General features: G+C 45.8%; 2 protein-coding genes across 2 annotated transcripts; both read right to left on the reverse strand.

Moving 5' to 3' along the window:
- Positions 1 to 24172: 24172 nt before the first annotated feature.
- LOC130296264 (NXPE family member 4-like) lies at positions 24173 to 36552 on the reverse strand. Its single transcript, XM_056547655.1, has 5 exons — positions 36457 to 36552; positions 31362 to 32062; positions 28411 to 28472; positions 25816 to 26031; positions 24173 to 24690 (listed from the first exon to the last, which is right to left on the reverse strand). The coding sequence occupies exons 1-5, from the start codon at positions 36550 to 36552 to the stop codon at positions 24173 to 24175; spliced, it is 1593 nt and encodes a 530-aa protein (XP_056403630.1).
- An 8936-nt stretch (positions 36553 to 45488) lies between these two features.
- Positions 45489 to 113419, reverse strand: LOC130296190 (NXPE family member 1-like). The gene is made up of 6 exons (XM_056547468.1): positions 113385 to 113419; positions 109972 to 110080; positions 98210 to 98910; positions 71409 to 71470; positions 46902 to 47117; positions 45489 to 46179 (listed from the first exon to the last, which is right to left on the reverse strand). The coding sequence occupies exons 2-6, from the start codon at positions 110062 to 110064 to the stop codon at positions 45662 to 45664; spliced, it is 1590 nt and encodes a 529-aa protein (XP_056403443.1). The 5' UTR covers positions 110065 to 110080; positions 113385 to 113419; the 3' UTR covers positions 45489 to 45661.
- Positions 113420 to 144179: the final 30760 nt, after the last annotated feature.

Below are 144179 nucleotides of genomic sequence, written 5' to 3' on the forward strand. Positions count from 1 at the left end.
GCCGAACCCCTGCCCTCACTGCCCCACGCGTCACATACGAATGGCCGACAATCCAGACAAGCCCAGCCGCTCCACCTGAAACGACAAAAGAAAAGAATACAGCACAACCCACACTCGCAAACACACGCACATCACAACAAATGAGGACGAACGTACAGCCTATACCTCTCCGATTCCCACCTCCCAATCTGCTTAACCATTTCCGGTCCCAGGCCCCACCGAGACGCCTCGGTCGCCGCACCTATCCGGAAGGAATGAGAACTGTAGTCCTCTGCCACAAATCCCCCCGCGCGCAAACACTTACGGAAAACCCCCACAAACTGAAAACGAGACAGAAAACCCCCGTCAGCATGGACCAGCAACGGACCCACAATCCCCACCCGCAAAGCCAAAAACGCGGAGTAACAAGCCACCGGGCACATCTCCGAACTCCCCAGGCGCGCCAAACGCACCACCGCCCCCCGACCCAACTGATCCGTCTTTGACCGCCGAACACGGCACTGCAAAACCCCCTCCACCAGAACCACATCCGAAAAAAGAAGCCCCCCGGCCCGACAACGACTAGGCGACACCAACTCCGATATACGAAAAGCCCCAAAAAACGCCAACGCAAAAGCCAAACGGAACAAACATAGCTCATATACCGAAAAACACACCCCAGCCAATAAAGAACCCAAGCGCAACAACAACGAAAATGTCACCGGTTTGCGCCAATCCCTAGAACTAGCCCCCTTACGAAACCCCCGCACCGCCTGCCGCACCAAAAAAGACTTCGTCCCATCCGGCACTCCCCGGACCTTGAACCAAAAGGCCAAAGCCGCCATCCGGCGACCCAGACCCGACGGGGACACCCGCTCACAAAAAGCCCTGCCCACATAAAATAAAAGAGCCGCCTCCCATTCCGAAGGGGCGCCCGTAATGGAAAGCTGCCGAAGCAATAACTCCCAATCTGCCCACCACCGACTATAAGACTCCCACGTTGACCTGGTCACAGACCGTCCCACAAGGCCCATCGCCACAGCTAAACCAGCCTCCACAGCCACTCCGGACAAGGGATCCCCCGCTCCTCGGCCTCCGGTGCCAACTCCCGAAATCGGTCCCACTGCAAACGAGAGAGAGCATCAGCGACTGAGTTAACCACCCCCGGCACATGCAAAGCGACAACATGCGAATTAAGCTCCAAACCCCGCAACACCAGGTGACGCAGTAGCGTAACAACCGGCGGAGAATTCGCCGTCTGATTATTGATAGCCTGTACCACCCCCATGTTATCGCAATGAAAGCAGACCCTTCTATTGCAAAACAAGTCCCCCCACACCTCCAGCGCCACCACAATCGGAAACAATTCAAGCAAAGCCAAGTTCCGCGTCAAACCCGCCACCCGCCAGACCTCCGGCCACTGACCCACACACCATTGACCCTGCAAATAGGCCCCAAAACCACAACCGCCCGCCGCGTCGGTAAACAACTCCAAATCCCAATTAGAAACCGGGCAACCCATCACCACTGACCGACCGTTGTACCTGCCCAAAAAATCCTGCCAAACCCGCAAATCCGCCCTCAAGTCCGCCGACAACCTGACATAGTGGGTAGGCCGCGAAACCCCCGCGGTAGCCGCCGCAAGCCGCCGGCAAAAAACCCTCCCCATAGGCATGATCCTGCAGGCGAAATTGAGACGACCCAGTAGTGACTGGACCTCCCGCAATTGCAATTTCTTAACCCTGCATGCCCTATTGACCTCCTCCCTCAGCTCACTCAGCTTCTCATCCGGCAACCGACACTCCATCGCCACGGTATCAATAACGATCCCCAGAAACTTAACCGCCGTAGACGGGCCCTCCGTCTTGTCCGGCGCCAACGGGACGCCAAACCACGTTGCGACCTGCTCCATCTCCTGCAACAGCACCGCACAAACCCGAGACCCGGCCGGACCCAAAAAAAGAAAATCATCCAAGTAGTGCAACACCGAGTCCAACTGGGACTCCCGCCGCACCACCCATTCTAAAAACAAACTAAACTTTTCAAAAAATGCACACGAGATAGAACAACCCATGGGCAAACAAAGGTCAACGAAAAAACTATCACCTAAGCAGCAACCCAACAAGTAAAAACTGTCAGGATGAACAGGCAGCAGGCGAAAAGCTGCCTCTATGTCCGTTTTCGCCAACAAAGCCCCCTGCCCAAAACGCCGCACCCACACCAACGCAGCGTCGAAAGAAGTGTACGACACCGCACACAAAACCGGTTCAATGCCGTCATTCACCGATCCCCCCTCAGGGTGTGAGAGATGGTGAATGAGGCGAAACTTGCCGGGCTCTTTTTTGGGCACTAGGCCCAAAGGCGACACCCGCAAACCCTCAATAGGAGAGCCAGCAAAAGGACCAGCCATCCTCCCCAGCTCCACCTCGCGCAAAAGCTTTTCTTCTACCAGCTCCGGACGGGCCCGTGCCGAAACCAAATTCCGCACCTGCCCCCCCGAACCCGCCGACCCGGAAAAGGGGATCCGAAAACCCTCCGCGAAACCCAAACGCAACAGCTCCGCCGCCTCCCTATTTGGGTAAAGCGCGAGGAAAGGCAACATCCTTTCCACCCGCACCGGCGTCACCCCTCTTCTGGTCAGCCTCTCCCGGCTTACCCTTCCCCCGCCGGAAACAGCGTGACAAACCGTGTCCCCCTCCCCCGCAACCGGAACATTCGTGCTTGAACCGGCAATCCGCCCCGAACTTGCAGCTCCCTTCGTTGAACTGCCAACAAACCCCACGCCCGGCCCCCCCTGAGCGCCCTGACCCCAAACCCGAACCCCCGACACCGTCCCGAAAGGACTGCGGCCCGGTCCCGCTACGAGGAGCCGCCATCAGCCGCATCCACAAACCGATATCCTTATGCTCCCAACGCAGATCCGGACGCACCGCCATGCGTTGTCGGAACTGCTCGTCGTACCGAAGCCACGCCGAGCCCCCATAAATCCGATACGCCTCCCCCACCGCATCCATGTAGCAGAAGAGACCGGAGCAGGACTCCGGCGCCTTCTCACCCACCACGCTAGCCAAAATGGCGAAGGCCTGAAGCCAATTAGAGAACGTCCGCGGTATCAGCCGATACCGCCGACGCTCTTCCTCCTCCACCTTTTCCAACCGCTTAGACTCGTCCGGCCGGACCCTGTCCAAGTTGAACTTATCCAGCGGCAGGAGCGAAAAAATGTCGACATACTCCCGCTTCCAAATTTTATCCCGGACTTCCGCCTTGAGATGAGCGCCCAATGGGCCCTCAAAACAAACATAAATCTCCCCCCTAGCCGCATCCGCTAGTCGAACACCTCCCCCAGAGCCCGACGCCGCCACCACAGGGGCCCCTACCGACGAGCCCGACCCAGTCCCCCCAACCGGTCCTGACACCCCAGCACCCCCCCGGCCAGCTGCACCCCCCCAGCCCCCCAAACAGGTACGGGAGACACCTGGGACCCCCCCGCCCCCAGACCACTCCCCCGCAGTAAAGCATGCAAGCCATTAAAAAACAATTGTAAATCGCCCACCCCCCCCCCCCAAAACCCCCCAGACTGGAGACAGTGGTAGACTCACCCGACCTCACCGGCTCGGAACCAGCGGCCGTAACTCCAGAAGAAGGGCGACTCCGGACATCACGGGCGACAGACACATCTTCCAAGGAAAGGACCGGGGGGACCCCGTCCGACGACTCCGCAGCAGCAGAATTCGCCCCACCAGCGGCTTGGACGGACAGTGGCGGCGACCGGACCCCGCTGACGCCAACACCTGCTACAACCCCGGAGGGGAGCAGGGGACAAGACAGCGGGTCCAGGGTCTCTGTAGAATCTCCAGCCAGCAGCAGCAGATCATCTTCACTGACCTCACTGAGAGCAGCCTCGATCTCGTCTCCTCCCAGAAGCACCGCCCCCCTGCCGGCAGCAGCAGCAGGGGACACTGCAGAACCAGCCCTCCTGCTCCCCCTGGAAGAGGAAGCAGAGGGCGCAACATGAATCACGGCCCGGGCAGCAACCAGGCCTGCAGGAGACTGCCCCCCCGACTGAGGGGCAGAGGAAACAGCAGCTCCGGATCTCCGCCGGGCCCGCCCTCCAGAGCGGGCCGCACCACGCACCGGTCCCTCACCGAAGCCCAGGGGCGCGCCGACAGCACGCCCCGCACCGCTCCTCACAACAGGCCGACCGAGGGGTGCCTGACCGGACCGCCCCCCGCCCGACGCTCCGGACCCACGGCAGGAAGCGGCCGGAGAAGGACTCACCCGTCGGCGCCTGGGAACAGGGGAAGCTGCAGGTGACAGGCGCTGCGGCGGGCGAGAGCGCCGACCGCTAGAACGGGGCCCGGACTCCCCCGCCGAAAGCACCGGAGAGGCGGTGAGGGATGGGAGCGCGTCCTCCAGCCACTGGGAGCCGCACCGGAGGACCTCATCCCGCACGCGCCGCAGAATCGCTTCCATGTCTGCCATGGCACAGGTAGGGACACTTCTTCAGCCACGCAGATTGTGACCCCCGTATCAATGCCCTCACCTATATACCCTCCTTAACTCCTCCCTACTCCCTCACTAAAAGCCCGCGCTTCCCTAACTCCCTCCTCTAAACTCCTCACATTTAACCCTTACCTTCCCGCATAATACCCCTGTCATGGGGCCCCTCCGTTCCCATTCTGTCCCCTCCAGGGCTTTCTGCACAACAGGCTGCAGAGCGCACACAGCACAACAGGCTGCACAGCACACACAGCACAACAGGCTGCACAGCACACACAGCACAACAGGCTGCACAGCACACACAGCACAACAGGCTGCAGAGCGCACACAGCACAACAGGCTGCACAGCACACACAGCACAACAGGCTGCACAGCACACACAGCACAACAGGCTGCAGAGCGCACACAGCACAACAGGCTGCACAGCACACACAGCACAACAGGCTGCAGAGAACACAGCCCAACAGGCTGCACAGCACACACAGCACAACAGGCTGCAGAGCGCACACAGCACAACAGGCTGCACAGCACACACAGCACAACAGGCTGCAGAGAACACAGCCCAACAGGATGCACAGCACACACAGCACAACAGGCTGCAGAGCGCACACAGCACAACAGGCTGCACAGCACACACAGCACAACAGGCTGCAGAGAACACACAGCACAACAGGCTGCAGAGCGCACACAGCACAACAGGCTGCAGAGCACACACAGCACAACAGGCTGCAGAGCACACACAGCACAACAGGCTGCAGAGCACACACATCCCAACAGGCTGCACAGCGCACACAGCACAACAGGCTGCAGAGCGCACACAGCACAACAGGCTGCCGAGCACACACAGCACAACAGGCTGCAGAGCTCACACAGCACAACAGGCTGCCGAGTACACACAGCACAACAGGCTGCAGAGCACACACAGCACAACAGGCTGCAGAGCACACACAGCACATGGAGGAAGATACCTGCAGAGCTTTCTGTGCCCCCTCCTCTACATGACCAGAAACATTCCTGAGGTCCTGACCCTCAGCAAGACTGTCCAGGGATGGAGGAACAAGACATGTGAGGAGACCCTGCCCATGTATAGTCTGTGTATGTTTAAGTCTGTGAGTGTGTATGTTCATAAATGACATTATGTAATACATGTGTATACATGACACGAGGTGCGTATGTGTATATATGGAATTGTGGGGCTCTTGTTATGTAAATATATGAGTGTATCCGATAGATTTTAGTGAATGTATGGCACCGTGATTGTTAGGCAGGCTTCACACCTGTGTTTGGGTCCTCTGTCACACATTTAGTAAAAAATACTATATAAAATAGTGGAGAGCTCCATCGTTTTATAATAATGAATAACGGATTAAACGGCACATGTGTACACTTACTAAGTGGGAAAACCTGTATAAGGGTATGCTTGCATGTCCCGATCCACAGAAGATTACATTGACTTAAACCTGCAGCTGGAAACTCACAAAAGATCAGGATGTGTAAACGTCCCTTTAGGCAGGGCCGGCACCACTTATAGGCAAGTTAGGCGCTGGCCTAGAGCGTACTTTGCATAAGGGTGCTGTGCTGCCAGGGAGCAGGAACAATTTATTTCTTCTCTCTTGCCGTGCACACTGATCTCTAGTATTTGCAGAGAGGAAGGGAGAGAGAGCTCTGATGTTTCCTCTGTCAGTGAAGTGAAGGCAGCTCTGAATTATGGAGAAACATTGAAAAATGTTTTCAAATTAACTGATGCCAGAAAGTTAAACAGATTTGTAAATTAGAAAGGGAAAGGAGACAAACTCCAGCCAGCTCACCCCGCCCGGACAGATGGAGCTCGGATCCGGGTGCTGGACAACACCATGGCAAATGGAAAAACAAGAAGGTAGGATCCGGCTCTTGATGCAAATAAAATCCGTTTATTTGTAGGACATAAACAGGAACAAAAGGGAAGTTACGCATTTAAAGCGTCAAGCGCTCATAGTCATACATTATATAGAAGGAATACATGGGTATATATCGGTGGATAGTGATGTCACGAACATAAAATTTTTGAACTTCCGCAAATGTTCGCGAACCGGGGGAACCACCATTGACTTCAATGGGCAGGCGAATTTTAAAACCCACAGGGACTCTTTCTGGCCACAATAGTGATTTAAAAGTTGTTTCAAGGGGACTAATACCTGGACTGTGGCGTGACGGAGGGGGATCCATGGCAAAACTCCAATGGAAAATTACATAGTTGATGCAGAGTCTGGTTTTAATCCATAAAGGGCATAAATCACCTATTATTCCTAAATTCTTTGGAATAACGTGCTTTAGACCCCTTTAGGCTGCACATAGAGCCACCCTTTAGGCATCAAATAGTTAAATCCCCCCTTTAGGCAGCACATAGATTCCCCCATATTACGCAGCACATAGTTAGAGCCCCCATTTAGGCAGCACATAGATTCCCCCATATTAGGCAGCACATAGTTAGAGCCCCCCTTTAGGCAGCACTGGTTTTATTTCACAGCCAAAAAAGGTATTTTTTTATTTTTATTTAAATAACTGTCACACCAAGTGTGAATGGGCCCTGAAAGGTAATGGAAGGGCCCCATGGGATGGGCCCCCCATTCCCCCTTCTTCCAGGTTTTAGATATAAAAAAAAAAAAAAAAAAAGAAGGATAGTGAAGTAGGTGAAGGATATAAAGGGTTAACAGTGTTATTAACTTGTACTTGGAGTCGTTTATTACAGGTTGTTGCTGTTGCTGGGCAGAAGAAGAGGAGTTACGGATTGGCTACCTATGCCACGGCGGGAAAACAGAATTCTATTTAAGAAAAGGATGACTGGGCAGTTGGCTAGTCAAAGAAGAGTTACCTGAAGAAATAACAGCGGCATGATGTCCAGGTCGTCGGCGGAAGATTATCAGTCTGGTGCCAGCCTCCCGATGAATGATTTATACCGACTGTTGCTGGAGAGAGCCTCCGGACCCGGCGGCGACGATTGGCTTCGCCGATGCTTAGAGCTACAGGTTCCGGTACATAGAGAAGAGGGTGAGCTGTTGCCGTCTGCACCCAGCTCGCCTGCGAACAGGTCCACGATGTCCGTCAGGCAGAAAGGAGCGGAGGAAGCGGAAACAAGCGAGTGTGGAGCGGCTGCGTCCATGGTATTTGACGTCAGCAGCGCAGGACAGGTTTCCGGTGACGTCATTGAGAGCTTGCCGGAAACGGAAGAACAAGCGGAGCAACCGCGACGGTCGCTTCGCAGCGCCAACCGGCCGAAGAGGAAGAATTACTCCCCGGAAGCCGCAAGACACAGCCGGACCGCAAGTAAGAAAGCGCCCGTCCCTCCCTCCCGTTCAGCGAGTTCTATTGCTCCCATCGGAAGAGAGGGCATCGATCGGTGAGTATGATGCCGCTCATTTTATGAGGGGTATTAAGGAGCTAGCCGGGTTGTCGGGTTCTACTCCTGGGCATGGTTTACTTGCTGGTGTGGCGGCCTTTTTCAATATGTTAGCCGCCACGCCAGCAAAGGGACAGGCAACCCCCCCCCCCCCCTCCCGGTGGCCCTACAAATCCTAGTGCTGCATGGTCGGTTTCCCGCAGCAGCGATTCTACTAAGGTACAAAGTACACTTCAGTCGGGTGAGGAGCAAGTTGCATCCTCCCCTCACTGTAGGATAGAGTCGAGCAATGCTAAGGATACAAACAAAGTCCAAGAGGTTATTGGGAATACAGTAACAGGGATTGCTGCGCAGAGTAGCGATAGGCCAAAGGATCCAGATACTCTCCCTTTAGGGTCGGTACCGGGGGTGTGCATGAAAGAGGCGATGGTATGTGAGTTGTCGCCCCTCGGGTTCCACCTGTCAAATGTGGTCAAAGAGAAAATCTGGAAGGGAGAGTATATGGATATTTTTTCATTATTACCATCAGTAAAAGAATCCCAGAAAATTAGCGATAAAAAAGAAGAGAAAGATGAGGATAAAAAAAGATATCAGCCGATTAAGTCATTCAACAATTGGATACAAGCATTCTGTATATTTGCAGCAGTAATGGGGGAGAAAAAGCCCAACCTATGTTCGGGACTTTTCCAACACATGGATATAATATTAGAAGCATATAGAAATTTTGGGGGAGTAGCATGGATTGGGTATGATGAGATGTTTAGACATAAAATAGCAGTACATCCCAATTTGAAATGGGGCCAAAAAGATGTGGGCCTTTGGTTAAATTTAATGCTCCCCACACAAAGGTCGCGCAGTTTGCCATCGGGTCAGAGTTCCTTTCGGAAGGGAGTATGCTTTGCGTTTAATGAAAATCAATGCAGATGGCAGGCAAACTGCAAGTACCGGCACGAATGTTCACACTGTGGAGGTAGCCATGCAGTATTCAAATGCTTCAAGAAGATCAACATGTCCAATAATAACCCCCACCACAGTAGAGAGGCGGTTTCTAAAAGCATGGATGCCAGTGAAACTCAAAGGAATGTCCCCCTTCCTAAACAGGTATCCAGACACAATGAAAGCTAAATTGTTAGAGGAAGGTTTTGATATGGGTTTTTTTTGTTCCAGAATATGAAGGGGAGGGGTGCATATGGGTTGATAACTTGAAGTCAGTAGTTCAGCATGCGGATATTGTTAGAGAGAAAATCAGGAAGGAAGTTGAGGAAGGTAGAGTAGAAGGTCCGTTTGATGCTCCCCCTTTCAAAAATTTCAGACTCTCCCCATTAGGTATTATCCCCAAAAAAGAGCCAGGAACATTTAGGCTGATACACCATTTATCCTATCCAGATAAGACTTCTCTGAATGACACAGTGAATAGTCAGGAATTTTCAGTTGAATATGCTTCATTTGACTCTGCCTTGGACAAATTGAGAAAGACTGGTCAAGGCGCTTTGTTGGCCAAGGCAGACATCAAATCCGCGTTCAGGTTACTGCCAGTTAGACAATCCGGATATAATTCCCTGGGTTTTCAATTTGAAAACAAATTCTACTTTGATAAGGCACTGCCTATGGGCTTCAGATTGTCTTGTTTTTACTTTGAGGCATTTTCTTCTTTTTTAGAATGGTCAGTTAAGCAGATATGTCCGGTAGGGGAAATGGTACACTATTTGGATGATTTTTTGTTTATAGGTCAAGAGAGCAGTGAGGACATTAATTTTTTATTCAAAGCATTTAGGGAGATTTGTTATGAGTTTGGTGTTCCGTTAGCGGAAGAGAAAACTGTTTTGCCATGCAGGAGGTTAATCTTTTTGGGGATAGAAATCGATTCCTGCTATATGTTATTCTACTTGCCAAAGGAAAAAATTGTTGAACTGTTAAATAGAATAAATAGTTGTTTGATTAAAAAGAAAGTTCAGCTGAGGGATTTGCAGAGGTTACTTGGTTTATTAGTCTTTGCCTCTAGAATAATTCCGATGGGTAGAGTGTTCTCAAGGAGGTTATATCTAGCCACTAGTGGAGTTAGGTCCCCGCGGCATTATATAAGGATTAATAGACCCCTTAAGGAGGATTTATCGTTGTGGGCTGAATTTTTAAATAACTATAATGGGGCTTCGGTGTGGCAAGCAGAATTTGCTAGTTTGACAGAATTAGGTATTTTTACGGATGCTGCAGGGGCGTTTGGTTATGGAGCATACTTTAAGGGGCAATGGTCTGCTGAGCCATGGCCTATAGCATGGATAGAAGCAGGGGCAACAAGTAACATAGTTTTATTAGAGCTATTCCCAGTGGTGGTGTCCCTTGCAATCTGGGGTGCAGCGTTTAGAGACAAGAGAATTATTGTGCATACGGACAATAAAGGTGTGGAGTTTGCAATCAATGGTCTATCTTCTAGGTCAGTGGAGGTTATAAAATTGCTCCGTCATTTAGTTTTGTTGTGCTTGCGATTAAACATATGGCTTAAAGCTTCGTATATTAAAGGTGAGGTTAACTGTATAGCTGATGCTCTTTCCCGTGGACAGTTCCGCAGGTTCCAGCAGTTGTGTCCAGAAGCAGCAAAAGAAGGGATACAATGCCCACTGCATTTATGGGACCTAATTTGGGAATAATGCAGGAGTACTTGAAGAAGTCGGTATCTGACAAAACGTTTGTAGACTATAACAAGTTTTGGTCAAGATGGTGTTCTTTTTGTGAAATGAATGGTTTTAAGGTCGATAATTCAGATGTGAGTTGCGCAATGTTGTTTCTGGCAGAGTTATTACATAAGAAGTTATCACCAAGCTATGTGTCTAATGTGTTAGCAGGAGTATCGTTTTTTCCAAAAGTGGTTTGGTTGGAGAAGCATTAATTCCTTCTATCAAATAAAGCAGGTGCTAAAGGGTTATCGGAGTACGAAAAGAGTTAAAGACAAGAGACCCCCGATAGTGTTTAGTACGGTGATTAAATTGTGCAGGGCTTGTGATGAGGTGTGCAGAGACGGTTTTGAAGCAGTCCTATTTCAGACTGTCTTTGTAATAGCCTTTTTCGGGGCACTCAGAGTAAGTGAATTCACAGCAAGTTCAAAGCATGTCCCAGCACCGTTAGAAGTAAGCGATATTTCCATAACAAAAGATAGTTTAGAGATAAACATTAAAAAATCGAAAACGGATCCATTGGGGAAGGGCAAAAGATTGCACATTTTTAGCCTTCCAGGTAATGACTTATGCCCAGTTAAAAGGATGGAAAGCTATTTAAAAATTCGCCCAGATAACTCTAGTTACTTATTTGTACATAGGGATGGCTCAGCTATCACTACATTTCAGTTTAAATATATTTTGAAGAAATGTACTATACAAGTGGGTTTGGCTAATGCGGGAATCAGCTCACATTCATTTAGGATCGGGGCCGCGACTGAAGCGGCTCTAGCAGGGTTGTCAGTGGATGAGATTAAGAAGTTGGGTAGATGGCAATCTGACCGTTACAAAATTTATATTCGCCCAGAGTTGCTCCTTGACTAAACATTGGTTCTTTTGCAGACAAAGCAACCAAGATTGTGTGGATACTGGGACACTCCTTCGTCCACTGGGCCAGGAGACGTGCAGTAAGCAGATCATATGGCCTAAATCTCGGTTTCCCTGATAAGGAAGTCTGCATCTTCTGGGGAGGAAAAAGAGGTTTAGTTTTATCAGAACTGTTTGATTTATGTTTAAGTAAAGCCGCAATTTGGCCAAACCCAGATATTCTAATACTGCATATAGGGGGTAATGACATAGGGAAATGGAATACGTCTGTGTTATATCAAAAATTAAAGCAAACTATTTTTGCAGTTAAAGAAGTTTGTCCGGCAGCGTTAATTGTCTTTTCAGAAATAATACCGAGGCTAGTTTGGTTGGACAAAGATGAAAGGTTCAAAGATAGAATTCGTAAAAGATTGAACAGGAGTATGGAGAAGTTTATGTTAAAAATAAATGGGTTTTCTTACAGGCACATGGACCTGGAGGGTTTTGTGCGAGGTCTGTACTGGTTTGACAAAGTGCATTTGTCAATGATTGGTATGGACATTTTTAATGTTGGGTTACAAAATATGATTGAGAAGGCCACGGTTGTGGGTGGGCATGACTGAGGGTCATGCGTATGGGGTATGTCACCCAGATCTGCTGGGTGGACAGCTTTGGTGAAAGAGTTTTACTAGTGGTTTAATTTGATTGATGGTTTATAGGTTAATTATTATTATGAATTATTGATGGTTATTTAATGGTTATTTATTAATAAGTTAATTATTTATTTACCCTCAATAAACGGCCGTGGCCTTTTTACCCCATACAAGTGTATGTGTTTTCATTTAAGGGGCAGTTGGTTGGCGGGGGGCATTGGGGGGTCCCCTTCCCATGAATGGGCCCTGAAAGGTAATGGAAGGGCCCCATGGGATGGGCCCCCCATTCCCCCTTCTTCCAGGTTTTAGATATAAAAAAAAAAAAAAAAAAAGAAGGATAGTGAAGTAGGTGAAGGATATAAAGGGTTAACAGTGTTATTAACTTGTACTTGGAGTCGTTTATTACAGGTTGTTGCTGTTGCTGGGCAGAAGAAGAGGAGTTACGGATTGGCTACCTATGCCACGGCGGGAAAACAGAATTCTATTTAAGAAAAGGATGACTGGGCAGTTGGCTAGTCAAAGAAGAGTTACCTGAAGAAATAACAGCGGCCCGCCCCTCCCTCCCTGTCACGGTCTGTTTGTTGAGGGGGTCACCAGTTGGGTGAACATAGATACATATTGAAGAGTGGGGTATGTCACCCAGATCTGCTGGGTGGACAGCTTTGGTGAAAGAGTTTTACTAGTGGTTTAATTTGATTGATGGTTTATAGGTTAATTATTATTATGAATTATTGATGGTTATTTAATGGTTATTTATTAATAAGTTAATTATTTATTTACCCTCAATAAACGGCCGTGGCCTTTTTACCCCATACAAGTGTATGTGTTTTCATTTAAGGGGCAGTTGGTTGGCGGGGGGCATTGGGGGGTCCCCTTCCCATGATTTGCACTAGTGTGACAATGAGCAAAAAAGGTTGCCAGCAGAGTTCCCCTTTTAAGCTGAGGTCCCCAACCAGGGTGCCTCCAGCAGTTGCAAGACACACGGACTGAACTTATAGCCCTTTTAATGCTGTAGTTAGTTGCTTGAAGGAAATTAAGTTTTACACCGGAGTACCCCTTTTAACCAGCGGTTCCTTCCCAACCAGGGTGCCTCCAGCTGTTGCAAGACAAACGGACTGATATTTGAGCCCTAAAAAGGGCTTTTTGGGTGCTGTCCTTAAAGCAGATGTTACACTAGTGCTTTAGGAGTAAACTGGACCCTGAATACACCACCTAGCAGCAACCTAGCTATCGCTTTCCCTATTACAGCAGGAGCAGCTTCTCTGTCCCTCCACTTTCTAAGCCTGCAGCATACCGAATGAAGGTAAAATGGCGTCCGTGCAGGAGGTAGGAGGGTCTGGAAGGGAGGGACTGCTGCTGATTGGCTGTAATGTGTCTGCTGACTCTGACTCACAGGGTCAAAGAGTACCCCTTTTAAGGACTCAGCTCATTTCGACCTTAAAGGGGATGTGCGCTGCCCTGACTTTCGGAGCTCCACTCACAGCGTCCGAAAGTTAATTACTCCGAAAGCTGTGTGCGGGCTTCCGTGTTCTCGGCCACCGGGCCACGCCCGGCCCCATGTGACGTCTCGCCCGCCCCCTCGGGACATCTCGCCCGCCTCTTCGTGACGTCTCGCCTGCCCCCTCAACGAAAGTCTATGGGAAGGGGGCGCGACCGCTGTCACGCCCCCTTCTCATAGACTTTGGTAGAGGCGTGACGTCACAAGGGGGCGGGCGAGATGTCACAAGGGGCCGTGTGTGACGTTATGTCTGGCGGCTGCGAACACGGAAGCCCACACACAGCGTTCGGAGTAATGAACTTCCGGACGCTGTGAGCGGAGCTCCGAAAGTTAGGGCAGCGCACAACCCCATTAAGGACACAGGAAATTTTCATTTTAGTGTTTTCGCTTTTTCCTTCTCGCCTTCTGAGAGCTACTACTTTTTATTTTCCCCACTACAGACCCATATGAGGGCTTGTTTTTTGTGTAACCAATTGTACTTTGTAATGACAAATTTAATTTTATCATAAGATGTATGACAATGCCAAAAAAGTAATATTTATGGGGTGAAATTGAAAAGAAAACAGCAATTTTGCAACTTTTGGGGGTTTTGTTTTTACGCAGTGCATTTTATGGTAAAAATGACATATTCTCTTTATTCTGTATCTCAATGTGATTAAAATGATACCCAATATATATAGTTTTTCTGTATTGTACTACTTTAATAAGAAGTCAAAGTTTATTGAACAAAATTGGTTGTTACGCCGAGAGCTCCAGGTCCCTGCTCCTCCCCGGAGCGCTCGCGGTGTTCACCTCCATGCAGCGCCCCGGTCAGACCCGCTGACCGGGAGCGCTGCATTAGTGTCACCGGCGGGGATGCAACCCGCGTAGCGGGACGTGCCCGCCCGCGGCTCGCATCCCAATCCCCTCACCTGTTTCGTCCTCCGTCGGCTCAGTCCCGGTGCACGCGGCCCCGAGAATCTCTGAGATTTAAAGGGCCAGTGCGCCATTGATTGGCGCCTCGCCCAATCAGTACATTCACCTGTGTCCTCATTATAAAAACCCACTTCCCCTTCCTGGTACTGCCGGATCTTGTTGCCTCAGTGCCAGTGAAAGCGTTTCTGTGTATGTTCCAAGCCAGTGTTCCAGACCCTCTGCTGTTGCCCCTGACTACGATCCTTGCTGCCTGCCCTGACCTTCTGCTATGTCCGACCTTGCTCTTGCCTTGTCCCTGTGTACCGCGCCTGTCTCAGCCGCCAGTTGGGGTTGAGTCGCTATCAGGTGCAAGTCCATCCCGCTTTGCGGCGGGCTCTGGTGAAAACCAGTAACCCCTTAGACTCCGTTCCCCTGGTATGGCCCATGTCATCACCCCACTGACACAGAGGATCCACCACCAGTATCCTCACTGCATTCCCATCCGGATCCTGACGGTAGATCCGGCCATGGATCCCGCTGAGGTCCCGCTGCCTGTTGTCGCTGACATTACCACAGTGGTCGCCCAGCAATCTCAACAGATCGCGCAACCAGGGTCGCAACTGACCCAACTGACCGTCATGCTGCAACAACTTCTGCTACAGCTTCAGTAATCATCTCCTCCGCCAGCTCCTGCACCTCCTCCGCAGCAAGTGGCCGCTCCTAGCCTCCGCCTGTCTCTACCGGACAAGTTTGATGGGGACTCTAAACAGTGCCGTGGTTTCCTGTCTCAATGTTCCCTACACTTGGAGATGATGTCGGACCAATTTCCCACAGAACGGTCTAAGGTGGCTTTCGTAGTTAGTCTTCTGTCTGGAAAGGCCTTGTCATGGTCCACACCGCTCTGGGACCACAATGATCCTGCCACAGCCACTGTCCAGTCCTTCTTCGCTGAAGTTCGTAGTGTCTTTGAGGAGCCAGCCCGGGCCTCCTCTGATGAGACTGCTTTGCTGAACCTAGTCCAAGGAAGGATCGTACTGTACAGTGACCCCTCAACCTACGATGGCCCCAACATACGATAATTTCAACATGCGATGGCCTCTCAGAGGCCATCACATGTTGAAGGCAGCATCAACATAAGATGCTTTTTTATGTCGGGGCCTTCGCAAAAACGGCTATCTGGCAGCGCAGATGGTCACTCACCTGTCCTCGGGGCTCCGGCGCGTCCTCTTCGTGATCCCCTGCATCATCGGCGCTCTCCATCGACGTCATCACGTCGCTGCGCACATCCAATAGGAGCGGCGTGCATAACAACGTGATGGCGGCGACGGAGCACGCGGATGCCGGGGAAGCAGAGGCCTTGCCGGAGCGTTGGGGACACCTCGGGGACGCGGCGACAGCGATGGAAGGCGACATGCCGGGCAGCAGTGGCGGTCCGGAGCGGCGGGACAGGTGAGTACAACTTCCTATACCAGTGGTCTTCAACCTGCGGACCTCCAGATGTTGCAAAACTACAACACCCAGCATGCCCGGACAGCCAACGGCTGTCCCGGCATGCTGGGTGTTGTAGTTTTGGAACATCTGGAGGTCCGCACGTTGTAGACCACTGTTCTATACTTTACATTGCACGGATCCCTCAACATGCGATAGTTTCAACAAACAATGGTCCCTTTGGAGCGGTTTTCCATCGTATGTTGAGGGACCACTGTATATTCAAGGTTGTGAGGTGATCCCCTAAGAGGGATCCAGGAGACAATCAATAACTTCCTTACACAAGCTATAAACAATGGTTTCATAGATGAGGATCTACATAGCTTTTTGGTCCAGGAGCATACCCGTTCTCAGTACCATATGTGCTTCCAAAGATCCATGAGGATCTGCGGAGTCTCCCCTGGAGATCGATTGTCTCCGGGCGGGACTCCGTATTTTCTGGGATAGCAAAATGCCTGGACAAACTTCTTCGTACATTCAGGACACCATAGCTTTTTTTTTTTTTTTAACAAAATCTAAATATTGGAATGTTCCCCTGGTACAATATTGGTTTCTTTCAATGTTGTACATTTATAGATGTCTATAGAGCACAATAGGGGAATTGCAGCTGTAAAAAAAATGCCTGGAAAAAATGGATATGCCAGAGGGAGCGCGTTCCCTTGTCCTTGACCTATTGGGAGTCATCCTCAGACAGAATTATTTTCTGTTTTCGGATGACTTCTATGTCCAGGACAGGGGAACAGCCATGGGCTCAAATGTAGCGCCCACCTACATGACTACATGACTGAGGTTGAGATTTCGCACATCTATCCCCCCTCCCTGTTCCAATATGTACAAACACGGTACAGGTACATTGACGATACCTTCGTATTGTGGACAGGGACAAGGGACCAATTAAATGAGTATTCTAAAAAGCTAAACAATATTTATCCTGAGTTGAATTTCACTAGGGTAAACTCTATGGAATCTTTACAGTTTCTTGACACCACTGGTTACTTACATTAGTAACCGACCTCTACATTAAGGAAACGGATAGGAACAACCTATTATCATATGACAGTTTCCACCCTAAATCTATGATTAGGTCCCTCCCGTGGAGCCAAATGTTGCGGGTGAAGCGGATTGTTTCACCCTCTGAAGATTTAGATTGTAGACTGGACGAGATCTCACCAAATTTGAGAAAAGAGGTTACCCCCAGAGGCTATTGTCACAACATACGGAGAAACTATCAATTACGCCCCGGGAAAATCTATTAGGCACACAGGCCAAAAAGGAAATGGATAGGATTCCTTTTGTCTCTACATATACTACATGTAGTAAACAAGTTGCAGATATTCTGAGAAAGAATTGGGTTGTTATACAAAAAACTTCCAATCTTGCTGGTCCCCCAGTGATGGCATACAAGAGGGGACGAAATCTTAAGGATGTATTAGTGAAATCTGAAATAGGTAGCATGAAGAGATTGACAGGAGGGACTGGCAAGTGGCTGGGTCCGAGAAGGGGAAATTTTCCCTATCTTGGATGCAGCCACTGTAATAGCATGATATAGGGGGATACATTTGCTTATCCCCATACAGGTCAAAAATTCACCATTAGGCATAGATATACATGTAGATCATCGTATGTAGTATACTTACTGCAATGCCCATGTGGACTATATTATGTAGGTGAAACTACTAATGAATGCCGTATCCCTTTAAATAGTCACAAGTCCTGAATTAGGACAGGGAAAACAGATCTCCCGATCTCTAAACATTTCTTGGAAACAGGGCATAACATCAGCCAACTAAGATTCAGAATAATTGATCATGTCCCTCAACTTAGAAAGGGTGGGGACTGGGAGAGTATCCTGAAACAAAAAGAATTAAGATGGATTCATACCCTCAACACTCTGTCCCCCCATGGGTTAAATATGGACTTTAATCTTAAACCGTATATGTGATTCTATTTTTTCCCTTCTTTTCCTTCCCTTCCCCCCTCCTTTCTTCCATTTCCCCTACATTTTATCAAATATTTTTTCTGTTTTCATTTTTTCACTTTAGGCACTTGTAACACTTTACGAACATTGGACCAATCGGGGGAGAACATATATTGGGGACTCTACTATCCACATTACCAATCTGGGAGACCGTTTCGCTGCAACCTTTTTTCAAAATAATTTTTCTTTCTGGTAGAATACATTCATTCTTGGGACATATGTGTCCCTAATAAATTGTCAACGTTATGGTTATTTTTGCGTGATCATGGGGACTCCCTATGTGGGGATCGCCGTGTCTTACTGGGGCCATGCGCTCGCACAGCTAGTCTGTGTATGGACGCATCGGCCAGTTCAGCGGCGGCGATCTCGACTTGGGAAGCCGCAGAGATGCGGATGGGATCTGCGCATGTGCTGTATTGCGGATGGGATCTGCATATGCGCTGTATCCCATAGTGAAGCGTCCGAGAGAATACGGCAATAGAATGATCTGCGCATGTAAGAGAATGATGAAGCCTGACGTGGAGTGAATCCACGCAGCCACAGAGGGTTTGTTTACAAATGAATGACACGTGAGAAATGAAGATGAAGTTCGGCAATGCAGCGCAGATCGGTAATGGAATTTTTTATTATGTGGACCACGTTCTTCTACACTGATTGGCCCATGCTTAATAGAATATTGTTGATTGTAGATTATATTTAACTTATGTGTTTACATAGTTTGACATTTGTATATCACGTGATTAACATTTCCAGCCTATCATGACTAATGGGTTGGTCTTTAGACTAATGAATGTTATACATCACCTGTTTTTGCACCAATCATATGCAACCTTTGTATATTTAAGCCTGTTGTGTGGATGTTTTTCTTATGCTTGAAAAAGGCTATCTGGGAGGGTTGGGGAGAGTTAATGAGTATACTCCCTTATGGGATAATCCACAGCTTTTAGAAATTAAAAAATTACAAGGCTTTGACAACTGGAAGAGACTAGGGGTAGTATGGCTCAATGATCTGTTTAAAGCTGGCAATCTCCGTTCCTTCAGAGAGTTCCAGGAGGATTTCAATGTTCCCGCTAATGCATTCTTTCAATATCTACAGCTGCGCCATGCGGCCAGCGCGCAACAAAAATGTTTCCCTTTAATTGTAAAAAAAGACTTAGTCTTAGATGTAATACTAAAAGAGAAGAAACAGAAGGGTTTTATCTCGAAAATATATAAATTTCTTATCGCGAGTGGTAGGCCGATGCACTCGGTACCAGCCTTTATGAAATGGCAGAGGGACGCGGATATCAGTAACGAACAATGGAAAACAGTACTGAATAATATTCCCAGTCAGGCCCTGGGAGAAGGGGCGAGATTATCTCAATTATATATTGTGTATAGAGCATATAGAACCCCGGCCCTTCTTCATAAAATAGGTTACATTAAAGATTCAAAATGCCCTCGGTGTCTCCAAGATTCCGCGGACATTATACATATGTTTTGGAGCTGCTTAGTTATCAGGCGGTACTGGGAAGAAATTATTGGATATATAGGTGCTGTATGGGATATTGACCTGCCTCGGGACCTCAAAACTTGTATACTAGGGTACCTAGATAATTTAGACATTCCAGCTCATATAAAGCTGGCTATTGGGAGACTTTTGTACAATGCTAGGAAACTAATAGCACAATTGTGGAAAGATTCATCTCCTCCCACCAAAAAACAATTTCTTAAAAAGATGGAGCAGGTGGTCGCTTGGGAGAAAGCGATTTACTTAAAGAGAGGTCTAGCAGACAAATTTAGTGCAATTTGGAATAGATGGATTATAAGACATTAAATGTAATTTAGTTTCTGTATAAGAGGGGAAAAAAAAAATTTTTTTTTTTTTTTTTTTTTTTTTTCCTGGCCAGTGGATATTGTAGTACCTAAATACCCTTGTTTAATTCTTTTTTCTTTTTCTCTTTTTTTTCTCGAATAATTATGTTTCGTTATATACTGATATTGTATTCTTATTTAATATTGCATATATTTATGGTTCTGTAGTCTATTATGTTGCAATAATAAAAAAGAATTATAAAAGGAGAAAGGAGAAAGAAAAAAAAAGAAGAAGAGAAAAAAAAAAAAAAAAAAAAAAAAAGAAAAAGGCTATCTAGCCGAAATGTTGCATGTGTGTTCCTGTACAGAATAAAGACCACAGCCTACAATTTACCGGACCTTGTCTTTGGTGCTGTATCTTTGAGTGGAGAATATATATATATATATATATATATATATATATATATACAGTAACCACCGACTTAACTGCTATCCGACAGCGCAAAATGCTTAAGCTGCTGTCGGATAGCAGTTTAAGCATCCCGGACAGGTTCACTTACCTATCCCCTATCTCCGACGTTTTCTGCATCTTCTCCCGGGTCCGGGCCTCGCTTTCCGGCATCGTTATTACGTTGTGCGCACGCCCTCCCGGCGACGCAACATAATAATGTCACCAGAAAGCGAGGCCAGGACACCGGAGAAGATGCAGAAAAAGCCGGAGGATGCCAAAGAAGATGCCGGAGCAGCGGGACAGCATCGGGAGCCCCTGGGACAACATCGGGAGTGGTGAGGATGCGGTCCGGAGCGGCGGGGACAGGTGAGTACAGCTTCCTATACTTTACATTGCACGGATCCCGGATTCGACAAACGATGGGTCGTTTGGAACGAATTACCATCGTATGTTGAGGGACCACTGTATATATATATATATATATATATATGTATGTGTGTGTGTGTGTGTGTGTTTGATTAAGAATCTGTTTTTTTCCGCACCCCGTTAAAATCAGTCCCCGGAGCGTTTGCTCCGGGTCTGATTACTATCGATCATGGGGTGGAGCATTCTGACGTCACAGCTCCGCGCCCTCAATGCATACCTATGGGACGGGGCGTCACGTGATCGACAGTATTCAGGGTACTCCGGCGCTTAGACATCTTATCCCCTATCCAAAGGATAGGGGATAAGATGCCTGATTGCAGGGGTCCTGCCGCTGGGGACCCCCGTGATCTCGCACACCGCACCCCGTTAAAATCAGTCCCCAGAGCGTGTTCGCTCCGGGGACTGATGTTAACGGGGTGCAGCGTGCGAGATCACGGGGGTCCCAAGCGGCGGGACCCCTGCAATCAGGCATCTTATAAGGATAAGATGTCTAAGCGCCGGAGTACCCCTTTAATATAAACTTTTCAAAACAAAGGGCATCTCTCTGCTGTATTTGTGGCTACATGCGGCAGACACTGTTGGATAGCTGTGAGGGTATACAAGCAAACTATACTTTTACTGGAGCTTCATGGAAGGTACATTTGACTTTTATACCCTAATGGCTATCCAAAAATTTCTGCAGCTTCTAGCTGCAAATACAGCAGACAGATGCCCTTTAAAGGGGTTATCAAGGAAAAATACTTTTATATATATATATCTCAAATGGCTCCAAAATGTTAAACAGATTTGTATATTACTTCTATTGAAAAAATCTTAATTCTTTCAGTACTTATGAGCTGCTGAAGTTGAGTTGTTCTTTTCTGTCTAAGTGCTCTCTGATGACACCTGTCTCGGGAACTGTCCAGAGTAGAAGAAAATCTTCATAGCAAACCTCTTCTACTCTGTACAGTTCCCGAGACAAGCAGAGATGTCAGCAGAGAGCACTGTTGCCAGACAGAAAAGAACAACTCAACTTCAGCAACTGATAATTATTGGAAGGATTAAGATTTTTTAATAGAAGTAATTTATAAATCTGTTTAACTTTCTGGAGCCAGTTGATTTAAAAGAAAAAGTTTTTTTTCCTGGAATACCCCTTTAAGTGGCCAGAGCAAGGATACCACCAGTGACTGACAGACCTCAGTTTTCGTTTTTTTCTATCATTTTGACAGGAATAATCTGTCAGCAGAGCAAAAAATAGCTTTGCAACCAGAATGCATCCTTTTACAGACTGATGTGTGCACACCTAACATTAAGGCTAATAAAAACAGCTGTTTTCATGCAAAAATGCCCCCCCCCAAAAAAAAATTTTGCCATTTTTTCACATTTTTCAGACACTTTTCATCCTTTTTTTTTTTTGCTACAGAAAATGTTATCATGCAATCTTAAATGTCATGTTGTTAAATTGATAGATACCCTTTATGTTGTTATCTGGATTATATCTAGATGAACAACAATGTAAAATATCTGAATCAAAAACTAAGGGTTCCCTCAAATGTCCACTTTGCATGTAGACAAGCTGCAAGTGCAGCAGCTACACACACATAGTAAAGAACTTCTGGTCCAGCTGTGGTGAAGATATAAAAGCAATTATTTATTAAAATATCTTTGAAATCAGAGACAGGAAGAACAGACTTAAAAGGGAATTTCAGAGGAAAAAACATATTTTCAAGTCAACTGGTGCCAGAAAGTTATATAGATGTGTAAATGTCTTCTATTCAAAAAACTTAAAGGGGTACTACACCCCTAGACATCTTATCCCCTATCTAAAGGATAGGGTATAAGATGTCTGATGGCGGAAGTCCCGCCGCTGGGGACCGCCTCGATCTCTGCTGCGGCACCCCAGACATCCGGTGCACGAAGCAAACTTTGCTCCGTGACGGATCACTGGCGATGCGGGGCAGAGGCTCGTGACGTCATGGTCACGCCTCTCTCATGATGTCATGGCAACGCCCCCTCAATGCAAGTCTATGGGAGGGGCCGTCACCCCTCCTCCCATAGACTTGCATTGAGGGGGCATGACCGTGACCTCACGAGCGGGGCTCGGCCGTGATGTCACAAGTAGTGTTGGGCGTGAATATATGCATTATGATTTTTTTTCGTGAATATCGCAAATTCACAAATATTGCGGATATATTCGCTATATATTCTAAATTACGAATATTCACTTTTTTTTCACAGAACACATCACAGTGATCATCATCCCTCCCTGCTTCCATCTTGTGGTTTAAAGAATGCTCCAATACTAGTTACTGTGTGCATATTCATATATTCGCATATTCCTTCTTTTAGCTTGTGGGCCAATGAGAATGACGCAAATACACTTGTCAGAGGTTATCAATATCCCTAGCAACCAAAAGTAAAGTTGCCCACCCCTTCACTGTTTTCTTCCTCGAATACGCGCATTCGCGATTACGCGAATATGCAACGAATACGCGAATACACAATGAATATAACGAATATGCAAAATTCGGGAACATAGGACAAATATTCGTCCATATATGAATATGGCCAAGTCTGCGGCGCTGCACCCGATGCTCTAAATGAACGCCGGGTGCAGCAGGGAGACCCCCACGAACAGACATCTAATCCCCTATCCTTTGGATAGGGGATAAGATGTCTAGGGTCAGAGTACACCTTTAAGGGCTCATTCACACTACAGATTTTCCAAACAGATTTCTGCTCTCGAAATCCATTTGGAAAATCTGTTGCAGTAGCCTCCCACTGTTCTAATATGATTTTTTTTTTGGAAGAATTTCCAAAGCCCAGATTCTTTCGAAAAGGATGAAAATATATATTCTTTTTGCGAAATCTGCTCTAAAATGCATTGCCATCTATTGAGACGGGACATTTCAAAGCGGTCCTAGTGCTGGCTTGTTTTGTTGGCGCCTGCTCCAGAGGGTATGTCTGCCAAGAATATTTCTGGGTGAAGATTCCATAGTGTGAATCAGCCTTTAGTGTTCTAGTATTTATCAGTTGCTGTATGCTCCAGAGGAAATTGTGTAGCTTTTTCCAGTCTGAGCAGAGTGCTCTCTGCTGCCTACTCTGTCCATCTCAGGAACTATCCAGAGCATGAGGAAATCCTCATAGCAATCTTCTCCTGCTTACTGGCACCATCTAATAACTAGTTAATTCTCTGGGCTACTCCTTAAAGGGATACTCAACCCCTAGACATCTTATCCCCTATCCAAAGTATAGGGGTTAAGATGTCTGATCGCGGGGGTCCCGCCGCTGGGGACCCCCGCAATATAGCATGCGGCACCCACCAATTTCTGCTCCGGAAGCACTGGAGGGTCTGGGTCCCAACCACTGGAACAGAAGTCTGTGACGTCACGACTCCGCCCCCGTGGGACGTCACGCCCCGTCCCCTCAATGCAAGCCTATGGGAGGGGGCGTGACGGAAACAGGTTGGTGCCGTATGCTATATTGCGGGGGTCCCCAGCGGCGGGACCCCCGCGATCAGACATCTTATCCCCTATCCTTCGGATAGGGGATAAGATGTCTAGGGGTGGAGTACCCCTTTAGGTAGGGGCATTATTACTGAAAAATATAGTAGACCTATTTTTTTTTCTCCTTTAAAAATGTTAAGAACATATATATGACAAAAACATATTTATCTGGTTCCTGATTACAAGTTCTAATGGATGGACATTATATGAATTAAAGGCAATTGTCATGTCCCATGCATCAACAGTAGCAACAGGAAGATCTTTGAAGGCTTCTCTTACAATCAGGTATTGGATGTAGCCATGAAAGTCACTGAATCTCTCCACATCCATATGGATTTCTCTGGTGTTCTCGGCCTTGATGATGACCTTGGTATCTGGACTCCTTAAGAGGAGTCTTTCCACAGCTCTGTGTACATTCATAACCCTCCTGATGAAGAGCTGGATTGGGAAAGGTCGGAAGTGTTGACCGAGTGAGATGACCAGGACATAGTTTGGACCTCCAGCTATGTGATCGATCTCATCGCTCATGTGTAAACTACCTTTAACAAAATGGGTACGCGCTGTAACAAAAGGATGACTGTGACTGTAAAAGAACAAAAGGATATTGTTTTTATCATCTACTGCCATGTGGGGGAATTTAAAAGTCTTCAATCCTGTTGGAAAAGAAGAAGTTGACATTGTCAATAGAATCTCTGATGTTATGAGAGCCAGACTGATTAGGATTGGCCATCAATATCTAATCAATGAAGGTCCAACTCTCCGCATCAATGTGTGCATATATGTATGTGCTGCATACAAGGCTATTAATGTTGTAATTAAGGATTGAACTTGAGTCAGATAACTTAAAGGGGTATTCCGGGCAAAAACATTTTATCCCCTATCCAAAGGATAGGGGATAAGATGTTTGATCGCGGGGGGGCCCGCCGCTGGGACCCCCGCGATCTCCCTGCAGCACCCGCATTCTACGCGGGAGCTGCGTCTCCGGTTTCGGAAACCTTCGGGGGCGTGGTGTGACGTCACACAGCTCCCACATAGAATGAGGGTGCTGCAGGGAGATCGCGGGGGGTCCAAGAGTCCTAAACGCCCTGTATACCACTGTTATGACACCAAACAGTCTATCTAAGTACTTGTTAGCTGTTTTTAAGGTCAACTGGTGTCAGAAAGTTAAACAGATTTGTAAATTACTTCTATTTAAAAATCTTAATCCTTCCAGTACTCATCAGCTGCTGTATTCTCCACAGGAAGTTCTTTTCTTTTTGAATTTATTTTTTGTCTGACCACAGTGCTCTCTGCTGACACCTCTGTCCATGTCAGAAACTGTCCAGAGCAGGAGAAGTTTGCTATGGGGATTTGCTCCTACACTGGACAGTTCCTGACATGGACAGAGGTGTCAGCAGAGAACACTGGAAATAAATTCAAAAAGAAAAGAACTTGCTTTGGAGCATACAGCAGCTGATAAGTACTGGAAAGATTAAGATTTTCTAATAGATGTAATTTACAAATCTGTTTAACTTTCTGGCACCAGTTGATTTAAAATAAATAGTTTTCCACCGGAGTACCCCTTTAAGGCAACAAATAAATGTCTATGAATGCATGAATACTATGAATTATTTTCTTTTCTGCCGAGTGACTGATGCTATTTTAGCAGGTTCAGCCAAAGTAAACCACCGGAAGTTCTAGCAAAGTTCGTACTGGACCTGTGCTTAAAAGGTTCAGTTCGCTCATCACTAGTTGTAAGTGTGTGCATGTGTCTGCCTGTATGTGGTGCGTCTGCATACCTGGTAGCTTTCTTTCTAAATATTCAATCCATTGTCGCATTGTGGAGTCTCCAAAAAAATGAACCCTCTTATTTTTTAAACAAGCGTACATCTGTTCTTGGGTCATAGCTTGAAAATTACAGAAGACAGGTCTCCACCTTTTTTGTAATACAAAACCACTGGGAAGAGTAGATTCCATTCCAATTGCACAAGTCTTTAAGTTTGATGAAGTTAATGCTGTGGAGATGAAGAAGACAGGATATCATATACATTGCTTATATATATTACTATGTAAATAGATGCTGCAACAATGTCATTGTTAGACACTCTAGCATGTGAAGTAAACAACAATTACTCCTGCAAAAAGAACATTTTTGGACATATAGATTTAACTTACCACAATCAATATTCCTGCATTGTTATTAGGTTCATCCCAGCTCAGTTACATCTATGTATTTTGAGCTTTTTTTTATTGCAGCTTGGTAAATTGATCCTCATTTCGAGCTTTAGTAAATCACAGGGTCTCATGTGTAAACAGGAGGTCAGTGTCTCCTGTGTGACTGATTTACTTTTAGCTATAAAAATACACCTTCATCTGTCAAATCCATCCTGGCAGCTTTCACACACCTTTCCTTCTTTCCAAGTTCTGCCCTCCTTGTTCCTCTGTATGTCTTATTATGCGCAAACTGCTGATGAAGATATACCAGAAGAGTAGGATACAGTAAAAGCCCTATTGCAGTTTCCTGCTAAAACTCCACTGATTTATAATGTCTGCCTCTGCTATCTGCCTTGTGCTATGTGCAACTTCTCTAATGTAGCCTATGAGGAATACCTTGCACTTAGATTAGTCAGAATTAAAGTCGTTGAAGTCTCATCACGGCAAAGCCAGAGGCATTATAGGAAATTTAAACAAAGGAATCAAGATGGCAGAATATCCATAAATTATAATAATTTTCCATAAACGGGAATGTATGAGGATCATTTTTTGCACGTGATCTTTAGTTTTTATTGGTATCATTTTTGTTTTGATCACTTTTTATACATTTTTTTAGGGTATACAAAAATACGCCATTCTGGACTTTGGTATTATTTTATGTATACGCTATTGACCGTGCGGTTAAAGTAATGTTACATTTTTATAGTTATATATGCTTATATGTTTATATACATATGTTTATTTTTGTTTACATATTCGTTTTTTTAATTGGAAAGGGGGGTGGGGGTGATTCAAACTTGTATTACTGAAGGGGTTAAATCACTTTTATTGACTTTAAAAAAAAACTTTTTTTACACAATTTTATAGTCCACATAGGGGGCTATTACATGCATTGATCAGTGTTATAGGGGCTCTGCCATGGCTGGCTGGAGCATGAGATCATCAATCGGATGGCGAGGAGGCAGTTAAGGGCTCTTCCCTGGTCCTCTCATTTGATCGCGGTGGTCCCGATCAGCACCTGTGAGCAGCCATGAAGTGTTTTTTTTAACATTTTAGACACTGCTATCAACTTTGATCGCTGCATCTAACCTGTGAGGATGATGGTTTGGGCCGTCACGCTGTCACACCCTTTCCCATAGACTTTCGTAGAGGGGGCGGGCGTGAGGTCACGAGGGGGCGGCTTCGAACACGTAAACCCGCACACAGCGTTCGGAGTAATGAACTTCCGGGACGCTGCGAGCGGAGCTCCTGAAGGCAGGGCAGCGGACAACCCCTTTAAAGGGGTATTTCAGGATTTTTTTTATTTGACTATGCTACAGGGGCTGTAAAGTTAGTGTAGTTCACAATATAGTGTCTGTACCTGTGTGTGACGGTTTTCCCACAATTTTTATGTGATTTTCACTCCAATATTTATTTTTATCAGCATACAAAATGACTAATGTGACCGAGACCTGACTCACTAGTCAGCTGATGACAGGGAGCCTGTCTTCTTTAATGGGTGGAGAGATCGCTTGGTGGGAGAGAGATCAATCTGCAACTAATGCAACAACTGTGGCACCCTGATTGAAAACCACAGGTCTTTTGAATGGATGCAGCTCATTTATGTTTCAATGGGTGGGGTGGCTGATGTGTGGGAGGGAGAAAAATAGAATTGTGGGATTTGTAGGCAAAAGAGAAAACTCAAACAGGAAATACCAGTTCACAAAAATCTAGCCACAATGTTATGGTAATCTCATAACAGCCATTTAGCCCCAAGACAAGCGCAGATCCTTCCTAAGCATGTCCATTACTGTCTGCCAGGTACGTACTAAAATCACCTTATGGTGGAGAACCCCTTTAATGCTTTATGTGAAGAGTAGCATGCCATGCTTTCAGTGTAACCAGCATTGAAATAGGAAGGCAAGGCCTACAAAGAATCAGACTCTGATCAGGACTTCCAGTTCTAGGTTTTAGGCTTATCAATGGGTTGCAGTCAGATATAGAGAACCATCAATGGGCAGAGACTAGTAGGGTGGCCAAGTAATAGTGCCAGTAAGTGTCAGCTCATCCCAGGTCACCAAAAGCATCAGAAGCAGGGGGCTTACAATTTTATTCTGGGGAGAGAACCCACCCTTAAAAATTGTGGACACCAAAAAGTAAGGGATTTTAGCCCCAAGCAAGGGATCTCCCTTATGACTTACCTGTACATGTCCATACATTGATGTCATTGTAATCTCCTTTAATAGCAACCGCTATATTTTCCCTAAAAAGAAAACATAAAAAAATACAATACATTATTTAGAGAAGTAAAAGATTTTTTTATTCGTAGTTTATGTCTAGTTTAACAGTTTATGTAGACATAACAAGTGATAGACGGTGATAGACAGACCATCTATTCCTAGTAGCTAAAGAAATAATCAGTCTAAGGCTACATCCACACTGCCGGTTTTCTCTGGCAGTGTGAAGCCTGTTATTTTAGGATCAAGAAAAGCCAGAGAAAAAATAGTGCTTGCACTGTCTTTTTCTCCAGCTTTTCTCTCCGAAAATAACGGCGCCCAACGGACCCCATTGACTAAATGGGGTCCATCCGGACCTGTTATTGGCCATTATGACCCGTCAAAATTACAGCCGTCAAACTGAAAAAAAAAAAAAAAAAAAGGGAATTTGCTGGCCATATTTGACGGGTCTTACCAGCAGTGTGAAAGGGGCCTTAGAAAACCCTTTTTTTTATCCAAATGTTTCTGGGTTAATAGATGGAGGTACCTCCTCTAGACCTTCATGTGTTAGCTGAAGCACTAAGCTGTTACAAACAGCATCTCTGGAGGACCCAACATTGCATGGACAGGACATGGATATCAATGGGCACTGTGTAATACCTGCAGGGGTGCCGCAGAAAAACTGAACACTTCCTGTATTATTATTATTTTTTTATTTTTTTTTACAGATTACTACTGATTGCTGTGGTTCCTAGTATCTTGACACTGGATCATACATAGCAAATGTGGTGTAAATATTTAACCTCTTCCCACAGTAGCCATTTTTGGTAACAGCTTTTTTTTACTCACATTTCTTTCATTTCTTTCTTTTCATAGTTTTAATTTAAAAAGTGAGGCAACAAAGAGCCATGCATGAGCCCGGCGCTATGGACATACCTTAAATGGGTATTCCGGTGGAAAACATTTTTTTTTTTTAAATCAACTGGTGCCAGAAAGTTAAACAGATTTGAACATTACTTCTATGTAAAAATCTTAATCCTTCCAGTACTTATCAGATGCTGTATGCTCCAGTGGAAGTTATATAGTTCTTTTCTGTCTTGTCCACAGTGCTCTCTGCTGACACCTCTGTCCATGTCAAGAACTGTCCAGAGCAGGAGAGGTATGCTATGGGGATTTGCTCCTACTCTGGACAGTTCCTGACATGGACAGAGGTGTCAGCAGAGAGCACTGTGGTCAGACGGCAAAGAACTATGCAACTTCCTCTGTAGCATACAGCAGCTGATAAGTACTGGAAGGATTAAGATTTTTTTAATAGAAGTAATTTACAAATCTGCTTAACTTTCTGGAGCCAGTTGATATGAAAAACCATTTTTTCCACTGGAGTACCCCTTTAAGTGGTGAATGCAACAAGAAAGATAAATAGTAAGATGGCATAGGAAGAATATCTGACCAGCACAGAGCAGGATTACCATCTTAACCTTTGAGGCCACTAACATAAAATGGCAGTGACAAATGGGAGTAGTAATCTTTCACGGCATTACAGTTGCAAAAAGAGTGGGTACAAAAACAAAACAAAAACAAAAAACACAAAACCTGCTGGAATGAGCTTAGTAAATGCGAGCCATTATCTTGATTCTTCTGGTTGATACAATTAAGTTTCCGTCATTTTTTACTATATTAAAATGTTTTACTAAATAAATAAATGAATACATTTTTTGACCCCTATATATTTTTTTGTCCACGAAAGTGTATTTTTATTTGTACCATTGGTGTAGATTGGACTTTTTGATTGCTTTTTATTGAATTTTTTCTGGGATGTGATAAAAAAAATGCAATTCTAGTGTTTGTTTTTCTTTTTTTTTCCATTCACTGTGTAGGATCATTAATGCTATATTTTATTAGTTCGGCCAAACCACACATGCTGATACCAAAAATGTTTATTTTGTTAAAAAAAAAATGTATTGAAAAATAGGAAAGTAATAATGTGAACTTTTGGACGGGGTTTAAATATATGTGTAATTTTTTTTTTTTTACTTTGTTAGTCTTCTATTATAGCGACTTCTATGAACAAATTTCCGGCATTGATCCATCAAATCTGCTACAGATTTTGGTAAAGCCTGCTACGGGCTTAGGTAAACACTCTGACTGAAGGAACAAGGGATCCTTTGGCCACAATAAGGAGCTCCGTCCCACTGCACCGCCATCAATGCTTGTAACTATCATTTAAACGCTGCTGTCAACTTTGACAGTGGCATCTAAAAGGATAATTGATGGGATCGGCAAACACCCTGAGGCTATTAATGGCGGCCTCCAGGTACTAAAATTAGCTGGGTATGGAGCAGGCTCAAATCCTGAGCTAACTCTATGAGTTTGGTTCGTCGGGCTCGCTAACTTTTGGAAAATGTTCGGTTCACAGAGAACAGGTTCTTCACGAATCGGCAATTAAATACACCTCAAAACATGTATACAACACTGTCTTAGAGTTCTAAAGCCCTGTATAACCCTGAGGACAGGATATGAGGATGGGACATGAGGACGGGATATTAGGTCGGAATATGAGGACGGGATAGGAGGTCGGGATATGAGGTTGAGATATGAAGACGGGATAAGAGGTTGGGATATGAGGACGGGATATGAGTACAGGATATGAGGTTGAGATAGGAGGACAGGATAGGAGGTCGAGATATGAGGACGGGATAGGAGGACGGGATATGAGGTCGAGATATGAGGACGGGATATGAGGTAAGGATATGAGGACGGGATATGAGGTTGAGATATGAGGACGGGATATGGGGATGGTATATGACAACAATATATGAGGATGGGATATGAAGTAAAAAGCTTCCTCCTTTCTTGATTTTAATCCCCAACAAAGATTATTAATGAAAAACCAGGCAATGCCGGGTAGTGTTTACATAAAATTGTAAAACTTTAACCTTTTAAATAGTGGCTTCTCTGTGTTCCTGAGGAAAGTGACTTTTCGGTTGGAAGTCTGGACAGTAGTTAATGAACCACAATCGAAGTTTTCCTGTTTGATGCAGTAAAATGATTCATTGCCTTTCACTGGTCTATATTCACAAACGTCCTCTACTGAGTCACGTTTGAACCCACATGGACTTCTACTGGACTGGTTCCTGTTCACAAATGTTCCTACAAAGGATATGAGACCATAGTCATTGTCCCTGGCTTTCCACAAAGCTGAAACCGCCTCACTTGAATGGTAAAGTAACAAGGAAATATAGACTTTGCCTTTCCAAAATAAAGTAAAGTGGACATGATAGGTTCCATTGTTGAAGTCTTCAACCACTCCCGAGGCTCCGGCATTCAGAATAGGGTTGAATATTCTAGATCTTATGAAATCTCCTCCATACGTCTTCCTATTACCCAAGTGATCAAACATATCAATCTGGATAGTTAACTTGTCTCCGGTGCAGTACTTCTTCCTGGGGTTAAGAATAGTGGCCTTGCTGTTCTTAGCACTTGAAGCAAATCTTATGTTATTTAAGGACCCTGTATGGATCCATCCAGATATCTTGTTGAGGATAAGACTCTCATCTTCTGATAGGATAATGCGGCTACTGGACTTTACTTCTGAGTTCGGATTCAGTTCATGTGAATAAACTATTGATGGTGAAACCTAAAAAACGCAGATTGTAATACATATTAGCTTATTTCTTACTGTTAATTCCAATAACCCCCTCACTCCTTACCTTAGAACATTGTTTTAATAATAGTTACATGTGTGCTGACATGTGAACTACAACAAAAGACCTTATGCTAACAAACACAAGACTAAATGTCGGGAAGGGAAAAGTGCGCCCTAAGCATACCCAGAACCCCTTTTCCAGCACATTTGCATAACTGCTTTAGGCGACGACTGCACAACTGAGCAACAGTCCCTCCACTGGACTAAAGTGCAGGGGCATCAAGTTTCAACAAATAAACAGAACTGTACAAGGTCGGGGATACCTGTCAAGATACGAGGAGTTAAGCTAACAAACAGACAGGATGCCAGCATACTAAATAATGGCAGGAATGCAATGAGTCAACAAACAGATATCAGGGAAATATATCGGCAGGTATATAGCGTACAGACAACAGCCTCAGGACCAAAGCAATAAACCGCAAGTATGAGAATATGAATGTAACAGGATAACAAGAAATATAGCGGCAAGATTAACCAGGAATGAAGGTTATGGACAGGAAACTAAAGTCAAAACAATATATAGACCAGGATTGACAAGTACTGGTATTAAGACCAAAATACAGAAATGGACCAACATAAGCACAAAGACAAAAAGTTCTGAATACGGGTCACGATTCTATACAGCTCAGGAATCACATGTGCTAGATATACAGGACTAAAAGCAGGAAAAAAAAACAGCTTCACTGTGAGAAAGAAAATCCGAGAACTCACCCTACGTAGTTATGCAAGTATTCGTTTTGTTTATTTCAAGCGGCATACATAGGAGGAATGGCTGGTGGGAGTATAACCCAGCACTGGTACTCTAGTTCTCACTCCATAAATGGCATAGACAATAGTAGAATCCCATAAGATCCCAAACGGCAGTCCATGACACAGATACAGAAGCTTCCACAAAAAGAGAAAGAAAATCGGAGCACTCACCCTGAGTAATTATGCAAGTAGTGATTTCATTTATTTCACACTAGCGACATTCATGTGAGAAACGGCATTAGGAAGGCAGACAAACAAAGGAAAGTGGGGGAGTCCAGCCAACGGACGATATAGCGCTTACAGCGCTTCGTCATGCCCTCATTACGTCAGCACATACATACCGAATGAATATGTGTAACCAAGAAAAGACAAACACATAAACAAAACGCTTAGGTTAGAAACACATTAACATGAAAAATAAACAAGGGGAAGAAATCGCTTAAAGGGGTACTCCGCTGATCAGCGTTTGGAACAAACTGTTCCGAACGCTGGAGACGGGAGCTGGTGATGTCATAGCCCCGCCCCCTAATGATGTCATGCCCCACCCCCTCAATGCAAGTCTATGGGAGGGGGCGGTCCCCTCCCATAGACTTGCATTGAGGGGGCAGGGAGTGACATCATAAGGGGGCAGGGCTAAGATCACGAGCTCCCGGCTCCAGCGTTCGGAACAGTTTGTTCCAAACGCTGAGCAGCGGAGTACCCCTTTAAAGGAACACATTCTTATCATTCCGGTCATTCAGACCAAGTGGACCTGTAGTGTCTAAATGTAAAATCCACATGGATTCTTTGGTCAGCAATTTCTGATGCCGATCCCCATATTTACAGGAGGTCTCCACTCTTTTTAAAGCAGTGAATCTAAATGTTTCAGGGTTATCGTTGTGCGATTAACTCATATGTGTAATAAAGCGAGCAGCACCTACTCCGGTCTTTAGAGATCAGACATGTTTCTTGATTGTATGAAAGGATAGCCTTTTAGTTTTGTCAATATAATAATGGCCACACTGGCATCCTAAACTATACACCTATACGAATGGAAATATTGTGACATCTGGCTTCAGGTACGCTACATCATAAAATTCCCTGCTACATTACAATTCCTCCCATCCTATGCATATAAAAAAAAGTATTCTGCACAATCATTTTGTAGGAATCAAGTGGATCGATAATGATGAGGACACTTACCATGGAGAGGCAGATGATTTTGGTAGAAGGTTGGTTGAGCGAGGCTATCCTGCTGATGTGGTTAATAAGGCTCGTTGTAATGTGGATAAAGTACCCAGGTCAGTTGTATTTAAAAAAAAATCCCCAAAAAAACAAGATAGTCGTATATACGTTTTTCATTTAAAAATGCTCCTATGAAGAATTGCATAAAAAATGCTACCCTGAAGAACTGATTTATGCTGCACCAAGACGAGAACCTGAAGGATATGGCTACATAAAGACCATCGTTCACAGGAGAATCACTATGGGTGATTACTTTTAGGCTAGGTTCAGACTACGGAATTTCCCCCTGCAATTTTGTTTTGAAATTGCAGGCAGAAATTCCGCTTGCTAAAATGTATAGTGTAGTGAATGGGTTTCCGTTCACGAATTCACACTTCGGAATTTGTGAAGCGAAATTTGTGAACGGACAATCCGCTTGGAAATTTCCGCCTGAAGAATGGCGTTGCTCTTTCTTCAGGCGGAAATCGGCGCGGAACACATTGCAGCCTATTGGAGACTGCAGTGTCCGCGTGGTCCTGATTCAGCCGACGCTGGCCGCACTCGGAATCTCCGGCCGGAAATTTTCTGCCTGGAGATTCCGTAGTCTGAATCTAGCCTTAAAGCTATCCAGCGGAAAACAATTATATTTTAAATCAACTGGTGCCAGAAAATTAAAAAGATTTTTAAATTACTTCTATATAAAAAAAATGTAGCCCTTTAAGTTCCTGACATGGACAGAGGTGTCAGCAGAGAGCACTGTGGTCAGACTGAAAATAAATTTAAAAAGAAAAGAACTTCCTGTGGGGCACACAGCAGTTGATAAGTACTGGAAGGATTACGATTTATAAATAGAAGTAATTTACAAATCTTTTTAACTTTCTGGCACCAGTTAATTAAAAAAAATGTTTTCCCACTGGAGTACTCATTTAAAAAGAATAGAATTAGGTGGTTAAACCATTGAAGTAAAACAACTTATAACGTGCCGCTCCCCATTTACGGTGTATAGTTTAGGATGCCAGTGCAGCCATTTTTTTTATTGGTAAAACTAAAAGGCCACTCTTTCATACAATCAGGAAACATGTCCGATCTCTAAAGACAGGAGTAGGTGCTACTCGCTTTATTACATATACACGTGAATCGCACAAGAATAACCCTGAAGAGTTTAGATTCACTGCATTAGAAAGAGTAAAAACTTCCTGTAAATATGGGGATCGGCATCAGAAATTGCTGACCAAAGAATCCATGTGGATTTTACAATTGGACGCCACAGGTCCCCTTGGTCTGAATGACCTGAATGATAAGAATGTGTTCCTGAGAGTGTTTTCTTCCCCTTGTTCATAATCAATGTTAATGTGTATTTAAGGCTCTTTTCAAACTACCAATTTCGTCCGGTAGGTGACGTCCGTTAGGAAGATGGCGGGAGAAAAATTTGTGCATGACACGTCTTTTTCTCCCACTATCTTTGGCCGCAGTAACGGGAGTTATAACGGACGTTAGAGGAATCCCATTCAAGTGAACAGGATCCTCTTTGCCCGTTATAACTCCCGTTATGCTTTGTTACAATAACGGACGTTAACGGGTTACTCTGGCGCTTAGACATCTTAGCCCCTATCCAAAGGATAGGGGATAAGATGCCTGATCGCGGGGGTCCCGCCGCTGGGGAACCCCGTGATCTTGCACACAGCACCCCAGTTAAAATCAGTCCCTGGAGCATGTTTGCTCCGGGCCTGATTACCGGCGACCACGGGGCCGCCAGCGTGTGACGTCACGCCTCCATCCCCGCGTGACATCACTCTCCGCCCCTCAATGCAAGCCTACGGGAGGAGGCGTGACGTCACGAGGGGCGGCCCTGAACACGGAAGCCCGCACACAGCGTTCGGAACAATAAACTTCTGGACGCTGGGGAGCGGAGCTCCGGAAGCAGGGCAGCAGAGTACCCCTTTAATACAAGTGAACACAAGTAAAAAAACAAGTTAATACAGATACTTAACTAGAGGATAGGGATGCGGCACCCCAGAAATCCGGTGCACGGAGCGAACTTCGCTCCGTGTCGGATGACTGGCGATGTGGTGCGGAGGCTTGTGACATCACGGCCACGCCCTCCCAATGCAAGTCTATGGGAAGGGGCGTGATAGCCGTCATGCCCCCTTCCATAGACTTGCATTGAGGGGATGTGGCCGTGACATCACGAGCAGGGCGTGTCCTTGACGTCATGAGCCTCTGGCACTGCACCCGTCACTCTAAATGAATGCCGGGTGCAGCTAAGGAACCCTGCGATCAGAAATCTTATCCCCTATGCTTGGGATAGGGTATAAGATGTCTAGGGGCGGAGTACCCCTTTAAGGTTTGTAGACACAAATGAGATACTGTACCTGTATGGTATGACGATGAATTAGTAAGCATATAAAAATAATGGTTATGACTGTAATAGCCATGAAGGTCTTATGTTTCCAAGTCCGAGACATCATCTTGAGATTAAATCTGTAAGACATATGTAGTAATTTTATTTTATAGTGTTTCCCAACCAGGCACCCCTGGTTGGTAAACACTGACCTATACTATATACTACTATATAGTCCAACATGTTGGGAGTTGTAGTTTTTCTTTGGGGCAGCTGCTGAGCCACAGGCTGTATCAGGGCATGCTGGGAGTTGTAGTTAGTAATTAACGGCAACTACCGTATTTGCTAAAAAAATAAGCGATCAAAAAGTCCCATCAAAACAAAAATGGTACTGTTAAAAACTACAGATCGGGGCACAAAAAATGAGCCCTCATACAGGCCGTATAAGGAGAAATAAAAAAGTTATAGGGGTCAGAAAAGGACAAAATTTCCCCCGCATATGTGTATCCTGTGATGTCACGTATATATAATTAAAGGGGTACTCCCACCATAGACATCTTATCTCCTATCCAAAGGATAGAGGATAAGATGTCTGATCGCCGGGGTCCCGCCACTGGGGACCCCCACATTACATGCGGCACCCACCTGTTTTTTCACCGGAACCGTTGGAGGGTCTGAGTCGCGACTACGGGAACGGAAGTCCGTGACGTCAGGACTCCCCTGTGATGTCGCGCCTGTCCCCTCAATGCAAGTCTATGGGAGGGGGCGTGTTTTTTTTTTTTTTTTTCTTTTTTTTTTGGGGGGTGGAGGTGTTATTTATTCAATTATTAAAAAAAATTGTTGTAGAAAATTTGATTAAAAAATGTTAACAAAAATTCATTTTTTCCATGTCATTTTTTTTTCGGTCCGAATTTTATTCACAGCAAATCGCTATTAAAAATGTCTATTTCTGGCCTACAGAGAGCCTCAATAGGGGTGTAGAACACTTTGCCTTGTCCTAACACGCATAGGGAGTTTGCTGTGTTAGTGAAATAATACTGTTATTCAGTATGACATGCAGATTACAATCATCGCTATTAGAATCACTGCCACAGAGCGTCTGGATGTGGCAGATTTTTTAATGTAATTTTTATTTAATTTAATTTGAATTTATTTTAATTTTTTTGTTACCAATTCTGGTGAGCATCGAGCTGCTGGTCCTCTGCCTTCCAGATGAGATACCACCTGTTCCAGGCCCTGCCTTTCAGCCCCCCCCCCCCCCCGCCCCGACTTTGAAAGGGCGAATGTTTCATTTAATCAGTTAAGGTTCATTGTTATCGCTCCAAGCTGTTTCATTGGATTCTTGTGATAATTCCACAGGTAACATTACGTCGATGACCATAGGGCCTCAGTCTTGAAAAGATTACATCAATTTTTTTAATTTAAATTACATTTTTTTTAAATCAACTGCTGCCAGAAAGTTAAACAGATTTGTAAATGACTTCTATAAAAAAAATTTAATCCTTCCAGTCCTTATGAGCTGCTGAATACTACAGAGGAAATTATTTTCTTTTTGGAACACAGAGCTCTCTGCTGATATCACAAGCACAGTGCTCTCTGCTGACATCTCTGTCCATTTTAGGAATTGTCCAGAGCAGTATATGTTTGCTATGTTGATTTTCTCCAACTCTGGACAGTTTTTAAAATGCAGAGATGTCAGCAGAGAGCACTGTGCTCGCGATATCAGCAGAGAGCTCTGTGTTCCAAAAAGAAAAGAATTTCCTCTGTAGTATTTAGCAGCTAATAAGTACTGGAAGGATTAAGATTTTTTTTATAGAACTAATTTACAAATCTGTTTAACTTCCTGGAACGAACCAGTTGATTTAAAAAAAAAAAAAAGTTTTCCACCGGAGTACCCCTCTAAGCCCCCGTGTTTACTTTGCATTAATACTGTATGACCACAAAACCCAATCTAACAGGGAGTCCCATAGCAGCACAATGACAGAGCCTAGAAGTGGCAGTAGCAGGAAGAGACCATAATCAGACAGAATGACACAGCCTGGAGTTGGAGCAGCATGGGGAGACCATAGGGCCTCACAATCTCTAAGATTAAAAGATGAATTTTCAAATTTAAATTGAAGATTTATGGTAGCAAGTGTTACCATAAAATGTTTTTAGGCAATGTCCCAGGCCCATTAGCATCAGTAAACCATATAGAGGCTGATGCGGCTGGCGGCAGCATGAGGAGACAATAGGGCTTCACACGGATATGAGGGAAGTACAATACGCTTCACTACACTTAAAAAGTAGTACTTAAAAAAGTATTTGTCTAGAACAGCAGGTGTGTACTTTTAGCTGGCCTTTTACACTAACTAGGCCCTTAAGACTTTAACAGGAACAAAATAGTACACCACTTAGATGTACATATGTGGTATGGACTTATGAGGGCAGAAAAATGTGCTACAGTACGCTTAAATAAGCATTTGTTTACAACACCAGCTGGTGAGTACTTTTTCCTGGCCTTTCACAGTATCTAGGCCCTTGAGACTTTAACAGGAACAAAATAGTACACCACTTAGATGTGCGTATGTGGTATGCAATTATGAGGGCAGAAAAATATGCTACAGTATGCTTAAATAAATATTTGTGTACAACACATGGCGGTGAGTACTTTTGCCTGGCCCTTGAGACTTTAACAGGAACAATATAGTACAAAACTTTAAGTATGTGGTATGCACTTATGAGGGCAAAAAAATGCGATAGAGAATGCTTAAAAAATTATTTGAGTAAAACACCAGCCGGTGATTACTTTTGCCTGGGCTTTCACAGTATCTAGGCCCTCGACAGATTAACAGGTACAAAAAAGTACACCACTTAGATGTTGTATGTGGTATGCACTTATGAGGGCAGAAAAATGCGCTCAACACCAGCAGTACACAACAGTTCTGCAGCACACAGTCGCTGTGCACTAAACCCAAAATTGCACTCTCTCAAAGATTATTAGGAATGGACTGCTAGGTATGTATTATACCGTCTACAGATTAGTATAACCAGCAGACTAGTTGTTGTGGAACAAAAGACACAGATTTGCCCTAAAAAATGTCTCCCTCCTCTGCTAACATTTATCTAGATGAGCCAGCTTGTTCAAAAGTATGAGGCAAAACACAGCTCTCTGCCCCTCTCTGTAATACAATGCTGTAGACAGTGACTGGGAAGTTAATCGCTGCAGTAAGAATTATTTTCTGTGCAAAAACGCACTGCTCTCTGTCCACCAGAACGCTGATGTCATTAGGATGTGAAACGCTGCTGGAAAAAGCTTTTCTGTTTAACACACAGTGCTGTCTGTCCTATCTCTCTGCAGTGTATTGTAATGAAGTGACTAGCCGGAATATGGCTGCTGAATATATAGGGCTGTGACATCACAGGGTTGACTGGCTGCTGATAGGCTGCATCCTGCATGTGATTCAGGGTCATCCCGCCTACCGTTGTTCCTCCCTTCCCTTCCTCACAAGTGGATCCGCCATTTTAGATGCCCTGGAGCCTGGACCGCTCTAAATGGAGTTTAATGAAGCGATTCGCACTATAGAATCTTAGAATATTTGCATTCGTTGCGAATCGAATTTTTCATGAAATTCGTAAGGAATTTGGATTCATCAGATTCGATTCGCTCATCTCTAGTCACTGCGCCTGAACTCAGATTTAATCCCTAGAAATTTTTATTTATACAGTTATCGCTTTTTGGTGCCAAAATCAGCAATTTTGGCACAAAAAATCCAATTTGACAGCAAAAAAATATATATTTTGGCGCCAAATTTGGCAACTTTGGTGCGAAAAAAAACTAAAGTGGCAAGAAAATGTACTCTCACATATTTTTGTATTTTCAAAGCAGCACAAGAGACTTTTTTGAGGAGAAAAAAAAAGTGTAATTAATATCGGTGTAACAGAAATGACGGTAGTTTTTGATTATCTCCCCCAGTGTGCTCGGCTTTACAAGGAAAGCCAAGCAGAGACAGAGGGACACAGCATTCAAGGGAGGACTTATGTCTCTTCCTTCTAGCGATCAGTGGGGGTCTCAGCAGCAGGATCCCCACCAACCACAAATTCTATCATGTCTCTGTTATGTGAACATTTTAAAAGTCTGCATTCATTATTCTTGCACAAGTCTAATAACTTTTGATAACATAAATTACTGCAGAAGTTTAGAAGTCACTTACGTGTTTTAGTTCATCGATATTGGCAAAACATTCATGTGCGGCTTTCTAAAGTCCTACTGGGATTGAGGACTGAATTCTCAGACAATTAGTTGCACATCTTTTCGTTCATTTCTTTTAATAAACTTTACGGAAAAACCCAAGACAGACTGAGTGGGAAACTTTGGACTTTGGTAAACGTCCTCATATAAATACAGGGCGTAGCCACAGGGACAGAGTCAAGGAGCAATAATGCTATTTTTTTTCATACCTATAAAAGTGAAGTTCAAGAAATGAGTTAATTTCTACAGTGTATTGTAAAGCAAAACTACAAAATATTTATTAGGTGGAAGGGGGGTCATTTTCAATTTTATTCTGCTGTAAAAAAAGGACATGTTTATGTAAGTCATTCATTAAAATACCAAATTTATAGGGAATTTGTAATATTTTACAGCTTAGCCCTTTAAAGGGGTACTCCGGTGGAAAACAACTTTTTTTTTCCATATCAACTGGCTCCAGAAAGTTAAACAGATTTGTAAATTACTTCTATTTAAAAATCTTAATCCTTCCAGTATTTATCAGCTGCTGTATACTAAAGAGGAAGTTGAGTTGTTCTTTTCTGTCTGACCACAGTGCTCTCTGCTGACACCTCTGTTTGTATCAGGAATTGTCCAGAGTAGGAGCAAATCCCCATGGCAAACCTTTCCTGCTCTGGACAGTTCCTGACATGGACAGAGGTGTCAGCATAGAGCACTGTGGTCAGACTGGAAAGAACAACTTAACTTCCTGTGTAGTATACAGCAGCTGATAAATACTGCAAGGATTAAGATTTTTTTTAATAGAAGTAATTTACAAATCTGTTTAACTTTCTGGCACCAGTTTATTTAACTCCTTAACGACGCAGGACGTATATTTATGTCCTGAGCCAGCTCTCACAATTTAACGCTGGGTCACATGGTGACCCTGCATCATTTCGGGTCGGTCCCAGCGGCTATCAATGGGCAAGCTAATGCTGGACATCACTGATCGTGGTGATGCCTGGTATTAACCCTTCAGATGCAGCGATCAAAGTTGATCGCCCTGTCTAAAGTGAAAGTAGAACCTTCCCGGCAGCTCAGTCAGGCTGATTGGGACCATTGCCGTGAAACCACAGTGTCCAGATCAGCTGTACGGACACGAGGAAGGTCCCTAACTGCCTTCTCGTTATACAATTGTCAATTCACTGCTCCGTGCTTGAGATCCAGGCAGGAGCAGTGGAGCGCCGATAGCACTGATCAATGTAATGCTATGGCATGCGTTGATCAGTGTCTGCAATCAATGTACTGCATGTTATAGTCCCCTATTGGGGCTATAACACTGCAAAAATAAAAGTGTAAATAAATGTGATTTAAAGCGTACCTGTCACCAAAAAAAAAACTTTTTATATTCTGTTAATCAATGTGTTAGAAACAACTTTCTAATTACATGTGATTAACAAAAATGTATCTTTATATATTTTTTTTTACTTTTAAAAAACGGCCACTAGGGGTCTCCCTACATGTCCCGGCGCATAGAGTTCGGACTCATGCCGGCCTGGCAGCATGAGTCCGAAATCTCAGCGAAGCCGGACACTGAAGAGCACAGTGCAGCTCCCCGTCTGTCAATCAGACAGGCAGGAGTGAGCACTGTGCCTGCAGCACAGGCGCTCCTGTCATGGCCAGCCTCTTCATCTGGCCAAATGTCAGTGTAGCGCAGGGCAGCACAGAAGAGGATCGGGTCTTGTACTCTCTTTGTCCCGAAGCAGTCATTCATTGTCCTGTAGTAGCAAGGCAGCACGTCGGGACACAGAGCACATCAGGCCCGACATGCTGCTGCGCCACTACGGGACAATGAATGACTGCTTCGGAACACAGAGCGTACGAGTCCCGCAATGCTGCTGCGCTCACTCACCTTGCCCCGGGGAGATCTATTGTTACACTGTTCCACTGATGTTGAAGAGGGAAAAGGGCGGAAGTGCGGACTGACAGGGTGCAGATGATGTCAAGCCTGCCGGGCCACGCCCCCTTCCTCCCTTGCTCACGGCAGGAGCCTACCTACCCCCCTATAGGGGTTAAAAGAGGACATTTTGAAACATATTCGTTTTCTTGCATGTAGTTATGATTTTTTCCAGAAGTACAACAAAATCAAACCTATATAAAAAATGTACTGTGTAGAAATGGAAGCTGCCAAAAGTTACAAAATAGCAAACATTTTTTTTGAGGGGGGGGGGTTCGCCGTAGATTTTTGGCTAAAATGACTTACAAAGTAGATTTGGTGTCGCAGAAACAAAAAACTAAATTGTAGGTGCAAAATTGAAAGGTTATGAGTTTTAAAAGGTGAGGAGGAAAAAACAAGTTTGCAAAAAATGGAAAAACCCTGAGTCCTTAAGGGGTTAAATAAAAATTCCCACCAGAGTACCCCATTAAAGAGGGTCTATGTCTTATTACTGGCATATGGGTTGGGATTTGGGGTCGCGATATGGGATTGGGATATGGGAATGGGATATGGGGTCGGGATATGAGGACGAGATATGAGGACGGGATATAGGGACGGGATATGAGGACAGGAAATGAGGACGGGATATGAGGACGGGATATAGGGACGGGATGTGAGGATGGGATATGGGGTCGGGATGTGGGGAGGGGATATGGGGAAGGGATATGGGAACGAGAAATAGGGACGGGATATGAGAACGGGATATGAGGACGGGATATGGGGACGGGATATGGGGAAGGGATATGGGGACGGGATATGGGGAAGGGATATGGCGACGGGATATAGGGACGGGATATGAGATCGGAATATGAGGAGGGGATTTGGAGTCGGGATATGAGGATGGGATATGGGGATGGGATATGAGGAGGGGATATGAGATCGGAATATGAGGAGGGGATTTGTAGTTGGGATATGAGGAGGGGATATGGGATCAGGATATAGGGATGGGATATGAGGACAAGAGCTTCCTCCTTTGTTGATTTTCTTCCCCCACAAGGATAAGGTATGAAAAACCGGGCAGCGCCGGGTACTCAGCTAGTTGAATATAAAATAGTCCATACAAACACTTATAAATTGTTCGTGGCTTCACACATATATTTTATATTCACACACTGCATATATTTAGCTACACACAGTACCAGCCATGAGGCTCATGATGAGACATGTTATTCTAACATTTAATGGAGTTTCACAATAGCATACTATAAGGGCATCCATCTTAAATGGATCTTCTCTAATATTTCCATATACTAAGTTGGTTGAATATTGTTTATTAACATTCAGTTCTTCACAACAACATTGGGCTGATAGCGAGTTCCCGTTAGTTTTTTCCTATTCTATGGGTCCTAGCTAGAAACGTCCTTCTTAATAAGTCATTAGCTATAAAGAAATGGGTTGACAGCTTTCTATGAAGTCCACATTCCTTCTAAATTTTCCATGTCTATTTGGTAATAAAAGTTGTAAAAGCATTTTTTGATGATTTCATGATTTAAGAGTGCTACTTAAAGGGGTATTCCATGAAAAAACATTTTTTTTCATATCAACTGGCTCCAGAAAGTTATACAGATTTGTAAATTAAGTCTATTAAAACATCTTAATCCTACCAGTACTTATCAGCTGCTGAAGTTGAGTTGTTATTTTCTGTCTGACTACAGTGCTCTCTGCTGACACCTCTGTCTGTCTCAGGAACTGTCCAGAGTAGCTGCAAATCCCCATAGCAAACCTATCCTGCTCTGGACAGTTCTTGAGACAGACAGAGGTGTCAGCAGAGAACAGTGTGGCCAGACAGAAAAGAACAACTCAACTTCAGTAGTTGATAAGTACTGGAAGAATTAAGGTTTTTTAGTAGAAGTAATTTACAAATCTGTTAAATTTTCTGGAGCCAGTTGATATGAAAAAAAAAAAATGTTTTTTCATGGAATACCCCTTTAAAGGAGATATATCATGCCAAACAACTTATCCCCTATCCAACTACTGGGACACCCGTTATCTCCTGCACAGGGTCCCAGCTCTCCCCGGGAAGGCGTGTTGCCTTTGCACAAAGTGGCGGCCGACATGCCCCCTCCATGTATTTCTGTAGAAGAGCAGTTATGCAATCTCTATCTCTCCCATAGAGATACAGAAGGGGGGGGGGGGGGGGGGGGGTGTTGGCCGCTGCTTCATGTGGGAGAGCTGGGGTGCCGTTCAGGAGATCGTGGGGGGTCTTTTGGATAGGGAATAAGTTTTAGGCATGATACTTCTCCTTTAAAGGAATTAGTAGATATTGTCTGGGGGGGTGATCACTTTTCCTTCTTCCGAAGAGAATGGGGCGTGTACTTCACATGAGACATATAGCATAGTCTGTGTTTTTCATCCTTCGCTATCTAATTGATATAGATAATATTACCACAAAGAAATATGGTGCAGCAGCCTCCCATTGTTCTAATGGGATTCTACTGCACCATACAATAGGAATCTTTTGCAACAGAAATTCCAGACCCTACACTCCTTCGACAGAATGAACATGTATACTCTTTGGTGAAATCCATTCTGAAATGCATTGACATCAATTCAGATGGGATATTGGTGCCTGCTCCAGACAGAATGTCTGCCCAGAATATTTCTGGGTGGAGTTTTTGTAGTGGGAATGAGCCCTAATCCTTCTAATACTATCAGCTGCTGTATGCTCCAGACAAAGTTGAGTAGCTCTTTCCAGTCTGACCACAGTGCTCTCTGCTGCCAACTCTGTCCATATCTGGAACTGTTCAGAGCAGGAGCAAATCCTCATAGCAAACCTCTCCTGCTCCGCACCATTCCCAACACAGACAGAGGTGACAGCAGAGAGCACTGTGGTCAGACTGGAAAGAACTACACAACTTCCTGTGGAGCATACAGCAGCTTATAACTACTATTTTTTGTTTAATAGAATTCATTAAAAAAATATATATAGCTTTCTGGCACCAGTTAATTTGAGAACATTTTTTTCCTCTCGAGTACCCCTTCAGTAGTGGCGTTATTACTGAAAAATATAGTTGACTTATTTTTTCTCATTTTTGGACAAACCCTTTATAAATGTTAAGAACATATATATGAAAAAAACATATTTATCTGGTTCCTGACTACAAGTTCTAATGGATGGACGCGATATGAGTTGAAGGCGATTGTCATGTCCCATGCATCAACAGTAGCAACAGGAAGATCTTTGAAGGCTTCCATTACAATCAGGTATTGGATGTAGCCATGAAAGTCACTGAATCTCTCCATGTCCGCTTTGATTTCTCGAGTGTTCTCGGCCTTGATGATGACCTTGGTATCTGGACTCCTTAAGAAGAGTCTTTCCACAGCTCTGTGTACATTCATAACCCTCCTGATGAAGAGCTGGATTGGTAGAGGTCGGAAGTGTTGACCGAGTGAGATGACCAGGACATAGTTTGGACCTCCAGCTATATGATCGATCTCATCGCTCATGTGTAAACTACCTTTAACAAAATGGGTACGCGCTGTAACAAAAGGATGACTGTGACTGTTAAAGAACAAAATGATATTGTTTTTATCATCTACTGCCATGTGGGGGAATTTAAAAGTCTTCAATCCTGTTGGAAAAGAAGAAGTTGACATTGTCAATAGAACCTCTGATCTGATTTTATGAGAGCCATATTTTATATCTCCTGTGAATGTACCAGACTGATATTAGCATTGGCCATGAATATCTGATCAATAAAGGTCCATCTTCCCGGACCTTTGCATTAAGTGCATATATGTACAGTGTATATTACATAGTTATATAGTTTGTAAGGTTGAAAAAAGACAAGAGTCTGTCATTTCAACGTTCTATCCACATAAATTTAGTATCCATAACCTGAAATGTTATATTTCTCTAGAAAAACATCCAGGCCTACCTTCAACTTGTTTATTGAGTCAGACATCACAACATCATGTGGCAGAGAGTTCCATAGTCTCATTGCTCTTACAGTAAAGAATCTCTGTCTGTTATGATGGTGAAACCTTCTTACCTCTAGACGTAGAGGATGCCCCCCGTGTCTTGGTTACCGGCCTAGGTATAAAAAGATCACTAGAAGGATCTCCGTACTTTCCATTCATTTATTTGTACATTGGGATCAGATCCCCCTAAGACGTCTTTTCTGTAAACTAACTAACCCCAAGCTTGATAACCTGTCTTAGTCCTGTAATCCTCCGATACCATGAATTATCTTTGTTGCCCTCCTCTGAACCCAGGCTTAACAGGTTCAGTTCATTCATCACTAGTTGTGTGTGTGTTTGCATGTGTCTCCCTGTATGTGGTGCGTCTGCATACCTGGTAGTTTTTTTTCCAAATATTCAAACCATTGTCGCATTGTGGAGTCTCCAAAAAAATGAACTCTCTTATCCTTTAAACAAGCGTACATCTGTTCTTGGGTCATATCTGGAAAATTACAGAAGACAGGTCTCCACCTATTTTGTAATACAAAACCACTGGGAAGAGGAGATTCCATTCCAATTGCACAAGTCTTTAAGTTAGATGAAGTTGAAGCTGCGGGGATGAAGAATATTGATATTATATACATCATTCATAAATTTTACAATGTATATAGATGCTTCATGTGATTTTTAGATACACTAGTATAGGAAGTAAAAGACAGTTAGGCGAGGGCGTAAAAGACATACACCAACAAAAATAACTTTTTTTGACATATAGGGGGAGATTTATCAAAATTTGCTCAGAGGAATAGTTGCTGAGTTGCCCATAGCAACCAATCAGCTCACTTCTTTCATTTTTAACAAGGCCTCTTCAAAATCAAAGAAGCAATCTGATTGGTTGCTATGGGCAACTGGGCAACTTTTCCTCTGGAGAGGTTTTCATAACTCTCCCCCATAGAGCTTATTTGCCACAAGCAATATTCCTGCATTGTAATTTGTTTCATCCCAGCTCAGTTACATCTATGTATTTTGAACTTTTTATTGCAGTTTGGTCAATTGTTCCTCACTTAGAGCTTGAGTAAATCACAGGGTCTGATGTGCAAACAGGAGGTCAGTGTCTCCTGTGTGACTTATTTTCTTTTAGCTATAGGAATACACCTTAATCTGTCAAATCCATCCTAGCAGCTTTCACACACCTCCCCTCCCTTACCAAGTTCTGCCCTTTTTACTCTGTATTTTTTTTATTATGCACAAACTGCTGATGAAGATATACTAGAAGAGCAGGGATATAATAGAATCCCTACTGTGGTTACCTGCTAAATTATGAAACTCCCCTGAATCACAATGTCTGCCTCTGCTATCTGCCTTGTGCTATGTGCAACTTCTCTAATGTAGCCTATGAGGAATACGCTGAGACTGCATAGTGTGAGTTATGGGACACTGTCACTTGTTGCACTTAGATTAGTTGAAATTAGAGGCACTGAAATGTCATCACGGCAAATCCAGAGGCATTATAGAAAATTTAAAAGAGCAAATCAAGATGGCAGATGATCCATAAATGGCAAATCAACTAAATACATAAGGCATACACAAGAGCCTTTACATTATAGTTTAACCCCTTAACGACAATGGGCGTAAATATACGTCATGGTGACGTGGTACTTAATGCACCATGACGTACATTTATGCGCTGACATGATCGCGAGCACCGGAGCGGTGCTCGCATCATGCCCAGCAGGTCCCGGCTGCTATCAGCAGCCAGGGACCCGCCGGTAATGGCGGACATCCGCGATCATGGCATCTGCGGCATTGCGGTACTTTCAATGGATGATCGGATCGCCCGCGGCGCTTACGCGGGGATTCGATCATCCAGCATGGTGGCTGGAGGTTCCCTCACCTGGCTCCGGCCGTCTCCCGGGGTCTTCTGCTGTGGTCTGAGATCGAGCAGACCAGAGCAGAAGATCACCGATAATACTGAGCAGTGCTGTGTCCTATACATAGCACTGCACAGTATTAGCAATCAACTGATTGCAATGAATAGTCCACTATGGGGACATAAAAAGTGTAAAAAAAAAAAATTTAAGAAAATATAAAATTAAAAAGTAAAAAAAATAGAAAAACCCCTCCCCCAATAAAAAAGTAAAACGTCCGTTTTTCCCATTTTACCCCCCAAAAAGCGTAAAAAACAATAATTAATACACGTATTTGGTATCGCCGCATGTGTAAAAGTCTGAACTATTAAAATATATTGTTAATCATCCTGTACGGTTAACGGCGTAATCGTAAAACATTTTTAAAGAGTCCAAAATTGCTTCTTTTTTGTCACATTTTATTCCCAAAAAAATTAATAAAAAATTAATAAAAAGTAAAACCTAGGCAAAAGTGATACTGATAAAAACTACAGATCATGACGCAAAAAATGAGCCCTCATATTGCCCCATATACGGAAAAATTTGAAAGTTATAGGTAGTCAAAATAGGTAGTCAATTATAGAAAATAATATAATCATGTGTATCATTTTAATCGTATTGACCCACAGAATAAAGAAAACATGTAATTTTTTCCGGAAAGTGTACAGCGTGAAAACAAAACCTTCTAAATTGCGGTTTTCTTTTCAATTTACCCACATAAATAATATTTGTTTGGTTGCGCCGTACATTTTATGGTAAAATAAGTGATGTAATTACAAAGTACAATTGGTGACGCAAAAAACAAGCCCTCATATGGGTCTGTGGATGGAAATATAAGAGAGTTATGATTTTTAGAAGGCGAGGAGGAAAAAACGAAATGCAAAAATAAAATTGGTCTGGTCTTAAGGCCAAAATGGGCCTGGTCCTTAAGGGGTCAATAATAGCTTAAGCTGATCTTTAAAACCCCTTAGGGACATTGAGGGAGATTTATCATTGGATTCCTGGCTTATTTGTGGCTGTAATGTGGTGCAAAATTTTGATGCAATTACAAAATCTGTCTATGAAATCCAGTGTTTGATTTCTGACATTGCAGTGGAAGATATTTGCCAAGTACACCTTTGAAAAAAGGTGCAAAAAATTTGATTTGGCCGATTAATTAAAAACGGCTATTTCTGGCCTACAGAGAGGCTCAATAGAAGTGCCTTGTCCTAACACACATATGGAGTGTGCTGTTAGTGAAATAATACTGTTATTCAGTAGTGATGAGCGGCAGAGGCCATATTCGAATTTGCGATATTTCACGAATATATGGACGAATATTCGTCATATATTCGTGAAATTCGCATATTCGTTATATTCAGATTTTTTTGCACATATGCGAAAATATATGCACATATTCGCGAATATTGAGCCCTCCCTTCTCTTAATGGTATAGGGAACTGTGATTAGTGCATTAACTCTGTGATTTTTTGCCCGTTGAAACCTATAGGCCCATTGTGGGCTATGGGGATCTCACGGCATGTTAAGCAGGACCGACTCTGCAGCACAGTGGATGGGAGGCCACCACTGGTTCTAGTCCTGGGGTGGGACAGAGCTTCACAGTGTTGTGGCTTAAAGGGGTACTCTGGTGAAAACCTTTTTTCTTTTAAATCAACTGGTGGCAGAAAGTTAAACATATTTGTAAATTACTTCTATTAAAAAATCTTAATCCTTCCAGTACTTATTAGCTGCTGAATGCTACAGAGGAAATTCCTTTCTTTTTGGAACACTAATGACATCACGAGCACAGTGCTCTCTGCTGACATCTCTGTCCATTTTAGCAACCATGCATAGCAGATGCATAGCAGATGTATGCTAAGGGCAGCATGGAGGCTCAGTGGTTAGCACTGCTGGTTGGGTTCAAATCCCACTAAGAACAACAATAAATAAAGCGTTATTATTATTATAACATCAGCAGCGAGAACTGTGCTCGTGATGTCATCAGAGAGCATTCCATAAAGAAAATAATTTCCTCTGTAGCATTCAGCAGCTAATAAGTACAGGAAGGATTAAGTTTTTTTTAATAGAAGTAATTTACAAACATGTTTAACTTTCTACCACCAGTTGATTTAAAAGAAAAAAGGTTTTCACCGGAGTACCCCTTTAACTTTACTTTCCTGGAAATGCTGCTGATTTGCCCATAGCAACCAATCAGATTGCTTCTTTCATTTTTCATAAGGCCTCTGCAAAATGAAAGAAGCGATCTGATTGGTTCCTATGGGCAACTCAGAAACTTTTCCTCTACACTGGTTTTCCGCATATGCGCGAATATTGAGCCCTCCCTTCTTTAACCCCTTAAAGACCCCGTAAATTTACGTCCTGCGCCGGCTCCCGCGATATGAAGCGAGATCGCGCCGCGATCTTGCATCTTATCGCTTATCGCTTCGGTCCCGCTTATCGCTTCGGTCAACGGCCGGGACCCGCGGCTAATACCACACATCGCCGATCGCGGCGATGTGCGGAATTAACCCTTTAGAAGCGGCGGTCAAAGCTGACCGCCGCTTCTAAAGTGAAACTGAAAGTATCCCGGCTGCTCAGTCGGGCTGTTCGGGACTGCCGCGGTGAAATCGTGGCGTCCCGAACAGCTGATCGGACACCGGGAGGGCCCTTACCTGCCTCCTCGGTGTCCGATCGACGAATGACTGCTCCGTCCCTGAGATCCAGGCAGGAGCAGTCAAGCGCCGATAATGCTGATCACAGAGGTGTTAATACACGCCAGTGATCAGCATGCCAGTTGCCCATAGCAACCAATCAGATCACTTCTTTCATTTTTCACAAGGCCTCTGCAAAATGAAGGAAGCAATCTGATTGGTTGCTATGGACAACTCAGAAACTTTTCCTCTGGACAGGTTTTGATAAATCTCCCTCTATGGGGGAGATTCATCAAAACCAGTGTAGAGGAAGAGTTGTGCAGTTGCCCATAGCAACCAATCAGATTGCTTCTTTCATTTTTGAAAAGGCCTCTGAAAAAAAAAAGGCCAGGAAAAGTTTCTGAGTTGTCCATAGCAACCAATCAGATCGCTTCTTTCATTTTGCAGAGGCCTTGTAAAAAAATGAAAGAAGCGATCTGATTGGTTGCTATGGGCAACTCAGCTGCTTTTCCAGGAAAGTAAAGTTAAACCACAGCACTGTAACACTCTGTCCCACCCCAGGACTCAAACCTGTGGTGGTCTCCCTTCCACTGTGTTACCTAGACGGTCCTGCTTAGCTTACTGTTTTACATGCCATGAGATCCCCATAGACAACAATGGGCCTATTGGTTTCAATTGGCAAAAAAATCACAGAGTTAATGCACTAGTCACATGGTTCCCTATACCATGCAATAAGGGAGGACTCCATATTCGCGAATATGCGCATATATTTCCGCATATGCACATAAAATTTTACATATGCGCATAAAATTTTGCATATGCGAAAACAACTAATATTCGTAATTACGAATATATATTGATATTATTCAGTATGACATGCAGATTACAGGCATCGCTGTTAGAATCACTGAGGCAGAGCGGCACAATGACACAGCCTGGAGTTAGCGGCAGTTTGAGGAGACAATAGGGCTTCATAATCCCTAAAATGAAAAGATGAATTTTCTAATTTAAATTGAAGATTTATGGTAGCTAGTGCTACCATCAAATTTTTTAGGTAATATCCCAGCAGCAAGCGTCTCCTCATGCTGCTGGGACATTACCTAAAAAATTTTATGGTAGCACTAGCTACCATAAATCTTCAATTTAAATTTGAAAATTTATCTTTTAATCTTTGGGATTAAGTGGCTGAATGACACAGCCTGGAGCTGGCGGCAGAATGAGGAGACAATTGGGCTTCACAATCCCTAAGATTAAAAGATGAATTTTCAATTTTAAATTGAAGTTTTATGGTAGCTACTATTGCCTTAAATTTTTTGTTGGTAATATAAAAGCAGTGAGAGAAGACCATATAGTGGCTAAATAATACAGCCTGGAGGTGGCAGCAGCATCGGGAGTCATGAAAGTGACCCGGTGACAGAGTGGTGTGGTGGGTGGCAATACCAGTACCCCGTGACAAAGGTGGATGAAAAAAGGTCTGATGCGAAGGAATTTTGTAACTGGGCATCAACGCCTTAAATCTATTTTGCACTATCCATATTTGTGAAGTGTTTGGTTTGGCACCATAGTCAATCTATTCTAATGCATCAGGTATTGGTGGATGGAAATCCTGGCTGATCCATGCCTAAATCATCTTCACAATGCAGGTGAAGAAAGGTACTCATCAGCGACTGTAGACTCAGGCTCAGAGGGCCCCAAGACCTGCGAGATGATGGATGATGGCGCCGTTAGGCATTGGCACACTGACTACGTAAGATGTCTCTGTAGTAGGTCAGTTTGTCCTCCCTCTCAGTGGGTGTAAAAAAGGCCCCCATTTTGTGCCGGAAGCGAGGGTCCAATAAGGTCCAGAAGTCATCCCACTGCCGAATGGTGACAATTCGGCGGTCAATATGCATGCAACTGAGCATGCATCATGCCATTTGTGCAAGTGACTCCATCTCCACTGCATACTGCCATGGTGTGTCTGGGTCCTCTGTCTCTAGCTCCTCTGGCTTCTCCTACTTTCCTGCCAGATGACTAGAAAAACCACCCATTTCGCTAAACCTAAATTGTGCTCCACTGCGCCCTTCCCCCTCCTCCTCCTCCAGTTCAGCCCCCACAGGGCTCATGTAGCCATGAGATGTAGGCTCCACATCTCCAGTGCCCTGACCAGCCATTGTGTTGTAGGAAATGAAGCAGTGGAATTATGTTGTTCATCCCGTAATCCTGGCGACTGACTAATAATGTGGCTTCCTCAAAGGGACTGAGCAAACGGCAGGTCACGTATGAGCTGCCACTGGTTGACATTGAACTTACACAGGGGAGTCCCCCTATCCGCTTGGATCATCAAGAAATCGGTGATGGCTTTTCTCTGTTCGTATAGTTGGTCCAACATATGGAGGGTGGAATTCCAACTATGTTGGGGGATATCGTTCTGACACTGCAGCTCAAGGAGGATGTGCTTTGCAGTGTAAGAGTGGCTGAAGTGTATGCAAAGTTTCCTTTCCATTGTTAGGATGTCTTGCAAATGGGGGGGGGGGGGAACTTCAGGAACAGCTTGACCACCAGATTGAACACGTGTGCTATGCAGGGTGCATTGCTCAGCCTTCCTTGTCGCAGCGCAGACAAGATGTTCTTCCTGTTGTCAGTCACCATGGTTCCCATTTCCAGTTTTCGTGGAGTAAGCCATGCTCCGATTTCTTAATGAATGACTTTTAGCAGTTCCTCCCCTGTGTGACTTCGTTCTCCAAGGCAAACCATGTGAAGAACAGCGTGACACTGCCGTATCCTGCACACATGGTATGCTGGAGGGGCACTGAGACTTGTCTGTGCAGTGGAGGCTGAGGACACAATGGAGGATGAGGAGGCGGAGTCGCACACTGTCACAGGACCAACGGCCTGAGAGCGTGGAGGAGAAAGTGGTGTGTCCAAGTTGCATAGTTACAGTTCCAGACGTTGGGGCTGCCGTGCACTTTGGAACACACCAACAGGCTCAATGACTGGCCCACCTTCTCTTCCACAAAATTGTGCAGGGCTGGTACTGCCTTTTTAGAAAATAAATTACAGCTTGGGACTCTCCACCTCGGCTCGGAACAAGCCATTAGTTCTCTCAAAGGTGCAGCACCAGCAACTTGGACAGGAGCACATTCAGCTTCTGCACCGTTGGATTAGTGGGCGCATACTGTTGTCTCTTGGACATGACTTCGCCGATGGATTGCTGGCAGAATGACTGACTCGAAGTAGGAGGAGCAGGAGCATCTGGATCGACAGAAGAAGGGTATGACACATAGCTCCCTTTGGCTGAGGTGGTGAAGCCTTGGCTGGCTGAAACAGGGAGCGGCATGCCACTGGGTGAGGCAGCAGGCTGGACCACCACATCGTGGCCCAGGTCGCATTATGGTGGCACAGCATATGTTGATGCAGAGCCGTGGTGCCAACATTGGGACACTGGCCACGCTTCACCTTCTGCCGACACATCTTGCATGTGGCTATGTTAACCTCCTCTGGATGCTTGATGAAGAACTGCCCCACCGCCGAGTAGCTAATTGTCCCACCAACAGTCCACACTAATTGACTGCTACTGCTGCCGTCTCCAGGAACCCCTGTTCCATTATCTCACGGGAAGGTAGGCTGCCGTGAAGCAGGTGGTCTCAACCGAGCACATTTGGCTCCAAAATTTCCTCTTCTGCCACCATTCTGACTGCCAACCATGTTACCATCTTGATGGCTCAGCTGCTGCCTCACGGGCAACCTGCAACCCTGTTCTCCTAATGATGATGAAGCCCTTCTGCACCTAGCTCCCAAATGTGATCAGCTTCATCATCAACAAGTGTCTGCACGTGACTAATGTCCTCCTCAGGTTCCTCAACAGTATCTGCTTCAGGACCCTGAACATTGGCAACACCACCTCCCATGTCACTCTCCTCATCACTACTTGCCTGCCTAGCGGAGGAAGTGGCAGATGTCTCCTCCACTTCTTAGCTGGGCCGTAGCTGCTGACTGTTTTCTCTTAGATCGTCCTCACTGAATAGTGGAGCTGAACCCACTGCATAAGATACTTCTGTAGGGGAGGGAACAGCATAAGACAGGCAAAGGGAGGACAGGGACTGCTGCGGGCCATGCCAACTGAGGGTTGTGTCTGAGGAACCCACCGACTGTTGACTGGGAGAATCAGATGCCACTTGTGATGAAGTGAACACTTAGATGTACGTATGTGGTATGCACTCATGAGGGCAGTTGAATGCGCTCCACTACACTTAACAGTATTTGTCTAGAACAGCAGCAGGTGTGTATTTTTGGCTGTCCTTTCCACAGAATCTAGGCCCTTGAGACTTTAACAGGAACAAAACAGCACACCAATTAGATTTAAGTATGTGGTATGCACTTACAAGGGCAGAAAAATTTGCTACAGTACGCTTAAAAAAGTATTTGTGTACAACACCAGCCGGTGAGTACTTTTGCCTGGGCTTTCACAATATCTAGGCCCTTGAGACTTTAACAGGAACATAATAGTACACCACTTAGATGTACGTATGTGATATGCACTTATGAGGGCAGAAAAATGCGCTACAGTACGCTTAAAAAAGTATTTGTGTATAACACCAGTCGGTAGATACATTTGCCTGGCCTTTCACAGTATCTAGGCCCTTGAGATTTTAACAGGAACAAAATAGTACACTACTTAGATGTACTTATGTGGTATGCACTTATGAGGGCAGAAAAATGCACCACAGTACGCTTAAAAAAGTATTTGTGTACAACACCAGACGATTAGTTTTTTTTTGCTTGGCCTTTCACTGTATCTAGGCCCTTGAAACTTTAACAGCAACTAAATAGGACACCGATTAGATGTACGTTTGTGGTTTGTACTTATGAGTGCAGAAAAATGAGCTACAGTACGCTTAAAAAAGTATTTGTGTATAACACCAGCTGGTTAGTACTTTTGCCTGGCCTTTCACAGTATTTAGGCCCTTGAGACTTTAACAGGAACAAAATGATACACCACTTAGATGAATGTATGTGGTATACACTTATGAGGGCAGAAAAATGCGCTACAGTAAGCTTAAAAAAGTATTTGTGTACAACACCAGCTGGTGAGTACTTTTGCCTGGCCTTTCACAGTATCTAGGCCCTTGAGATTTTTCAGGAACAAAATAGTACACCATAAATAAATATTTATTTAAACCCCCAGGTCGTCCCATCATTTCAAGTATTTATTCCATCACTGCTCACTTATCCCATTATGTTGATTTATTCCTCCAACCATATGTTTCTCAGTTACCCTCTTATTTGAGGGATTCCACACAATTAATTCAAGAACTCAGTAAACTTTCCCTTCCACCTCCTTTTTTCTTTTTAACCCTTGATGTGTGTTCTCTCTATTCAAACATTTGCACAGAACTTGGCCTAGACAGCATAGAATATTTCCTAAATAGTGATCCGGATGTATTAAGTTTATTTTGGAGCACAATATATTCACCTTTATTAATATTATTTACAGACAGACTAAGGGCTGTGCCATGGGGACTCCATTCACACCTAGTTATGCAAATTTGTTCATGGGGCGATTCGAGTCCCAGTACATGGCACAGTCCTTTTTATTTTCTCAACACGTTTTATTATTTAGGAGATTTATAGATGATTTATTCTTTATTTGGACAGGGACCCAATCGGAGGCGGAGGAGTTCGTTAATTATTTAAACCACAATGCATAGGGGCAACAATTCACACTACATTTCTCTTCTGTGACAATAGAATTTTTGGATTAAGAAATCAGCAAAATTGAAGACAGTCAAATTATCACTCGTACATATTTTAAACAAGTAGACGTTAATAGTTTCTTGAGTTTTGACAGTGCACACTACCCAAACTGGCTAAAGGATCTGCCCTATGGGCAGTATGTCCGCATGGGGAAAAATTGCACAAGTGATGCAGATTTTAAAATACAGTCGGCATTGTTGCAAAAACATTTTTGGGATAAGGGATACCCGAAAAAATTATTATGCACAGCTTATAATAAGGTGAAGAAAGAAAAAAAATCAGATTTGTTTTTTTGTGACTAAAAATAAAATAAAAAATGCAGGTTCAAATGGTTGAGGAAAATAAATTTAGATATAATTTTATCACTAACTTTAATAATAGCACAACTGAAACGAAAGAAATCCTCAGGAAAAATTGGTTTATTGTCCTCGCTGACCCTGTATTGGTAACAGTTAGTCCCTAGATACCCTAATGTCACATTTAGGCATTCTAAAAATCTGAAAAACTTATTGGCACCCAGTAGATTTAATAATATTAATTCTCCGGAAAATAATGGTGAGATAGTGGAAAGGGGATGCATTCCTTGTAAAAAAAAAAAACATTGCCTCTGCTGTAACATGAGTCAGAGTATCAGGATTGAGAGTTTCGTGTGTTTCTAAACTTAGAAAAAAATTTTAATAAAAGATTTGATCGATTGTGGCACACAATTTGCGATCTATTTATTGGCATGTAGTTGTAATCTACAATACATGGGTTGCACCGTACAGACGGTGCTGTTTAGTATGTGCAAACACAGATCCAACATAAAAAATCTATTTGTATTGCATAGTGTTTCATGACACTTCTCTATTGTCCATAAGGGCGATATAAGTTCTTTACACCTAACCATACTTGAACAAATTCCAGAAGATTGCCCTAACCGATTTCAACGTCTGATTAACACAGAGTCTTTTTGGATCCATAAGCTGGCCACGTTGATCCCCCCAGGGATTAAATGAAATGATCGAAAATGTGCTTTGAAACACAATCCTGATACTCTGTTCACATTGAACGTTTCCCCTGCGGTTTCTTTATATAGGTCGTAGATTTTTACATAGTGATACTTTTATACATTTTGATATTTTTTCTTTTTTCTTATTTTTTACTTTTCAGTATTCCTGCCTTTTAATAGCAGTAATATCTGGTCTAAATCTAAATAGTTTTATTTAATAATTATTCCTTACAATATATGTTTATCAAACACAAATTCTGATACTTTCAGGATCTGGACTGGTATGCAGAGAGGACACAGGAAGTGGATCCTCTGTGTCAGTGTGGTGATGGCGTGGGCCGTACCAGGGGAACGGAATCTAAGGGGTTACTGGTTTTCACCAGAGCCCGCCGCAAAGCAGGATGGACTTGCAGCGGCAGGTAACCCCCAGGTCGTTCCACCCGATAGCGACTCAACCCCACTGACAGCTGAGACAGGCGCGGTACACAGGGTCAAGGCAAGAGCAAGGTCGGACGTAGCAGAAGGTCAGGGCAGGCAGCAATGGTTCGTAGTCAGGGGCAACGGAAAGGGTCTGGATACACAGGCTTGGGATACACAAAACGCTTTCTCAGGGCACTAGGGCAACAAGATCTGGCGAGGACAGGAAGGGGAAGTGGGCTATATAGAAAATGGAGGTGATTGCACTTGATTGGGCCAGGCACCAATTAGTGGTGCACTGGCCCTTCAAATTTCAGAGAGCCAGCGCGCGCGCACCCTAGAGAGCGGGGCCGCGCGCGCCGGGATGGGACGGAAGGAGGACGGGGCAGGTGAGCAGAACGGGATGCGACCCGCGGGCAGGCACGTCCTGCCGCGTGTATCGCATCCCCGCCGGGGGACTCAGAGCAGCGCTCCCAGTCAGCGAGTCTGACCGGGGCGCTGCTAACAGAAGATGAACGCCACGAGCGCTCCGTGAAGGAGCAGGGACCCAGAGCGCTTGGCGTAACAGATACTCTGTTAAAATTTAGCGTTTTCTTTGCGGCTTTTCCATTTATATATATATTTTTTATTATTTCTCCTATATTTTCCCCTTTTTTCTTTTTTCTTTTCCTTTTCCTTTTCCCTTTTCTTGCTCTTCAACAATTATAAAATTTGGTTTAAATATTATTTATTTTTGGTATTTGGAATATTTTTATAAATAGATGGTGTGTTTGCCGACGCACATACCTATGCGCATTTATATTTGCATTGGTGTTGAAATGTAATAAGGAAAGACATCAAGTATATTTTAATATATTTAAAAACATTTATACAAATAACTTGTATTGAAAATAATCAACATAGAAAATAAACAGAACGCTTATTTCTTTGCGCATATGTACGCATGTCCATAACACACATATTCTATCTGACATTATGCTGGTTTTATATTTCTTTTTTGTGCGAATAATTGTTTTTGATATGTATTCTATTTATATTTTGTATATTATAGGGAACTTTGTGTTTCTTTATATATATATATATATATATATATATATATATATATATATATATATATTTATGTGGATATAGTTTTTTTTGCATAATCCTATTTCTTTCAACAATTGTTAAGATGCAACATAGGTTAGGAAAGAGTTAATATCACTCTGTATATAAGATCCTTCCCCATCTTAATTGTCAAGTGTGGTGAAACGCGTTGCATTGTTTTAATAAACCCCTTCTCTACTCACCTGACGTGTCCATTCCTGGCTGGCACTGTTATAACCCACCGCTTTCTGGAAGTCTTCTCCTGGTATTGTTAAGAATGTACATAGACATTCTTTGGGCGGAATTCCGCCGGACTGCATTGCCACTAGGGATGAGTGAATCGAATCTGAAGAATCCAAATTCGTTATGAATTTCAGGAAAAATTCAATTTTCAAAGAATATGAATATCACCACTTCATTAAACTCCATTTAGTGCGGTCCAGGCTCCAGGGGGCATATAAAATGGCAGGTCCACATGTGAGGACATGGGGGAAGGAATCCTGGGAAGGTGGGAACAAGGGTTGGCAAGATGACCCTGAATCACATGCAGCATGCAGCCTATCAGCAGCCAGCCACCCCTGTGATGTCACTGCCCTATATAATTGGCATGCATCTTGTGGCCAGTCACATCAGCGTTCTATTACAGAGAGATAGAGAGGGACAGACAGCAGTGTGTTTTGCACAGAAAAGCATTTTTACAGCAGTGATTCACCTCCCAGTCACATCAGCATTCTATTGCAGAGAGAGAGAGAGAGAGAGGGACAGAGAGCTTTGCGGCAGCCTACCTTCCCAGGAGGTGGTGGAACAGAGGTTCCTGGAGTTAGTAGCATTAGCAGTCAATCAGTGCGGACTGTTGGTTGGAAAATCAGTTTTAGGTGGTGTGGCAATTTTTCATAAAGCATCCGGAGGAGGTTAATGCAAGATGTGTCGACAGAAGGTGAAGCATGGCCAGGGTCCCAATGTTGGTACCACGGTCCTGCGTCAACATATGCAGTGTCACCCTAAAATGGCCTGGGAGAACCGTGGCTCTGATGTAGTGGTCCAGCCTGCTGCATCACCCAGTGGCACGCCCCTCCTTGTTTCAGCCAGCCAAGGCTCCACCACCTCAGCCAAAGGGAGCTGTGTGTCATACCCAACTTCTGTTGCTACAAATGTTCCTGCTCCTCCTACTTCGGATCAGCAATCCATCAGCAAAGCCATGTCCAAGAAACAGCAGTATGTGCTCACTCATCCAACGGCACTGAATGTGCTCCTGTCCAAGTTGCTGGTGCTGCAGTTTCTCCCTTTTCAAGTGGTGGACTCTACACCTTTCAGAGAACTGATGGCTTGTGCTGAGCTGAGGTGGAGAGTCCCAAGCCATCATTTCTTTGCTAAGAAGGCAGTACCAGCCCTGCACAATTTGGTGGAACAGAAGGTGGGCCAGTCCTTTAGCCTGTCTGTGTGTACCAAAGTGCATTGCAGTGCCGACATGTGCAGAATTCATGTCCTTTACAGCCCACTGAATGTGGCTCCTGCACAGCCACAACAGCCACTTGGACAGGTCATGCCGCTTATGCCTCCACGCTCTCAGGCTATTGGTCCTGTGACAGTGTGTGACTCCGCCTCCTCATCCTCCACCATGTCCTATACCTCCACTGCACAAACAAGTCTCAGTACCCCTCCAGCATACCATGTGTGCAGGGCACGGCGGTCTCACGCTGTTCTTCACTTGGTTTGCATTGGCAAACAGAGTCCCACAGGGGAGGAACTGCTAAAAGAAATCTAATCATGGCTTACTCCTTGAAAACTGGAAATGGGAACCATGGTGACTGACAACGGGAGGAACATCTGGTCTTTGATGCAACAAGGAAGCCTGAGCCATGCGCCCTGCATGGCACACGTGTTCAATCTGGTTGTCAAGCAGTTCCTGAAGTGTTCCCCCCATCTGCAAGACATCCTAACAATGGGAAGAAAACTTTGCATGCACTTCAGCCACTCATACACTGCAAAGCACACCCTCCTTGAGCTGCAGCGTCAGAACGGTATCCCCCAACATAGCCTGATTTGCAAAGTTTACACACATTGGAATTCCACACTCCATATGTTGGACCGACTATACAAATAGAGAAAAGCCATCAGCGATTTCTTGATGATCCAAGCGGATAGGGGGACTCACCTGTGTAACTTCAAAGTCCACCAGTGGAAGTTCATGCGTGACACCTGCCATTTGTTCAGGTCCTTTGAGGAAGTCACCTTATTAGTCAGTCGCCAGGAGTACAGGATAAACAACGTCATTCCACTGCTTCATTTACTACAATACGTGTTGGAAACAATGGCTGGTCAGGGAACTGGAGATGTGGCCCCTACATCTCACGTCCACATAAGCCCTGTGGGGGCTGAACTGGAGGAGGAGGAGGGGAGGGGCACAGTGGAGCACAGTTTAGGTTTCGGGAGATATGCGGTTTTTCTAGTCACCTGACAGGAGAGGAGGAGCAGGAGCAGCCAGAAGAGCTAAAGGATTATGAGGAAGGCAAGACAGAGGACCCAGACACACTGTGGCAGTATGCAGTGGAGATGGAGGCAGGGAGACCATCCGAGTCACTTTCACAAATGGCACAATGCATGCTCACTTGCTTGCGTAGTGACCGCCGAAATGTCACCATGGTTGGGTTGTTGGAGCAGTACCAGCTCCATCAGCAACAGCCTGACTCTACAGTCGCTGATGAGTACCTTTCTTCACCCGTATAGTGAAGCAACTCATCAGCAGCAGGTAGACCTGGAACAGGACCTGAACCAGCAGGTGGTGGCATACCTTGACATGACCATGCCAACACACCTTGAAGATCCGCTGGACTTCTGGGCAGCCAAACTCGATTTGTGGCTGCAACTAGTAGAGTTTGCCCTGGAAAAGCTATCTTTCCCGGCCAGTAGTGTGCCATCAGAGCGGGTGTTTAGTGCGGCGGGGGTCATAGTAACCCCAAGGAGAACTTGTCTGTTCACGAAAAATGTGGAGAGACTGACCTTTGTGAAGATGAATCAGGCATGGATCAGCCAGGATTTCCACCCACCAATGCCTGATGCATCAGAGTAGATTAACCATGGTGTAACACCAACACTTCACAAATATGGATAGTGCAAAACAGATTTAAGGCCCTGCTCCCAAGTTACAGACATTCCTCTGCATCAGACCACAAGTAAGTATTTAGGATATGCATTAAGTAAAACTTAACTTTTCTTAGGATAAAATATATGCACCCAAAAATTTATTGAAATCAAACAAAAGGAAAGGTGTGCAAAAAACACCATATGCCACCTACACCACCAAGAATTGATGTGAAGCAAAGACCTTTGGTGGAAGGGAACAACGTATGGTCCATTGTAACAGGTGGGGGTAAAAACTTCCCCTGTAAGGCCCTACTCTGCCACTATTAATTCCCTTCTTGGCAAGTAATACTAGCCCTAAATAGGGCAGCCCCTCACAGGAAACTCTCCCTGTTTCTACCTGCAAACACTGCCATTTCCCAGGGTTTTTAGGTGGAAATAGGGAGAGTTTCCTGTGTGGGGCCACCCTTTTTAGGGTGAGTAACACTTGCCAAGAAGGGAGTTAATAGGGCGAGAGTAGGGCCTTACAGGGGAATTTTTTACCCTCACCTGCTACAATGGACAATACATTGTTCCCTTCCACCATTTCGAGGAAAGTGTTACTCGCCTTGAAAAGGGTGGCCCCACACAGGAACCTCTTCCCATTTACACCTAAAAACCCTTGGAAATGGCAATGTTTACAGGTGGAAATAGGGAGAGGTTCCTGTGTGGGGATGCCCTTTTAGAGCAAGTAACACTTGCCAAAAAGGCAATTAATAATGCAAGAGTAGGGCCTTACAGGGGAGGTTTTTACCCCCACCGGTTACAATGGACCATACATTGTTCCCTTCCATCTTTAAGAGGTTTTTGCATCACATCAATACTTGGTGGTGTAGGTGGCACATGTTGTTTTTGCACACCTTTCCTTTTGTTTGATTTCAAAAATCATTTTGGGTTCTTATATTTTATCCTAAGAATATAATTAAAAGTTCCGTTTTACGTAATGCATATCCTCAATACTTAATTGTGAACATAAAAAATAACAGTGCAACTCCAAGGTGTGGACAGGATACAAGGGTGCTCGACAACCAGGTAGCAGGATAAAATGTTTAATCACCCATAATGCAACGCGTTTCACAGGACAGCTGCTTACTGTGGTAAGAGCAATATTCACCCTTACTCATTTCTCAGTGCAAGAAACAGTATCACACTACGGATCACTGTCTGCCTTTTGTTTTACTTGTGAACATTAACACATTTACAAAAGAGGCAGATTTCTTCTGCCTACCTGTCTCAGCTACTATTCTGATCCTGACAACCGCCTGATACCAAACATCTGATGCCAAGTTCTCCTATTTTCACCCACCTTTGTCACGAGTACTGGTATTGCCACCCACCGCCCCACTATGTCACTGGGTCACTTTCAGGACTCCTGATGCTGCTGATGCCACCTCCAGTCTGTCTCATACTGCCACCATATGCTCTCCTCATGCTGATGCCAGCTCCAGGCTGTCTCATACTGCCACCATATGTTTTCCTCATGCCAATGCCAGCTCCAGGCTATCTCATTTTGCTACCATATGTTTTCCTCATGCTGCTGCCACCTCCAGGCTGTCTCATTCAGCCACTATATGGTCTCCTCATTCTTCCGCCACCTCCAGGCTGTGTCATTCAGCCACTGTATGGTCTCCTCATGTTGCTGACAACTCCAGGCTGTGTCATTCAGCCACTATATGGTTTCCTCATGCTGCTGCCAACTTCACGCTGTGTCATTCAGGCACTATATGGTCTCCTTATGCTGCCGTCAACTCTACGTTGTGTCATTCAGCCACTATATGGTCTCCTTATGCTGCCGCCAACTCCAGGCTGTGTCAATCAGGCACTATATGGGCCCCTGATGCTGCCACCAACTCCAGACTTTGTCATTCAGCCACCATATGTTCTCCTCATGCTGCCGCCACCTCCACGCTGTGTCATTCAAGCACTATATGGTCTCTTCATTATGCCGCCACCTCCACACTGTGTCATCCAGCCACTATATGGTCTCCTCATGCTGCCGCCACCTCCACGCTGTGTCATTCAGGCACTATATGGTCTCCTTATGCTGCCGCCAACTCTACGCTGTGTCATTCAGCCACTATATGGTCTCCTCATGTTACCACCAACTCCAGGCTGTGTCATTCAGCCACTATATGGTCTCCTCATGCTGCCAACACCTCCACGCTGTGTCATTCAGCCACTATATGGTCTCCTCATGTTGCTGCTACCTCCACACTGTGTCATTCAGGCACTATATGGTCTCCTCATGTTGCTGCCACCTCCAGGCTGTAGCACTCAGATGGATCCCTCCAAGGAACAGCCCAGGAAAAAGGCAGCACACAAGACTTCAAAGGTAAAATGGTTTATTTACCTGTCGTGCAAATAATAGGACGTCCTGGAGGACAAAATAGGGATTTGTGCAACTTAGGTAGATAGTAAAAAATAGGTAAAGAGTAATTTTTCACTGATAAAAAATCACATTCTTTTTTATTTAACAAATTATTATCAGTAGCACTTTTTATTAGCTCTTTATATTCCACAAAATACCTAGGGGAGGGATCATTAACCAAAATGTCATAGTACTCCTTATCAGAAAGGATTCTGAGGGCCCATCGATATACGCAGATCTATCCAAAACTGCAATTCCGCCCCCCTTATCAGCGGGGCGGATAATTATAGAGGAATTTTCCTGTAGACTTTTTACAGCCTGTCGTTCAACAGCACTTAAATTATCTTGTATTTTTCCAAAATTATGGCTATCACGTAAAGAACAAAGTTCTTTTGAAACAATCTGATAAAAAGTATCCACATAAGGGCCTTTATTATGGATAGGGAAGGGGGGGGGGTTACTTTTACATGCTTAATTTCAGTATTCAGTATCCAGAGATGATGAGACATTTATATTGGATTGCCCCAGAAGTGGATCCTCTACTAGGGTGTTACGTTTGTTCAAAAGGGAAAAATGTCTACTAAGTGTAAGTTTACGTGTAAACCGATTCAAATCTAAAAATAGTTGGAAATTGTTTGGTAACGAAACTGGACGAAAAGATAACCCTTTTGATAATAAGTCGCTTTCATTTTGGGCCAAGACATAAGAAGATAAATTGAAACTTTTTATTTTACCATCACTATCTCTAACTATATTCTTAGGAAAACTTGATTCAGAATTTATTGTAACAGATTTTACCTCCAGGTAAAACCTCCAGGCTGTGTCATTCAGCCACTATATGGTCTCCTCATACTGATACCACCTCATTGTCATTGTGCCGCTCTGCGACAGGGATTCTAATAGCGACACCTCTGATCTACATGTCATACTGAATAACAGTATTATTTCACTAACCTAGCACACACTCTATGTGTGTTAAACCAAGACAAAGTGTTCTCCACCTCTGTTGAGGCTCTCTGTGGGCTAGAAATAGCCGCTTTTAATACAGATCCGCCACAAATAAATTTGGACCAAACTTAATTTTTTCGGAAAATTCAGCAAATCGGCCGAATCAAATTTTTCAAAGATTCGCTCATCTCTAATTGCCATCTAAGAGCTGGCGCACGTCCTTGTTGGTCCTTCTGCTGATGACCTCAGTGGCGCTTGCTGCAAGGGGACATTCTGCCAGCTGAATATTCACAGTGTGGACGACCCCTTATGTGTCTATGGGGTCTGGAGGACAGTACAGGTGTGGGATTTTGCCAAACAGATGAAACAGTGTTTTGCAGTTTTATTTTCAGGGGGAGTGATGTCTGGTAGGGATATATTCGGAGGAGGGGGGGGGGATATTAAAGAAGAAAAAAGGAAAGACAACAGAGAATATGTCCCTCAGGTCATTATATCCTTGTGTATACTATTTGACTGTCCTATCAGAACTGTAGTCAATTGTAAGTTCTGCAGTGATGATGGTTGAAACTGTGGCTCTCCCAGCATAATAGGAGTTGTGGCTTTGCAACACCTGGGGAGCTAGTCTAAAAGTTGATTTTTAACTCTGCAGCCCATTTTATTGCATAGTCTAAAATGCCTGGGCCTATTTTAGGTCCCAATTTTTGGGTAATGGAATTACAAGTTGTGCATGGAGATGGACATTCATACAGGGCATATATTTTATATTTAAAGAGTACCTATCATAAATTAATCTTTCTCTAAAACCCTCCAGCATCTGTCCCTGACTAACCTTGACATTAATCCTGACTTTTATTTTTTTCAAAAACCCCCCTTTGTACCTTTTTCCAGGCTTATCAGCCTGCACAGTCATCGGTGGTCCAGTGAGGGAGGAAGTGGGCGTGGCTCGGCAGGCGCGACGGCATCTGATGCCTGCCAGGGCCGGCTTCCATCCTTCTTCTTGTATGCTGCACTCCCTCTCGGGAGTGTGCATAAAGGCTGAGTACAGGGCAGGGATGGCACCATCTGTGTCTTCTCCTCTATGTTTGGCATTGCACATGCCATACATAGTGGAGGAACGTCGAAATACAGAGCTGCCGTGCCCTACAGGAATATAGTAAAAACATGGTGGGTTCACAATTTGTAATAATAATAATAATAATAATACATATATTTATAAAAAAAAATTAGCCACAATAGCAGTATTGTAAAATGAATGGGGCCAAGCAATGTAATAAGGCTGTTATAAAAGTAAATCCTGCTGAATAACAGAATAATTGTTGATGATAATAGTGAATTTATTGCATCCAAAAATATGCATGTATTTGGATGGAATAAATTCTCTTTTTTGATCATTATTTATACTGTATTGCTGCGGTTTTACCTACTACTTGAATAGATACAAGCATCGCCATCTATACTAGTGTTGAGCGGCATAGGCCATATTCGAATTTGCGAATATTCGCGAATATATGGACGAATATTCGTCATATATTCGCGAATATTCGCATATTCGTTATATCGTTTTATTTTCGCATATGCGAAAATTCGCATATGCGAAAATTAACATATGTGAAAATTAGCATATGCAAAATTAGCATACACGAAAATTCGCATATGCGAATTTACGCACGCCAGTCTCGCACAGTAGTATTACAGCCTTCTTTACACCACACAAGCTGGAAGCAGAGAGGGGTGATCACTGTGATGTGTACTGTGAAGAAAAAAAAACAAAAAACGAATATTCGTAATTACGAATATATAGCGCTATATTCGCGAAATTCGCGAATTCGCGAATATACGATATTCGCGAATAATATTCGAATTGCGAATATTCGCGAGCAACACTAATCTATACTGGAATGCTGCGGTTTTTCCTTCAACATGAATGTTGGAAAGCAGTAAGGCTAAATTGAGTTTCAGACCAGATCACTCTAGTATAGATGGTGATAAAAAAAAGTTAATTTATTGCATACAAATTTGCATATTTTTTGATGGAATAAAATCGCTTTTTTTTTATTACTATCTATACTAGAGTGATCCAGTCTGAAACTCAATATGGCCTTATTGCTTCCCCTTATTCATTGAAAAGATAAAAACGTAGCATTACACTATGCATGGTCATGAAAAAAGTGAGTTTTTTCCATACAACAATATGCATATTTCTTGAAGGAATAAATTCACATTTTTCATCAACATCTATACTGGAATGCTAAGCTTTTACTCTCTATATTTTTTTTATATATTTATTTATATACAAAGTGGTAAGCACTACACCCTCCCCTCCCCCAAATGGAATAAATGTACTTTTTTTTTTTTATCACCATCTATACTGGAGTGATACGGCTTTACACTCAATATAGCCTTTCATGTAAATGGTAAAACTGCAGCACTACACAATAGATGGTTATAATTTTTTTTTATTATAAGTCATATACGTACCTGATATAGAGTTTATTTACTTATCCCAGCCCAAAATCTGAAATTTACCGCGCATACCATGCACACTCAGTACCAGATATTGAGCATGCATAGCATGCTTGCTCAATATCTGATAATGAACATGCATACCATGCTGGCTCATTACATGTATCGGGCCAGCATGCAATACATGCTCAATATCATTCAATGAGCCAGCATGGTATGCACGCTCATTATCAGGTATTGAATCAGCATGCTATGCACGCTCAGTATCATTCAATGAGCCAGCATGGTATGCAAGCTCCTTATCAGTTATTGAGCCAGCATGCTATGCACGCTCATTTTCATGTATTGAGCCAGCAGGCTATGCATGCACAATACATGAAAATGAGTGTGCATAGCATGCTGGCTCAATACATGTAATGAGTAAGCATGATATGCATGCTCAATATTATGTAATAAGCCAGCATGGTATGCACGCTCAATATCAGCTGTTGAGCCAGCATGCAATGCACACTCATTTTCATGTATTGACCCAGCATGCTATGCAGGCTCAATACATGAAAATGAATTTGTAGAGCATGCTTGCTCAATTACTGATAATGAACATGCATACCATGCTGGTTCAATACATGATATTGATCGTGCACAGCTCTGCTACATACACCTGATCATACACTCAGGTCTGCTGCATCACTCACTCACTCACCCAGCTGTACTGCATACACATGATCACACACTCAGCTCTGCTGCATGCACACAATCACACACTCAGCTCTGCTTCATACACATGATCACTTAGCTCTGCTGCATATGCATGATCACACACTCAACTCTGCTGCACTCACATAATCACTCATTCAGCTCTGCTGCATACACATGATCACTCACTCAGCTCTGCTGAATACACATGATCAATCACTCAGCTCTGCTGCATTTACACAATCACACACTCAGCTCTGCTGCATATACACAATCACACACTCAGCTCTGCTGCATTTACACACACTCAGTTCTGCTGCATCTACAGAATTACACACTCAGCTCTGCTGCATATACACAATTACACACTCAGCTCTGCTGCATTAACACAATCACACACTCAGCTTTGCTGCATTTATACAATCACATACTCAGCTCTGCTGCATTTACACAATTACACACTCAGCTCTGCTACATATACACAATCACACACTCAGCTCTGCTGCATTTACCCAATCATACACTCAGCTCTGCTGCATTTACCCACTCACACACTCAGCTCTGCTGCATTTACAATATCACACATTCAGCCCTGCTGCATTTACCCAATCACACACTCAGATCTGCTGCATTTACACACACTCAGCTCTGCTACATTTAAAGAATTACACACTCAGCTCTGCTGCATTTACACAATCACACACTCAGCTCTGCTGCGTTTACACAATCACACACTCAGCTCTGCGGCATACACACTCATACACTCAGCTTTGCTGCATATGCACAATCACACACTCAGCTCTGCTACATACACACACACTCACATCCACACTCAGCTCTGCCACATACACACTCACGCATTCAGCTCTGCTGCATTTACACACTCACACACTCAGCTCTGCTGCATTTACAGAATCATGCACTCAGCTCTGCTGCATATACACAACCACACACTCAGATCTGCTGCATTTACACAATCACACACTCAGCTCTGCTTCATTTACACAATCACACACTCAGCTCTGCTACATACACACACTCAGCTCTGCTGCATATACACAATCAAACACTCAGCTCTGCTACATACACACTCACACACTCACCTCTGCTGCAAGTACATAATCACACACTCAGCTCTGCTGCATTTACACAATCACATACTCAGGTCTGCTGCATTTACACACACACACACACACTCAGCTCTGCTGCATTTACAGAATTGCACACTCAGCTCTACTGCATATACACAATCACACACTCAGCTCTGCTGCATTGATACAATCACACACGCAGCTCTGCTGCATTTACACAATCACACACTCAGCTCTGCTGCATACACACTCACACACTCATCTTTGCTGCATATGCACAATGACACACTCAGCTCTGCTACATACACACACAGTCAGCTCTGCTACATACACACTCACACATTCAGCTCTTCTCCATTTACACACTCACACACTCAGCTCTGCTGCATTTACACAATCACACACTCAGCTCTGCTGCATTTACACAATCACACACTCAGCTCTGCTGCATACACACTCACACACTCAGCTCTGCTGCATATACACAATCACACACTCAGCTCTGCTACATTCACACTCACAATATCAGCTTTGCTGCATGTACACAATTACACACTCAGCTATGTTACATACACACACTCATAAACACAATCACACACTCAGCTCTGCTACATACAAGTGATTAGAGATGTCGCGAATTGTTCGCTAGCGAACAGTTCCCGGCGAAATTAGAATGCTCGCGTTCGCATCGCCGGGCGAACATATGTGAAGTTCGATCCGCCCCCTATACTTTAACATTGCGGTAAACTTTTACCCTGTGAGTCAGAGTCAGCAGACACATTACAGCCAATCAGCAGCAGTCCCTCCCTTCCAGACCCTCCTACCTCTTGCACGGACGCCATTTTACCTTCATTCGGCATGCTGCAGGCTTAGAAAGTGGAGGGACAGAGAAGCTGCTCCTGCTGTAATAGGGAAAGTAATAGCTAGGTTGCTGCTAGGTGGTGTATTCAGGGTCCAGTTTACTCCTAAAGCACTAGTGTAACATCTGCTTTAAGGACAGCACCCAAAAAAGCCCTTTTTAGGGCTCAAATATCAGTTCGTGTGTCTTGCAACAGCTGGAGGCCCCCTGGTTGGGAGGGAACAGCTGGTTAAAAGGGGTACTCTGGTGTAAAACTTAATTTCCTTCAAGCAAGTAACTACAGTATTAAAAGGGCTATAAGTTCAGTCCATGTGTCTTGAAACTTTTGTGTACCCCAAAACATTTGTGTACCCCAAAAAGTAAGGAAGAAAGGACAGCTCCCCTACAACTTAGCCCTAAGCAGGGGATCAGACTTGTGATGCTAATGTAATCTATTAGAGCATATGCCTTACATACAATAGACTGCTTGTAATCACCCATTATTACCCAGGGACCTGTTACAAGCATGTTAAAAGAAATAAAATGCATAACTGAATAAAGTTAATGACTGCCTGTGAAAATTTGAAATTTGAAAAAAAAAAAGACTTACCTCTACATGTCGATACATCAATATCATTGTAATCTCCTTTAATATCAACAGCTATATTTTCACTAAGGAGAAAACATAAAAAAAATTTGGTATTTTATTGTTTATACTATTCACCATGTGGGATCTATCATTTATTAGTTCAGACAATTCTACACATGATAATACCAAAAATCTTTATTTTTCTTTCGCTTCCATTTTTTTGTTTGGAAAATAGGAAAAATGGGGGTGATTTGAACTTTTATTATAAATGGGGTTATTATATATTTGTAAAAAAAAAAAAAAAAATTCCACTTTTTTAGTCTTCTATTATAGGGACTTCTATGAACATATGTCCTGCATTGATCCATCAGATCTGCACTCTGTTGGTAGAGCCTGACACAGGCTTAGCTAAGTACTCTGAAGGGACAATGGATCTTCTGGCAGAAATTAGGACCGACCCACTGCACCACCATCAATGCTTGTAACTATCATTTAATCACTGCTGTCAACTTGGCATCTATGAGCTTAATAATTGGGAGCAGTGATCGCTATTCGGTGACCCCCAGCTACTAAATTCAGCAGATATGAAGCAGGTTCAAGTCCTGAGCTAACAAAATACACCCCTAATGACTAAAGATTAAGACATTTTTCAACAGTTCAGTTTTCTGGACTTGAACTTTTGGGATATGTTCGGTTTTTTGAATTGGCAATGAAATAAGCCTCAAAACACGTGTATAACACTGCTAGGGTTAGCTAGGAATGTATTCATGTAGTTTTAAAGTGGTTTTAAGGCTAAGTTATGGCAACATGCGGTAACTCATGGTGACCAACAGCTTATTTAAAGGGGTACTCCTGTGGAAAACTTTTTTTTTTTTTTAAATCAACTGGTGCCAGAAAGTTTAACAGATTTGTAAATCACTTCTATTAAAAAATCTTAATCTTTCCAGTACTTTTTAGGGGCTGTATACTAAAGAGAAATCCAAAAAAAGAAATGCATTTCCTCTGATGTCATGACCACAGTGCTCTCTGTTGACCTCTGCTGTCCATTTTAGGAACTGTCCAGAGCAGGAGAAAAGCCCCATAGCAAACAAATGCTGCTCTGGACAGTTCCTAAAATGGACAGCAGAGGTCAGCAGAAAGCACTGTGGTCATGACATCAGAGGAAATGCATTTCTTTTTTGGATTTCTCTTTAGTATACAGCCGCTAAAAAGTACTGGAAGGATTAAGATTTTTTAATAGAAGGGATTTACAAATCTGTTTAACTTTCTGGCACCAGTTGATTAAAAAAAAGTTTTTTACGGGAGTACCAATTTAAATACACAAATGTTATATAGTGCGCTCCGGCCGGACATGCTGGCCGTGAGTGTATCTCCTCCTTCATGTCACCAGCCCCCATGCGAGTCCCAGCCTGTCATTCACCTCTATCCTCTGCCTCTGTTCTTCAGCTCCAGCGCACGCGCCCCCACCTCCTAGGGGCGCATACGCACCGGAGCCCTGAAATTTAAATGGCCAGTGCGCCTGTAATTAGTCTCCACACCTGTACCTCTGTTATAAATTCTAGCACCTCCCTCATACTCCCTCATACTCCCTCTTTGTTTGCCTCAGTGCCTTACAGAACGCGTTATTCTGTGTTCCTTGCCGTGTACCAGACCTTGTATTCCGTGACATGACCGTGTTCCTTACCGCCTGACTATTGACCTTCTGCTACCTTCCAGACTACGCTTCTGTGTCGCCTGCCCTGACCTCCTGCTATCCTTACTACGTCCTGTCTCATCCCTTCTGTGCCTTGCTTCATCTTAGCTGCCTGTGTGGTTGAGTCGTGCCGGGGTAACGACCTGGGTGCCGCCTGCCGCAGCAAGTCCATCCCGCTTTGCGGCGGGCTCTGGTGAAAACTAGAGATGAGCGAACTTTTCAAAAATTCGATTTGGCCAATTCGCAGAATTTTCCTAAAAAAATTTGTTTCTATCCAAATTTATTCGCGCCAAATCTATATTAAAAACGGCTATTTCTGGCCTACCGAGAGCCTCAATAGGGGTATAGAACACATTACTGTGTTCTAACATGCATATGAAGTATGCTGGGGTAGTGAAATAATACTGTTATTCAGAATAACATGCAGATTACCAGCATCGCTTTTAGAATCACTGCCGCAGAGCCTGGAGGTGGCATCAGTATGAGGAGACCATATAGTGGCTGAATGACACAGCGTGGAGGTTTTGGCAGCATGAGGAGACCATATAGTGGCTGAATGACACAACGTGGAGGTGTTGACAGCATGAGGAGACCACATAGTCGCTGAATGACACAGCGTGGAGGTGTTGAGAGCATGAGGAGACCATTTAGTGGCTGAATGACACAGCATGGAGGTGCTGGCAGCATGAGGAGACCATATAGTGGCTGAATGACACAGCGTGCAGGTGTTGGTAGCATGAGGAGACCATATAGTGGCTGAATGATACAGTGTGGAGGTGTTGGCAGCATGAGGACACCATATAGTGGCTGAATGACACAGCTTAGATGAGGCTTAAGCATGAGGAGACCATATAGTGGCTGAATGGCACAGCCAGGAGTTGGCAGCAGCATGAGTAGACATTAGGCCTTCACAATTCCTTAGATTAAAAGATGAATTCAGAAATTTAAACCGAAGATTTTGGATAGTTAGTGCTACCTACCATAACAAAATTTTTATTCCCAGACCAAGGCCCAGCAGCAGTACCAGTAAACCATATATTGCCTAAAGGACACAGCCGGAAGTTGGCTGAAGCATGAGAAGACCCCAGGGCTTCACAATCGCCAAGAAAAAACACAAGATTTTTTGAAATTTAAAATGAAGATTTTGGATAGCTAGTGCTACCTACCGTAACAAAATGTTTATTTCCAGACTCAGGCCCAGCAGTGGTATCAGTAAGCCATATATTGCCTGAATGACACAGCCTGGAGTTGACTGAAGCATGAGGAGACCCCATGGCTTCACAATCCCCCCCAAAAAAACACAAGAATTTTTGAAATTTAAAATGAAGATTTTGGATACTTAGTGCTACCTACCATAACACAATTTTTATTTCCAGACCCAGGCCCAGCAGCAGTATCAGTAAACCATATATTGCCTGAATGACACAGCCTGGAGTTGGCTGAAGCATGAGGAAACTTTTGGGTACAAAAGACCAAATCTAACAAGCCCTCACAGGGCTCGTGTGGCCTGACCATTGCCCTGACCAGCCATTGTTTCCAACACTTTTCGCCAAGGCAAACCATGTGAAGAACAGCGTGACACCGCCATGCCCTGTACAAATGGTATGCTGAAGGGCCACTGAGACTTGTCTGGGCAGTGGAGGCTGAGGACATTGTGGAGGATGAGGAGGTGGAGTCGAACACTGTCACAGGACCAACGGGCTGACAGAGTGGAGCAGGAAGCAGCATGAGTACACAAGAGGGGCTCACAACCCCTAAAAGTAAAAGGTGAATGTTGAAATCTCTATTGAAGATGCATGTTAGGTAGTGCTACCATTCAAAAATTTAAGGCCCAATCCCAGAAGCATCAGTAAGCCAAGTAGTCCCTGAAAGACACAGTCAGGAAAAGGCATCAGCAGAACACAAGAGGATTTTATAACCCCTAAGATTGACAGATCAATGTTGAAATCTCAATTAAGCATATATGTAAACTAGTGCAAAACATCCATAAATTTAAGACCCAAGCCCAGAAGCATCAATAAGCCAAGTAGTTCCTGAAACACACAGTCAGGAGCAGGCATCAGCAGTACCCACGAGACTTTCATAACCCCTTACGTTGCACGATCAATTTTGAAATTTCAATTAAGCATGTATTTAGCTACTGCTAAACAACCAAAAATTAAAGACCCAAGGCCAGAAGCATCAGTGAGGCGAGAAGTTCCTGAAAGACACAGGATCAGTCAGGAGCAGGCATTCACAGTACCCAAGAGGGTTTCATAAGCTTAATTGATAACCCAAGAGGGTTTCATAACCATAATTGTGAAGTGTTGGTGTAGCAGCATGGTCAATCTACTCTGAGGCATCTGGCATTGGTGGGTGGAAATCCTGCCTGATCCATGCCTGATTCATCTTCACAAAGGTCAGTGTCTCCACATTTTTCATGGACAGACGAGTTCGCCTTGGGGTGACTATGGCCCCGGCCGCACTAAACACCCGCTCTGATGGCACACTACTGTCCGGGAATGACAGCTTTTCCAGGGCAAACTCTGCTAGTTGCGGCCATAAAATAAAGTTTGGTTGTCCAGAAGTCCAGCGGATTTTCAAGGATTTTTGGCATGGCCATGTCAAGGTATGCCACCAACTGCTGGTTCAGGTCCTGCTCCATGTCTACCTCCTGCTGATGAGTTGCTTCACTATGCGGGTGAAGAAAGCTACTCATCAGTGACTGTAGACTTAGGCTGTTGATAATGGAGATGGTAATGCTCCTGCCACCCCTCTCCTCCCCAGCAGCCATGGCAGTGGAAGGTGAGTGCAGAGGGCCTCCCGAGTCAGACCTGTTAATGGATGGACCAATGTCGCCGATAGGATTCGGCCAACTGACTACGTAGGATCTCTCTGTAGTAGGTCAGTTTGTCCTCCCTCTCAGTGTGTGAAAAAAGGCCCCCATTCTGTGATGGTTGCGAGGGTCCAATAAGGTGGAGAGCCAGAATTCATCCTGCTGATGAATTATGACAATTCGGGGGTCACTACGCAAGCAACTGAGCATGCATCGTGCCATTTGCGCCAGTGACTCGGAGGGACTCCCTGCCTCCATCTCCACTGCATACTGCCACGGTGTGTCTGGGTCCTCTGTCTCTCCTTCCTCATAATAACCCTCTAGCTCCTCTAGCTGATCATGCTCCTCCTCTCCTGTCCGATGACTAGAAACACCGCCCATCGAATCAAACCTAAACTGTGCTCCACTCTGACCCTCATCCTCCTCCTCCAGCTCAGCCCCCACAGGGCTCATGTGGCCGTAAGATGTAGGTGCAATGTCTCCATTGCCGTGACCAGCCATCGTTTCAATAATTTGTTGTAGGCAATGTAGGAGTGGAATTATGTCGTTCATTCTGCAATCCAGGCGATTTACAAATAATGTGGCTTCCTCAAAGGGCCTCAGCAAACAGCAGGTGTCACGTAAGAGCTGCCACTGGTTCACATTGAAGTTACACAGGGGATTACTCCTATCTGCTTGAATCATCAAGAAAGTGGTGATGGCTTTTCTTTGTTTGTATAGTCTGTCCAACATATGGAGGGTGGAATTCCAACGTGTTGCAACGTCACAAATAAGACTATGTTGTTGGATACCATTCTGACGCTGCAGCTCAAGGAGGGTGTGCTTTGCGGTCTACGAGTGGCTGAAGTGCATGCACAGTGTTACGCCGAGCGCTCCGGGTCCCTGCTCCTCCCCGGAGCGCTCGCGGCGTTCTCCTCTCTGCATTGCCTCGGTCAGACCCGCTGACCGGGAGCGCTGCACTAACACTGCCGGCGGGGATGCGAGTCGCATCCCAAGCTACTTACCTGTCCCCGTCCCCGGCTGTCACATCCTGGCGCGCGCGGCTCCGCTCTCTAGGGCGCGCGCGCGCGCCAGCTCTCTAAGATTTAAAGGGCCAGTGCACCACTGATTGGTGCCTGGCCCAATCACTGTAATTAACTCCCACCTGCTCCACACCTATAATACCTCACTTCCCCTTCCCTGCATTGCAGGATCTTGTTGCCTTGTGCCAGTGAAAGCGTTTTGTGTATGTCCCAAGCCTGTGTTCCAGACCTTCTGCTGTTGCCCCTGACTACGATCCTTGCTGCCTGCCCTGACCTTCTGCTACGTCCGACCTTGCTCTTGTCTTGTCCTTCTGTACCGCGCCTGTCTCAGCAGTCAGTGAGGTTATGCCATTACCGGTGGATATGACCTGGTTGCTACCGCTGCAGCAAGACCATCCCGCCTTGCGGCGGGCTCTGGTGAATACCAGTAGCAACTTAGAAGCGGTCCACCGGTACGATCCACGCCAATCCCTCTCTGACACAGAGGATCCATCTCCAGCCTGCCGAATCCTGACAGTAGATCCGGCCATGGATCCCGCTGAGGTGCCGCTGCCAAGTCTCGCTGACCTACCCACGGTGGTCGCCCAGCAATCCCAACAAATTGCCCAACAAGGACAGCAGCTGTCGCACTTGACCGCCATGCTACAGCAACTTCTGCCACAGCTATAGCAGCAACCATCTCCTCCGCCAGCTCCTGCACCTCCTTTGCAGCGAGTGCCCGCTCATAGCCTCCGCTTGTCCCTGCCGGACAAATTTGATGGGGACTCTAGACTCTGCCGTGGTTTCCTGTCTCAATATTCCCTACATTTGGAGATGTTGTCGGACCAATTTCCTACAGAACGGTCTAAGGTGGCTTTCGTAGTTAGTCTTCTGTCTGGAAAGGCCTTGTCTTGGGCCACACCGCTCTGGGACCACAATGATCCTGCCACAGCCACTGTCCAGTCCTTCTTCGCTGAAGTCCGTAGTGTCTTCGAGGAGCCAGCCCGGGCCTCCTCTGCCGAGACTGCTTTGCTGAACCTAGTCCAAGGAACTTCTTCTGTAGGCGAATACGCCATCCAGTTTCGTACCCTCGCCTCAGAGCTAGCCCGGAACAATGAGGCCCTCTGCGCGACCTTCAAGAAAGGCTTATCCAGCAACATCAAAGATGTACTGGCCGCACGAGAAATTCCAGCTAACCTGTCTGAACTTTTGGCCACCCGCATCGACAAGCGTTTTTCTGAAAGACACCAGGAGCTCCGGCAGGAAAAGGACCTTGATCTCTGGGCACCTCTCTCCCGGAATCCTTTGCAATCTACCCCTGTGCCTCCCGCCGAGGAGGCTATGCAAGTTGATCGGTCTCGCCTGACCCATGAAGAGAGGCCTCGTCGCAGAGATAAAAACTTATCCCTGTACTGCGCTAGTACCGAACATTTCCTAGTGGACTGCCCAATTCGTCCTCCGCGTCTGGGAAACGCACGCACGCACCCTGTTCACATGGGAGTGGCGTCCCTTGGTGTGAATTCTGTTTCTCCACGTCTCACTGTGCCTGTGCGGATTTCTCCTTCTGCCAACTCCTCCTTCTCAGCTGTGGCCTTCTTGGACTCTGGTTCTGCTAGAAATGTTATTTTGGCCTCTTTTGTTAATAAGTTCAGCATCCCAGTAACCCGTCTCGTCAAGCTGCTCTACATTTCTTCTGTCAACGGAGAAAAATTGGACTGCACTGTGCGTTACCACACTGAACCCCTGCCCATGAGCATTGGACTGCATCACGAAAAAATTGAATTTTTTGTTCTGCCCAACTGCACCTCTGAAGTCCTCCTCGGTCTGCCATGGCTCCAACATCATTCTCCCACCCTTGACTGGACCACCAGGGAGATCAAAAATTGGGGTTCTTCTTGTCACAAACGATGTCTCACATCTTCTCCCACTTGTCTAACTCCTGAAGTTCCACCCTTACCGGCTCCTCCCAAGGCTTACCAGGATGTTTTCGGCAAAGAGCAAGCTGAGATTTTGCCTCCTCATAGCCCCCTTCCTGGTAACACTCTGCTCCGTGGCAAGCTTCACCCTCTGCCCCCCCTCCCCATTCCCACTTCTTCTGGATTGCCTGCCGCTGATTAAGCTACCCAGGACTTCTTCTTCTTCCGGAAGGAGACTCAAGAGTCGCTCCCAATTTTCTCGTCTCGTTTGAAGGGATAAGCAGACAAAAAGAGGGGGAGACCTAAGTGGGGGGGGGGGGGGAATTTTAAGCTGAGCGCTCCGGGTCCCTGCTCCTCCCCGGAGCGCTCGCGGCGTTCTCTTCTCTGCAGCACCCCGGTCAGACCCGCTGACCGGGAGCGCTGCACTGACACTGCCGGCGGGGATGCGATTCGCATAGCGGGACGCGCCCGCTCACGAATTGCATCCCAAGCTACTTACCTGTCCCGGTCCCCGGCTGTCATGTCCTGGCACGCGCGGCTCCGCTCTCTAGGGCGCGCGCGCGCGCCAGCTCTCTAAGATTTAAAGGGCCAGTGCACCACTGATTGGTGCCTGGCCCAATCACTGTTATTAACTCCCACCTGCTCCACGCCTATAATACCTCACTTCCCCTTCCCTGCATTGCCGTTTCTTGTTGCCTTGTGCCAGTGAAAGCGTTTTGTGTATGTCCCAAGCCTGTGTTCCAGACCTTCTGCTGTTGCCCCTGACTACGATCCTTGCTGCCTGCCCTGACCTTCTGCTACGTCCGACCTTGCTCTTGCCTTGTCCTTCTGCACCGCGCCTGTCTCAGTACTCAGAGAGGTTGAGCCGTTACCGGTGGATACGACCTGGTTGCTACCGCCGCAGCAAGACCATCCCGCTTTGCGGCGGGCTCTGGTGAATACCAGTAGCAACTTAGAACCAGTCCACCGGTACGGTCCACGCCAATCCCTCTCTGACACAGAGGATCCACCTCCAGCCTGCCGAATCCTGACACACAGTTTCCTTGCCATTTTTAGAATGTCTTGCAAATGGGGTGAACACTTCAGGATGTGCTTGACAACCAGATTCAACACGTGTGCCATGCAGGGCGCATGTTTCACACTTCCTTGCCGCAGCGTGGACACAATGTTGTTCCCATTGTCGGCTGCCATGGTTCCCATTTCCAGTTTTCGTGGAGAAAGCCATACTGCCAAACTGACGAATTAGTTTTAGCAGTTCCTCCCCAGGGGACTCCGTTCACCAAGGCAAACCATGTGAAGAACAGCGTGACACCGCCCTGCCCTACACAGATGGTACGATGAAGGGCCACTGAGATTTGTATGTGCAGTGGAGGCCGAGAACACAGTGGTGGATGAGGATGCAGAGTCGTACACTGTCCCAGGACCAACTGCCTGAGAGCGAGAGCGTGGAGAAGGAAGCGGTGTGACCTGTCCAAGTTGCTGTTGTGGCTGTGCAGGAACCACATTTACCCAGTGGGCCGTAAAAGACATGTATTGTCCCTGCCCATATTTACCGCTCCACACGTCGGCACTGCGGTGCACTTTTGAACACACCGAAAGGCTCAAGGACTGGCACACCTTCTCTTGTACAAAATTATGCAGGGCTGGTACTGCCTTCTTTGCAAAGAAATAACGGCTTGGCACTCTCCACCTCGGCTTGGCACAAGCCATCAATTCTCTGAAAGGTGCAGAGTCCACCACTTGAAATGGGAGGGACTACAGCACCAGCAACTTGGAAAGGAGGACATTCAGCTTCTGCGCCATTGGTTGAGTGGGCGCATACTGTTGTCTCTTGGACATGGCTTCGCCTATGGATTGTTGGCGGAATGGCTGACTACAAGTAGGAGGAGCAGAAGCATCTGGGGCGACAGAAGGAGGGTATGACACACAGCTCCCTTCGCTTGAGGTGGTGGACCCTTGGCTGGCTGAAAGAGGGAGTGGCGTGCCACTGGGAAATGCGGCAGGCTTGACCACCACATCTGAGCCACTGTTGTCCCAGGCCACTTAATGGTGGTGCATCATATTTTGTCGCAGGGCCATGGTGCCAACATTGCTACCCTGTCCACGCTTCACCTTTTGCCGACATATCTTGCATCTGGCTATGTTAACTTCCTCCGGATGCTTGATGAAAAACTGCCAGACCGCCGAGTATCTGATTTTACCACCAACAGTGCGCAATAATTGACTGCTACTGCCGCCGTCTCCAGGAACCCCTGTTCCACTACCTCTCGGGAAGGTAGGCTGCCGCAAAGCAGTTGGCCTACCCCGGGCACGTTTGGCTCCTGAATTTCCACTTCTGCCACTATGCTGACCGCCAACCACGCTACCAAATTGCTGGTTCATTTGCTGCCTCATGGGCAACCTGGAACCCTCTTCTGCTGCTGATGATGAAGCCCCTCTTTGTACCCAGCTCCCAAGTTTGATCGTCTTCGTCATCATCGAGTTCTGTCTGCACGTCACTGTTGTCCTCCTCAGGTTCCTCAACAATGTATGATTCAGGACCCTGAGTTCTGGAAACACCACCCCCCACGTCACCCTCCTCATCAATAATTGCCCGCCTAGCATAGGAAGCGGCAGATGTCTCCTCCACTTCTTGGCTGGGCAGTAGCTGCTGACTGTCGTCTAATACATCTTCCTCACTGAATAGTGGAGCTGAACTCACTGCCTAAGATAATTCTTTAGGGGTGGGAACAGCATAGGACAGAGGCAATGGAAGGACAGGGACTGCTCCCGGGCCATGCCAACTGAGGGTTGTGTCTGAGGAACCCACCGACTGTTGACTGGGGGTATCAGATGTTACTTTTGATGAAGTAGATGACAGTGTCAACCAATCGACGACGACAGATGGGTTGTCGGTAGAGACACGACTGGTAGCTTATACCGGGAGCTCAGGCTTCTCGCTGCGACTCCTGCTGCAACTTGCCCCTAGTCTGCTGCGACCTCTGTTTGATAAATTGAGGCCTCTGCTACTCCTCTTAGCACGTCCGAGCACTTCTCTCCCTGACATACTTAGTGTGTATACAAGGGGAGTAAAATACGCTTCACTACATGCCGTTCACTGTATGTGGGCTTGTTGCAGATTAACATTTTCAAAAAAAGTACACTACTTAGATGTAGCTATGTGGTATGCACATATGACAGAAAAAAAAAAGCTCTTTAGTACACTTGGAAAACACCAGCCAGTGATTAATTTTGCCTTGACTTTCCCAGTATCTAGACTTTTTTCAGATTTACATATACACAATAGTAGACTGCTTTGATGTAGGTATGTGGTATGCACTTATGAAGGCAGAAAAATGCGCTACAATGAGCCTAAAAACTCTGTAAATTTTGTAAAACACCAGCCGGTGATTATTTTTGGCTGTCCTTTCACAGTATGTAGGCCCTTGACAGATTAACAGGTACAAAATAGTACACTACTTAGATGTACATATCCGTTATGCACTTAGGAGGGCAGAAAAATGCGCTACAATGAGCCTAAAAACTCTGTCTTTTTGTAAAACACCAGCCGGTGAGTAATTTTGCTTGGACTTTCACAGTATGTAGGCCCTTGACAGATTAAAAGGTAAAAAATGGTACACTACTTAGATGTAGGTATGTGGTATGCACGTATAAGGGAAAAAAATGCTCTACAATGCGCCAAAAAACTCAGTATTTTGTATAACACCAGCCGGTGAGTACTGTTACTTGGACTTTCACAGTATGTAGGCCTTTCACAGGTTAACAGGTACAAAATGGTACACTAATTAGATGTACATATGCGGTATGCACTAATGAGGGCAGAAAAATGCACAACAATACGCTAAAAAAAACGTGGTATTTTTTAAGAAACACCTGCTGGTTGTTACGCCGAGCGCTCCGGGTTCCCGCTCCTCCCCGGAGCGCTCACGGCGTCTCTCTCCCTGGAGCGCCCCGGTCAGTCCCGCTGACCGGGAGCGCTGCACTGACATGGCCGTCGGGGATGCGATTCGCACAGCGGGACGCGCCCGCTCGCGAATCGCGTCCCAAGTCACTTACCTGTCCCGGTCCCCGGCTGTCATGCTCTGGCACGCGCGGCTCCGCTCTCTAGGGCGCGCGCGCGCCAGCTCTCTAGATTCAAAGGGCCAGTGCACCAATGATGGTGCCTGGCCCAATCTTCCCAATTAGCTTGATTAGTTTCCACCTGTGCACTCCCTACTTATACCTCACTTCCCCTGCACTCCCTCGCCGGATCTTGTTGCCCTTGTGCCTAGTGAAAGCGTTCCCTTGTGTGTTCCTAGCCTGTGTTCCAGACCTCCTGCCGTTGCCCCTGACTACAATCCTTGCTGCCTGCCCCGACCTTCTGCTACGTCCGACCTTGCTCTTGCCTTATCCCTTGTACCATCTCAGCAGTCAGAGAGGTTGAGCCGTTGCCGGTGGATACGACCTGGTTGCTACCGCCGCTGCAAGACCATCCCGCTTTGCGGCGGGCTCTGGTGAAAACCAGTAGCTACTTAGAACCGGTCCACCGACATGGTCCTCGCCAAACCCTCTCTGACACAGAGGATCCACCTCCAGCCTGCCGAGCCGTGACAGTAGATCCGGCCATGGATTCCGCTGAGGTGCCGCTGTCAAGTCTTGCCGACATTTCCACGGTGATTGCCCAGCAATCCCTAATGATCACCCAACGTAATCACCAGCTGGCATACTTGACCACCGTGACACAGCAACTTCAGTCACAGATACAGCAGCTGCTGCCGCAGATACAGCAACTTCAGTCACAGACACAGCAGATGCAACAGCAACAACCATCTCCTCCGCCGGCTCCTGCAACTCCTCCGCAGCGACCGGCCGCTCCTAACCCCTGCTTGTCCCTGCCGGACAAATTTGATGGGGACTCTAGACTCTGCCGTGGTCTCCTGCCTGGCAAGGCCCTGCCATGTGCCACACCGCTCGAAGCACCTCTCTCACAGTATCCTTTGCAATCCACCCCTGTGCCTCCCGCCGAGGAGGCTATGCAAGTGGATCGGTCTCGCCTGACCCCTGAAGAGAGGACTCGCCGCAGAAAGAAAGAAGATTTACTTCTATACTGCACTGTGCGTTACCGCACAGAACCCCTGCTCTTGAGCATGGAACTTTTTGTTTTGCCCAAATGCTCCTCTGAAGTCCTCCTCGGTCTGCCATGGCTCCAACGCCACTCCTCTACCCTTGTCTGGACCACCGGGGAGATCATGAGCTGGGGTGCTTCTTGCCACAGAAAATGCCTCACGTCTGCTCCCAGTCCCGTCAGTCAAACCTCTGTGTCTCCTCCTTTACCTGGTCTCCCCAAGGCCTATCTGGACTATGCTGTGTCTCCTCCTCACAGCCCCCGTCCTGTTAACACTCTGCCCCGTGCCAAGCTTGACCCTCTTCCCTCCCTCCCCACCCCCACGCCTTCTTGTGTGCCCGCTGTTGATGTGGTTTCCCGGGGCTTCGCCACCATCTGGGATAAGACTCTAAAGTCCCTCATACTAGCCTCATCCCGGGTAAAGAAGCTTGCCGAAGAAAAAAGAAGAACTCCTCCTGTTTTTGTGTGGCTCTCCACCAAGTATATCCGCTTCCGTGTCCCCAGTTTTAATCTCGGACCACGTTATCTTGGACCCTTTGTACTTGAGTGCTCAGAGGAGAGATCTTGGGAACCTGAGGACAACATCCTGGACAAAAGTCTTATCCTCAGGTTCTCAGGCTCCAAGAAGAGGGGGAGACCCAAGGGGGGGGGGTACTGTTACGCTGAGCGCTCCGGGTTCCCGCTCCTCCCCGGAGCGCTCACGGCGTCTCTCTCCCTGCAGCGCCCCGGTCAGTCCCGCTGACCGGGAGCGCTGCACTGACATGGCCGTCGGGGATGCGATTCGCACAGCGGGACGCGCCCGCTCGCGAATCGCGTCCCAAGTCACTTACCTGTCCCGGTCCCCGGCTGTCATGCTCTGGCGCGCGCGGCTCCGCTCTCTAGGGCGCGCGCGCGCCAGCTCTCTAGATTTAAAGGGCCAGTGCACCAATGATGGTGCCTGGCCCAATCTTCCCAATTAGCTTGATTAGTTTCCACCTGTGCGCTCCCTACTTATACCTCACTTCCCCTGCACTCCCTCGCCGGATCTTGTTGCCCTTGTGCCTAGTGAAAGCGTTCCCTTGTGTGTTCCTAGCCTGTGTTCCAGACCTCCTGCCGTTGCCCCTGACTACGATCCTTGCTGCCTGCCCCGACCTTCTGCTACGTCCGACCTTGCTCTTGCCTTATCCCTTGTACCATGCCTATCTCAGCAGTCAGAGAGGTTGAGCCGTTGCCGGTGGATACGACCTGGTTGCTACCGCCGCTGCAAGACCATCCCGCTTTGCGGCGGGCTCTGGTGAAAACCAGTAGCTACTTAGAACCGGTCCACCGACACGGTCCTCGCCAAACCCTCTCTGACACAGAGGATCCACCTCCAGCCTGCCGAGCCGTGACACTGGTGAGTTATTTTGCTTGGACTTTTACAGTATGTAGGCCCTTGACAGATTAACAGGTAAAAAAAATAGTACACTACTGAGATGTAGGTATGTGGTATGCACTGATGAGGGCAGAAAAATGCGCTACAATACGCCAAAAAAACTGTCTTTTTGTAAAACACCAGCTGGTGATTACTTTTGTCAGGACTTTCCCAGTTATTAGACTTGTTATAGATTCATAGATACAAAATAGTAGACTGCTTTGAGGTAGGTATGTGGTATGCACTAGTGTTGCTCGCGAATATTCGCAATGCAAATTTTATTCGCGAATATCGCATATTTGCGAATATTCGTGAATATAGCACTATATATTCGTAATTACGAATATTCGTTTTTTGTTTTTTTCCCTCACAGTACACATCACAGTGATCACCCCTCTCTGCTTCCATCTTGTGTGGTGTAAAGAAGGCTCTAATACTACTGTGTGAGACTGGCGTGTTATTTTTGCATATGCGAAAATTAGCATATGCAAATTTTCGCCTATGCAAATTTTTTATATGTTAATTTTCGCATATGCGCAAAATAAAACGCGATTATTACGAATATGCGAATTTAGCGAATATATAATGAATATTCGGCCATATATTCGTGAAATATCGCAAATTCGAATATGGCCTATGCCGTTCAACACTAGTATGCACGTATGAGGGCAGACAAATGTACTACAGTCTGAAAAAAACATAATTTTGCACAGCAGCAGCATACAACAGTGCAGCACCACTATAAAAAAAAAAATAAAAAAAAAATAAAAAAACGGGGATTAAACCCTATATTGCACTCTGTCACAGAGTGTTAAGAATGGTGTGAACTGGTTTTTATACCATCTACAGACTAGTATATGCAGCAGATGATTTCTTGTGGAAAAAATACAGAGAATTGTGCTGAAAAATCTTTCCTGCTTCCTGTGATAAGTTTCATGAAGTTCAGGCAGCTGGTTGATATGTATGAGGCAACGAAAAGCTATCTGCCCCTCTGATAAAATGCTGAATGAAGTGACTGGGAGCTTAATGGCTGGCGTCAAAATCCTTCTCCGTGATAACAAGCACTGCACTTCTCTCTGTCCACAACGCTGATGTAACTAGCAGTTGGCAGTGGAACGCTGTGGTACAATCAATTCAGCGTCTCAGTGTAACACACAGAGACACGCAGTCCGTCCTATCTCTGCAGTGTATATGGCATGAAATGAGCAGCCGCAAGATTATATTATTATACAGGGCTGTGACATCACAGGGGTCAATGAATACTGATAGAGTGCATCCCGCATGTGATTCAGGATCATGCCTACCTCCCTTCCCGCCTTGCCTTCCCAGCATCCGCAGCCCCATGTAATGACATGTGGATCCGCCATTTTAGGTGTCCTGGTGCCTGGAACACTGTAAAATAGAGTTTAATGAAGCAATTCGCACGATAAAATCGCGACGATATTGGCATTTGTTGCGGATCGAATAAATCATGAAATACGTAATGAATTCGGGTTCGTCTGCTTCGATTCGCTCATCTCTAGTGAAAACCAGCTGCACCTTAGACTTCGCTCCCTGGCACTGCCCGCATCATCTGCCACACTGGTCCAGCGGGTCTACTACCTCTCCTGCTCCAGACTAACGTGGTACAGCGGATCTACTACCTCCCAAGTTCCATTCAACTGCGGTGAGTCTAACAGTAAGATCCGGCCATGGATCCCGCTGAGGTACCTCTGCCAGAGGTTACAGACCTCCCCTCCATTGTGGTCTGTAAGTTGCAGCAGTTAGCTCATCAGGAGCAGCAACTAAGTCAACTATCCGCCTTGATGCAGCAACTACTGACCGTGCAGCACCAGCAGCAACCGCAACCTGCTTCAGCCTCTCCACTCGTTTCTGCAGCTCTGTCCGGGTCAAGGCTTCATCTACCCCTTCCCACGAAGTTTGACGGAGATCCTAAGTTGTTCAGAGGCTTTGTGACTCAGTGCTCCATGAACCTGGAGCTCATGGCGGATCAGTTTCCGACAGAACAAGTGAAGGTGGCGTTTGTGGTCAGCCTCTTGTCCGGAAAGGCCCTGGCTTGGGCTACTCCTCTATGGGATCGCAGAGACCCAATTTCCTCTAAGCTCATGGCCTTCTTAGATGAATTCTGCAGCATTTTTGAAGAACCCGCACGTGCCTTCTCTGCCGAGACGGCTCTTCTGAACCTAAGCCAAGGGACTTCCTCCGTAGAAGACTATGCTGTTCAGTTTCGTACCCTTGCTTCGAAATTGGCACGGAACGACAAGGTCTTGTGTGCTACATTTAAAAAAGGACTGTCCAACAGAATAAAGGATGCTCTTGCTGCACGAGATCCTCCGAATAACCTGTATGAACTAATCCATTTAGCCACACGTATTGATGTGCGTTTTGCTAAGAGGCAGGAAGAACTTCGTACTGAAAGAGAACCTGCTTGCACCTAGGACACGTGGGAGAAGCGCCCCTGGGTGTGAATACTACCTCTCCTCATTTGAATATCTCTGTTCAAGTCCACGCTTCTGCTCAGACTTTATTCTTCGCTTCTGCATTTTTGGACTCCGGTTCCGCTGGCAACTTCATTGATGCCTCTCTCGTGCATGAATATTGTCTTCCTGTAAATCGGCTTGCCAAGCCTTTGATCATCTCATCCGCCAATGGACAAAATCTGGACTGTAAAGTGCTATTCCGCACAGAGCCTCTTATCTTGCAAATAGGAATCTTGCATAAGGAAAGGACTGAATTCCATGTGCTTCCTCATTGTACTTCTCAGTTACTTCTCGGTCTTCCTTGGCTCCGACGTCATTCTCTGCAACTTGACTGGAAATCTCGCTGGGGGCAGAGCTGTCAGAATCGTTGGCCAGCCTAAAATTTTTCATCCATTCCTCCTATGCCAGGTCTGCCTTCCCCTTATCAAGATTATTCAGATGTCTTCTGCGAAAAGCAGGCCGAGACTTTACCTGCACATTGTCCTTACGATTGCCCCATTGATTTACAGGCTGGGACTATGCCTCCACGTGGTAGAATCTATCCTTTGTCAATTCCTGAGACTCAAGCCATGCAAAAATATATCCAGGAGAACCTCCAAAAAGGTTTTATCCGAAAGTTCTCCTCGCCTGCCGGAGCAGGGTTCTTCTTTGTGGGCAAGAAGGATGGTTCTCTCCGTCCATGTATTGATTACAGGGGTGTCAACAAAATCGTGGTCAAAAATCGCTATCCTCTGATCTCTGAACTTTTTGATCATCTCCCGGGGGCAACGGTCTTCTCTAAATTGGACTTACAGGAAGCTTATTATCTGATTCGGATCTGAGAAGGAGACGAATGGAAAACAGCCTTTAATACCCAAGATGGACATTTTGAGTATCTCGTGATGCCTTTCGGCCTTTGCAATGCTCCAGCTGTTTTTCAGGAATTCGTCAATGACATCTTAATCTTCTCTTCCAACTTAGAGGAACATCGTACACATGTTCGTTTGGTTCTTCAGCGCTTCCGGAGGAATCATCTCTATGCCAAACTGGAAAAATGCCTATTTGAGAAATCCAGTCTCCTTGTCTCCTTCTTGGTTACATTGTCTCTCATCAAGGCCTGCAGATGGATCCTGAAAAACTGTCTGCAGTTTCGGCTTGGCCACGCCCTACTGGCCTTCGGGCTATTCAATGCTTTCTGGGATTTGACAACTATTATCGTCAGTTCATCCCACATTTCTCTTCTGTGGTCGCTCCACTTGTAGCTCTCACCAGAAAGAACTCTAACCCTAAGTCATGGCCTCCTTAGGCCGAAGAGTCTTTCTCTCACCTAAAGTCTGCGTTTGCTTCAGCTTCAGTGTTTTCAAGACCTGATCCAGAAAGACCTTTTTCATTGGAGGTTGACGCCTCGTCCGTAGGAACTGGTGCCATTCTTACCTAGAAAAAGACTGTAACCTGTGGTTTCTTTTCTAAAACCTTCTCGCCTGCAGAAAGGAATTACTCCATCAGAGATTGACAACTTCTTGCTATAAAACTCACATTAGAGGAGTGGCGACACTTGTTGGAAGGGTCTCCTCATCCGATCAGTATCTACTCTGACCACAGGAATCTCCTATACCTTCAGTCTGCTCAGCGTTTGAACCCTCGCCAGGCAAGGTGGTCATTGTTCTTTTCCAGATTAAATTCTTTCATTCATTTCTGTACAGCTATCAAGAATGTCAGAGCTGATACTCTGTCCAGATCTTCTGACATTGTGGGTTTGGACTCCACACCTAGATATATTATCCCTCCGGATCGTCTGATCTCTGCAGCTCCTGCCGATCTTCTACAAGTACCTCCTGGTAAATCCTTTGTACCAGTAAGATTGAGACGCAAGGTCCTGAAATGGGGTGACTCTTCTTTATTGGCAGGTCATCCTGGAGTACGTAAGACTTTACTATTAATCTCCCGGCACTATTGGTGGCCGCATCTGGGATGCAATGTCTCCGAGTTTTTTCATTCCTGTGTCACCTTATGCACATGACAAGACCCCTCAACAGAGACCTCCAGGACTCTTACAGCCTTTAAACATTCCTGAGACTCCACGGACTCACATTGCTATTGATTTTTATTACCGACCATCATCTGGGTCGTGGATGATCGGTTTTCCAAAATGGCTCATTTTATCCCACTTCCTGGTCTCCCATCTGCTCCACAGCTGGCGAAGCACTTCTTACTACATATTTTCCGCCTACTTGATCTTCCTGAACATATTGTCTCGTAACGCGGAGTTAAGTTTGTTTCCAAATTCTGGCAAGCTCTCTGTTCCTCTCTTGACATCAGCTTGGACTTCTCCTCTGCCTATCACCCCCAGTCCAATGGCCAGGTGGAGAGGGTAAACCAAATCCTGGAGACTTATTTTGTCTCAGCTCGTCAGAACGAATGGGTTGATCTCCTTCTTTGGGCTGAATTTTCCTATAATCATAAGGACCACAAGGACCTCTCCGTTTTTTATGGATTTTGGTCATCATCTCCGGTCTCCTCTTCCTGTTCCAGTTTCTTCCAGTGTTCCAGCTGTAGATGAACTTGTCCGTGACTTTTCTTTCATTTGACGACAGACTCGGCAGTCTTTATCTCTGGCCTCCTCCCGCATGAAAACCCAGACTGACAAGAAAAGAAGACCTCCTCCATCTTTCTCTCCTCGTGGCAAAGTTTGGTTATTCTCTAAGTACATTTGTTTCAAAACCCCTAGTTACAAGTTGGGTCCTCCATTCCTAGGTCCGTTCGAGGTCTTACAAAAAATCTATCCAAACTTAGAATGAACAGTCTCTGTAGACTGTGCAAAACACCCAACTGTGGATATTCACCGTCTCCACATTAGATTAATATGTAAACTAGCATGGGCTGTACACTTATTCAAATGATTTTCAGCACTCACGGTGAGATGATTTATATTTTCATATTTATTCAGATCTTTTCTGTAGTTTAAGTCAGCTTGACAGATGGGATGTTGGCACACATCCAGTCTAGCAGAGGTCTTAACACACTAGCTGGGAGCCATCAGGGTCATGACGCTGATGGCTCCCAGCTAGTGTGTTAAGACCTCTGCTAAACTGGATGTGTGCCGACATTCCATCTGTCAATCTGACTACAGAAAAGATTCGAATAAATTTGAAAATATGAATCATCTAACCGTCAGTGCTAGATTTCATTTGAATAAGTGTACAGCCCATGCTCGTTATAAAAAAAATCTTTCCAGTTTCATACAAACTCCGTTTACCTCCTTCACTACACATTCCTAACTCCTTTCAGGTATCTCTACTCAAACCTCTAGTAATCAACCGTTTACTCTAAAAAAACAAAACAAAAAAAAACACTGCTCCCACTCCTGTCTCTGGTTCATTAGATGTTTTTCAGGTTAAAGAGATCTTGGCCTCTAAAATGGTTTGTGGAAGAAAATTTGTTTTGGTTGCCTGAGGAGAACATATTGGACTGTAGTCTCCACAAGAAAGTTTTGTCCCACAAGAAGAGGGGGAGACCAAAGGGGGGTACTGTTATACATGCTGGCTGTGAGCGCATCTCCTCCTTCAGCTCCTCACCAGCTCCTTTTTTGGGGGATCAAGGGATGTGTATGTGTAGGCCTGGTTGGAAAGACAAAGACAGAGGTGATGGAACAGAGCATCTAGGACGGACATTACTACTGCGCAATGTTGCTGTAGACAATAATAAATTCACTGACACATTGCTCAACTTTATAGTTCATAAGTGCAAATGGTTTAGAAACGTATATTTCGACCTATATCTCTATTGTGTCCTTACTGTGTTGATCCAGTGAAAGCCAAAAAAACCCTTATGAGGCTGATGCCACGTGCCCAGTACTAGGGGGAACATTCTCCCTGACTCCAATTATTGCAGTTAGAATAAATCACTGAAATTATATTGTCAGACTCTTCTTCCCCCTTTGGAAAGACCACGAATGAGTCAATCAGTCCACAAGGGCCGTACTATCTTCCAAAACCACTGAGCTTCTTGAAGACAGTGATAACTTTTGATTGCTGATGCAGCTGCTACTACTACCACTTTGCACCTGGCTGCCTCTACCCCATCCAACAGCTCCGTTACCAGATATATATTTAAAAAAAAAAAAAAATTGGAGATAATTTTTATGTTTTTTTTATGATTTGCTACTCACCTACTAGTCATCTTTCACTCTTGACACTTTTAACTGCAGAAATAGAAATACTATATGTTTGATTAAACCCAGAAAATACACTTAACTTGTCCTTGGAAAGCTATGCTGCATTCAGTCTCAAGGCTTTTAACTGTGAAGTTATGTTAAACCCAGGTAAAAATACCATGTTTGATTAAACTCGGAAAATACAAGTAACTTGTGCATAGATGGCTATGCCGCAATCACTCTCAACACTTTTAACATGGTAACTGAGCCAGAGATGGCTAGCCCTCATTCACAATGCTTATAATACATATTTATAGTAAAATACAGTTCAGTCCAATGCTTTGCTCAGTTTGCTAGGTATCTGTAATGTGATAGCTTTATGGATTAGTTTACTGCTGGCTGGGATTTTTAGGGCACTAAATGTACTCAGCTAAAGTGACAGAAAGTCACTGGACGAGGTCAGCCCACTGAACAATGCTTTGCTCTACTTGTAATGTAATAGCTTTTATGGGCTTGTTCCCTGCTGACTGGAATTTTTTGTGCACCAAATGTACACAGTAATTTAGGTGACATAAGGTCACTGCCTGAGGTCAGAGCACTGATAAAAGTTTGCTCAGCTTGCTTTTCAATTCTATAGTATTTGTGAAGGCTTTCTGGGATCAGTAGTGCTTGCTCTCTTTCTCAGCTTATCTCTCCAAAATGGCAGCCTCAATGTTTTATAAGCCTCTTAATACCAACCTACCTGTGCTGTGTCCTATTGGTCAGGGAGCTGTATGAAAGATAAATGGAAGCAAAACTTGGATAACCTGGGGTCATGTGATCTTGCTAGTAGCTGAAAGGTATGCTGGGCTACCCTGACATCATCTCACTCTTTCCAGTACTTCATCCTTTCATTTAGGTGCCAAAATGCCATGTGTTCCTCATCTTTTTTGCTATTATTATTGCCATTGCCAGGTTTGTGCTAGTTGAACCTGACAATGTTCGAAAGTTCGCTGAGCAGCAGTCACCCCACAGTTCGGAGTGAAACTGATTTCGCCAAGCTCTGCTCATTCATCTGTACTAATGACCCCATGATGGATTAGAGCCGTCATGAGTCGGGAGGGAGTTTAATAAAATACATTTTTTTTTGCATGATCAGTCCCTATTTTTTAAATCAATGCCAAGATTTCACAATATCTTCCAGGGTATTCAAACTTTTAAGCACAATAGTACTTCCAGCATGATCTGGGGATTTACCAGCAATGAATGTGTACTGTGTTTGGGGGGGTCAACAAACTTCATTTGCATTTATTCTGGGCTGGGCCATTTTAACAATTTTAACACATGCAAAAATGAGAGTGAATGGTCCCCAACCCCCACCCCCCCTACCTGCACCTTTAGTGACAGTAAAGTCTCCCTTAAATCTGATATCAAGTAAGAGCCTGAAGAACCTCATACACATTAAAGGGGTTATCCACCATAAGGTGATTTTAGTACGTACCTGGCAGACAGTAATGGACATGCTTAGGAAGGATCTGCGCTTGTCTTGGGGATAAATGGCTTTGTTGTGAGATTACCATAATACTGTGGCTAGCTTTTTGTGAACTGGTATTTCCTGTTTGAGCTTTCTTCTTTGCCTACAAATCCCAGAATTCCATGTTCCTCCCTCCCACACATCAGCCACCCCACCCATTGAAACATAAAAAAGCTGCATCCGTTCAAAAGACCTGTGGCTTTCAATCAGGGTGCCTACAGCTGTTGCATTAGTTGCAGATTGATCTCTCTCCCACCAAGCGATCCCTCCACCCATTGAAGCAGACAGGCTCCCTGTCATCAGCTGACTAGTGAGTCAGGTCTCGGCCGCATTGCAACCTGGGAAAAATCTGAGACAACAGTAATTTTGTATGCTGGTAAAAATAAATATTGGGGTGAAAATCGTGAGAAAACCATCACACACAGGTACAGACACTATATTATAAACTACACTAACTTTACAACCCCTGTAGCATAGTCAAATAAAAAAAAATACCCCTTTAAATATTCCCCCTATCATGCTGGGTTCAGTCTACCTTCTTGTAATGTGTATGTTACGCCGAGCGCTCCGGGTCCCCGCTCCTCCCCGGAGCGCTCGCTTCACTCTCTCCGCTGCAGCGCTCCGGTCACGTCCTCTGACCCGGGGCGCTGCGATCCCGCTGCCAGCCGGGATGCGATTCGCGATGCGGGTAGCGCCCGCTCGCGATGCGCACCCCGGCTCCCCTACCTGACTCGCTCCCCGTCTGTTCTGTCCCGGCGCGCGCGGCCCCGCTCCCTAGGGCGCGCGCGCGCCGGGTCTCTGCGATTTAAAGGGCCACTGCGCCGCTGATTGGCGCAGTGGTTCCAATTAGGGTAATCACCTGTGCACTTCCCTATATTACCTCACTTCCCTTGCACTCCCTTGCCGGATCTTGTTGCCTTAGTGCCAGTGAAAGCGTTCCTTGTGTGTTCCTTGCCTGTGTTTCCAGACCTTCTGCCGTTGCCCCTGACTACGATCCTTGCTGCCTGCCCCGACCTTCTGCTACGTCCGACCTTGCTTCTGCCTACTCCCTTGTACCGCGCCTATCTTCAGCAGCCAGAGAGGTGAGCCGTTGCTAGTGGATACGACCTGGTCACTACCGCCGCAGCAAGACCATCCCGCTTTGCGGCGGGCTCTGGTGAAAACCAGTAGTGGCTTAGAACCGGTCCACTAGCACGGTCCACGCCAATCCCTCTCTGGCACAGAGGATCCACTACCTGCCAGCCGGCATCGTGACAGTAGATCCGGCCATGGATCCCGCTGAAGTTCCTCTGCCAGTTGTCGCTGACCTCACCACGGTGGTCGCCCAGCAGTCACAACAGATAGCGCAACAAGGCCAACAGCTGTCTCAACTGACCGTTATGCTACAACAGTTACTACCACAGCTTCAGCAGTCATCTCCTCCGCCAGCTCCTGCACCTCCTCCGCAGCGAGTGGCCGCTCCTGGGATACGCTTATCCTTGCCGGATAAATTTGATGGGGACTCTAAGTTTTGCCGTGGCTTTCTTTCCCAATGTTCCCTGCATCTGGAGATGATGTCGGACCTGTTTCCCACTGAAAGGTCTAAGGTGGCTTTCGTAGTCAGTCTTCTGTCCGGAAAAGCCCTGTCATGGGCCACACCGCTCTGGGACCGCAATGACCCCGTCACTGCCTCTGTACACTCCTTCTTCTCGGAAATCCGAAGTGTCTTTGAGGAACCTGCCCGAGCCTCTTCTGCTGAGACTGCCCTGTTGAACCTGGTCCAGGGTAATTCTTCCGTTGGCGAGTATGCCGTACAATTCCGTACACTTGCTTCAGAATTGTCCTGGAATAATGAGGCCCTCTGCGCGACCTTCAAAAAAGGCCTATCCAGCAACATTAAAGATGTTCTGGCCGCACGAGAAATCCCTGCTAATCTACATGAACTCATTCACCTAGCCACTCGCATTGACATGCGTTTTTCTGAAAGGCGCCAGGAACTCCGCCAAGATATGGACTCTGTTCGCACGAGGCGTTTCGTCTCCTCGGCTCCTCTCTCCTCTGGTCCCCTGCAATCTGTTCCTGTGCCTCCCGCCGTGGAGGCTATGCAGGTCGACCGGTCTCGCCTGACACCTCAAGAGAGGACACGACGCCGTATGGAGAACCTCTGCCTGTACTGTGCTAGTACCGAACACTTCCTGAGGGATTGTCCTATTCGTCCTCCCCGCCTGGAAAGACGTACGCTGACTCCGCACAAAGGTGAGACAGTCCTTGATGTCTACTCTGCTTCTCCACGTCTTACTGTGCCTGTGCGGATGTCTGCCTCTGCCTTCTCCTTCCCTGCTGTGGCCTTCTTGGACTCTGGATCTGCAGGAAATTTTATTTTGGCCTCTCTCGTCAACAGGTTCAACATCCCGGTGACCAGTCTCGCCAGACCCCTCTACATCAATTGTGTAAATAATGAAAGATTGGACTGTACCATACGTTTCCGCACGGAGCCCCTTCTTATGAGCATCGGATCTCATCATGAGAGGATTGAACTTTTGGTCCTCCCCAATTGCACCTCGGAAATTCTCCTTGGACTTCCCTGGCTTCAACTTCATTCCCCTACCCTGGATTGGTCCACTGGGGAGATCAAGAGTTGGGGGTCCTCTTGTTCCAAGAACTGTCTAAAACCGGTTCCCAGTAACCCTTGCCGTAACTCTGTGGTTCCTCCAGTAACCGGTCTCCCTAAGGCCTATATGGACTTCGCGGATGTTTTCTGCAAAAAACAAGCTGAGACACTACCTCCTCACAGGCCTTATGATTTACCCCCTTCCCGTGGCAACACTGTTATTTGGGTGGTCGTTGATCGATTCTCCAAAATGGCACATTTCATCCCTCTTCCTGGTCTTCCTTCTGCGCCTCAGTTGGCTAAACAATTTTTTGTACACATTTTTCGTCTTCACGGGTTGCCTACGCAGATTGTCTCGGATAGAGGTGTCCAATTCGTGTCTAAATTCTGGAGGGCTCTCTGTAAACAACTCAAGATTAAATTAAATTTTTCCTCTGCATATCATCCCCAGTCCAATGGACAAGTAGAAAGAATTAACCAGATCTTGGGTGATTATTTGCGACATTTTGTTTCCTCCCGCCAGGATGACTGGGCAGATCTCCTTCCATGGGCCGAATTCTCGTATAACTTCAGGGTCTCTGAATCTTCCTCCAAATCCCCATTTTTCGTGGTGTACGGCCGTCACCCTCTTCCCCCCCTCCCTACCCCCTTGCCCTCTGGTCTGCCCGCTGTGGATGAAATTTCTCGTGACCTTTCCATTATATGGAGAGAGACCCAAAATTCTCTCTTACAGGCTTCTTCACGCATGAAGAGGTTCGCGGATAAGAAAAGAAGAGCTCCCCCCGTTTTTTCCCCTGGAGACAAGGTATGGCTCTCCGCTAAATATGTCCGCTTCCGTGTCCCTAGCTACAAGTTGGGACCACGCTATCTTGGTCCTTTCAAAATTTTGTGTCAAATTAATCCTGTCTCTTATAAACTTCTTCTTCCTCCTTCTCTTCGTATCCCTAATGCCTTTCACGTCTCTCTTCTCAAACCACTCATCCTCAACCGTTTTTCTCCCAAATCTGTTCCTCCCACTCCTGTTTCCGGCTCCTCGGACGTCTTCTCGGTCAAGGAAATTTTGGCTGCCAAAAAGGTCAGAGGGAAAAATTTTTTTTTAGTAGACTGGGAGGGTTGTGGTCCTGAAGAGAGATCCTGGGAACCTGAGGACAACATCCTTGACAAAAGTCTGCTCCTCAGGTTCTCAGGCTCCAAGAAGAGGGGGAGACCCAAGGGGGGGGGTACTGTTACGCCGAGCGCTCCGGGTCCCCGCTCCTCCCCGGAGCGCTCGCTTCACTCTCTCCGCTGCAGCGCTCCGGTCACGTCCTCTGACCCGGGGCGCTGCGATCCCGCTGCCAGCCGGGATGCGATTCGCGATGCGGGTAGCGCCCGCTCGCGATGCGCACCCCGGCTCCCCTACCTGACTCGCTCCCCGTCTGTTCTGTCCCGGCGCGCGCGGCCCCGCTCCCTAGGGCGCGCGCGCGCCGGGTCTCTGCGATTTAAAGGGCCACTGCGCCGCTGATTGGCGCAGTGGTTCCAATTAGGGTAATCACCTGTGCACTTCCCTATATTACCTCACTTCCCTTGCACTCCCTTGCCGGATCTTGTTGCCTTAGTGCCAGTGAAAGCGTTCCTTGTGTGTTCCTTGCCTGTGTTTCCAGACCTTCTGCCGTTGCCCCTGACTACGATCCTTGCTGCCTGCCCCGACCTTCTGCTACGTCCGACCTTGCTTCTGCCTACTCCCTTGTACCGCGCCTATCTTCAGCAGCCAGAGAGGTGAGCCGTTGCTAGTGGATACGACCTGGTCACTACCGCCGCAGCAAGACCATCCCGCTTTGCGGCGGGCTCTGGTGAAAACCAGTAGTGGCTTAGAACCGGTCCACTAGCACGGTCCACGCCAATCCCTCTCTGGCACAGAGGATCCACTACCTGCCAGCCGGCATCGTGACAGTGTATGGACATCTTTAGAAATTATTCCTATTAATATATTCATTGTGTCATTGAATCTGTGAAGATAGGAGAAATTTTAAGCAGGTTCACACCACACATAAAGAAGAGGGCCGTAGGTCAGCCTCGACATGCTTCTAGTCACCAAGAGCCATGGGGCAATTGCCTGTGCTACATGCATCTCTATACATAAGTAAAATCATAGAACAAAATTGTATCCAGAAAAAAAAGAATTTAAATAAAATTGCAAAACATCTACCTGTTAAATAGCGGCTTCTCTGTGTTCCTGAGGAAAGTGACATTTTGGTTGGAAGTCCTGACAGTAGTTAATGAACCACAATCAAAGTTTTCCTGTTTGATGCAGTAAAATGAATCATCGCCTTTCACTGGTCTATATTCACAAACGTCCTGTACTGAGTCACGTTTGAACCCACATGGACTTCTAATGGACTGGTTCCTGTTTACAAATGTTCCCATGAAGGATATGAGACCATAGTCATTGTCCCTGGCTTTCCATAGAGTTGAAACCGCCTCACTCGAATGGTAAAGTAACAGAGAGATATAGACTTTGCCTTTCCAAAATAAAGTAAAGTGGACATGATAGGTTCCATTGTTGAAGTCTTCAACCACTCCCGGAGCTCCGGCGTTCAGAGTAGGGTTGAATATTCTAGATCTTATGAAATCTCCTCCATACGTCTTCCTATTACCCAAATAATCAAACATATCAATCTGGATAGTTAACTTGTCTCCGGTGCAGTACTTCTTCCTGGGGTTAAGAATAGTGGCCTTGCTGTTATTAGCACTTGAGGCAAATCTTGTGTCATTAAAGGACCCTGTATGGATCCATCCAGATATCTTGTTGAGGATAAGACGCTCATCTTCTGATAGGATAATGCGGCTACTGGACTTTACTTCTGAGTTCGGAGTCAGTTCATTTGAATAAAGTTTTGTTGGGGAAACCTAAAACATGCAGATAGTAATACGTCTTAGCATATTTCTGGCTATTTTAAATTTCAATAACCCCCTCCCTCCTTACCTTAGGAAACAGTATTAATACAAGCTGCTAAGTTACATGTGTGCTGACATGTTAATGCCACTACAACAAAGGACCTTGTGATACCAAGCACAAAGACTAAATGTCATGTCGGGCAGGGAAAAATGCACTCTAAGCTTACCCAGAACCTCTTTTCCTGCCTATTTACGTAATTTACCTAGGCAATGATTCCACAAATGGGCACCAGTCCCTTCACTGGGCTAAAGTGCAGGGGCCTCAAGTTTAAACAAATAAAACATAACTATATGAATTTGGAGATTCATCTCAAGATAGGAGGGGTTAACAAGCTAACTAATAGACAGGATACTGTGTAGCCAAATGCAAAGTAGCAACAAACAGATATCAGAGAAACATAGCGGCAGGTACATAGCGATCAGACAACAGCCTCAGGACCAAAGCAATAAACCAGAAGTATGAGAATATAAATAGTGTTGAGCGGCATAGGCCATATTCGAATTTGCGAATATTCGCGAATATATGGACGAATATTCGTCATATATTTGCTAAATTCGCATATTCGGAATATTCTCCTTTTATTTTCGCATATGCGAAAATTCGCGTATGCGAAAATCAACATTTGCGAAAATTAGCATGTACAAAAATTAACATAAGCGAAAATTCGCATATGCGAAAATTCGCACGCCAGTCTCACACAGTAGTATTAGAGCCTTCTTTACACCACACAAGCTGGAAGCAGAGAGGGATGATCACTGTGATGTGCACTGTGAAAACAAAAAACAAAACAATATTCATAATTACGAATATATAGTGCTATATTCGCGAATATTCGTGAATTTGCGAATATGCAATATTCGCGAATAAAATTCGCATTGCGATTATTCGCGAGCAACATTAAATATAAACAAAACAGGATAACAGGAAATGTAAACTTAACCAGGAATGAAGGTAATGGACAGGCAGCCTAAAAGTAAAACACTTGTGGTTTCTAATAAAGATATTGTTTAGGGATATATGGGAAATTAAGGGTTTTAGTGGATCACCCTCAGGGTGATCTCTGAGAAATATAATTAATTCTATTTAAGCGTCACAAAGATTAAATATTTAGTTTTTCAGTCTAACTCATGGATGGCATTGTGTCTCAGGTCTCTTTTGATCAATGAAAACAATATCGGACACCTGTAATAATTTGATTTCCAGGTGAGCCCAACGTAAGGAAAAACTACTAAAGGTGGGTGTTCCACATTATTAAATGAAAATGGTCACCAGTTCACACACACTATAACCAGATACATCGGGTTAGGCCCCTTTCACACTACAAAATTCTCAGTTTTTAAACATCCGTATGAAGTTCGGTCTGAAAACCAGCTGAAAACGGCAGTAACAAAATCCTATACGTCCATTAGAAAATCCCATTATAGTCTATGGAATTTTCTAATACCTGTTTTGATCCATTATAGTCCGTTATTGATAACGGACGTTATTTTGTGACGGAAGATAGTAACGGAAGAAATAGTTCATGCACTATTTCTCCCGTTACTATCTTCCTTCACAAAATAATGTCCGTTATCTATAACGGATTAAAAAGGATATTAGAAAATCCTATAGACTATCATGGGATTTTCTAACGGACGTATAGGATTTTGTTACTGCCGTTTTCAGCTGGTTTTCAGACCGAACTTCATAGCGATGTTTAAAAACTGAGAATTTTGTAGAGTGAAAGGGGCCTTATAGTGCCGGTGAACAGGAGACTGAGGCGGGGTCTCGGACTGCTGTACCTCCCTGCAGTCTGGAGCCCTGCTCATCCGAAGGTCCCCCTCTTCCAGCTCTGACTTGCGCTCTGGAGGCGAGCGCTCATGCCTACTGAGCACTCACTTGGCTGGTGCCTGTGAATATTTAAATCTAGCCGGCGGGCCCGCCTCAAAGCGCAAGTTAGCACTGGAAGAGGGGGACCTTCGGAGGAGCGGGGCTCTGGACAGCAGGCACGTATAGCAGTCCAAGCCTTAGTCTCCGGTTCACCCGCACTATAAGCCATTGTATCTGGTTATAGTGCGGGTGAACTGGTGACCGTTTTCCTTTAAGCAGAGCACCATTTTCAAGCAATATGGGGAAGAAAAAGGATCTCTCTGCTGCTGACAAGAGTGAAATAGTTCAATGCCTTGGACGAGGCATGAAAACATTAGATATTTCATGAAGACTTAAGTGTGATCATTGCACTATTAAGAAATTTGTGGTGGATTCAGGGCACAGAAGGGTTCGTGCAGATAAACGCAGATTTCAGCCAGACCCATGCATCGGATCAAGAAAGCAGCTGCTAAAATACCATTACATAGCAGCAAACAGATGTTTGACGCTGCTGGTGCCTCTTGAGTCACACGGACATCAAGGTGTAGAGTTCTCCAGAGTCTTGCAACTGTGCATAAACCTTCTATTTGGCCACCACTAACCAATGCTCACAAGCAGAGACTACTGCATTGGGCGGAAAAAATACATAATGACTAATTTTCAAACAGTCCTGTTCACTGATGAGTGCTGTGCAACCCAGGATGGTCCAGATGTATGGAGTAGTGGATGGTTGGTGGACGGCCACCCTGTTCCAACAAGGCTGCGACGTCAGCAAGGCGATGGTGGAGTTATGTTTTGGGCCGGAATCATGGGAAGGGAACTGGTTGACCTCTTAGGGTCCTTAGGGTCCCCAAAGGTGTAAAGATGGCCTCTTTCTTCCCTGGTACAGAAGGAAGAACTATGCTTTCCGTAATAAAATCATTTTCATGCATGACAATGCACCATCTCATGCTGCAAAGAATACCTCTGCATCAATGGCTGCTATGGGGGTAAAAGGAGAGAAAGTCATGGTGTGGCCTCCATCCTCTCCTGCTCTAAATCCTATTGAGGACCTTTGGAGCATCCTCAAGCAAAAGATCTATGAGGGTGGGAGGCAGTTTACATCCAAACAGCAGCTCTGGGAGGCTGTGTGGATGATGGTTTGGGCTGTGTCAGGGAGCGGAGTCTAAGGTGTCGCTGGTTTTCACCAGAGCCCGCCGCAAAGCGGGATGGACTTGCTGCGGCAGGCAGCACCAAGGTCGCTACCCCTGACACGACTCGTCCACACAGGCTGCTGAGGAGATACGTGGCACAGGAGGAATCAGGCAACTCGTAGTCAGGATAGCAGAAGGTCAGGGCAGGTGGCACAGTAGCGAGAACAGGAATGCAGCAAAAGGTCAACAGGCAGGTACACAGGAGCAAGGTCAGGTCATAGAGCAGATAGGTCAGGAACACGGTAAGGCAAGGCACAATAATGCTTTCTCTAGGGCACAAGGCACACAAAGATCCAGAAAGGAGTAGTGGGAGGTGCACATACTTAAAGCAGGGACAGGTGCAAACAATAATCAAGGGCACACTGGCCCTTTAAATCTCAGAGCTCCAGCGTCCAAGCGCTGTAGGATGCGGGGACGCATGCGCTGGCGATGCAAGAGCGCGGAGGAAGCAGCAGAAGAAGGAGGTGAGTGACGGGCCGAGGTTTGCATGCGGGTGCGTCCCGCGATGCGAATCCCAGGCCCGCCGGAGGACAGAGGGAGAGATCACTCTCAAAACATTTTGGACCATGTCGTGGTCCAAAATATTCCCTTTTGGCTCCCAGGACCTCTCCTCCGGAACGAAGCCCTTCCAGTCTACGAAAAGAAGAATGTATCCCTCTTACGGTCTTCATCGCCAGAATCTCCTGTATTTAGAAGAGAGACAAACCTTATCACCAAAGACCTTCTCTTCTTATCTGCTTGAGATTTCATATGAGAGGAAGCGTGAAGCAAAGAACAACGGGTCTCCTGCCTGATGATCTTAAAGGGGTACTCCGCTCCTAGACATCTTATCACCTATCCAAGGATAGGGGAAAAGATGTCTGATCTGGGGGGTACCGATGCTGGGGACCCCCACGATCTCTCCTGCAACCCCCGCGTCATCAGCTCTCTGGCTCTAGGTTCTCTCCGTGGCTGATAACTCAGGATACAGGGACCAGCAAATGGTGATGTCATGGCTCCGCCCCTCATGATGTCATGCCCTGCCCCCTTAATGCAAGTCTATGGGAGGGGGCATGACTGTTACCACGCTAAATGAGGATGTGCTTTACGGTGTATGTGTGGCTGAAGTGCATGCAAAGTTTCTTTCCCATTGTTAGGATGGGAGGAACACTTCAGAGACCGCTCGACAACCAGATTGAACATGTGTGCTATGCAGGGCGCATGGTTCCCATTTCCAGTTTTCATGGAGTAAGCAATGCTGCGATTTCTTTACAAAGGACTTTTAGCAGTTCCTCCCCTGTGTGACTCCATTTGCCAATGCAAACCATGTGAAGAGCAGCGTGACACCGCCGTGCCCTGCACACATGGTATGCTGAAGGGGCACTGAGACTTGTCTGGGCAGTTGAGGCTGAGGACACGATGGAGGATGAGAAAGCGGAGTCGCACACTGTCACAGGACCAATGGCCTTAGAGCGTGGAGGAGGAAGTGGTGTGACCTGTCCAAGTTGGGGTTGTGGCTGTGCAGGAAGCACATTCACCCAGTGAGCCGTAAAGAACATCTATTGTCCCTAACCATAGTGCCGTGCACTTTGGAACACACCAACAGGCTCAAGGACTGGCCCACCTTCTCTTCCACAAAATTGTGCAGGGCTGGTAATGCCTTCTTCGCAATGAAATGACGGCTTGGCACTCTCCACCTGGGCTCGGCACAAGCCATCAATTCTCTGAAAGGTGCAGAGTCCACCACTTGAAAAGGGAGGGACTGCAACACCAGCAACTTGGACAGGAGGACATTCAGCTTTTGCGCCATTAGATTAGAGGGCGCATACTGTTGTCTCTTGGACATGGCTTCGCCGATGGATTGTTGGCGGACTGACTGACTAAAAGTAGGAGGAGCATCTGGAGTGATAGAAGGAGGGTATGACACACAGCTCCCTTCGGCTGAGGTGGTGGAGCCTTGGCTGGCTGAAAGAGGGAGCGGCATTCACTGGATGATGCAGCAGGCTGGACCACTACATTGGAGCCATGGTTCTCCCAGGCCTCTTTATGGTGGGGCAGTACATGTTGACGCAGGGCGCCAACATTGGGACCCTGGCCACGCTTCACCTTCTGCTGACATATCTTGCATGTGGCTATGTTAACCTCTTCCGGATGCTTGAACCCCTGTTCTACTAGCTCCCGGGAAGGTAGGCTGCCACGAAGCAGGTCGTCTCCCCCGGGCACGATTGGCTCCAGAATTTCCCCTTCTGCCACCCTGCTGACTACCAACCATGCTACCCCCTTGCTGGCTTAGCTGCTGCTTCACGGGCAGCCTGCAACGCTCTTCTCCTGATGATGATGAAGCCCCTTCTGCACTCGGCTCTCAATTGTGATCGGCTTCATCATTATCAACAAGTGTCTGCATGTCACTGATGTCCTCCTCAGGTTCCCCAACAGTGTCTGCTTCAAGACCCTGAACCCTGGCAATACCGCCTCCCACATCACTCTCCTCATCACTAATTTCTAGCCTAGCGGAGGAAGTGGCGGATGTCTCCTCTACTTGTTGTCTTGGCAGTAGCTGCTGACTGTCCTCACCTAATAGTGGAGTTGAACTCACAGCATAAGATACTTCTTTAAGGGAGGGAACATCATATGACAGAGGCAATGGGAGGACGGGGACTGCTCCCGGGCCATGCCAACTGAGGGTTGTGTCTGAGGAACCCACTGTTGACTGGGGGCATCAGATGTCACTTGTGATTAAGTGGATGACGTCAGATAGGTTGCTGGTCCAGACACGACCGCTAGCTGATACCGGGAGCTCAGGCCTCTTGGTGCGACTCCTGCTGCAACTCGCCCCTAGTCTGCTGCGACCTCTGCCTGCGCCTGATGAATTTAGGCCTCTCCCACTCCTCTCTGCATGTCTTGGCACTTCTCTGCCGGACATACTTAGTACGAATATGAGGGGAGTACAATACGCTTCAATATGCTTAAAGAGTATTGGTCTAGAACAGCAGCAGGTGTCTACTTTTGGCTGTCCTTTCACAGTATCTAGGCCCTTGGCAGATTAACAGGTACAAAATAGTACACTACTTAGATGTAGGTATGTGGTATGCACTTATGAGGGCAGAAAAATGTGCTAGATTACGCTTAAAAAAAGTTTTGGAGTAAAACACCAGCCGGTGATTACTTTTGCCTGGACTTTCACAGTATCTAGGCCCTTGACAGATTAACAGGTACATACTAGTACACTACTTAGATGTACATATGTGGTATGCACTTTTGAGGGAAGAAAAATGTGCTACAGTACGCTTAAAAACTTATTGAGTAAAACAAAAGCTGGTGATTACTTTTGCCTGGCTTTTCACAGTATCTAGGCCCTTGACAGATTAACTTATTTTTGCACAACACCAGCAGTACACAATAGTGCTGCAGCACGCAGTCGCTGTGTACTAAACCCAAAATTGCACTCTCTCACAGACTATTAGGAATGGAGTGCTGGGTATGTATTATACCATCTACAGACTAGTATGACCGGCAGACCATTTGTTGTGGAACAAAGAGGGCAGAAAAATGCGCTACAGTATGCTTAAAAAACGTATTAAAGTAAAACACCAGCCGGTGATTACTTTTGCCTGGACTTTCACAGTATCTAGGCCCTTGACAGATTAACAGGTTCAATATAGTACACTACTTAGATGTAGGTATGTGGTATGTACTTATGAGGGCAGAAAAATGCGCTACAGAACATCTAAAAAAACGTTTTGGAGTAAAACACCAGCCGGTGATTACTTTTGCCTGGACTTTCACAGTATCTGGGCCCTTGACAGATTAACAGCTACAAACTTGTACACTACTTAGATGTAGGTATGTGGTATGCACTTATGAGGGCAGAAAAAGGCGCTACAGTACGCTTATAAAAACATATTTTTGCACAACACTAGCAGTACACAACAGTTCTGCAGCACACAGTTGCTGTATACTAAACCCAAAATTGCACTTTCTCAATAACTATTAGGAATGGACTGCTGGGTATTATACCGTCTACAGATTAGTATAACCAGCAGACCATTTGTTGTGGCACAAAGACACAGAATTGCGCTGAAAAATTATTCCTCCATCCTCTGCTAAGGTTTATCATGCTGAGCCAGCTTGTTCAAATGTATGAGGCAACACACAGCTTTCTGCCCCTCTATGTAATACAATGTTGTAGAAAGTGACTGGGAGGTTAATGGCTGCAGTAAAAATTATTTTCAGTGAAAAACGCACTGCTCTCTGTCCACCAGAACACTGATGTGACTAGGAGGTGAAACGCTGCTGGAAAAAGTCCATCCTATCTCTCTGCAGTGTAATGAATGAGGGGACTAGCCGGAATATGGCTGCCGATTATATAGGGCTGTGACATCACAGGGGTGACTGGCTGCTGATGGGCTGCATCCTGCATGTGATTCAGGGTCATCCCGCCTTCCCGCCTTGCCTTCCCAGGATTCCTTGACCCATATCCTGCCATTTTAGATGCCCTGGAACCTGGACCCCACTAAATGGAGTTTAATGAAGCGATTCGCATGATAGAATTGCAGTGATAATTGCATTCGTTGTGAATCTAATTTTTCATGAAATTCGTAACGAATTCGGATTTGTCAGCTTCGATTCACTCATCTCTAATCAGTATATCATCAAGAGATATCACAACACATGTGTAAAGCAAGTCACAGAAAATGTCATTAATAAATTCATGAAAGACAGCTGGAGCGTTGCAGAGGCAAAATGGCATCACAAGATACTCAAAGTGTTAAAGGCTGTCTTCCATTCGTCTCCTTCCCGAATCCGAATGAGGTTGTATGCTCCCCGAAGATCCAATTTGGAGAAAATCTTGGCTCCCCAAAGACGATCAAAAAGTTCAGAAATTAAAGGCAGAGTGTAGCCATTTTTAATCGTAATTTTGTTAAGTCCTCGGTAGTCAATACAAGGACGAAGAGAACTATCCTTCTTCCCGACAAAGAAGAAACCAGCTCCGACTGGGGAGGAGGACTTACGGATGAAACTCTTTTGGAGGTTCTCTTGGATATATTTAGCCATGGCTTGCGTCTCTGGAACAGACAAAGGATAAATTCTTCCCCGGGGAGGCAAAGTCCTAGGCAGAGTCAATAGGACAGTCATAGGGACGATGTGGTGGAAGAATTTCAGCTTGCTTTTCGCAGAATACATCAGTATAGTCTTGATAGGGAAGAGGTAGTCCCGGCATAGAATAAGGCGTATAGACATACTTAGGCTGGGTAGGCTCAAGACAGTGTTTTTGGCAAAAGGGTCCCCAGCGGGGGACCTCACCAGACTTCCAGTCGAGGAGCGGAGTGTGATGTTGAAGCCAAGGAAGACTGGGAAGAAGCTCCGAAGTACAATGAGGAAGTACATAGAATTCAATCTGTTCCTTATGTAACACACCCACTTGCATAAGGAAAGGTTCAGTGCGGAATAGCACTGTACAGTTCAGGTTTTCTCCAACCAATGTACAAAGGCTTAGCAAGCCGAGTCACTGGAAGACGATGTTTATGGACCAGGGAGGCATCAATGAAATCTCCAGCAGAACCAGAGTCTAAAAAGGCAGAAGCATAGAAAGATTTCTTGGCAGTAGTAAAAACTTGAACCGGCATGGTAAAACGAGGAGAGGTAGTGTTCACACCTAGGGACGCCTCTCCCATGTGTCCTTGGTGCGAGCGTTTCCCGGACGCTGAGGATGAATAGAACAGTCTTTGAGAAAGTACTCCGGACTGACACAATATGGGCACAAATTCTCATTGCATCGATGGGATCTTTCCTGCTGCGTTAGACGAGACTGATCCACCTGCATTTTGTCTTCGGCAGGAGACAAAGGAGAAGGTAGAGGTGGACTTTGGAACACGTGTGCCAGAAATCGCCGTGTTTGGACAGCCTCTCGCCAAAACGCACATCAATTCGACTGGCTAAATGGATAAGCTCACTCAGGGTAGAGCGAGGATTGCGTGCAGCGTGAGCATCCTTGATTTTACTGGACAATCCTTTTTTAAATGTAGCACACAAGGCCTAGTTGTTCCAAGCCAGTTCAGAGGCAAGAGTGCAGAATTGAACCACATAGTCACCAACAGAGGCGTTGCCTTGGCTGAGGTTCAGAAGTGCCATTTCGGCCGAGGAGGCCCGTGCAGCTTCCTCAAAGACATTGCAGAATTCTGAGAGAAAAACCTGCAGGTCTGGGGACACCGGATCTTTACGATCCCGGAGAGGAGTAGCCCAGGCCAGGGTTTTACAGGACAATAGACTGACCACAAACGCCACTTTAGCTCACTCCGTAGGAAACTGATCCGCCATGAGCTCCAAATGCAGAGAGCACTGAGTCACAAAGCATCTACACAACTTAGGATCTCCTTCATACTTTGTGGGCAAGGATAAACAAAGCTTGGATCCGGAAGGAGCTGCAGGTACAGGAGGAGAAACAGGAGCAGGTTATGGCTGCTGTTGCTGGGCAGCAAGAAGCTGTTTCATCATGGCAGACAATTGATTCAGTTGTTGCGCCTGACGAGCTAACTGCTGCGACTGTTGAGCCACCATGGTGGAAAGATCCAGTGGTGGCAGAGGCACCCCAGCGGGATCCGTGGCCGGATCTTACTTTAAGCGGCACAGTGGTAGTAGATCCGCTGTACCTGTGTGGATGATGGCTTAGGCCATGTCAGGGAGCAGAGTTTAAGGTGCTGCTGGTTTTCACCAGAGCCCGCCGCAAAGTGGGATGGACTTGCTGCAGCAGGGGGCACCCAGGTCCTTACCCCTGCCACGACTCGTCCACACAGGCTGTTGAGGAGATACGTGGCACAAGAGGAATCAGGCAACTCATAGTAAGGTTAGCAGAAGGTCAGAGTAGTCGGCACAGTAGTGAGAACAGGAACATAGCAAGAGGTCAGTAGGCAGGTGGCACAGGAGCAAGGTCAGGTCATGGAGCAGATAGGTCAGGAACACGGTAATGCAAGGCACAATAACGCTTTCTCTAGGGCACAAGGCACACAAAGATCTGGCAAGGAGTAGTGGGAGGTGCACATACTTATAAAGCAGGGACAGTTTCAAACAATAATCAAGGGCACACTTGCCCTTTAAATCTCAGAGCTCCGGTTCCCGCACGAGAGCACGGAGGAAACAGCAGAAGAGGGAGGTGAGTAATGGCCCAAGATTCACATACGGGCGCGTCCTGCGATGCAAATCCCAGGCCCGCCGGAGAACAGAGGGAGAGAGCGCTCACAGCCAGTGTGACTGGCCGGCGCGCTCGCCGTAACAGCTATTCTGACATCTTGCAAACAAATTCAAGCAGAAACTGTCCAAATACTCACAAGTTCAATGGATGCAAGACTTGTGAAGCTGCTTTCAAGTAAGGGCTCCTATGTTAAAATGTAACGGGACCTGTTAAAATGTTTAAAAAGTTTAAATGTTGTTAAAAGTTTGATTGAAATAGCTTTTGATTTCAGTAAATGCTGCAAACACAACAAATGACAATTTTCAGTTCTTTACAAAATGTAAAGTGTTTTGAAACTTACTGTGCATAATAATTTGGAACAGGATACTTTTGTGCACGGAGGGAACTCTGCTCCGTGCCCTGATGACTGGCAACGCAAGCCGTCATGCCCCCTCCATTGATGCCTATGGGAGGAGGCATGACGGCTATGTAATAGAAATCCTGCCCCCCTCTCATAAACATGAATAGAGGGGGCGTGGCCTGGCGTGACATCACGAACGTGGATGCTGCAAGCATCCGTGTTCTGGGCGCCGCCACCACTGCCGGCCTGGAGATCGCGGGGGTCCCCAATGGCAGGACCCCCGCGATATTACATCTTATACCCTATCCTTTGGATAGGGGAGATGTTTCCAATGGAGGACCCTCTTTAAAGCCATTTTGCAGGATTTTGCTGCCGACTTGTGGATTGTATCGGCTGCTGTCAAAAGGTCTAAACAGTTGTAAGGGGATTGTTGAGGTTTATAGGCACAAATGAGATACTGTACCTGTATGAACTGACGATGAATCAGGAAACTTATAAAAATGATGGTTATGAGTGCAATAGCCACAAAGATCTTACGTTTCCAAGTCCGAGACATCACCTTGAGATTAAATCTGCAAGACATATGTAGTAATTTTATCATTAGATCTTAATAAACAAAAACGTGTACATAAAGGTTACTTACAGGGTTTTTCCAACTTGTCTGAAGTTTTCAAGACCTTTTCTTGTTTTCAGTCAATAAAAAAGCTAATATTTACATGGGTTGGTACCATACCCCCGAGCTGCTTAAAAGATTGAATCCCACTATTCCCCCTCAATGCTGGTGTTGTGGACTGGGTTTGGGCTCAGTGTTTCATATTTTTTGGTCCTGCCCCTTAATTATAGACTACTGGAAGATGGTGAGGCATTTCATTCATGATGTTTTGGGTGTCTCTGTACCTTAGGACCCTCTAATCTACCTCCTCCATCTTTCCTATAAGGCTTTGTCTAAATGTTCTTTTAAGTTATTTCTGCAAATTGATCTGGCTGCCAAAACTTTAATAGCTAAATGCTGAAAGAGATTCTCTCCCTCCATCTGAAGACGATTTATTCGCCCGTTTACATGAGATCCGTTCCCTTGAGTCCCTCATGGCTTCCTTTAATGATACTCTACCATTGTTCCTTGCTGTCTGGAAACCATGGGATTGTTACCTTGATCTTCAGCCTCCATGAGCCCTCTTTCTCTTTCCCCTTTTCCCTTCCTCTTTTTATTCTCCTTCTTCCCTCCCCCCCCCCTCCCTCCCATTTGTCTTGTCTGTTGTTGTCTTTGTTGTCTTTATTGTTTTTGACTGTTTGGAATCACTTACAGAGGCCATATTGCTCTGTTATTTCATGTAAAGGTCTGTTGTCCGCCATGTGTTCCTTTTCCTTATCATTTTGTTGAATTTTATTTTTATTATACTACTTGTGCATTGCACTAATGTGTAGCTTTTTTGCACTTTAGTCTTTCATTTGATTATTGTGTTATATTTACTTTCTTGTCTTTTTGTTAAATTAAAAACTCTTAATAAAAATTTACAGTTGAAAAAATATATATAAGATTTACATATAACAACTAAAACTCTGATCATTATAGTTTCCCTGACTTGCAGGAGAAGGTGCCAGCATAGGTCCAGGAAGAGATGAAATCGGTGTGGGCATTGTTGTTTTGAAACTCTGTGCCACATAAGTAGTAAGAGAGTACTTGAGTCTGAGAGGCTCTAAAGGTGTGGGTGAAGTGTAGGAGGATGGCAACCACTGTTGACTATAGAGTGGTCTGAGTGTTTTGCAATCCTGTAAACTAGTGGACTCGGCACAGAAGGTTGGACTAGCAAGAGAAAAGTTCCTCAAAGGAAAGTAGAGTTGGAGAAGAAATCTTCCTCCTGTATACAGTGTAACTGGTTCACTGCAAGTCACAAAGTGAAGCCAACCTGTGGCAAGAGATGTGGTGTGTAGACTTGTGTGAAAGGTTGTTCTGTGTTGCCAATATTAGTTGGAGTGAGCAGCTAAGGACACATGGAAGTATTTCTGTAGCAGGTAGTGACTTTGCAATCACAAGAACTTGTGGAGACATAGGACCTGGCAACACAGAATGACTGGCGCAACTCTAGTAGTACAACTGTGTTAAGGCATGCTGAGGGTAAGGGGTAGAATTCCTAAAGGATAGCCAAATGCCAACAGCCACTCTCTGGCACAGCCTGACTCCTGGTGAATCCGTAGAGCATCATCCCTCATTTTCCCTTGTAACAAATGGCTCAAGAAGACAACAGTTAAAAGGGTACTCCGCCCCTAAACATCTTATCCCCGTTCCAAAGGATAGGGGATAAGATGTCTGATCGCAGAGGTACCGCTGCTGGGGATCACCGCAATCTCCCTGCTGCACTAGGCATTCATTTAAAGCATCAGATGTAGCGTCGGAGGCTCGTGACTTCACGGCCAGGCCCCGCCCCACTCATGCCCCCGCCCATAGATTTACATTGAGGGGGCATGGTAATGATGTCACGAGCCGGGTGTGACCGTGACATCACATCGCCAGTCATCCAGCACGGAGCAAAGTTTGCTCAGTGCATCGGATGTCTGGGGTGCTGCAGTCGAGATTGCGGGGGTCCTCCTTTGGATAGGGGATAACATGTCTAGGGGTGGAGTACCCCTTTAAGTAGTGTTCATTGATGTTCAAGTTCTTGTGTCACCTGTGCATGTTAGAAATCACTAAGCATACTGTACCTTTTTTTGTAACCACCACCTATTATACCACTATGAGTGTCTGAAACCATCAAAATTGTGTACCAATGTTTGTTAAAGAAAAAACAAGAAAAGTCTGTTCAATTATCCAGTCTGTAATACATTCTTCAAGGGGAACACCATCAATACCTGTCTGGGATACATGCTTAAAGGTGAGCTCTGTAAACACTTTTTACACACAGACCATTACATGAAAGAAGTGTGCAAAATAGAAGGAAGGAGCCTTGGTCTTGCTGTGACAAACGTGTGTGGTAAGATGTGAACCTACCCTAAGTCATTTTGGCACTATAGTTTTTTTTTTCCCTCTGAGAATTATTATTTTGCAGACTTTTTCCCAGGTAGCATTGCCATAAAGACTCCCTACCAGTCTGACCTCAGTACCTTCTAAGCAAAGATCTCTATAACACTTAAAGGAGTTATTTGACTTGTTAAACCCATTTTCAAATACTCTATTAGGAGTTCTGTTTAGTTTAAATAAATGGGACTGTATGGGGTCCTCCAGTTATTATTTGTTAAAGGAGTACTCCACTGAAATGTTCTCTCTATTATGCCTGGACTGCAAAAAAAAGTATAAACTAACCCCTTCCTGCAAATGGACGTATATTTACATCCACTGCGGGCTCCTGGTGTATGGTGCGCAATCAGCTGCTGAGAACGTGTCCTAACCAGTGGGTCTCAGTAGCTATTAGCAACCTTAAGCAACCTTTAAGCCGGACAATCAAAGTTGATTGTGGCGTCTAAATGCGGTAAATTGCTGATCAGGACTGCTGTGGCAAAACCACAGAATCCTGAACACCTGAGAGGACAGCGGGGGGTCTCCTACCTTCCTTCTTGCCCTCCAGTTGGTGCTCCAAAGCTACAGTCAGCCATGGCTGGCTGGAGCAATAGAGCACTGATAACACTGATTAGTGCTGTTCTATGGAGTAACATTGATCAGTGTATGCAATCTGAAGATTGTATGTTATAGTCCTTTATGGGGACTAAAAAAAAGTGTAAAGAAATGAATAAAAATAAAAGTAACAAAGATGCATTAAAAGTTTAAAGGGGTACTCCGGCCCTAAGACATCTTATCCCCTATCCAAAGGATAGGGGATAAGATGTCTGATCACGAGGGTCCCGTCACTGGGGACCCCCCCCAATCTCTCATGCAGCACCCACCTGTCTCAGCTGCACAAAGCGATGACTGCTCCGTGTCTGAAGCCTCACGACCATGGGGCTGGAGTATTGTGACATCACAACTTCGCCCCTTATGACGTCATGCCCTGCCCCCTCAATGCGAGTCACACACCCTCCCATAGACTTGCATTGAGGGGCAAAAGGGCTCTGTCAGAAGGAGCATTAAAGAGTAGTCCAGTTCTGAAAAACGTAGGGAAATAAAATGGCACAGGGGGATCAAGAGGAAATGATGTAACACAGGAGTGTGTGTGTGTGTGTGTGGGGGGGGGGGGTAATTTGGCACATGGATATGGATTTTTGAGCCTTTTTTCCCAATAGGGGACATCTCTCAATAGCGGCCACTTTTTTATTTCCCACTAGTGTCCGTTATTGGGAGTTTCCTACATGTGCAAATTTTTTTTAATCATCATGATCATGCAGTTTCATTTGCATTTATCATTTATTTACATCATTTGCATTTATCATTCTTTGCATTTATATTTTCTGTGGAAACCTTAGTAAATACGTTGAGATTTCTCAAAAATGTCAGGGACCCGCCCCTTTTGTCGGGGCCATGCCTCCTTTTTTCCGTGACCACACCCCCTTTCCAGTTTTTTTGTTTGTTTGTTTGTTTTTGTAAAATGGAGGGTTTTGGTTTGTTTGGCCGCAAATTGTCGCACGGAAAGTGTGACACAATTTGGGTGCAAAGCCCGAGAACAAAGAGGCGGGATCACGCTTGCAAATAAACCCCAGTGACTTTAATGGTTAAGAAAATATGCAGCAGCAAATTTGCAGCAAAATACGGCACGTTGGACCCTTCCATTAAGCCTATTGCATATACACAAATGCTGTGCTTTATTGTTTACGTCTAAATAAATATATGTAATTATTTACACCTCATTACTGATTTATATAACCACTTTTCCACACATTTAATACTTTTTAAAGTACACTGTGCTATTTCTACATTAACCCCTTCAGGACCAAGCCCATTTTGGCCTTAAGGACCAGAGCGTTTTTTGCACATCTGACCACTGTCACTTTAAACATTAATAACTCTGGAATGCTTTTAGTTATCATTCTGATTCCGAGATTGTTTTTTCGTTACATATTCTACTTTAACATGGTGGTAAGTTTTTGTGGTAACTTGCATCCTTTCCTTGTGAAAAATCCTAAAATTTGATGAAAAATTTGAAAATTTTGCATTTTTCTAACTTTGAAGCTCTCTGCTTGTAAGGAAAATATATATTACAAATAAAAAAAATTTTTATTCACATATAAAATATGTCTACTTTATGTCTGCATCATAAAAGTGGCGAGTTTTTACTTTTGGAAGACACCAGAGGGCTTCAAAGTTCAGCAGCAATTTTCCAATTTTTCACAAAATTTTCAAACTCACTATTTTTCAGGGACCAGTTCAGGTTTGAAGTGGATTTGAAGGGTCTTCTTATTAGAAATACCCCACAAAAGACCCCATTATAAAAACTGCACCCCCCAAAGTATTCAAAATGACATTCAGTCATCATTTTAACCCTTTAGGTGTTTCACAGGAATAGAAGCAAAGTGAAGGAGAAAATTCACAATCTTCATTTTTTACACTCGCATGTTCTTGTAGACCCAATTTTTTAATTTTTACAAGGGGTAAAAGGAGAAAATGTATACTTATATTTGTAGCCCAATTTCTCTCGAGTAAGCACATACGTCATATGTCTATGTAAAGTATTCGGCGGGCGCAGTAGAGGGCTCAGAAGGGAAAGAGCGATAAGGGGATTTTGGAGAGTATGTTTTTCTGAAATGGTTTTTGGGGGGCATGTTGCATTTAGGAAGCCCTTATGGGGCCAGAACAGCAAAAAACCCTCACATGGCATACCATTTTGGAAACTAGACCCCTTGAGGTATGTAACAAGGAATAAAGTGAGCCTTAATACCCCACAGGTGTTTCACGACTTTTGCATATGTAAAAAAAATTATTTTTTTTCACTAAAATGTGTGTATCCCCCCAAATTTCACATTTTTCCAAGGGTTAATAGCAGGAAATACCCCCCAATATTTGTAACCCCTTCTCTTCTGAGTATGGAGGTACCCCATAAGTTGACCTGAAGTGCACTATGGGCGAACTACAATGCTCAGAAGAGAAGGAGTCATATTTGGCTTTTTGAGAGCAAATTTTGCTCGGGGGGCATGTCGCATTTAGGAAGCCCCTATGGTGCCAGAACAGCAAAAAATATCCACAAGGCATACCATTTTGGAAACTAGACCCCTTGAGGAATGTAATAAGGAATAAAGTGAGCCTTATTACCCCACAGGTGTTTTACGACTTTTGCATATGTAAAAAAAAAATAAAAAATTTCCACTAAAATGTGTGTTTCCCCCCTAATTTCACCTTTTTGCAAGGGTTAATAGCAGAAAATACCCCCCAAAATTTGTAACCCCATCTCTTCTGAGTATGGAGGTACCCCATAAGTTGACCTGAAGTGCACTATGGGCGAACTACAATGCTCAGAAGAGAAGGAGTCATATTTGGCTTTTTGAGAGCAAATTTTGCTCGGGGAGCATGTCGCATTTAGGAAGCCCCTATGGTGCCAGAACAGCAAAAAAACACACATGGCATACCATTTTGGAAACTAGACCCCTTGAGGAACGTAACAAGGGGTACAGTGAGCATTTGCCCCCCACTGGTGTCTGACAGATCTTTGGAACAGTGGGCTGTTCAAGTTTTCATTTTCATGGACCATTGTTCCAAAGATCCGTCAGACACCTGTGGGGGGTAAATTCTCACTGCACCCCTTATTACATTCCGTGAGGGGTGTCGTTTCCGAAATGGGGTCACATGTGGGGTTTTGTTTTTTTTGCGTTTGTCAAAACCGCTGTAACGATCAGCCACCCCTGTGCAAATCGCCTCAAATGTACATGGTGCGCTCTCCCTTCTGGGCCTTGTTGTGCGCCCCCAGAGCACTTTGCGCTCACATATGGGGTATCTCTGTAGTCGGGAGAAATTGCGTTACAAATTTTGGGGGGCTTTTTTCCCTTTTACCTCTTGTGAAAATGTAAAGTATAGGGCAACATCAGCATGTTAGTGTAAAAAAAAAAAAAATATTTACACTAACATTCTGGTGTAGACCCCAACATTTCCTTTTCACGAAGGGTTAAAGAAGAAAAAGCCCCCCAAACCTTGTAATGCAATTTCTCCCGAGTACAGCGATACCCCATATGTGGCCCTAAACTGTTGCCCTGAAATACGACAGGGCTCCAAAGTGAGAGAGCGCCATGTGCATTTGAGGCCTAAATTAGGGATTTGCATAGGGGTGGACATAGGGGTATTCTACGCCAGTGATTCCCAAATAGGGTGCCTCCAGCTGTTGCAAAACTCCCAGCATGCCTGGACAGTCAACGGCTGTCCAACAATACTGGGAGTTGTTGTTTTTCAACAGCTGGAGGCTCTGCTTTGGAAACAGTGGCGTACCGGACGTTCTTATTGGGGGAGGGGGGCTGTGTAAGGGTATGTGTATATGTAGTGTTTTTAACTTTTTATTTTATTTTGTGTTAGTGTAGTGTAGTGTTTTTAGGGTACAGTCACATGGGCGGGGGTTACAGCGAGTTTCCCAGCGCAAAATTTGCTGCATCTCAAGATGCGAGAAACCCACTGTAAAAGCCTCGCCCATGTGAATGTACCCTGTACATCCACGGGGGTGGCGGGGCGGGGGGGGGGGGGGGGGGGCTTGCATCAGCTGTTGCAAAACCACAACTCCCAGCATGCATGGTCTGTTAGTGCATGCTGGGAGTCATAGTTTTGCAACAGCTGGAGGCACACAGGTTAGGAAACACTGAGTTAGAAACAGACAATGTTTCCCAACCAGTGTGTCCCCAGTTGTTGCAAAACTACAACTCCCAGCATGCCCAGACAGCTGAAGGGCATGCTGGGAGTTGTAGTTCGGCAACATCTGAAGGGCCAGATGTTGCTGAACTAAAACTCCCAGCATGCCTGGACAGTCAGTGCATACTGGGAGTTGTAGTTTTGCAACAGCTGGAAGAGCACAGATTGGAGACCATTATACAACGGTCTCCAAACTGGGGCCCTCCAGATGTTGCAAAACTACAACTCCCAGCATGCATGGTCTTTTAGTGCATGCTGGGAGTTATAGTTTTGCAACAGCTGGAGGCACACAGGTTAGGAAACACTGAGTTAGAAACAATGTTTCCCAACCAGTGTGTCTCCAGCTGTTGCAAAACTACAACTCCCAGCATGCCCAGACAGCTGAAGGGCATGCTGGGAGTTGTAGTTCGGCAACATCTGAAGGGCCAGATGTTGCTTAACTAAAACTCCCAGCATGCCTGGACAGTCAGTGCATGCTGGGAGTTATAGTTTTGCAACAGCTGGAAGAGCACAGATTGGAGACCATTATACAATGGTCTCCAAACTGGGGCCCTCCAGATGTTGCAAAACTACAACTCCCAGCATGCCCAGACAGCCAAAGGCTGTCTAGGCATGCTGGGAGTTGTAGTTTTCAGACTCCTAGAAGCAGCAGTGAAGATCTTCACTGCTGCCTCTGAGGACTACATACTTACCTGCTGGTCCCGTCGCTGCTCGTCCTCGTGGCCGGTCCTGCCGCTGCTCCTCGGTCCTGCCGCTGCTCCAGGTAAGTCCGCCGGTCCCCACGTGTTCCCCCCATGTGCCGCAGGTCCCCGCGAGCCCCTGCAGCCTTTGTCCCCCGTTCTGCCCGACTTCCAGGGGCGGGCAGTGCGGGGGATCTGAACTTTCACCCCAGATCACTGTGATTGGTCCACAGGGACCAATCACAGTGATCGCTGACCAGGACCATCAATTGATGGTCCTGGGGGTGAAGCAGAAGTTGTCCCCTGCTGGAAACAGCGGGACTTCTGCCAGTTAACCCGTGCGATGCTGCGCATCACCGGGTTAACTGCATGTCATTTATAAACGCCGGGATGCGCGAACGCACTGCACAACCCGGCGTTTATATATGACATTCTGCGGGAAGGGGTTAAAACTGAATTAAAGGATTTATCTATAACTACATAACATAATCCTATATATCCTTGAGGACCTACAGTCACTCTTGCGCACCATAGTGCAGATATACTGAAGTCAGTGAATACAGCATAACTATAAGTATAAGGTAGTCCACTCACCAGTCCAATGTTTCCGGTGCTGAAACGCGTAGTAAGGAACTAAAATGTGAAACGTCCAAGAGTATCTGTCCGCAGCTTTTTGCTGTTCTAGGTGTACGGGACGCTATCCTCCAGCACAGTCTCTGCCTAGATGATTGTGACAGGGTGGCACCAGCCACTTGTTTATGATGTTATACTATGTTATACTTTATGGTTCAGTGTTCAGTGATATAGTCAATGTTGACACTTCCTCTTTTTCCTCCTTTTCTCATACACACTGGTTATGGCCAGTGACCAAGCCCCAGGAAATTATTCCTCACTGTGCACTTTAAAGGAAAACTGTCATCAGAATCACCCGCACTAAACCTGTTACACAGGCTTGTAGTGCGGGGGATCCTGATTAAAACGCTTCTTAGGCTGGGTTCACACTATGTTTTCTCCCATACGGGAGCGCATACGGCAGGGGGGAGCTAAAACCTCGCGCTCCCGTATGCCTTCGTATGCGCTCCCGTATGTCATTCATTTCAATGAGCAGGCCGGAGTGAAACGTTCGGTCCGGTCGGCTCATTTTTGCGCCATATGCGCTTTTACAACCGGACCTAAAACTGTGGTCAACCACGGTTTGAGGTCCGGTTGTAAAAGCGCATACGGAGCAAAAATGAGCCGACCGGACCGAACGTTTCACTCCGGCCTGCTCATTGAAATGAATGACATACGGGAGCGCATACGAAGGCATACGGGAGCGCGAGGTTTTAGCTCCCCCCTGCCGTATGCGCTCCCGTATGGGAGAAAACGTAGTGTGAACCCACCTGGTTAAAAATGGTTCAGCGGTTCTTCAGATATCTTTATTTTTAGTTTTCTGTTATTCCCTGGCTTGGGACTCAGTGGGAGGTGTTATCATCTGGGACTCGGCCACACGTCATTCTAGCTGGGCGGAGCTGCTGCCCGGCTCATGAATATTCATGACCTTATCCTCATGGTCTAACTCCTTTTTCTAGGTCTGGTGCATGAGGATAATGTCATGAATATTCATGAGCCGGGCGGCAGCTCCGCCCAGCTAGAATGACGTGTGGCCGAGTCCCAAATGATAACACCTCCCACTGAGTCCCAAGCCAGGGAATAACAGAAAACTAAAAATATAGATATCTGAAGAACCGCTGAACCATTTTTAACCAGGTAAGAAGCGTTTTAATCAGGATCACCTGCACTACAAGCCCATGTAGCAGGTTTAGTGCGGGTGATTCTGATGACAGATTTCCTTTAAAGTGCACAGTGAGGAATAATTTCCTGGGGCTTGGTCACTGACCATAACCAGGGTGATTCTGATGACAGATTTCCTTTAAAGGGGTACTCAGCCCCTAGACATCCTATTCCCTATCCAATTGGACCTGAGGAAGAGGGGGTCCTGCATCTCGCAACGCGTAGTCCGTTACTTTCATTCAATTTATTAAACCGCACTTCGTTTTTATTACTTTGCTTGTCCACATCGGTTATTACCATCAGAGATATACCGTATTTATCGGCGTATAACACGCACTTTTTAGGCTAAAATTTTTAGCCTAAAGTCTGTGTGCGTGTTATACGCCGATACACCCCCAGGAAAGGCAGGGGGAGAGAGACCGTCGCTGCCCGCTTCTCTCCCCCTGCCTTTCCTGGGGTCTAGAGCGCTGCTGTCGGCCCTTTTCACCCCCCTGGTTATAGCCAGGGAGAGAGAAGCGGCGCCGACAGCCAGGGGGGAGAGAAGGGGCAGCGGCACCCATTGCCGGCGCCGCTGCCCCGTTGCCTCCCCCCATCCCCGGTGGCATAATTACCTGAGTCGGGTCCGCGCTGCTCCAGGCCTCCGTCGTGCGTCCCCGGCATCATTGCTATGCGCTGAACGGCGCGGCGCATGACGTCAGAGCGCCGCGCCGTGCATAGCAACGACGCTGGGGACGCACGACGGAGGCCTGGAGCACGACGGAGGCCTGCCACCGGGGATGGGGGGAGGCAACGGGGCAGCGGCGCCGGCAATTGGTGCACCTGCCCCTTCTCTCCCCCTGGCTGTCGGCGCTGCTTCTCTCCCCCTGGCTATCGGCGCCGGCAATGGGGCGCCGGCACCGATAGTCAGGGGGACAGAACGGGCAGCGGCGCCGATAACCAGGGGGTGAAAAGGGCCGACAGCAGCGCTCTAGACCCCAGGAATGGCAGGGGGAGAGAAGCGGGCAGCGACGGCCTCTCTCCCCCTGCCTTTCCTGGGGGTATATCGGGGTATACACGCGCACACACGCACCCTCATTTTATCATGGATATTTGGGTAAAAAACTTTTTTTACCCAAATATCCTTGGTAAAATGAGGGTGCGTGTTATAGGCCGGTGCGTGGTATACCCCGATAAATACGGTACCTTCCTTCTGCTTCCATTTCAAGAACATTGCCTAGTGAGCGCCACTACGAGGATTCCTTCCCCCATTCCCTCAGAACACCTTCATATTCCCTATCCAAAGGATAGGGGATAAGATGTCTGATCGAGGGCTTCCGATCTCCCTGCTGCACCCAGCATTCGTTTAGAGTGTTGGGTGCCGTGCTGTAGGCTCATGACGCCACAGCCACGCCCCACTCGTGATGTCACGGCCAAGCCCCCACAACACAAGTCTATGGGACATCCGTCACACCCCCTCCCATAGCCTTGCATTGAGGGGGCGTAGCCGTGACGTCAACAGCTTCCGCCCAACATCGCCAGTCATCCGGCACGGAGCAAAGTTCGCTCAGTGCACCGGATGTCTGGGGTGCCGCAGCCGAGATCGCGGAGGTCCCCAGCGGTGGGATCCTCGCAGTCAGACATCTTATCCCCTATCCTTTGGATAGGGCATATGATGTCTAGGGGCGGAGTACCCCTTTAACTGGCACAGGTGTGGAATCTAGGGTTGCCACCTTTCTTGCAAGAAAAATATACCAGCCATGCTAATTTGCATAATTAATTATATATGCATAACATCACAGGATACACATATGTGGGGGAAATGTTCTTCTATTCTGACCCCTATAACTTTTTTTTTCTCCTTATTTGCGCCCCAATCTGTAATTTTTTACAGTACCACTTTTTGATGTGACATTTTGTTTATTAAATTTGGGAGTTGCAGTTAGTTACTTACTACAACTCCCAGCGTGCCCTGATACAGCCTGTAATAAAAAGGATGGAAAAGCACTCCACTGTGAAGGACAATAAACAAAAGAAGGTGAGCCCCTAATAATAGAGAGACTCACCAGATAATGTTGTGCTATAGAGGCACAACGCTCTAGCAGGCATGTAATCCTTTCGGAAGGTTGGGATGGAGACTCCACCTGGATATCCACCTAGGACTGCAGCTTATCCCACCCTTGGCTAGGCATAGGGAACGTGAAATGAAAATTGTGCACTTTTAGTGGTGCACAGGTAGTAGGGATATTTCAGCGCTGTCCACAACCAAGGTAAAAGGTAAAGATATTTATTACATGTAACGCGTTTCAAGGACGCTCCATCCTCTTCCTCAGACAACTGTCTGAGGAAGAGGACGGAGCGTCCTTGAAACGCGTTACATGTAATAAATATCTTTACCTTTTACCTTGGTTGTGGACAGTGCTGAAATATCCCTACTACCTGTGCACTGATACAGCCTGTGGCTCAGCAGCTGCCCCAAACAAAAACTATAACTACCAGCATGTTGGACTATATAGTAGTATAAAGTATAGGTCAATGTTTCCCAACCAGTGTGCCTCCAGCTGTTGCAAAACTACAACTCCTAGCATGTCCGGACAGCCAACGGCTGTCTGGGCATGCTAGGAGTTGTAGTTTTGCAACAGCTGCAGGTGCTCTGGTTGGGAAACACTGATATACCATATGGTGCAACATTCCGGCAGTTGGAGGACTGGTTGGATAGAGAACGGCCATTGCATTGCCGGCATTTTTTATATATATATACCGACAGGGTGGCCAAAATACCGGCTGTGTCAGTAAAATACTGGCCAGGTGGCAACCCTAGTTGCATCCCAGTATGCTAAGTTTTTGGGTTTGGGTAGAGAAAGTACAGGCTTTCAAGGTTGAATATAAATAGTTTCTAAATATAGTGTGCGGTTGACAATTTCATTCTGATCATGTTTAATATTGTATTTCTTCATGCCGATAATGCATAATACCGAAACACACACACACTAAGCTTCTCAATACTAGCCCCAGCTAGATAACCAATCAGTGTTCAGCTCATCCGGGTTAGGGAGTTTGGTTCTCTAGTAAAGGTAATGTGGTGGCCCAGTACGGGAGGTGTAACCCCGTGCTCCTGCTGTCCTGTCAGGCAGCCTCCTTCAGTGTCCCCAGGGCCCCCTGTACTTGTTTCCCCATTGTATATATTTTTTATTATAAAGTATGTTATATGATTGTTGCCTTAAGAGTTATACCATGTGATATGTCATGTGATTGTTACCCAGGAGGTATCAGTGACCAAGTGACCCCAAGAGTGACCTATGGGCTCCCTGCTAGTCTCCCACATATAAGCCATGGGGGGGAGCTAGCTCTTTCTCTTTTGCACCAAGTCTTTACTGATGTCAGTCGTGTCTAGTGTGTGTGTCCACAGTATTGGACAAGTCCTGCAGCCACAAACAAGTGCAAGTAAGATAAACCTGCAGCATTGTCAGTCATCCGTCAAGTCAAGTCAGTCTCTGTCAAATTGTCAAGCAACGGGGCCTGCACAAAATTGTCTAGTCTAACTACAAGTCCTAGCAAGCCCTTAAAGGGGTACTCCGGCCCTAAGACATCTTATCCCCTATCCTTTAGAAAGTCAGTCATTAAAGTCACTAAAGTCAGCATGGGTTGTCATTCAGCAAGTCAGTCATATACAGCACAATCAACTAAAAGTCCCAGCAAGGCGATAAGCTTCCAAGGTTCACCCTGCACCTCCCTTTATACCAATCTGAGCTGTAACGGATTTTACCATCTATCCTGCCTCAGTAAAGTCAGTTTTTCCTTAAACTTGCATCGAAGTATGCATTGCCCCGCACCTGGCCCAGGAGAAGCTGGCTCAACCTCAGACGGTGTATAGGCTAACCGTGCCCTAGCATCTTGAAAAAGTTAATTTGCACATTACCCTCACCCGACACCACACAAGTCTATGGGAGGGGGCGTGACGGCCATCACGCTCCCTCCCATAAACTTGCACTCAGGGGGCGTGACATCACGAGCGGGGTGTGACCATGACATCATGAGCCTCTGCCCTGCATCGCCAGTCATCCAGCACAGAACGAAGTTTGCTCCATGCACCGGATGTTCGGATGCTGCAGCCGAGATCCCTTGGATAGGGGATAAGATGTCTACGAGTGAAATACCCCTTTAAGGCCAGAACACCTCTCTAATTGTGACCATAAGTTTTTTTTGGGTTTGGAACTACAGTACAGGCACCAGCTGGCAGTCGCCTCAATAACTGTGCTACCCTGTTGCAATAAAGGCAGATATAGCTCTTGGGCCCCAGAAAACATTTTTCTGCCTCTTATATACCGCAGTCTCTCTTTTGAACGGAGTTCTCCAGCTTCTTTCAGTGAAACCTCTGAGGGCTCACTCACAATCCCTTTGGATCTGTGGATCCCATAGTTATCATTCCCTGGACCTTCCTTTGGGAGCATTTATGGACCCAGACTGCTCACGGCTCTATCACTGTTTGTCATGTCATGACCCCTGCAGCTTATACATAAAGTCATATGTGAGGCGCAAAAACTCCTGAGTCTCATATATTCATGCTTTACCCCAACTCACCACAGTGTGGTGCAATCTCTCAGCACCAATAGAGAGTTCATCATCTTCTCCTACAGTCTGACCCCAAAAGCAGGTATGTTTTTATTGAGGTTACTTAGCTGCACAGAAACTTCCGTAGACAGAAACATGAATTGAGTGAAAGACAATTGCAGTATTCTGTATTGATGTTGGTTCATTTTGTCCTATACAGTAAAATCTCCCTTAGCGGACACCTTCCAATAGGGGATACCTCCCAACAGCGGACAGTTTTTAATTCCCCGACAGAGTCCCATAAGACTTAATGTATTTGCTCCCAATAAAGGAAGCGGACACACCGAAAGGACAAAACACTCCCAAAATGGGATACAACACTCCAATAGGGGATAATAGGGGAGAAAACACTTCAATAGAGTACAGTAGGGGACAAAACACTCCAATAGGGTACAATAGGGGATAAAGCACTTCAATGTGGTACAATAGGGGATAAAACACTCCAATAGGGGGCAATAGGGGACACAGCACTCAAACAGGGGACAAAAGACTCCAATAGGGTACAATAGGGGACAAAACACTCCAATAGGGGACAAAACACTCCAATAGGGGACAAAACACTCCCTTTAGGGGACAAAATACTCCCAATAGGAGACAACCAGGCTTATGTGCCAGCCCTAACTTGTACACAGGGCCGCCATCAGGGGGTACAGCCAATACCCCAGTAAGGGGACCAGGCTCCCGCTGCAGCCCCCTGCAGAAGCCCCAGCACAGAAGCAGAAGACCGCTCTTTAAACAGTGGTCTCCTGCTTCTGTACATCTGCCAGCCACATCATTCACCTCCTTCCTTCCCTGATCCCCCCTGCCACTTTATTTCCCCTGTTCCAAATCATCCCCCATTTTGTTACACCCTGTGCCACATAATTTCCTCTTGATCCCCCCCTGGGCTATTTCATTCCCCCCTTTATTACCCACTATGCAAATTCATCACCCCCTTTTTACAACCCCTGTGCCATTTCATTCCCCCTTTATTCCCCTGTACCACTTCATAAAGAGGGGGGTAATTAATTTACATAGAGGGTTATAAAAGGGGAATAAAATGGCACAGGGGGATCAAGAGGAAATGATGTGGCACAGGAGTAAGGGGGGGGATAATTTGGCACAAGGCACAGGGTACAAGGTGTCTCAGGGTATAAAGGGGGGATGAAATAATACAGTGGAGGGATAAGGAGTAGTGATGTCGTGAACATAAAATTTGGTGAACCGCCATTGACTTCAATAGGCAGGCGAATTTTAAAACCCACAGGGACTCTTTCTGGCCACAATAGGGATTTAAAAGTTGTTTCAAGGGGACTAACACCTGGACTGTGGCGTGCCGGAGTGGGATCCATGGCAAAACTCCCATGGAAAATTACATAGTTGATGCAGAGTCTGGTTTTAATCCATAAAGGGCATAAATCACCTAACATTCCTAAATGGTTTGGAATAATGTGCTTTAGCCCCCATTAGGCAGCACATAGAGCCCCCATTTAGGCATCACATAGTTAGATCCCCCCTTTAGGCAGCACATAGATTCCCCCATATTAGGCAGCACATAGTTAGAGCCTCCCTTTAGGCAGCACATAGAGCCCCCTTTAGGCAGCACATAGTTAGATCCCCCCTTTAGGCAGCACATAGATTCCCCCATATTAGGCAGCACATAGAGTCTCCCTTTAGGCAGCACATAGAGCCCTCTTTAGGCAGCACATAGTTAGATTCCCCCTTTAGGCATCACATAGTTAGATCTTCCCTTTAGGCAGCACATAAGATTCCCCCCAAATTAGGCAGCACATAGATTCCCCCATGTTAGGCAGCACATAGTTAGAGCTCCCCTTTAGGCAGCACATAAGACTCCCCCATATAAGGCAGCACATAGTTAGAGCCCCCCTTGAGGCAGCACATAGTAGGTTGCTTAAATGGACAGAGATGTCAGCAGAGAGTACCAGAAAAATGAGGCATGTACACATGGATAAAAAATTGGGTATTGTCGCAGCCGCAGCTGTAGCAGCGGCCAGAAAAATTGCAGCACCATAACAAGTGCAGCAGCAGAGGCCAGAAAAATTAGGCATGTACACCTGGATGAAAAATTGAGTATTGTCGCAAAATTTCTGTTTGTTTCGCCATGCAGAACGTGCCCTAAAACATTGCGGCTTGAACCCTAGTTGGTGGCGGATAAGTCACGCAAGTCATCCGGCATTCAGAGTTCAAATACAGCAACGTGTGGACCATTTTTGCGTAGGACTTAAAAAGCTCTGCATGTCCTCCATCAACAGCATGTCTGTACAGCATCCTGTCCTTGCCGGCGTGTTTGTGGGAGGAGGAGGAGGATTACTTTCACCTCTTCCCCTGTTAGATCCCTGTTGTGCTGTGACATGACCCTTATGCGCTGTGTACAGCATACTTCTTAATTTATTTTGGACCTGCTGAATCCTTTCCGCCTTGCTGTAATGCGGTAACATATCAGGCACTTTATGTTTATACCGGGGGTCTAGTAGCGTGGACACCCAGGACAGGTCGTTCTCCTTCATCCTTTTTATACGAGGGTCCCTCAACAGGCACGACAGCATTAAAGACCCCATTTGCACAAGGATGGATGCTGAGCTACTCATGTCCCTCTCCTCGTCCTCAGTGATGTCAGGGAAGGTATAATCTTCTTCCCCCCAGCCACGTACAACACCACGGGAACCAGATAGGTGACAAAGAGCACCCTGGGATGCCTGCTTTGGTTGGTCTTCCTCCTCCTCTTCAAAGCCACATTCCTCCTCTGACTCCTCTTCCTCACAATCCTCTTCCAGCGTTGCCGCAGGTCCAGCAAGCGATGCTGATAAGGCTGTTTCTGGTGGTGATGGTGTCCACAACTCTTCCTCTTCACGCTCATCTACTGCCTGATCCAGCACTCTTCGCAAGGCACGCTCCAGGAAGAAAACAAATGGTATGATGTCCCTGATGGTGCCTTCGGTGCGACTTACCAGGTTTGTCACCTCCTCAAAAGGATGCATGAGCCTACAGGCATTGCGCATGAGCCTCCAGTAACGTGGCGAAAAAATTCCCAGCTCCACAGATGATGTCCTAGCACCCCGGTCATACAAATAATTTGTTGTCGGCTTTTTCTTGTTGCAGCAGGCGGTCAAACATTAGGAGTGTTGAATTCCAACGTTTCGGGCTGTCGCAAATCAAGCGCCTCACTGGCATGTTGTTCCGCTGCTGGATATATGACAAGTGCGCCATGGCCGTGTAGGAACGTCTGAAATGGCCACACACCTTCCTGGACTGCTTCAGGGCATCCTGTAAGCCTGGGTACTTGAGCACAAAGCGTTGTACAATCAGATTACACACATGTGCCATGCACAGCACATGTGTCAACTTGCCCAACCTCAATGCCGCCAGCAAATTTGTTCCATTGTCACAAACCACCTTGCCGATCTCCAGTTGGTGCGGAGTCAGCCACTGGTCCACCTGTGCGTTCAGGGCCGACAGGAGCGCTGGTCAAGTGTGACTCTCCGCTTTGAGGCAAGTCAACCCCAAGATGGTGTGACACTGCCGGATCCGGGATGTGGAATAGCACCTGGGGGTCTTGGGGGGGGGGGGGGGGGGCTTTGGTGATGTGGAGCAAGACGCAGCAGTGGAAGAGGACTCGGCCGAGGATGTTATGGAAGAGGATGGAGTAGGAGGAGTAGAGGAGGTGGCCTGCCTGCAAGTCGTGGCGGTGTCACCAACTCCCCTGCAGAGCCACGCATTCCATGCTTGGCAGCCGTCACCAGGTTTACCCAAAGCGCAGTGTAGGTGATATACCTGCCCTGACCATGCTTTGCAGACCAGGTATCAGTGGTCAGATGGACCCTTGCCCCTACACTGTGTGCCAGACATGCCATAATTTCCTTTTGCACAATGGAGTAAAGGTTGGGGATTGCCTTTTGTGCAAAAAAATTTCGTCCCGGTACCTTCCACTGCGGTGTCCCAATGGCTACAAATCTTTTAAAGGCCTCGGACTCCACCAGCTTGTATGGTAAAAGCTGGCGGGCTAGCAGTTCCAACAAGCCAGCTGTCAGACGCCGGGCTCGGGGGTGACTTTGAGATATTGGCTTCTTGTGCTCAAACATCTCCATTACAGACACCTGACTGTGGGCAGATGAGCAGTAGTGTTGCTCGCGAATATTCGCAATGCGAATTTTATTCGCGAATATCGCATATTCGCGACTTCGTGAATATTCGCGAATATAGCACTATATATTCGTAATTACGAATATTCATTTTTTTTTTTTTTTTTTTCACAGTACACATCACAGTGATCATCTCTCTCTGCTTCCAGCTTGTGTGGTGTAAAGAAGGCTCTAATACTACTGTGTGAGACAGGTGCGCGAATTTTCGCATATGCCAAAATTTGCATATGCTAATTTTAGCATGTGTTAATTTTCGCATACGCAACTTTTTGCATATGCGAAAATAAAACAGGAATATTACGAATATGCGAATATTCGCTAATATATGACGAATATTCGTCCATATATTCGCGAATATTCGCGAATTCGAATATGGCCTATGCCGCTCAACACTAATGAGCAGGAACTGCTCAAGGCGAGAGACAGAGAGGCGGATGGTTGAGAGGGGGCAAGGAGGGCAGCAGTGGTTGACCTGGCTAAAGATGCTGGACCAGGAAGAGGATGGCGGCTTTGACTTTGTGTGCTGCTTGTACTGACGTGTTGATCCCATAGGCGTTTGTGATGTGACATCATGTGCCTTCGCAAAGCAGTTGTGCCTAGTTGGGTGTTGGACTTCCCACGACTCAGTTTCTTCTGGCACAGGTTGCAAATGGCCTCGCTGTTGTCAGAGGCAGACACACAAAAAAAATGCCACACTGCTGAGCTCTGCGATGACGGCATTCTGGTGGTGGCAACAGCATGCGTTGATTGGCGGCCCGTCTGGCTGACCCCGGGTGCCGATGCATGCTGTCTGACTGTGCCACTAGCTCCCTGCAACGACCTCCCCCTGCTTCCAACTAGTCTCCTCCTCCTCTCTGTCTCCCCATCTGAACTTTCCCCCTATTCTTCTCTTCTATTGGGCATCCACATGGCAAAAAAAACTGGCAACTGTGACATGAACTGACAGTGACTGCTTTTATTTAACAGCCAAAAAAGGTATTTTTTTTTTAATTTGCACAACTGTCACACCAAATATGATTTGTAACAATGAGCAAAAAAGCTTGCCAGCGGAGTTTCCCTTTTAAGCAGTGGTCCCCAACCAGGGTGCCTCCAGCTGTTGCAAAACACACAGACTGATATCTTTCAGCCCTTTGAATACTGTAGTAGTTAGTTGCTTGAAGGAACTTAAGTTTTATTCTGAAGTACCCCTTTTAACCAGCGGTTCCCTACCAACCAGGGTGCCTCCAGCTGTTGCAAGACACACGGACTGATATTTGAGCCCTAAAAAGGGCTTTTTTTGGGTGCTGTCCTTAAAGCAGATGTTACACTAGTGCTTTAGGAGTAAACTGGACCCTGAATACACCACCTAGCAGCAACCTAGCTATCGCTTTCCCTATACAGCAGGAGCAGCTTCTCTGACCCTCCACTTCCTAAGCCTGCAGCATGCCGAATGAGGGTAAAATGGTGTCCGTGCAGGAGGTAGGAGGGTCTGGAAGGGTGGGACTCCTGCTGATTGGCTGCAATGTGTCTGTTGACTCTGACTCACAGGGTCAAAGTTTACCGCAATGTTAAAGTATAGGGGGTGGATCGAACTTCACATATGTTCGCCCGGCGAGGCGAACGCGAACATACTAAATTCGCCGGGAACTGTTCGCCGGGGTGATTAAAGGGTGATTAAACAGCACTGGAAGATTCTACTGTAATATGGCTTTTTATCATGTCTTATAGGTAACTACACTTTGGAGTGAGTACAGGACAGTATTCCGTCATTTAGATTCTCTATTGAGAGATTCTACTGTATATGAGACACTATTTTTAGGCAAGTTTTTCCTCTTGGTTGGATCCCCTTGCTGGTCAGTAAGGGGTATTACAGTGTCTCAGAGCTGCATTGAACCTGTATTCCTGACAGAATTTAGAACTCTCTCCCCGGAGTGGGATTGCTTTGCCCTGCATGGAGTTGTGTCTATCCCACAACTCACAAGCAGTTGATTTGCTGGTTGGCACATAGACTTGGCTGTTTCCTACATTATTATCCTATGTGGCGATCCACCTGCGTGTGTTTTTTGTGTCTTCTATATTCTTTAAAAAATGTATTCTTTCCTTTTGCACTTTATTCCGGTTATTGCTACAGGTAACCAATAGCCAGGGCTGGTGCAAGAATTTTTGCCATCCTAGACGAAAGCTAATTTCGCCACCCCTAGACTCCGCCCTTTGACATGCCCCACTTTCCTACTGGGGTGACACACTGTAACAAACCTCCTCGTCATGTAATCACCTTACTACTGGGCGTGACACACTGTAACACCCCCCCCTCCATAATGCCCCCTCCCTGTGACGGTGGTGCTGGCTGGGCGGGTGCATTGGATGAGCGGGTGCCTCAGATGCTGGCTGACATTTAACTTTCTTGCAGCAGGCAGAGTGGCGCCCCCATCAAGAGGGCGCTCTAGGCGGCTGCCCTTATTGCTTATAGGCAGAACTGGTCATTTTGCATAATTCATGTGTGAAAGTATACAGAGAAGTTTATTGTATACGAGCTGTGTACCCGGCGTTGCCCGGTTTTCCCTTCATAATCCTTGCTGGGGAGGAAAATCAACAAAGGAGGAAGCTTTTGACTTTATATCCCGTCCTTATATATTGTTGTCATATCCCAACCCCATATCCCGTCCTCCTATCCCGACCTCCTATCCCAACCTCATTTCCCAACCTCATATGCTGTCCTCAAATCCTGTCCTTATATCTCGACCTCCTATACCAATCTCATTTCCCAACCTCATATGCTGTCCTCATATCCCATCCACATATCCTATCCTTATGTCCCATCCTAATATCCCATCCTGATATCCCGACCTCATATCCCGTCCTTATGTCCCATCCTCATATCCTGTCCTCATATCCCGACCTCATATCCCGTCCCCATGTCCCGTCCTCAGATGGGACTGATTTGTGATGAAGATATTGTAAGCTGAAAACAGAAGGGGATGTGGCTATGTGGGACTGGGCGTGATTTGCAAGTCAGACCGATGTACAAAAAGGATAGGTAATAAAAGGGTGGGGCTTAAACAGTGGGCGTGTCATTGTGAGATGGGGTGTGGCTTGCAAGCTCGACGGACACATTCACCAGAAGATGAGATGCGGAGCTTGTGGAGTAAGGTACTGGAAGTCCCATATACTTGCATGGGACTGAAACAAAAACACATATTTTATATAAAGGTGTAGGTAAGGGTTAATTTAACTATCATGTTTTTGTTTGACATATAAGTAACGTGTGACCAGGTATTATGGGATTATCTCCAGCCGTACGGAAGTTATGTGGGAACATACATTTCCCATAGATTTGCATGGAACTTTAAACAAAAACCCTGACCCTCACCAACGGGGGTAGTTAAGGGTTAAATTAACTATCCTATATTTTTACCCCTTAAGGACACAGGGCGTATCCATACTCCCCCATTTCCAAGTGCTTAAGGACACAGGGCGTATGGATACGCCCTGCGCATTTCCGGCCCCAGCCGTTAACTGGCGGGGAGCCGGTGCCGGATGCCTGCTGAAATCTTTCAGCAGGCATCGCGGCATATCTAGTTTCCAAAATGGTATGCCATGTGTTTTTTTTTTTGCTGTTCTGGCACCATAGGGGCTTCCTAAATGCGGCATGCCCCCAGAGCAAAATTTGCTTTCAAAAAGCCAAATGTGACTCCTTCTCTTCTGAGACCTGTAGTGCGCCAGCAGAGCACTTTTCACCCCCATATGGGGTGTTTTCTGAATCCGGAAAAATTGGGCTTCAAATTTTGGGGGGTATTTTCTGCTATTACCCTTTTTAAAAATGTCAAATTTTTGGGAAAAGAAGCATTTTAGGTAAAAAAAATTTTTTTTTTTTACATATTCAAAAGTCGTGAATCACCTGTGGGATATAAAGGTTAACTTTACCCCTTGTTATGTTCCCTGAGGGGTCTAGTTTCCAAAATGTTTTTTTTTTGCTGTTCTGGCACCATAGGGGCCTCCTAAAGGTGACATGCCCCCCAAAAACTCTTTGTTGCTCCTTCCCTTCTGAGCCCTCTACTGCGCCCGCCGAACACTTTACATAGACATATGAGGTATGTGCTTACTCGAGAGAAATTGGGTTTCAAATACAAGTAAAATTTTTCTCCTTTTTACCCCTTGCAAAAATTCAAAAATTGGGTCTACAAGAACATGCGAGTGTAAAAAATAAGGATTTTGAATCTTCTCCTTCACTTTGCTGCTATTCCTGTGAAACACCTAAAGGGTTAAAACACTTACTGAATGTCATTTTGAATACTTTGGGGGTGCAGTTTTTATAATGGGGTCATTTGTGGGGTATTTCTAATATGAAGACCCTTCAAATCCACTTAATCCAAAATAATGAGTTTGAAAATTTTGTGAAAAATTTCAAAATTGCTGCTGAACTTTGAAGCCCTCTGGTGTCTTCCAAAAGTAAAAACTCATAAATTTTATGATGCAAACATAAAGTAGACATATTGTATATGTGAACCAAAAAAATGTATTTTGAATATCCATTTTCCTTACAAGCAGAGAGCTTCAAAGTTAGAAAAATGCTAAATTTTCATTTTTTTAATCAAATTTGGGGATTTTTCACCAAGAAAGGATGCAAGTTACCACAAAATTTTACCACTATGTTAAAGTAGAATATGTCACGAAAAAACTATCTCGGAAACAGAATGATAAGTAAAAGCATTCCAGAGTTATTAATGTTTAAAATAACAGTGGTCAGATGTTCAAAAAATGCTCTGGTCCTTAAGGTGAAAAAGGGCTCAGTCCTTAAGGGGTTAAGTGGACATATAAGTAACATGTGGCCAAGTATTATCAAAATATCTGCAGCCGATTGGAATTTATGTAGTAACATATATTTCCCATAGACTTGTATGGGACTTTAGCCCCTTCATGACTCGAGGTTTTTCCGTTTTTGCACTTTCGTTTTTTCCTCCTTACCTTTAAAAAATCATAACTCTTTCAATTTTGCATCTAAAGATCCATATTATGGCTTACTTTTTGCACCACTAATTCTACATTGTAATTACATCAGTCATTTTAGCCCAAAATCTATGAAAAACGGAAAAAAAAAATCATTGTGCGACAAAATTGAAGAAAAAACACCATTTTGTAATTTCGGGGGCTTCCGTTTCAACACAGTAAATTTTTCGGTAACAATTACGCCTTATCTTTATTCTGTAGGTCCATACGGTTAAAAGGATCCCCTACTTATATAGGTTTGATTTTGTCGTACTTCTGGAAAAAATCATAACTACATGCAGGAAAATGTATATGTTTAAAATTGTCATCTTCTGACCCCTATAACTTTTTTATTTTTCCGCAGACGGGGTGGTGTGAGGGCTCATTTTTTGCGCCGTGATCTGAAGTTTTTAGAGTTACCATTTATATATTGATCAAACTTTTTCGTTTCTTTTTATTCATTTTTTCATGATATAAAAAGTGACCAAAATTAGCTATTTTGGAATTTTTTTGTGCATACTCCATTGATCGTGTGGTTTAATTAACAATATATTTTTTTAATTCAGACAGGCACGGAGCAGTCATTCGGCGATTGGACACGCAGGAAGAAGGTAGGGGACCCTCCATGTGTCCCCCAGCTGTTCGGTACGCTGCGATTTTGCCGCGGCGGTCCTGAACAGCCCACTGAGCTAGCCGGGGGTAGTTTACTTTCACTTTTGATGTGGCAATTGTGATAGCCTGGTGGAGTAGGGTATATGGGGTGTAGCTGTGCGGTGACTAAAGGGTGTCTGGTTAACCCTTTCTATTCGTCAGGGTGAGGGCTCCTCTGTAATGCTTGTCCTACCGCCACCCTTCTTAAGAGCGATAGGGAGGTATAGAATAATTGAATGTCCACAATGGTTAAAGTACCAGCAGGCACTCTATTTATTAGTTCAAAGACCAATGACGCGTTTCAGAGGTGAGACCCTCCTTCCTCAGATTGGCAAGTAAACTGATGTACAAACAAATTATTTATAGACAGAAAGCTGGATGCCAGACTGAGGTGTGAGGAGTTGACCTTTCCCAACAGAGTCTCGACATTCCCATGAAATATTACAATTTTAAAATTGTTATTATGTTTTTTAATGTTATCATTGTTTAATATTAATATTTTATGGGAACGTCGAGACTCTGTTGGGAAAGGTCAACTCCTCCCACCTCAGTCTGGCATCCAGCTTTCTGTCTATAAATAAGTAGTTTGTACATCAGTTTACTTGCCAATCTGAGGAAGGAGGGTCTCACCTCTGAAAAAAGTCATTGGTCTTTGAACTAATAAATACAGTGCCTGCTGGTACTTTAACTCCTTGGGGACACAGGGCGTATGAATACGCCCTCGCGTCCCGTCACTTAAGGACAGACGACGTATCCATACGCTCTCCGTATTTCCGATCACTGCCGCTCGGTGATCGGACCGGGATGCCTGCTGATATCTATCAGCAGGCATCCCCTGGCAATGCCTAGGGTGGTCCTGAGACCCCCCATGTCGGCGATCGCAGCAAATCTCAGGTCAATTCAGACCTGCGATTTGCCACGATCCGGGCAAATCGGGTCACTGGTGACCTGATCTCCCGGAAAATAAGCATGATCGGAGCTGTCAGAGACAGCTCCGACCAGCCTAAAGGATAGGAGCAAGGTGGCAGTGTTGCCACCCTCTCCTATCCTCTGCCATTGGTCGGTCAGGCTGACCACCAATGGCAGGAGGGGGACAGGGGGGGTTAGAGTTAATTTCCCCCCGCTCTGCCCACCGATCGAAGTCAGTACAGAGCGGGGGGAGCAGGCGGCGAGGGGGGGAACATGGCCCGGCTTAGGCTGGGTTCACACTACGTTTTCCCCCATACGTTTTCCCCCCGTATGTCACCGTATGCACTCCCGTATATCATTCATTTCAATGAGCCGACCGGAGTGAAACGTTCGGTCCGGTCGGCTCATTTTTGCGCCGTATGCGCTTTTACAACCGGACCTAAAACTGTGGTCAACCACGGTTTTAGGTCCGGTTGTAAAAGCGCATGCGGCGCAAAAATGAGCCGACCGGACCGAACGTTTCACTCCGGTCGGCTCATTGAAATGAATGACATACGGGAGCGCATACGGTGACATACGGGAGCGCGAGCTTTTAGCTCCCCCCTGCCGTATGCGCTCCCGTATGGGGGAAAACGTAGTGTGAACCCAGCCTTACCCGGACCTGCGGAGGCGGCGGCATCCCGGAGCAGCGGCGGCAGGAGGAAGAGCGGCGGCCGGAAAGTGCGGCTGAGAAGGCTGCAATGAAGATCGCGATAAGTGATCTTCACTGTGGCCTTCTAAAAGCTGCAAAACTACAACTCCCAGCATGCCCACACAGCCAAAGGCTGTCTGGGCTTGCTGGGAGTTGTAGTTTTGCATCATCTGGAGGGTCACAGTTTGGAGACCACTGTGTAGTGGTCTCTAAACTGTGGTCCTCCAGATGTTGCAAAACTACAACTTTCAGCATGCACTGACTGCCTGGGCATGCTGGGAGTTGTAGTTTTGCAACATCTGAAGTGGCACAGTTTGGAGACCACTATATGGTGGTCTCCAAACTGTAGCCCTCCAGATGTTGCAAAACTAAAACTCCCAGCATGGCCAGACAGTCAGGGATGCTGGGCATATAGTTCTGCAATATCTGGCCCTTCAGATGTTGCAGAACTACAACTCCCAGCATGCCTGGACAGTCTAGGCATGCTTGGAGTTGTAGTTTTGCAACATCTGGAGGGCTACAGTTTGGAGACCACTACTTAGCGGTCTCCAAACTGTTCTTCCCCAGTTGTTGCATAACTACAACTCCTAGCATGCCCAGACTGTCCAGGCATGCTGGGAATTGTAGTTCTGCAACATCTGAAGGGTCAGATATTGCAGAACTACACGCCCAGCATTCCTGACTGTCTGGCCGTGCTGGGAATTGTAGTTTTGCAACAGCTGTAGGCACACTGGTTGGGAAACACTGAGCTAGAGTCTGTTTCCTAACTAAGTGATTCCAACCCGTGTGCCTCCAGCTGTTGCAAAACTACAACTCCCAGCATGTACGGTCTGTCAGTGCATTCTGGGAGTTGTCATTTTGCCACAGCTGAAGGTTTGGGGCACCCCCCCCCCCCCCCCCATGTGAATGTACAGGGTACATTCACACGGGCGGGTTTACAGTGGGTTTCCTTCAATGAAACTTACTGTGAACCCCTGCCTGTGTGAATGTACCCTAAAAACACTACGCTACACTAACAAATAATAAAAAGTTAAACACTACACATACACTTACATGTCGCCCCCCCCCCCCCCCCCCCCCCCCAATAAGAATGAAAAACGTCTCATACGGGAGTGTTTCCTAAACGGTGCCTCCAGCTGTTGCAAAACCACAACTCCCAGTGTTGCCGGACAGCCATAGACTGTCCTGGCAGGCTGGGAGTCTTGCAACAGCTGTAGGCACCCTGTTTGGGAAACACTGCTGTAGGGTTTTGGAGGAGACAAGCCCCATCCTTATAACCAGGTCCACCCCTACTGCAAATTCCTAATTTAGGCCTCAAATGCGCATGGCACTCTCTCACTTCAGAGCCCTGTCCTCCGTACTCGGGAGAAATTGCGTTATAAATTTGGGGGGATTTTTCTCCCATTACCCTTTGTAGAAATGGTAAATTTTGGGGAAAAAACTGCACTTTAGTGAAAAATTTTTTTTTTCATTTACACATCCGAATTTAACGAAAAGTCGTCAAACACCTGTGGGGTGTTAAGGCTCACCGGACCCCTTGTTAAGTGCCTTGAGGGGTGTAGTTTCTAAAATGGTATGCCATGGTGTTTTTTTTTTTTGCTGTTCTGGCACCATAGGGGCTTCCTAAATGTGACATGCCCCCAAAAACCATTTCAGCAAAATTCACTCTCCAAAATCCCCTTGTTGCTCCTTCCCTTCTGAGCCCTCTACTGCGCCCGCTGAACACTTGACATACACATATGAGGTATTTCCTTACTCGAGAGAAATTGGGTTACAAATTTTGGGGGCTTTTTCTCCTATTACCCCTTGTAAAGTTTCAAAAACTGGGTCTACAAGAACATGCGAGTGTAAAAAATGATGCTGTGAAACACCTAAAGAGTTAACAAACTTTTTGAATGTCATTTTGAATACTTTGAGGGGTGCAGTTTTTATAATGGGGTAATTTATGGGGTATTTCTAATATGAAGGACCTTCAAATCCACTTCAAAACTGAACTGGTCCCTGAAAAATTCAGATTTTGGAAATTTTGTGAAAAATTGGAAAATTGCTTCTGAACTTTGAAGCCCTCTGATGTCTTCCAAAAGTAAAAACATCTCAACTTTATGATGCAAACATAAAGTAGACATATTATATTTGTGAATCAGTATATAATTTATTTGGAATGTCTGTTTTCCTTACAAGCAGAGAGCTACAAAGTTAGAAAAATGTTCAATTTTTTCATGAAATGTTGGAATTTTTCACCAAGAAATGATGCAAGTATCGACAAAAATGTACCACTAACATAAAGCAATCTCGGAATCAGAATGAAAATTAAAAGCATCCCAGAGTTATTAATGCTTAAAGTGACAGTGGTCAGAATTGCAAGAAATGCTCCTGTCCTTAAGGTTATAATGGGCTCCGTCCCCAAGGAGTTAACCATTACATCTGTGGTATCCCAGTACCGCATTACCGCCACGCCCCCCCCATAGACTTGCATTAAGGGGATGGGCCGTGATGTCACGAGGGGCGGAGCCATGACATCACGCTGCTCCGTCCCCCGTATCGCCCGTCATTACGCACAGAACGAACTCGATAAGATGTCTAGGGGCGGAGTACCTCTTTAATGGAAGAAGGTCCAGAATCAACCAGTGACAAGAAGGGACTGTCTATGTATGTAGCTGCTTGTCCTTATGTACAGGTGATGATTGAAGGTGTCCGGTTACAAGCTCTGATAGATACGGGGTCTCAGGTATCCACTATACCACAGGGGGTTTTCTATAAGTACTGGGGCCCAGAAAGGTTGTGTGACCCTCAGGAAGCGGACTTCAGAGTAATTGCAGGGAACAGGAAACCAGTACCCAGACATGGTTACTGGGAGCCCACGGTGCAGGTGGGAAAGCATGTGTTAGGAAGACAAGGGGTGATTGTCACAAATGTTAGGGATGAGGGAGCAGCTGATTTTATTTTAGGCATGAATATTATGAGGCACTGTTTTGATGATATTGTCTGTGGACTGCATGCATCTCTCCCTTACTTGTCACCCCCAGGCCGGCGAGCTGCCCAACACCACCTCAAAATCCTCCAAACAGAACAGAAGTTCGTAAATCATCATGGAGAAATCTGTCGAGTAAGGATTCAAGATATCCGAGCCGTTAGTCTACAGCCACAGACAGAGACAGTTATTTGGTGCCGTGCCCGACCTGGGGTGAAAAATCAAGATTACCAAGCACTCTTGGAGCCCCTTCTGCTGGAAGATTGTCCCTTGATGTGAGCTGCTAGAAGCCTGGTAACCATACGGAATAGGAAGGTCCCAGTGAGACTTATCAATCTCTCTCAAGTTGCTGTCCAACTACCCAAGTACACCCCAGTGGCTACTTTACACCATCTAGATGTCCGAGATGTAGTCTCGAAGTCACAGGTGGTCCAACGAGGACTTGACCAGAACCTTGCGGAACCTTGGTGGAAGCAACTACAGATAGGAGAGGAAGATACCCCCAAGGAACAGATGGAAGGAGTCATCCAGGTGGCTAAGAAATATCAAGAAGCTTTCAGCAAATTTCCCACAGACTTTGGCAGGACCACCATGATCAAACATAGGATTCTCACCGGAGACAATCCACCCATTAAAGAGAGACATCGCCCTGTAGCTCCTGGGATGTATCAGACCATAAAGAAAATGCTCATGGAGATGAAAGAGGCCGATGTCACCCACGAAAGCCAGAGTCCGTGGGCTGCACCTTTGGTCCTGGTGAAGAAAAAAGATGGCACCATCCGCTTTTGCGTAGACTACCGGAAGCTAAACAACATAACTCATAAGGATGCCTATCCTCTCCCCCGCATTGAAGAATCCTTGACTGCATTGGGGTCTGCCGCCTACTTTTCCACATTGGATCTGACGAGCGGCTACTGGCAGGTGCCAATGGCAGAAGAGGACAGAGAGAAGACCGCATTTGTGACCCCCATGGGTCTCTTCGAGTTCAAAAGTATGCCCTTTGGACTGTGCAATGCACCAGCTGCTTTCCAACGCCTAATGAAGTGATGCTTAGGGCACCTTAACTTCCAGAGTGTTTTGTTGTATCTAGATGACGTCATAGTCTACTCTCGAACATATCAGGAACACCTGGATCATCTGAAAGAAGTTTTCCAAGTTCTTATCCGACATGGACTCAAGGTTAAGCCGTCCAAATGCCACTTGCTAAAGCCTCAAGTGCACTACTTAGGACATGTCGTCAGTGCTCAAGGAGTCCAGCCTGATCCAGACAAAGTGAGTGCTGTGAAAGAGTGGCCTATGCCCAGGACGGTGCGAGACGTCCGAAGTTTCCTGGGGTTTGCTGGATATTACCGGCGTTTCATCCCTCATTTTGCTCAAATTGCTGTACCCTTGACCGAATTACTGAGAGGGACTGCCTGGGATAATTATAAAGGGAGGCTTCCCATCCAGTGGGCCGAAGAACAAGAGGATGCCTTCGAGCCCTGAAGTATCTCCTCACGAAACCCCCCATATTGGCGTATCCTGACTACAGCCTGCCATTCTGTTTATACACAGATGCTAGCTTTGAAGGTCTGGGGGCAGTCTTATCTCAAGTGCAAGATGGCAAGGAGAGGGTGATTACCTATGCCAGCCGGCATCTTCGAGGTGCTGAGAAGAATTATGCTAACTACATCTCCTTCAAGCTGGAACTCCTGGCCCTGGTTTGGGCTATTACTGAGAAGTTTAAAGACTATCTGGCTGCTACTCCCTTAACGGTCTACACCGATAACAACCCCTTGGCCCATTTGAACATTGCTAAGTTGGGAGCTCTTGAACAACGTTGGGCCTCTCGGTTGGCCAACTATGACTTTAACATCAAGTACCGCAGCGGAAAAACCAATGTCAACGCGGATGTACTTTCTCGCATGGCCCCGGGAGAAGCACCTCCTGCTGAAGATGTGTGGGAAGATGTAGAAATGCCTCCCTTCTACCGAATGTTCGTGAGCCAGAATGCTCTAACTGCCCAGGCGGGTGACAGACCTGAATCTCCCAAGGTCTCTGAAGATCTGTCTACCTGGAAGACACTTCAGGATGAGAGCAGAGTTATCGGGGACCTCCTCGACTATTGCCTCCCCAAGAAAGTGCCTACTCGGGTGCGCAAGGCCCATGGAGACTTCGAATTGAAGCGGCTGTGGCGGCAGAGAAACCGCCTGTTCCTGCACAAGGGGTTGGTCTACCGAAATTCCCCAGACCCAGTCTCTGGAGACCGCATACACCAGATTGTGGTTCCCAGGAGGGATGCAGCCATGGTTCTGAATGCTTATCATGACCAATCCGGACACTTCGGGGTCCATAAGACGGAGGTCACAGTCAGAAGGAGATTCTACTGGATCGGGATGCTGGGAGACATTGAGAAATGGTGTGCCAAGTGCTCCGTTTGCAACGTGATAAAGAACCCCCGGAGGGACGCAAGAGCCCCTTTGCATCCCATCTGTACAGAAAAACCGAATCAGATTGTTGCCTTGGACCATGTGAAGCTGGCCCCCACTCGATCTGGCTATTGTCATGCCCTAACAATGGTGGATCATTACTCTATGTGGGTGGACGTGGTCCCCGTCAAGGACCTTACCGCCAAGACTGCTGCTCAACTCTTCTATCGGCATTGGATCCAACCGTTGGGGTGTCCCGAATCGGTCCTCACGAATCGGGGAACCGCCTTCGAAGCCCAGTTGTTCCGGGAACTTTGCCGGCTGCATGATTGCAAGAAGCTCCGGACAGCAGCCTACCATCCCCAAGGGAATGGACTCTGTGAGAGGATCAATCAAGTGTTCATCCAGATGCTCAGATCAGCCTCTGTCTCGACACACGAAGAGTGGCCTCAGCTGCTGCCAGAACTCCTGGAAATCTACAACAACACTGTCCACTGCTCTACGGGGTATACGCCCTTTTTCTTGATGATGGGCCGACACGGCCAATTGCCGAAGGATCGAAACTTTGGGCTACAGGCACCTTTCAACAATTCTCCTCAGGCTTCCCAAGGTTGGGTGTAAGAGCATCGACGAAGAATTGAGGAAGCCAAGGATATCGTTGAGAAGAAAATGGGTGAAGTTCATGAGCGCCAGCAGAAAGACTATAATCGACATGCTTCGGCTCAGCCCTTGCAGCTTGGAGATAAAGTGTGGCTCAGAAAATTTCCTAGAACCCATAAATTGGACTCCCTGTGGGAAACGGAGCCATACACCATCACTGCAGTTCCTTACCCTGAAACAGACGTGTATGAGATACAAAAAGATGGGTTCGAGCCACAGTTGGTTCACCGGAATAGGATAAAAGTGTGCCAGAAAGAAGATATGCTTGGCCCATCTCCTCCTACTCCTCCTGATTATCCTGCTACTTCTACTCCACCTCCGACAAGGCCTGTGAAAGAGTATGTGCCGGGAGAAGGAATTCATCCCACTATGGACGTTCCTTTGTTCCCATCTCAGCAGCCTACCATGTATTGGGGCATACCGTTCTCAGCTCCATCCAGTCAGCCGACACTGGTCGCACCAACCAGACAGTTGCCAGTAGCTGTTGCTCCATGTCAACCACCATTGGACGCTACACCCAATCTCAGTCCTGCTCCAGTGATCGCTCCGGATGTTGAAGCCACTCCTCCATCTGTCTTAAGAGAACCCCTCAGTTCTACCGAAGAAGTTGCTCCTGTTTCCAGCCCTCCAGCTGGTCCCTCGGGGACTGAAGTTCTTGAAGAATCCTCAAGTGAAGGAACTCCTGATGACTCGGAGGTGGTGTTGCGACAGTCTCAAAGGACTACACAGGGCAAACTACCCATCAGGTACCAGGACTCACATTTAGTACCTGCACACATAGTACCTTTAATAACCCACTTCAATGCTCTGCCGATCACTTTTCAGTACCCTAGATTACTCACTTAATGTACTACCTCAAAATTTCATACATAAATCAAATAAATATCTCACTTCAGAAAACACTTAAGGAATTGTAGCATATTTATACCCAATTCCTGCCACTGTTAGGTACACTTCTTCTCTTCTTTATTCATTGCGTGTGTGAGATGCTCTGCCTGGCCAGTAGATGCTCTTGCTAGTACAAAAATAAACAAGTTGTTTTGAAAGTGCTCTAGGGATAAGTAGCATGTAGTCGATAGACCCTAGCAGCCACCCTTACTGTGACCTAGCTTCCGGCTAGCCAGTATACCTTTTGTGTACTAACTAACAAGTAACTTATTGTTGGCATATGAAAAAAAAATGTGAGATAATAACAAAATGTCTAGTCAGCTTGATGCAAAAAGTAAATAGAGCTGTACTAATATCTAGTTAGCCTTATGTATAGAGGTATATGCTAATGTTCAGTTTAGCCATAAAATGTATCATAAGTTTTATAAAGTTATATAGGAAGCTTGAAACTAAGGGATAGATAGCTTCTTAAAATGTCTAGATAGCATTGAAATGTCTAGATAGCATTCAAATGTATACATAGCATTCAAATGTCTAGATAGCAGTCAAATGTCTAGATATCATCAAAATATGTTTAGACTACTCAGGATGTATAGCAAAAGTACAAATGCTGTTCTAATGCTAGTCCTAGTCCCTCTGTCTCAGGGGACAGATGTCAAGGCTGACTTATCTTTAGTAAGGGGGTTTGTGGTATCCCAGTACCGCATTTCATACGATACTTATCTATTTATGGGTCCCCATAGCCAGAGTCCCTAGGACATAGGGATCCCTGTAATCTAGTCTACCCCTAGTCGCCTCTATCTTAATGTATAATTAGTAATTTATGCATAGATGATATAGATAGTATAGTATAAATGTAAATACATGGTTAATTACTTGTTTCCATGATGTCGCAGGGCCTTTGGGTCATGTGATGCGTTCCAAGCCTCACTCTGGATGCGTTCCAGGCCTCACTTTGGTATCTCTAGCCTCGTTTTGGTTTTATAATGTATATAGATCCTGTGACGTAAGCAATCCCATCACACCATGTAAGGTGAATGGCAGACGTTCGGACCAATCAGATTCGCCACGCCCCATGCCCATATAAGGAAGTGGCGGCCATGTTTCTCTCTCTTGTTCCTGGGTTGCTAAGCTAGCAAAACCTCTCTTACCTCGTGGGCTGTCAAGCAAGCAGGACCTGTACAGCAGTAATCGCAGTGAGTTAGGCCCGAGCCTCGCGGCAACGGCTGAATGATTATAATTATAGAGTGTATCACCTCCCAAACACTCTGCAGCATCTCCGGACCTAATACCTCCCCTAAATCCGGACGGATCTGCAAATCTCTTCCTAAATTAAGAGACTTATTGTCTAGCTCAACGTCCGCAACTACTGCCAGTCGCTAAGTAACCAAAGGACTGTTTGTATGAGACTGTGACAGTACCGTGAATATTGCAAGCGCTTCAGTAAACGTTATTCAAATTTAAGTTCAAATCTCCTTGTGGACCTTCAGTTATTTTATGCACCTATCGTTACTGGGAAGGGCGGCGATAGGCCGGAACACTGATTCAGCATACTAGCCCTCAGCCTGGCGTCACAAACTCTTCTAGGGTTAACATTAACCC

This window comes from Hyla sarda, chromosome 12 (assembly GCF_029499605.1).
Source record: "Hyla sarda isolate aHylSar1 chromosome 12, aHylSar1.hap1, whole genome shotgun sequence".
Taxonomy (NCBI): domain Eukaryota; kingdom Metazoa; phylum Chordata; class Amphibia; order Anura; family Hylidae; genus Hyla; species Hyla sarda.

Coding starts and splice junctions, on each gene's coding strand:
- LOC130296264 (XM_056547655.1), bottom strand. CDS start 36,552: ATGATGTCTCGGACTTGGAAACATAAGACCTTCATGGCTATTACAGTC. Junction 26,032..28,410: donor CAATGTATGGACATGTACAG/GTAAGTCATAAG, acceptor TCATCTCCACAG/CATTAACTTCATCAAACTTA. Junction 24,691..25,815: donor TTTAGAAAGAAAGCTACCAG/GTATGCAGACGC, acceptor CTTTTCCAACAG/GATTGAAGACTTTTAAATTC.
- LOC130296190 (XM_056547468.1), bottom strand. CDS start 110,064: ATGTCTCGGACTTGGAAACGTAAGATCTTTGTGGCTATTGCACTCATA. Junction 98,911..109,971: donor TTCATCGTCAGTTCATACAG/GTACAGTATCTC, acceptor TGCATGTTTTAG/GTTTCCCCAACAAAACTTTA. Junction 46,180..46,901: donor TTTGGAAAAAAAACTACCAG/GTATGCAGACGC, acceptor CTTTTCCAACAG/GATTGAAGACTTTTAAATTC.